The sequence below is a fragment of the Cibotium barometz genome, chromosome 19 (genome assembly GCF_041138505.1).
Source record: "Cibotium barometz isolate CiBa-2024 chromosome 19, ASM4113850v1, whole genome shotgun sequence".
NCBI classification, from domain to species: domain Eukaryota; kingdom Viridiplantae; phylum Streptophyta; class Polypodiopsida; order Cyatheales; family Cibotiaceae; genus Cibotium; species Cibotium barometz.
Genome location: NC_141064.1, coordinates 40159168 through 40274167, shown reverse-complemented (window position 1 = coordinate 40274167; position 115000 = coordinate 40159168). Strand labels below are relative to the sequence as shown.

At 43.0% G+C, this 115000-nt stretch overlaps 1 protein-coding gene across 1 annotated transcript; it reads left to right on the top strand.

The window, feature by feature from the left end:
- Window positions 1–35713: 35713 nt before the first annotated feature.
- On the top strand, window positions 35714–105780 carry CYCH;1 (cyclin H;1). Its single transcript, XM_086813786.1, has 14 exons — window positions 35714–35897; window positions 36449–36550; window positions 76402–76452; window positions 77386–77476; window positions 77633–77736; window positions 77869–77942; window positions 101950–102070; window positions 102244–102312; window positions 102495–102539; window positions 104451–104528; window positions 104699–104757; window positions 104894–104978; window positions 105087–105175; window positions 105276–105780. Exons 2-14 carry the CDS (start codon window positions 36491–36493, stop codon window positions 105346–105348), a joined length of 999 nt encoding a protein of 332 aa, XP_086669912.1. The 5' UTR covers window positions 35714–35897; window positions 36449–36490; the 3' UTR covers window positions 105349–105780.
- Window positions 105781–115000: the final 9220 nt, after the last annotated feature.

Sequence of the window (115000 nt, the reverse complement as noted above, 5' to 3'; positions counted from 1 at the left end):
TAAGAAGAAAGTTTAATGTGTAAAGTCCTTGAACTTCCAAAGCAAAAGTCTGATTTCTTGCTCATTTTTTTAATAAGGCTTCCCAAGATGTTGATTTGCTAAGACTTACAACTCTTGATGAATAAGAATATACTAAACTAACACCTCCTTCAAACTCTTGATTAGATTACATTACTAGAATTCCTATAGTTGAGTGGTTCACTAAAGAACCCCCAAAATTTCGTACTATTGTAATTTCTTTGTGACTAAAATGTCCTCATAATTATGTAATGAGAGTGATGTTCCTCATTATATAACAACCTTAAAATCTTTGCATTTAACAATCTAAGTGATTCTTTCATAAAACACTTTTGCAAAGAATACTTTTTCTAAAAAGCCATCTAACATATATGGTGCAATCAAGTGGAGAATGATAACATCAAATTCTAAGATCATCCTTGGGATTTGAACAATAAGGGACAATCATATAAAGACACCACCCTAAAGGGTTAGGCATTCATTCAATGTGTTAGATAAATTTTATATACTAAACTTCAAAATATCACAAAAAAATGTCCGGTGGATAAGTATGACAAAAAAAATGTGAATCAAGTAGTCAATTCATTGGAAAGTTTCACTAAATTAAGTGTTCTTTCCATTGGGCAAAAAAAGTAAGTATTTTTTAAGGTGCTTTTTCATTTAAGAAAAAAAGAGAGTAAAAGCTCTCTCTTTTCAAGAAATAAAAGAGTTTTATTGGGTTGAAATAGATTAATGGTGTTTGCATGAATGAGGCCAATTTTAGACATCCATCAAATCAAATTCTGGACCACTTGGTCTAGAAAAAAACATCAAATTTGAATAGCCCTAGGCAAGTATTGTATTTATCATAACACTTCATTGAACTTGTCATTGAACTTGGTTTTTTTTTTCAAATGTACTTTCATAAAGCACCATGATGTCCATGCTTTAAAGTATAAAATAATTGTGCGTTTTATCAAAGAAATGCGCTATGTCACATCCATGATGAGTAGGCTTGGCAAAAGGCTATATGGGAAGGTCATCCATGTGAGTACATCCATAGTATATGTGTTAGAACAATCGTATGATTGTTCCACTACTTTGAACATGACAAGTTTTATGGGTGCCTAGTTTTTGAAATGAGTATCATAAACTAATGAGCTATTGTTGTGTGAAACCATATACAATGAATAGTGCATGACTATAAATGTGATAACCCTTTATGACTATACACAAACAATTCTATATTCAACAAGGAAAAATAAAATTTTAAGCATTTATGGGCATTCATAACATACATATGTATCAACTTGAACTACGTTACAATTGTTAATTTAAGTTTATCTAGTGGAACATATCAATGGACATGTACAAGTTTTTTGAAGAAATAAAGTTAGAGAAAAATGAATCATTACAATGCATATTGTTTCACTAAAAAATAATGAATGCATGGTAATGTCACAAGAAGTAAAGTAACTATGCAATCAAGGAGATTCCTTGGTTAAAGGAAATCAGTGGGTGTTGGTACACTTCAAGATTTTCTTCATGGGAGGTCATAAGTGCTTTGGCTTGAATGATGAAAGAGTTGTGCACCACCAAGGATAATGATTCAAATAAAAATTTCCCAATTACAAAATTGTATAAAAGCTACTATTGAAATTATACAATAAGTAAATTAAACCTTGGAATCTTTCTTGATCTAACAATAAGTAAATTAAACCTTAGAATCTTTTTAGATCTAACAAGCTACTTGTGGTCATCAATTTCTATCGTTTTATATTCACACAGATTGTAAAAAGAAAATTCACACAGATTGTAAAAAGAAAATTCAAGAAATCTATCGAGATTAAAATATTTAGATAAATGATTAATTTATTCCTCATTGAAATTTGTAACTATTTTAGAAATCAGTTAAGTGAATATTCAAAGAAAGAAATTCAGTAAAGTATATTTTGACTACTTGAACATGCAACTACATCATATACATAATACATTATTTAAACGAGGTAATGTTTTTATTAAATTTCTTTTAGTTTCAATATAACTTATAGCAAAAATATATGTGTATGTTGGGTACCAAGTCTCTCTCTCTCTCTCTCTGGGTGTGTGTACGCACATGTGCGCGTGCTTGTGTGCATGTATAGATCCATGCATGCATGTGTGTGTGTGTGTGTGTGTGTGCATGCGTGTGTGTGTGTGTGTGCATGCATCCACGTGTGGTGTTGGGAGAATGATTAAATATTTTGAAATGTTACATATCACATAACCCATGGTGTTGCCTAACACTTATGGTGGCAAGAAAATTTTTAAGATTTTCAAATCTCTAAGAGAAAGTATAAACAATGTTATGCTATCATGGCTCTTCTAATTGAGATTTTAATTGTCAAAAATAATAAAAATACTCACACTTATGGTAATACACTATAAGAAGACTTCTATCAAGATTTACTTAGAGGTTTAGGAAGCCCCCAAGTCACAAAAACCTCAATCTAAAAGTTATGACATAAAGTCCCACAATGCACTCCATTCTTTAGAAATCATATTTTTTCTTATGCATCATAACTCGAACTACCTTTTGAAAATAGAGATTGTACAATGTAAGATACCTGCCCATTCTGTCACCAGTGTGATAATAGGGAGGCACCTCAGTTGGTAAGATCAATCCCAACCCATTATGAGAGCTATATCATTGGTGCCTCTCCTGGACGATCTGATATATAAGTGATCTCCACAAGGTTGGGGGTCCTACCTAAGATGTCAAAAGATCTCATTTCGGTTTCTAGTCTTTTATAATAAGGAAACACCCAATTCATGAGGTCCACCCGACCACCCGCTTCCTTGTTGTGACTAGAACCCCTTCGAAGATCTATGAGGTTTTTCCCAAGTTACTAAGCACATTATTTTCATTAATAAAAGTTTCAACACAATTCATTCATTTATTCTTGTGCACGTGTTCCTTTATTCATTTATTCTTGTGCACGTGTTCCTTTATTCCTTAGTTTTTCCAAGTTACTAGAACCCCTTCATCTATGAGATTTTCCCAAGTTATTGAGCACACATTGTTTTCAATGATGAAATTGCTCGCATAGTAAAACAAGAAGTGTCCCCTTCACCCTCTTCTTGCTATGGAATACCTTTCCAGGTCAAGCTTGTAACTACTAGAAAGAACCCTTGCCCTCCCCTGTGATGGGTTACCCAACAAAGGTGGTTTCCCCGATTTCTAAGTATTTCTAAAGTCGGTTTCCCCACGTGGGGAGTACCCAGTTGCCCCAGACCAATCACTAAATAGATCACATCAGAATCGTTGCCCCATACCGATCTCGTCAGAATGGTTACCCTTGGGAAAGTTCCCTAGTTCACAAATTCATCATCATTATCATTCACATTTTGAGACCCTGTTTGTCAACATCTTTATAAAACAAAAATAAAGAATCCCATATAAGACAATCACCTTTCTATAAGAAGAATGGCCAATTCTCTATAATACACGCAATAAACACTCCTAATTTTAATCAATGGCTAACAATAAAGATCTTATCCCAGTACTCAAGAGAGCATTAGTATTCCTAATTTTAATCAATGGCTAACAATAAAGATCTTGTCATAGTACTCAAGAGAGCAATGGCATTCCCAAGCCAAATCTTAGTCGTAGTAAAATCACAGAGGCTTAGGTACAAATTACCCCTTAGAAGGAATCAAGTTCTATCCTGGGATGGGGCAGGCTAACTAAGGGCAACTTGGTCACAACCCAAGACACTTAGCTAGGGCGAAAATCTCATTTTGTGTCATTTCATCAATCAACTCAAGTCCTCACCAAAAAAATTCACGTAACTTACTTTTCGAAAACAACACCAATTTAAACATTAGTCCCAAGTAGGGAACTAAAGACATTTTGAGTTAAGATTGACTTACTTTTATTTTTGAATAGAAATGCAGATGGCTAACCTGAATGCTAGTGGTAGCCAATAATCTACATTCACATTGTACATTGCCTTGGCATAGTCTTCCTTTTCCCTCATCTTTTGACCTCACCCCATACTGTACCTTGTCCTTTACAAACCCATCTACAAGGAGAGACGCCCTCCACCCATACTTCCTTGTTGTTATCCTCGAGTCTCACCTTGCATCATCAAACCGGTTGGTCTCGACATTGTGCATGGTAGACTATAAGATGGAAGAGATAATGGGAAGGGTGGATAGGGTAATGTTGTCGTGAGGTTGTGAAGGAGAGATTGAGTTGAAATGATTCTTCCATGAGGCATGGATGGAAACGACGATAGGGAGGAGATAGCTGGGATGGAGAGAATCCGTGAGCTGCATGTGATAGTAGAGAGGACAGTGAGGAGGTAGCCGAGATGGAGCTATGATCGAGAGGAGGTTGGCCGGTGTCTATGCAATTGACATGGATGGAAGTTGGAGCCATTAGAGGACATCATTATCGCGAGTGAGAGTTGACACGAGAGGTGGAGACCAAAAGTCATGAGCCATGACTAGATGGACTAGCAGAGATGGCGAGTTGGAGGTAATGTTATCGTGAAAATTCTCTGGAGTTACGCTAGAGTCAATAGTCAAGACGTGACAGAGAGGCATGAGACAGAGATGGAGTGTAAAAAGGAGATGTGATGAGGTAGGAGCCGACAACTAGAGACATGAAAAGGGAGGTGGAGGATGTCATGAAGTCACAAGTGGGGGGGGGGAAGTGGTAGAGAGGGGGGTGGGTGTGTGCAGGAGAGGGAGGGAGAGAGCTCGTGAGAGGGAGAGGTTGGTGAGGGGTTTATGGGAGGTTGAGAGAGAGGTTGAGAGAGAGAGAGAGAGAGTGGAAGAGTCAAAGAGGGTTTGCCAGAGAGGGTTGGCGCGAGAAGCTAAGGGAAGTCATAGAGAGGGGGTTGACAAGAGGGTGCGTGAGGGAGAGGGAAGGAAAGGTTGCAAGGGGGTGAGAGAGAGCAAGTGAGGCTACGAGGGAGTCGCCACCAGAGGAGAGAGCAAGAGGCTATGAGAGCTAGAGAAAGGGAGAGAGCATGTGAGGGGGTTGGTGGAAGAGACTGAAGAGGGGTTTAAATAAGAGAGGGGGCATTGTACGGGGTGCAATTGTGTGTGTGAGAAAGAGACACGAACTCAAGGGGAGGTAGGGGGTCCAACTTTGTGACTAGCATGCTGACGAAGAAGGGCCCAGTTAGTCAGCGCATGGAGAGGAATGGGGGGGTGGTTGGCAGGGTGCTGACCACCGCCTCCTCCATTTTTTTATAAAAGATATATATATATATAAGGGAGAGTTTATAAAGAGAAATGTGGAATTTTACATTCTTCCCCCTTAAAGAAATCGAGATGTCCTCATCTCGACAATTAGTAGAGGAAAATCTTGACACAACTTAGACTCATCTTCCGAGGTAGCATCTTTTGTTGGGAAGTCTTTCCATTGAACTAGATGTTCCCTAATGACTCTTTTTCTAATATTCCTTTCTCTAGAACTAAGGATTCTATCTGGTTAAATTTCCAAAGTGCTTTTGGATGGCATAGCAATTTGCTCATCCATCAGCTTGCTTTTGGCATCTTTACTCCTTCAGCCTTGTTCTTCTGAAAGCTAAGCATTGTGTGACATACCTGAGTACATCCTTTTTCAATCCTGGTTAAAAGAACTCCTTTGTAGAATATTTAGCATCATCATATATCTTGGGTTTCTAGCTGATAGTACATTATGAGCTTCATGTATGATTCGATCTTTTAACTCTTTAATGTTTGGTATAAACATCCTTAGTTGATAGAATAAACATCCATCACTAAGAGTATAATTTTTTATTATCCTCATATCTTTCTCAGAGTGAGTTGTTTAGGCCATAAGTTGTAAAATATTCCCAATAACTCATCTAAGGTTGTCCTTCACTCCCATAAGCAAAGGGCTACCTGGCATAGAGATTGCAACCACAAAAGATTTCCTACTCAATGCATCTGCAACTACATTATTTTTTTCCCTGACTGTATTTGGTTTCAAAATCAAATTCTCAGAAGACCTCTATCCAACGCCTTTACCTCATATGCTGAGATCTGCCTAGGTAAAAATCCACTTAAGCTTTTATGGTCTATAGAGTAAGCATGAACTAGTAGGTAGTGTCACCGCTTAAGGGCATGAATTATAGCCAAAAGTTCTAGGTGAAGAGTAGCATAGTTTCTCTCTCATAATCCTTGAGTTTCCTTGAAGTGTAAGTCCCTTCTGATGAGAGGACTTCACCGATAGTCAATTCACTAGCATCAATGACTACTTTAAAATCTATATTGTGAGAGACACCTTGATTTTGTTGATGCTCTTTAGTCCAAACTACTTTTAAGTATGTTGGTTAAAGACGTAGAAATCTTTGCATGATCCGCGATAAAGATGTAATGCCACCCTATGACACCGAGAAATCCTTGGATTTCCTTGACATTGGACAGTTGAGGCCATTGCATTATATCTTGTATGTTTGTTTGGTCTACTGAGATTCCATCTTTAGTGAAAACAATGAATCCCAAATATTAAATTTTGTTTATAAAGAAGGTACGCTTATTCTTTTTGGTGCTCTCTTAGGATTTCTAGAACTTCTCTAACTTGGGTTTTGAACTCTTTCCCATCCTTAGGGTAGATCAAAATACCATCAAAGAATACCAAGACATGATTGTCTAGTTGCTTCTTAAATATGTCTTGCATGAGCCTGTTGAAAATTGCTAGGGCATCAGTCCATATCTAAAGTTGAATGCTATCTTAGGGATGTCTTCCTCCCTGACTCTACTCTGAGAGTTACCAAACTTCAAATCGATCTTGTGAAAACTTTGTCTCTGTGAAGTTTCATCAATCCTAGAAATAGGATACTTGTTCTTATTTTTTTCACAGTGAGTTGATTTAGACCTCTATAGGTAATGCATAACTGGAAGTTCTCATCATTTTTCTTTTGAAATAGGGTTGGAATTCCCTAAGGTGATACACTTGGCCTAATGAATCCTTGTTTCAACATTTGTTAGATTTGTTTCTACGCACTCGGGCACTGACATTTTATATGCCCATTAGCCACCACTAGTTATACTCCTTGAATAAACCCCATCTTATGGTCAAATTCTCTAAGTGGATGGCATCTGAGTCTCTTCTAAGAAGAGATTCTTCTCAAACTCTTGTTGTCAATGTGGGTCCCTCTTTTAATATCATCATTGACTTCGATGAGTTTAACTATGAACTTCCTTTGATTTTTCATAAGGCCCTTGTACCATTTTCCTGTTTTTTATTAACTATATTGACTTCGATGAGTTTAACTATGAACGTCCTTTGATTTTTCATAAGGCCCTTGTACCATTTTCCTGTTTTTTATTAACTATATGACTTAGGCCCTGCCAATTCTCCCTGAGTTTACTTCTTGAGGCTTTCCCAGTCCCACAATTGAGGTTGGCATTATTTACTTCTAACCAACTTATGCTAAGATTACCATTATAGATCTCTAATTACGTGAAAAGTAGTCTTAGGTTGGTTTTCTAATTATCTCTAAGGTCTCATCCACACTACATGGACTCCAAAAATATAAAGCATTTCAAAGCCCTTGATGATGGTTGGCAATGGTCCAAGAAGTATTTTTTCCAAGCCTTTTGTCGACAACTGGTCTGAATACCAAATGGTTGAAGGTCCCTTTCTTATCCCTTTAAACTATACCAATGTGATCATTGACATTACCACAAGGCCATACTCTCAATTCAAACTATAAATTTAATAGTCCTTACTCCCACAAACCAAAGCTCTGATACCACCTGTAAGATACTTGCCCATCCTATCACCAATGATAGGGAGGCACCTCACTCAGTAAGATCAATCCCAACCCATTGTGAGAGCTATCTCATTGGTGCCTCTCCTGGACGATCTGAATTATAAGCGATCTCCACAAGGTTGGGGGTCCTACCTAATGTCAAAAGATCTCATTTTGCTTTCTAGTCTCTTATAAGGAAACACTCGACTCATCAGGTCTACCCAACCACTGCTTCTTTACAACTAGGGCCATTCATCCATGAGGTTTTTCCTAAGTTACTAAGCACATTGTTTTCACTAATGCAAGTTATTTATTCTTGTGCACAGGCTCCTTTACCCCTTAATGAATACATTCAAACCCTCGGCGTCCCGAGTTACATCCATCTCCAATCCTTCGACTCATCAAGTCACAAAACAATTTAGAGTTTACAACCGTCGTGGTGAAAAATCACTCGTATAGTAAAACAATAAGTGTCCCCTTCACCCTCTTCTTTTGCTATGAAAGACCTTTCTAGGCCAGGTTTATAAAGTACTATAAAGAACCCTCGCCCCGTGGTGGATTACCCAATGAAGGTGGTTGCCCCAATCTCTAAGTATTTCTAGAGTCGGTTGCCCTAGGTGGGGAGTACCTGGTTGCCCCAAACCGATCACTAAATAGATCATATCCGAATCGTTGCCCCATACCAATCTTATCGGAATGGTTACCCTAGGGAAAGTTCCCTACTTCACAAATTCATCATCATCATCATTCACATTTTGAGACCATGTTAAGAATCCCATATAAGACAATCGCCTTTCTGTAGTAAGAACGACCACTTCTCTATAGTATGCAGTAAACAATCGCCTTTCTGTAGTAAGAACGACCACTTCTCTATAGTATGCAGTAAACAATCCTAATTTTAATCAATAGCTAACAATTAAGATCTTGTCCTAGTACTCAAGAGAACAGTGGCATTCCCAAGCCAAATCCTAAGCCTTGGAAATCACATAGGCTTAGGTACAAATTAACCCTTAGAAGGAATCAACTTCTATCCTGAGATAGGGGTAGGCCAACTATGGGCAACTTGGTCATAGCCCAAGACGATTAACCAAGGTCAAAACCTCATTTTGTGTCATTTCATCAATCAAGTCCTCACCAAAAAAAAATCACTTAGCTTACTTTTCAAAAACAAAACCTATTTAAACATTAATCCCAAGTAGGGAACTAAAGAGATTTTAAGTTAAGATTAACTTACTTGCAGTTTTGAATAGAAATGCAGAGTGCTAACCTGAATGCAAGTGGTAGCCCACAATCTACATTCACATTGTACATTGCTTTCGTGTAGTCTACCTTTTCCCTCGTCTTTTCACCTCACCCCATATCGTACCTTGTCCTTTACACAAACCCATCTACAAGGAGAGACACCCTCCACCCATACTTCCTTGTTATCCTCAAGTCTCACCTTGCATCATCAAGAACCGGATGGTCTCAACACTGTGCATGGTAGATGGTAAGATGAAAGAGATGATGGGAGGGGATGGGAGAGGGTAAGGTTGTCTAGTGAGGTTGTGAAGTGAGAGATAGAGTTGAAATGATGCTTGCATGAGGCATGAGTGGAAACAACGACAGGGAGGAGATAGTTGGGTTGGAGAGAATCCATCAACAGCATGTGATAGTAGAGAGGACATGGAGAAGATAGCCGAGATGGAGCCGTGATCAAAAGGAGGTTGTTGGAGCCATGAGAGGACAGCATTATCATGAGTGGAGAGGTGGAGATGAAAGTCATGAGCCATGAACAGATGGACTAGCAGAGGTGGCTGCCAGCTGGCCGGCATGTGAAGAAAAATGGGGGGTGGTCGCCAGAGTGCTAGTTGCCGCCAACCCTACATTTTTTTAATAAAAGATATATATATATATATATATATATATATATATATATATATATATATATATATATATATGAGATTTTCTCAAGAGATATGCACTTTACATACAATAACACAACTTTGTAATATCTAGCCATATCTCACCACTTAGAGAATAGTTATGTGCATGCCATCTTAGACTCTTGTGTATGTAAATTTATCAAGCAAAAAATGCATGTTAACTCTCTCCATGCTTACTCATTGCTAGATTTTGCACCCCACCTTTTCCTAAAGAAATAATAAAATATAGCTACTTCTAAGGACAAAGTCTATAGGAGAGCACTCTTACTCAAATATATTTGAAGGAAAAATGTCATTTTCCTTCAAATATATTTGAAGGAAAAATGTCATTTTCTTTATGCAAAATTTAAAATAAATCATCACTAATTTCTCTACTTAACTATGCAAAATGAATAATCCACGAATTTTTATAGAAAACTGTGAATTATTTCAAAGAATTCATATTTGAGAAAGAAAATCACTATCATCTTCTCACCTAATCATGAGAAATCAACAACGTAACTTTCATCATCACCATGTATTGATGAATAATAAAACCCACCTCTCTCTCTCTCTCTCGCTCTCTCTCTCTCTCTCTCTCTCTCTCTCTCTCTCTCTCTCTCTCTCATTTTGTAAGTCCTTAAATTATTAAAAACCATATTTTGACTCCATAAATAAATAGATCATAAAAGATAAATCATTGTTTTCTTTTTACGGCTCCTCAATCCGAGCTATGCTTTTGAAAGTTATGACCATTTTATTGTGCATCATAATGTCTCTACTCTTTCTTCTAGAAAAAGGGTACCCAAGCTCATGAATAATATATATTTTTTCAAATGCATGGTTGAATAGAGCATTAAAAATAGATCATTTTTTCTCGCTCTAATGGTTAGAGAGTTAAGATCGTTCTTTTAAGCATCACATGGAACTTTTTGTTAGCAAAGGGCCCCCAATCTCATTGATATACTCACAATTTTAATTTCATGGTTGGATATAGCAAAAAAAAGGTTCATTTTTTCTTCTTACAACTTGTTAATCTAAACCTCCACAGGAATAATACCAAAAGCCTCCATTCCTCCCAAGAGGATTTGCTTACAAGGATGTCTCTGGTGCACAACGCCCCGCTTTGAATTTCATTTGTTTTTATTACCAGACACCGGGTCATCGGAAATCAGACTGTGAGATATGGAAGAAACATAGAGCCGAGGTAGAAAGCGCTCAAGCGTCAACCTCCGGACAGCCGTCTCGCCGACAGTGAATGCTATAGAAATTATAGCTACATAGAGGATCAGGAAGTGGACAGGTCGGCCATGGAGAAGGCCGAATCGTCAGCCATGGCAATGACATGATCAATGCAACTTGAAACTCTAGAGGCGGGGAAAGAACCGACCTTGGATATAAGAAAGGGAAGCAAAAAGTGATCCCATGATAGAAGAAGCACAAGGTATGGACACAGGTGTCCAATTGGGTAGAGAAGCAACAAGCTCAAGAAGCACATCAGAAGACGGAGAAAGAAAGAAGAAGCCTGATAACTCAACAAGAAGCTAAGGTCACACTACAAAGTGATGTGCCGACCCAGCAAATAATGGGTTAGGGAGGGGAAGTGTCAAAGGCACGGGAATCAGTAAACCCTCAGGCACCAAAGATAGAGGAAGGGCTAAAAAGGGTACCGGAGAAAGAAACTTTGCAATATGATCTATGGGAGGATCTCAAGAAACAGTAGATCCATATGTCGGTGGAGCAACTCCTAACCCTAGTGCCGAACTTCAGAGAGTAGCTTGGTACGCTGACTGATGCCCTAGGAGGAAAGGACACATCCATCCCAGACTTTGGAAGCCATGCACATTGAAAAGACGGAGACTCCGCCCGCCGAAGGAAGATCCGTCTCTGTAAAGAAGCCATCTCAATGATACAAGTCAAGCTATTTGGAATGGACATAGCAAAGGTACTACTAGATGGTGGATCGGGAGTCAACATTGTTTTGGATACAACATGCCAAAACTGGGATTGAGCAGCAAACCACTCGAATTAATCCGTGGGCTGACAATGGGATTGAGCAGCAAACTGGGATTGAGCAGCAAACCACTCAAATTAATCCGTGGGCTGACAATGGAAGTCTTGGGATTCACCTTCCAAATAGCAGTGATGGTCCTCCACATGGAGGCTATCAAAGGTGTTTACTCGCGCTACTATTGGGTAGACCATGGCTTCGACAGGCACAGATAAAGCAAGATTGGGATGCAGATAGAATCACCATCTGGAGAGGTAAGAAAAAGGTCAAACTTTCAGTGGCTAGCCTACAAGAGAGTGGAGAACCCATCTCGGCCGAAAGTAGCCAAAGGTGTCAACATGCTGGAAGGACTAGATATGGAAGAAGAAGAGGAATACCTCTAGAGCAGAAAGCTAATCTAATCAACCTGTTTAAGGTTGATATGGTCAATCCACCAAGAGAGTGGAGAACCCATCTCGGGCGGCTAAAGTAGCCAAAGGTGTCAACATGCTGGAAGGACTAGATATGGAGGATGAAGAAGAGGAATACCTCCAGTAGAATGCCAATTTTATCAGCCTGTTTAAGGTTTATGTGGTCAACATCATGGAGAAGTGCCACCCAGCTACTAGAAATCACCAGAATGAGGCAAAAGACTCAACGCATCTTGCTGAGTCTCTTTTGCCTCATTCTGGTGATTTCTAGCTGGGTGGCACTTCTCCATGATGTTGACCACATAAACCTTAAACAAGCTGATCAAATTGGCATTTTGCTGGAGGTATTCCTCTTCTTCGTCCTCCATATCTAGTCCTTCCAGCATGTTGACACCTTTGGCTACTTTAGGCCGAGACGGGTTCTCCACTCTCTTGGTGGATTGACCACATCAACCTTAAACAGGTTGATTAGATTGGCTTTCCGCTAGAAGTAAAAATTTCATAGTGATTGATTGGACAACTGTACAAAATGGGCATAGACTAGATTTTGTGGAGGTGTGTTCCACCATATGAATAACATGCTGTTGGGAGCCCAAGGAATTACAAGAGGGAATTTTTCAGGAGATGGAATTATGGTGGTCAACGATGCTATTGGGACCAGACATGTCAGAACACAACAGTCGTGGCTCGTTGGCATTTGTAAACAAACTCATTGTCTTAGCCATGACTGATGTAAATCAACCATTGCTCATAGCCTGGGAATTTCTTTTTCTAATTGCGCCTTAGCAGTATAAATTTGTAATGGAAATCCGAACAATGGCTGCTAATTGTGAGCTAGTTTTCAATCAATCAAGTGTGTATATCTATCTCTACTCTTTCTTTTCATGTGATAATACCTAAGCGCCGATTTAATCTCTTTGTAAATGGTCTTTTTGTCTTGTATGATTTAGGTTATACTTTGTCTTCTACATTCGTCTGTGTGTTTGGTCACGACGATACACTGGTGTATGTGTGCATAATTAGAGAACCCTCAGTAGATTATCGGATAGCGGTCACCAAATAACACTTTGGCGACCATGATGGTTCTTGTTGTTTCTGCATGTTTTGCTGTTTGTGTAAATTTCCTTGCTTTTGGGTCCATCATCCCTTACATGTCCAAGAGAGCACATGTGAGCATGTGAGCAACGCTATTTAGTGTGTCTACTACAAGCTTGGGCACTTTTATTTTTTGTTGAATCCATCTTGGAATCCTCACACAAGGAGGAGGACAAAGAGTCTATAACTCATATGTCCTCTCCAAAAATTGGGAACAACACACCACCACAACACCCACCACCACCCCCACCTTAATTTCGTCAATTCAACATGCTTCCCCGCCACACTATCACGCTAAAGTATCCAAAATTCTCTGGCAAATTCTCAAAAGATGTGGATGCCCACGTTCTTCTCCTTGACAGCGCCTAGCATGTGAATGTCCCCGGGCCGGTTGACCCAAAACCTGAAGAAAGCAACTTTTGTACCAACCTTACAAAAGAGTGCATCACTCTGGGTTGCTCAATATATGTATGCTCACTTCCTGACATATGATGCAATCTAAGATGCATTTCTCCAGAGGTTTCGGGAGGACAAGACATCTGTGCATGTGCTGGATAAGCTATCCTGGATGAGCCAGAAGAAATTGACTAGGAGTATGCCACAAAGTTTCGAAAGCTCCTCCAAAGATTGGATGCGGACAATCGGCCAAGCAGAAGAGATTCTCAATTCCTACTTCATAAAGAGATTGAGTAAGCAACTCAAAAGAGCAGCTAGCGAAGATCTCACGACTTTGACTCTAGAGCAGAGCTGGTGGAATCAACACTTAAGAAGGAGAGGGTGTTGGTGCCATCAGTTAAAGGCAAAAGCAGCAAGAGCAAGAGCAGCAAGTCCAAAAAGTGAGGATAATGAAGAAGAGGATGATTTTGATGTCTCAGATTCTAGTGAGGAATTAAAACTGCAAGACTTGGGCAAAGAGCAAGAAGGTAGGGAAAGCGGTCAAGGATCTGGCTGTAACCATGGCTTAGTTATCTAGTGAACGGAGCGAAGACCCCTCGACTTCAACCCCAATAGCTTCACCTAAAGTTCGACAAGAATGGCAACCCAGGCAGCACCAAGCAAGTCACTCAACCACTCTTGTGCATTCAGCACCTATACAAGAGCTTGTGTGTTCAAGCAACCCCAATGGTAACCAACCAGCAGTCTTACCTACCGCCTCGACAATATTTGAGCCAAAAATTCAAGAATCAATTCCCACATCTGCAAACGGAGACTTATGAGTGCATCAAAGACAAACTCACAATGCTCTTTTTACCCCTCTGGATGTGAAGCATAAATGCAAAAGCTATACGACATACATAAGAACCTTTCTTAGAAAACGGAGAGTAGCCACAAGAACCTATTGCTCGCAAGGTGGTAGTAAAAAAAAAAACACCAACACAAGAACCTATTGCTCGCAAGGTGGTAGTAAAAAAAAAACACCAACACAAGAACCTATTGCTCGCAAGGTGGTTTTAAAAAAAAAAACACCAACACAAGGGAGTCACACATATGGCCTACCTAGAAGTGGTAGAATATCACAAGTAACTCCCAAGAATCTTCAATAGCCATTATATTTTGTTAAGCTTATAGTAGTATCTCCACGAGTACATATCCATACTCATGCATTGGAGGACATTTGTGCCAAATCCTCACCACCATCATCGACAACTTCTAGGTACCTCTAGATGGGGGGACCATGGTGGGATAAAGCCTCGTTAAATGGTACACCCCATCGCCTGGTTAAATGCCTGGTTAAATGGTACACCCCATCGCCTGGAATTTTTTTTGAAATTATAAACCTCTCCAAATGACGCTACCATCTTCACAAATCAATGATCTCCAATCCCTCAGTGAAGATATCTTAGCCTTGCAAGTCGACATAATTCTTTCAATCCTTGCCAACAAGTGCCTACTTCAACAAAAAACAACAGCTTAATAAGAGTCTATTTGACTCAATTCTTGTACTTCATGTATATCTGCTTCATAAGAGCACTTAAATATACATAAAAACATAAAAAGCACATGGAAAGAAGCATGCAGGAACATGACCTACTCAACAACATTTGACAAGAATCCTGCCACACAAAGGGACATCATCAAAGGCCAATTTCTTCAAATGATAAATGTCGCTTCAATGAATCAAATGAGGAACTCAGAATCACCATCTCGTTCTGATGATTATGTTGACATTCCTCCGAATCCTTCCCTCTCTTCTCTCCTATTATTAACATCTCTTAGCGTCCCCACTAACACAAATCACATGTAACCTTGCTTATGATTGCCAAAAACAAAGTGAGCAAAAAGCCAAAAAAAAAAAGCTCACACAAATATAAAAATGCAATCATTTGTAAAAAACCCCAACCCCTAATAAACCACCAACCTTTTCATTCACTAACTAGCTCTTCTTATTCCTTCCGGAGGAACAAAGACCATTGAACATCACTCAACAAAGCCATCAACAAATCTTGTCCATTCTCCCCACACAACACAAAGGTCTTCGATGCGATACAAAGACGCGATCGCCATCAGGAAGGGGAAAATGTTAACCCATTCCTAGGGGTTAGCAAGAGCTACCATAATTATCTTACATCAAGGAGTCAAGGTAGATACACCAAAGGGTCATATATTCAAGATATGAAGCAATGGTGTCCAAATATATAACTTGGACGGGCACTCGTAATTGTCCGATGGAATACTTAGGGCGATTTCCCCTTCAAGAGCATGTGGTAACATGTAGGATGAAGTCCCAAGTGATGTACTTCATGGATATATTATGAGAGTAGTCATTGGAATAAAATTAGGCCTCTTATGAGCCTAAAGTGCCCAACCGACCATAGCTTAAGTGAGTGTGAACACTTATGGCCATGTATATAAGTGAATATCTCTCATAATACAGGATACTCTCCCATTGTGCAATTGAGTCTTTCTCTTGCTAATCCTCTTGCTAATCTCTCTCCCTAATGCATGCTAGTGAGTGTATATGAGTGCCCACCTCCTTTACATCTTGTCACCTTCTAATAGCCAACATCCTCGAGTAACCTATAGACCTTATTTCACCTCTTTGTACTTCTATTTACCTCACAAAACTTTATTTCACTCATTTATCACACCATATCATAACCCTTGGGCACCCACTCTACCAACTCATAGGGGTTGAAGAGGAACACAATTTCAACAGAGGTCTCCCTTGCTGCAATGTACTAATTTCACATTCCTCTTTAGCAAGTAGAGGTCTCTTGAAGAGGAACATGATTTTAGTAGAGGTCTCCCTTGTTGCAATGTTCTAATTTTACATTCCTCTTTAGCAAGTCTTTTCTTTTCTTGCACTTCTAATTGAGCCTATCTCACTACCATCTCTCCTCATTACCTTGACCTCTTGCTTCTAATCACATTTCTCTCACAAAACTCCATTTGACTCATTTATCATGGGGGTTGAAGAGAAACGCGATTTCAGTTAAAGTCTCCCTTATGCTATAGTGTTCTAATTTTGCATTCCTCTTCAACAAGGCCTTCCTTTTCTTTTCTTGCACCTCCTATTGTGCCTGTCACATCACTCCTCATTACCTTGATCACCCCTTCTTCATTACTTATCTCACAATGCCAAGGTTGAAGCACACAACAAGGAAGCAAAGTAGATCCAAGGTAGACAGCTAAAAAGGTTTTCTAAGGCCATGCACAAGCAAAGAAGGCCAATCCAACCTTGACAAAGAGGAGATTTGTTAAATTTGCAGCAATGTGATGAGCTATGGTGGATCAAATGCTAGAATCAACATCATTTGAAAAGAGATTAGATGATAATTAAGACTGATAGCTTAATGTAGGCAATAATTAGACGATAGCTTAATGTAGGCGATAATTAGTGAGCAATTACTGATAGCTTAATGTAGGCATGGATAATCAAAAACTAGCAAGTTCTCATTAGGCCAATGCCTCAATTTATAGGGTTTACATCTAAGCATTTGATCCCACTGATCTCTCCTTAATTCACTCCACCTCTTTTGCTTGATTCTCTCCACCTCTTCCGAGAATATCTCCACACCTCCTAAATCTTCTCATGCTACTCTTTATTCTCTCACAGTAGATACTTCTCACCTTTTCACAGCTTCTTACTCATTTACAGATTCTCTTTTATAGCCTCTTGCTAAGGACTTGTTCCTGCACACACACTCCACCTCTTTTGCTTGATTCTTTCCACCTCTTCCCAGAACATCTCCACACCTCCTAACTCTACTCATGCTACTCTTTATTCTCTCCCAGTAGATACTTCTCACTTTTTCACAGCTTCTTACTCATTTACAGATTCTCTTTTACAGCCTCTTGCTAAGGCTTGTTCCCACACACACCCTATTCACTTGTATATTTCAACAAGATTTAGCCAAGGTATGAATTGTTTTAGATAAGGAGAGCCCAAAAGGCTTTAAACCTTGCCATCCCAAGGCTCCCATTCCAAAGGCTTTGCAGGGAAATAGTAGAGAAGCACAAAATTGATATGAGATGGCAGAGAATAGCACTTGATTGTATGCAAGAAGCTGCAGAGGACTTCCGCATTAAGTTCTTCTAGGACTCCTACATTCATGCATCCCATGCTCAAAGAGTCACCCTTATGGACAAGGATATGATGGTGCTTAGAAGACTTAGATATAGATTCAACAAGATCTTGGAGCCTGGCCCCTATAATGATATCAAGACCTTCAATATCCTTAACGTCTCTCCATGGAGAAAGGTCCAAAAGGAGGAGATAAAAATGACCCCTATACTGATATCAAGACCTTCAATATCCTTAACGTCCCTCCATGGAGATAAAAATGGAGGATGTTACCCATGATAGAGAAACAAGGTTACATGTAGAGCAAGAAAAACATCAAATAAAAGGAAGTTGACAAGGAGAGAGAAGAGTCAAAGAGAGCAATGGAGGAGCAACAAAAGGGTAGCCTTCAAGCTGTAGAAGAAGAATTGAGAATATTGCTAAAAGAAGTGAATCCAAGGGGCTTTCTTGTTGTGAGTTGTTTCCTTGAGTTAAAAACAAATTTCTTCTTACTTGCTTGTCTTTAAAGGGTTATGATGCATGCCTTTATGGATGGTATACAACAAAATGTGGAGATTATACATCTATCCATTTCTATATATAGAGAAGAAATTAATGTACATTCCTTATTGAGGTGGACTGTAAGAATAGATTTTGAGACCTATGACGTATTTTTGATCCCATACAATGAGGGGTAAATCTTTCACATTTTACATGAAAAAAAATAGAATTTACTTATATATTTGCCTAATATAGAATTTTATGTAATTCTCATTAGGGTCTTATTGTTGTGGATGTCATATCCAAGCAATATTATTTTCTCAAATCTCTTAGAGGACCACATGGGTCTGCAAAGTTGTAAGTATTTTCAATTGTTTATGAAGATTTTGTGTAGTGGAGATCTGCCAAAAGATTTATTGAAGTTGTTGAGCATTGACCCCCCAATGGGGGTGAAACTTCTAACAAGTATGAACTACACCCAAGTAGCTATAAGTAAGCACTTTAAAGGGTAGTACTAGCTAGCTATTGGATGTGGTTTAAGGTATTGTATAACTTATAATTTTTTAATTTAGACCCCAATACAGGAGGATAGTCACTCTTGTGGATGGAGAGTCTTGCAAATGCTCAGAGGCTTATGGAGTATATTTTCACCAATGAGAAGAAAGAGAACAATGTAGGATTGATATTTTCAAGCTTTGATTATACAAAACCCTTTAGTCTCCTTTTAAAACATTTAACCAACTAATAATAAGCTCATCTTTTCATGGATAGTTTTCCAAGGACTGCTATACTGAAGACCATGTATGGCTTATAAGAGCAAGGATTCTCTTGTACATGCTCAAGAGGAATTTTCCATTGCAAGAAGAAGAGGAGGAAGAGGAAGGGACATCCAAGAGAAAAAGACAAACACAATTTGAGAAGAAAGAGGGGGTCAAGAAGGAGAAGAAGCCTCCAACCAAGAAGCCCAAACCTCCAACCAAGAAGGTTACTCAAGAAAGTAAGAACCCTCAACTCCAAAGAAGGGGGCTACCATACCAAAGAAGCAGCCTAGTTCTCCTAGAAGGAGTCCAAGGAAGCAAGCAGGAACACCCAAAATGCCAAAGAAGGGGGCTGCCATACCAAAGAAGCAGCCTAGTTCTCCTAGAAGGAGTCCAAGGAAGCAAGTGGGAACACCCAAAACACCAAAGAAGGGGGCTTCTACGCCAAAGAAGTAGCCTTCTACTCTAAGAAAGAGTCCAAGGAAGCAAGCAAGAACACCCAAAACATTCGGAAAACCTAAATGAAATGTAAGTTCTTGAGCCATTAAAGTAGCAAAGTACATCAAGGGTAGATAAAGCTTGACACTTTTTTTTTATGTTGTTAGGAACACAACCCAAAGGTCCCAAAGAGAGGCATCAGCTCCCTTCTAATGTATGTTTTGTATATCTAGGTTTACATACTTTCCCATGTAAGGCCTTTTTAACTCCTTGAAGTTCCTACAAGATTCCAAAAAATATTTTGTAAATATATAGATGCAAATGTTTGAAGTCAATACAAGCAACAATTTTGTTCTTCATGTGCAATTCTATCTTGTATTTGTTTTAAAAGTTAAATAAGTTAAGTACCTCATGTTGGAATTATACAAACAACACCATCATGTATTGCTTTACATGTAATGCTCTTTCTTTTTGTTTTAGGGACCATTAAAACAATATGAAGGAAATTGATAAGAAGGTCATATTTTCGTGCAAGAAATAATTGTTGAATAATCTTGTTACCTTTGTGCCATGCACTTGGAAGATAAATGAATTTGGCATCTCAATGTCTTCATTCTATAGATCCATTCTCACGTGTTGTTACAATGTACACATATACCTTATCTTCAAAATGGTTAGAACTTCATTGTTTAGCCCACAAATCAATATTTATTATTGGATTCTCACAAAAATCTTCCATGTTTTGGACTAGAGGGATTAGTTTTCCATATACATGATGCCATCTGCTGTAATAAAATGTCATAATAAAGTTTTATGTGGCCACCATGTATTTGCAAGTAATAGAGTCTTGGTGCCTCTTGCATCTGATCCCATTTTCTACTTTATTATCGCAACCTTCATCCACAAATTAAAGAAGATTTTTTGCTTCTAAGCACCTCAACTGAGAACATGGTTCTTGATCTTCTCACGCACGTCGGAGAAGAAGTCAACTTGATTTTCAAATCAGGGTAGGTGTGCTGGTGGACCATATTGTGCATGCAAGCACCTTTATTTTGTATATTTGCATATCTTTGGATTAGTGCGAGCCATAATATGTTTATACATCAACCCACTTTAAAAAAGGAAGACCTAATGAGAATGTTCAGTGCCAGGAGAATAATCTGGAAAGGACCTTGTATTATTGATGACATTGTATTATAGTTTTGAAAAGGTCCTTCATGTTGCAATAAGAAAATGTCCTTTGTCTCTACTCTTTAGCAAGAACTATTTACTTTTGTGTTTTTTAAAGATTTTAGTAGGAAAATCAATGTGGTTGAATGTTAATGGCTGGAATATGTTCATTTATTATTTGAAGGTCTTCTGAATGTTGATGTCTACGTAGATTCCCTTGAATATATTACTTATTTGTGTAATTTCTCTTGCTACACACAACACTTATCCATGCATCTACTTTTCTAAATTTAGGGAATAGCCATGCATGTACTTATCTAATTTTAGGGAATAGCCATGTATGTACTTATCTAATTTTAGGGAAAATCCATGCATCTACTTTTCTAGCCATACAAAGTACCTTTTTGCTTTTAGCTTTGTGCATCTATAAATATGACCCTTGGCTCTTACTCTAATCCAAAATCTGATTGCCTCCCTCTCTCTCTCTTATTATATTTCTCTCCCTCACCACATTATTCTCTTCCTTACAACCCTCACCATCATCAACTAACCTTTGTTAATCTCTAATGGCCCCAACTATAATTTGAAGGAAAGCCTTGATAGGGTTTGTAAATATTTGTGCCAGAAAATGGACAGAGATCTAACAAAACATCTCAGAATCACAACAGAGGCCCGTAATCTTTGAAGCAAGATGCTAGCGGATGGGCCTATTGATTATGGAGTTTTTATGTGTGGAATATGAAGATTGGAAACACTGTTGGCACTTGGCAGAGTTATAGATACATTTCTGAAGAGACAGAGGAGACCCTTTGAGAGGAGTTGAAGAATAGAGCAGCCCATAAAAGCTCATAGGTGTAGGAAACCTAGGTAGTTATGGTATATTATCAATTGCAAACAATGTTTGATTGTTGTAGCCCTTATAAGTAATAAGTTGTAGCCCTTATAAGTAATAAGTTATCTTTAGCCTGAGAGGATGATATAATAACCTATTTGGAATAAAGTGGTCTCAACTATAATTCGCCTTGTATTTTTTGTTAACTGCCTTGTCAAATTTTTAGTTTGTTGTTGTTTGAGTAAAATTTCATTTCGAGAGCAAAAAATTCTTTTGGCCTCAATTGGCAGCTATATTGGCATATTCAATTTTGTATTATTCATTGTTCTTCCATGACATACTCGCTCTTCCCCAAAACAGAAAGAAAGTATACCTTGATAATTGGGGTGTAGGATTTTGAGGGAAGATGTCTTTATTAAAAAAAACAAAGAAAAGATACCTTCATTAGTGGGGTGTAGGATTTTGAGAGAAGATGCCTTTATTACTGACATTAAAAAAGAAGAGAGGTATCTTTTTTTGTTTGGTGCAAAATTAGAGCACACTTCTCCCACTACTATAAATATACAGATAACCTCCATACAACTTTGTTAACCACCATTTAGCATAGCATTCTTAGTAGAGCACACCACCCATAACCCTTCTTCGTATTGTTTATGATGGCTTCATAAAAAAGTAGCACTGAAGTTGTTGCTAGACATATCGCTATAGTAGTGAGGTCACCAATGCGGAGGTCAAGCAAAAGACCATAGATGGTGCACAAGCATGGAAAGCTCTCACATCCTTACCACTTCCTAGTAGTGATGATGATATTTCTCCAATAATGCAGACCAAAGTGGTGGGATTAATTGGTACATAGCGAGCCCATGGTTTTACTGATGATGCATTCGAGCATCTCTTACTAGAGGAAGTGCGGAAGGGAACGAACGTTGTTCGCTTACTTTGTGTCTACACCCCAGAGAATAAGTGATGCCCATAGAACTCTCGATGGAGCTGAATAACAATTATGATAGAAGAGTTGTATTTGGAAGTTGTATGTGAATGAACTTGGTTTTGTTTGTAATTGAAAGTGGTATTTTCAATCCTCAAGATGTAATGTTGTCATGTTGTTCTCTCTCTCTCTCACACTCCCTCTTCCTCTCAAATAATTATGCCATGACCTCAATAATAATTGTAAAATTATTAAACGTAATAAATTTAATTTGTTTACTATTTTTATGAAACATTACGCATAATCAACATGCAAGCAACATGCCCCGTTAGGATTGGCAAACGCTCTTCTTCTTCCCAACATTAATTAGCACCAAATGGTTAACCAAGGAGGAAACAACAAGTACCCCACCCACAAGGGGAAGAAGGCTAAAGACCCCAACACACACGAGGATGCGTGGAAGATGAATCACACTTGCACCAATGTTCCAAATGAAAGAAAGCGAGAGTAGTTCCAAGCCACATTTGAAGATATACCAATTGAATGGGTATCCCAGTATGACCTAGACCACTTCCACACCTTCCATGTGCTAAAAGAGGCATTCCTCAGAAGATTTAGGACTGTCAAAACGAACTCTGAACTGTAAGACAAGCTAACAAGTTTGAAATAGAAGACGCTGCCAGTGGAAGATTATGCAACCAAGTTTTGCACTCTATGTGCAAGGCTCTCTTTAGCCGACAGAAAATTAGTCCGTAGTTCTTGCGGATTGGTTCCTGCATGATCTCCATAAGAAACTAGAGCCGACGGTGGTAGCCACCAATATCAATCCCATGAAGAGTTTGACAGGCTCATGGAAGCAGCTAAATGAGCGGAATGGAACATGGGCTTGGAAAAGAAGTCTAAGAAAAAGAAAAGCAAGAAGTATGACTCTTCAGATAGTGACTTTGGAAGCGAGCCGGAATCAAAAGACTCGAAATTTAAGTCAGACATGCTGAGGAGGAAACTAGGCGTAGCAAGAAGGGAAAACTCAAGGGCAAGAAGGACAAGGTGGACGTCCTAGCTAAGAAGGTTGTGCAGAAGCTCGTTGTGGGATCTAGAAAGACCTCCAGCTCATTGACTACCGAGCAAGTGTCTTCTACTACCCGATTTACAAGAATGAGGGACATCTGAAAGAGGAATCCAAGATATAGCCGACCAGTGCCGTCTACCAAACCTTCACACACTTGACATTCAATTGCAAATATAATGTTAGGAATTAGGTAGGCACAACTATCAATGCGGTAACATTAGTGGCACCCATGGCTGTTACACCAGCACCCCTTCAGACCCCTTACTATGGCCGAGGGGAAGGCAAAGGAGGAGGTGGCGCTAGGCAGTCAGATAGGTTCTAATGTTACTACTATCGGAACCTTGGCCACTGGCAGAATGACTATTAGCTATTTCTAAAGCACCAGCAAGAGCTATAGAAAAAATCAAGAGGGACAAATGCTGCAGCACCATCCATCAATGTGATCGAAATCAAAGAGCTGGAAGATGTACAACCAACTGTGGCTGTAATCACCAGATCCCAAAAGGGGAAAGAGAAGCTGGCTATGTTAGATGAACCAAACAGTCTCATAAGGAAACCGGTATGGAATGGAAAATAAAAAACAAGTTAGAGACTTTGTGACAAAGGAGGTGCAAGAAGCATAGAAGGGAAGTTGGAAGAAAATCCTTCAGATTGGATAGGGTCTAAGGGGAACAGAGGAAATCCCAGAGTAGGCAAAAGAACCAAATCTGTGAGAAGATAAGCCTTGCAAGGATTCAGACAAAGAAGTGTCACGGGAGGATAATCATCGCATGATGACCATGGTGGCGGAACAAGGGAAGCTATGGGAAGGTAAGCCTTGTAGGGTACAAGGATTAGTTGTTGACAAACTAACGGGATAAGAGACCACAGAAAAGAGACAGATCAAATGACAAAAGAAGTGCCTCAATGGAACAACATGCCATAGGAAAATGCGGGGCATTATGATTTATGGGAGGATATGAAAGGTTTAAAACTGGACATATCTCTTGATCCACTCTTGTCCTTAGTGCCCAACTGGACATATGAAAGGTTTAAAACTGGACATATCTCTTGATCAACTCTTGTCCTTAGTGCCCAGCTATAAGAGGAAATTGGTGAGCGATCTGCTAGGCTCCAAGGAAGAGGACAACCGCTTGTCTGAATTCTCCAGTAGTAGTGAGTCAGAAGAAGCCTCAACTACAAGTCAATCGAAACAACAGAAATACTAGTGACGGATAATGATGTACCTCAAATAACAGTAATGTTAAAAGGGAAGTAGATAACAGTAATGTTAAAAGGGAAGTAGATCCAAGGAGCTATACTAGATGGAGGCTTGGGAGTCAATATACTATCAGAATCCAAAGCAATAGAACTTGGCCTCATTTGCTGTGAAGATGGCAGATCCGCACCGCAGAGTCCAACCCCTAGGATTAGGTCGAGGGAAACACAGATTACTGGCTATGAATTCCCAATCATATTTCTAGTTCTTTGAATGGAGAATGAGTGATCATATCCAATGCTTAGGAAAACCTTGGCTAAGGCAAGGTAAGATTAAGCATGATTGACAAAGGGATTAGATCACAATCAAAAAAGGAAAAAAGAAAGTAAAAATATCCACAAACCCCAAGAGCAAACTAAATCCCTCTGTCAGACCATTGTATGCAGAAGGAATAGACATGCTTGAAGGGATTGAAGAGGATGAGGAGGAAAGTATCCTCAGAGAAAATCCAGATCTCATATCCTTGTTCTAGGTTGACATAGAAAAGATTGTGTCCTAGTACTCAGCAGAGGTACTAAATGTGCAACTTGTGGAGGAAACTCTAATGGAAGCTATAGCAGACATAGAAGGAGTATCGGAGGAGCAGAAAGAAGAAGCTAAATCCTTAGAGAATGCATAAGAGGACCTGTTAGCCAAAGGGCTAAAAGAATGGATGGAGGCAATGTGCTGCAAAGACTAGGAGGAGCAGCAATCCATCAGAGTACAAGAGGAGGAGCTCAATTTGGGAATAGAGGAGCAACCACTTACTGTAAAAATTAGTGCAAAGTTAGAGGAAGCAATGAAAAATGAACTTCAAGAACTGGTGACCTAGTATAAAGATGTCTTTGCTTGGAGCTATACAGACATGCCTGGCATTGACCCAAGCTTCTACTAGCACAAGATAAACTTGAAGGAAGATGTAGTTCTGACTAGGCAACAAAGGTATAGAATGAATCCCAACTATGCCAAGCAAGGCAAGGAGGAGATTGACAAATTGTTGGTAGTGGGATTCATCCACCCAATTGAGAAATCAAATTGGCTTAGCCCCATAGTGATCGTGCCAAAAAAGAATGGACAGCTAAAAGTCTATGTAGAAGTTGAATGCAGCTATAATACCGGATCCATTTCCATTGCCTTTCACAGACTCAATGTTGGATGTTGTAGCCGGCCATGAGATGTATTCCTTCTTGGATGGATTTAGTGGTACAATCAAATCAATACCGGATCCATTTCCATTGCCTTTCACAGACTCAATGTTGGATGTTGTAGCCGGCCAAGCTTCATCTTGAACCAAATTCCTCATGTCTTCCTTTGCACATGCCTAATTATAAGTAGTTTATTCTTTTGGTTGTTTTAAGGACACATCAATTTTCAGCTTCCTTCATCTAGTTTGCCAAAACTTGTAGCACAAGTGTTTTTTATAAGAAACATAATGTTTTTGCATATCTGTATCCTTCAAACTTAGCTGAATAGCAACACAACCAATGGAATGTATCATTGATATTCTTAGTGTGTTCCATGCCTCAATTGGTGAAGAGCTCTACAAAGGAAGGACAAGAGGGTCACTTGCAAAGAATGGTGTATTCTTTTATGAATGATCACTTCTATGTTTCTCCTACCTCACATGGACCATGGGGTTCTATAACCAAGCTTCCCCTTCCAGATTTTAGAAGTGGGGAGTGGCCTTTACCAAATTCAAGCACACGTGAGAGCTATAGATACAAGCTAATCATTGAAATTCAAAGATATTTGAAGCCAAACATTGCTAGCACAGAGTAGAATTACTATATTTGTGCCTCTACTTGTTTTTTGATGGATTCTTTCCTATAGTCACCAGGTATTTTTCATTGCACAGTAGGGATTCCTCGGTCTCAATTACAAATACTTCCATTTGTCCGACCTTAAGGACCAAATACTCAAAGACCGTAGTTGTGTTTGAAATTGCCGAATCTATTCTCTTGGCTGCCATATCTGATATGCCACTTCTGTACTTTGTTGATCGATTGGCTGCATCATTATCTTGTTGGACAAATCCACCATCCTCCAATGCTTGAACCTCATCCATAGTAAGGTTTGTACCTCGTCCAACTGGCCATACAACTGGGGGTCTAGCAAATGATTGACAGATAGTATTACATACTCTCCAAGTATGATCCATGATGCTATTACAAAACCACATGAACTGACATCTCTGCCCTCCTGACCACTCTCTCTGGAACACCTTGCCCATAGTTCTTAATGCTCTTCTTACACTTGCTATCTTGGCCACCTAACCATCCTTGGCAAGTCACCTTGCCCATAGTTCTTAATGCTCTTCTTACACTTGCTATCTTGGCCACCTAACAAGCCTTGGCAAGTCACCTTGTTGTGTAGAGGTATTTGACGTATAGCCCACATTGAGCCGTGTATGTCATGCTCCAAAATTTGTGACATACTCCAAACAATCTGATGAGTTATCTTCCTCAAGATTTATAGCTGTGGGTTTTCGACGCCGGTTAACTGTAATGTTATCACCAATATAGTTTGGTTGTGCATGCATTGGACTGCCACTCGCTACTTCCCCCACCAATATGTTGGTTCTTGACAGACTTGGAGCATTTGAAATTATGGCCTTCTCCATTAACTTTATTGTAGGGCCTGCTCGGTGATATTTACCTTGTATGAATGCAGGCTTCTTTGTGGATTGCAAGAGTGCATTAGCGAGATCTAAAACAACGGATCATATAAAGAGATGGTTTCCTTTAAACCCTCTCCTGCTAACCAACTTACATGTTTTGTTTATGCTAGATTGGTGGTCGGCGCATGTGCGACGACAAAGTAGCGTCATCCACCTCCTATAATAAAAGATTAATTGATAAGAATCGAAGTTGTATGCTCCAATCACATTCCATAATAAAGGACTAGATTTACAATTCAAATTCCAAATGTATGCTTGCAAAAGAAAGCAAATGAACCACTTAAGACATGGAGTAGATAACATGGGTGTAGTCACCAACTTCATCTCTAAGGGAGAAGAACACCATAAAAGCTTGGGCATAAGAGCTCCAAGAAAGATAATAGTCAAAATGATCAAAAGGTTGTACAATGCCCATGAGCCCTATGTATCATATAGCCCAAGGCCCCCAAAGGTACACATGTAAATGACCCTAAGCCCAAGTGCCTAGGCCCCATCCCCCATGTGCATGTGACACCAAATCTGCTTCATTACAAAGCTATTGGTTTTCAAATCCAAGAAAGTTGTCTATCTCTCTCTCTCTCTCTCTCTCATTTTTTCTCTCTTACTCTCTCTCTCTCTCTCTCTCTCTCTTTCAAATTTTTTTCTCTCTTATCTCTTTTCTCTCACTTTATCTTTTTTAAAAATTCTCTCTCTTTCTTTTCTCTCTCCCTCTCATCTCCTTTTTTTTAAAATAAGAGATAAAAGAGATTGTTTTTTAATAAGAGATAAAAGAGATTGTTTTTCGGTGAGAGAGAGAGAGAGAGAGAGAGAGAGTGCCTGAGAGAGAGGGGGCGATGGCCGGTGGCCCTTAGTGTGAGAGGAGGGCCCCCTCACTAAGGGCGACATCACCCTTAGTGGGGTGTCCACCGCACAAAGGGCCACCACCTTTATCTCTTCTCTCTCTCTCTCTCTCTCTCTTTCAAATTTTTTTTCTCTCTTATCTCTTTTCTCTCTCTTTATCTTTCCAACACCTCTTAAACCCTAAAATTTTTTCAAACCCCAAAATTTATTTTCTCAATGCTTTTACTCTCTGTTTTTAGATCTCTCTATTTTTAGCTTTATCTCTATTTGTAGTTCTCTCTCTATTTTTAGCTCTTTCTCTATCTAAGCTTTCTCTTTATTAATAACTTTTTTTCTAGTTAGATCTCTTCTTAGTTTCTTTCTTTTTTGTTTATTCTAATTGTTTGGTCTCTTTCTCTCCTCTTCTAATCTCCTTTTGAGCTCCTCCTTTTTACATGGTGCCTTCTCAACTTGAACGAGGGACATAAGTGTTCTTAATGTTTAATGGCACCAAAGTAGCTATTGGAACCATTTTGCACGTAAACCCTACTGTGAATACCGTCCACAGAATTATTGGTCATGCTGGCATGTCAATTGAGAATGTCAAAGTTGGAGAAGTACCTATTCCTTTTCCTCTCAAAGATGGTGATATCAGCACGTTAAATCAAACCATAGGCTATATCATTATATGGCCAACAAGTAATTGCGTAAGTGTTGCTATATCTCTCTCGCTTTTATAATTATGATTTTTTTTGCGGGTAATTGTAAAAACTGCTTATAGCAAACGATTATGTTAGTGGTTTTATTGAGAGGTAACAAGCGATTGAATAATTTGTGTTGCATATGTCGATGTGTTTATATTGATTTATACACATCAAAGGAAACCCCACATCCAAAATGTGTACAACACTTAAAGAGCACACCTGCCAAACAAGCAATCCAGGAAGGGTCAAGCACGAAGAAGAGGAGGAAAATAGTGAAAGAAGATGATGAAGATTATTCTCCTCTACGAAGAAATCCACCACGCTCTTTAAAAAAAGGTGCTTATTCAAAATCCTTGAAAGCAACAAAGGAAGTACGAGAGGTGGAGGAGGGAACTGAAAAAGAAGGTGATAATGAAGAACACTTCATGGTGACACATGCAACACATTTGCGACTAGAACTCCTACAAGACAGCCTAAATAGAGTAAAGGTATTTGTGATCCACTTTGCATAAGGCATTTGTATGGCTCCCAAGCACCCTCGTGCAGACTTGTGCCTAAGAAGAGTGCAGTTTAGGTACAAGAAGCTAGAAAGGGAATTCTATACAAATGGCTATGTTGCAGATCGATGTAGGTTCATTTGTTCTATCTTCTCATCCCATAATCATGTTAGAGAAGTGACGCAACATGATGTTAGTGCATGGGATGACATATGGGGAATGAGAAACGAGGAGTTCGAGAATGTGTCAAAGAGGCACAGAGTGAGAATTTATGAGCAACAAGATGTTTTATGTGTGGGACAGTAATCATCGCGTTGTGGCATGGATGGAAGAGATTAGTAAATGTGAGTTATTTTAAATTGCTTACTTTTTCTACGCAATGTAAAGTTTTTAAAAATAAATTTGGGACTAATTAGATTCACATTGATTGTAGAATTCAAGCCATTGAGACATCCATGTGTTGACGCTATCCTTATTGACTTTAATGGGGATAGCGAGGGGAAGGTCCTCATGGTCATAGCATGCTTAAATAGGTAACAGAATGTACACATTACCTGAACATATGTCTTAAGTCTCTTTGACATGGGATGGTTCAAGTATAGTACGTTTTATCTTTCATCATAACTCATCTTTCTTTTGCCACCATAGGATGAATGAAGTGGGCTATATTTCTTTGTCTCTTGTGGACAAAGTGTGCCTCATTAGGGCTCTTGGCTTAGCAAATAAAGAAACAATAATGAGGCACACTTGAACAAGGCATGGATGGAGAAGCATCCCTTGACATAGAAAAAAAAGGGTCACCCATCCTGGTACAACTGCGAGCTTTTAAAACTTTCTCAAATAGAATTCCAGGAAAACCTTAAATCTTTTGACACTTGTAATATATGATTAACATTTGCATATTATCAACTAATGTTGTAACATGTGAATAATAAGATGAGTACCTCGCAGCCATGCAAGATATTGACCCCCTAGTAGATAGCTTGCCTACACATGAGTTCGAAGAGAAATGGAGAAATGCATTTTATAAAGATGAAAGAAAGTGGAGGCATGCTACAAGGCGACTGGTAGTGATTGCGAACCCTACACAAGGGGAAGGTTTCTTTGAGTAAGAAATTCAACACTCTTTCCTTTGTCTATTTTGTAGGTAACAACATTTTATGGTTTTAATGTTGCAATTTAATTTTGGTGTTATGTTACAGACGACTAGTGCAAGTTAATTAGGACGAGAAACCGTATTAATTGACAGAGGATAGGCTATACAGCTTGGCATCTAGCTCGTTGCCAAATGACCACAAAGTATAGATTTTGAATATTTTTATTGATGGCAATTCGCAGAGGCTGAAGGATTCACAAATCCCTAAAATTGCTTTCCCTATCTTCTTGATATATATGAAGCATTCTATTTTGTTTGAATAACAATTTCAATGGCAACGTAATAAATGCAAGTTTATTTAAGAGGATTGACTTTGAAGAGAAGTCATATGGCATGATATTGGAGCACAGGGTGTACTCGTCCTTGCAGAAATATCAAAAAAGTACAAGATAATTTTCCTAGATACATTTTTGGAGGATCTCGCCGATCTTAAGAAACTATATTTTGGGAAGCTGTTCAAGGAAATAGTGGGATCCCTAAAGAAACAAGGTGTGGTAGCTTCAAACACTACTGACGTCAAGGCTACCAAGCGTGCTATGTTTAGGTGCGTAACATTCTACAAAGCTTACTTACTACTTAGTTGTACTCTTATATTCATAAACTAAACGAAAATAATAATGATAGATGGATTTGTAAGTGCTATGTGGAGAGAGATATTACATATATGCCTACAATCTTAAAAGATTGGTGCAATTCAAAACATGAGAGCACTATGTATACACATCAGCAACTTTGCGACCTTTGGGATGTAAGGATATACAAGAGACACCCATTGTTCCTTGACTTCCCAAGTGGTAAATTTCCTAAGAGCGAGAAGGAGATGTATACTCGAGCCTATAAAAAGCGAAGCAATCAACCATGGTATGAACTATATAATTAGATATTTCAATTTATTCTAAATATTATTTCTTATATCTTTTCAAATTATGAATTCTATTCTGAAGCCTAGAAGTCTACATGACCAATCACATGTTCAAGGCAAAGGCAAAGGTCTTATAAAGATGAAGGGGAAAAAGTGCCGAAGAAGGATGCAACGAAGGGAAAGAAAAAAGGAAACGCACTATAGAAAGAGGACGACTCTGATACCTTTTTATCAGAATATAACGAAAGCGATTTTGATGATAGCACTCGCCAGATCAAGACAACCCCAAAAGTTGAAGAAGTGGGTCATGTAGCAACACAGGCATGGCACTCTTTTACTAGTGGTTCATTGGTATTATTGTTATACATTATTTGGATATACTAACATAGATTAAGTTATGGATCCAGATAAGCTTGGCAAGAGGTGAAGCGCCAAATGCACCATTGTGAAATATTAATCCACCTAGCCTGGGTGACCTGGCCCCAATCCAAATGAATTTGCCAAGTATGATTTTACTTATTGGTAATGATAATGTATTGTATATGTGTGGTGCATACACTTACAAAATGTACACTTTGTAGGAGTGTCTCATTGTACCATGACAGTAGTCCTCGGTGTTCTGAGCAAACATCAAAGTGCTAGTTCATCTACCATTATAGAAGCCTCGGCATTAACAGGTGTAATAATAAATTGTGACCACATGTGAAAGGATTGTAAAGGTGTGTCTTTTATATCATGTAATGACATTTGATGTGTAACGCTACTCAACATGGTGTGTGGCAAGACATCATTCTACAAAGATGAGGGAATTTGTTGGGGGTCATTTGAAGATAGGCCATGCAATTCTGAACCACGAGTGTTCACAGGAGCTAGTACATGTCTTTGATATGTTGCAGAAGGTCAAAGAGGGAGACAGGACCTTTAGTGTTAAAGGTGTCGATACAAGCATAGCGTGTGATTGTATCATAGTGAGGTTGCCCATAGGAGGCTCTATTTATGGCTACCTCGATGACATTGTCCCACCATGGAATCTCTGCACATGTGAGTGATGAGATGATTTTCTCTTCATTTAAGACCTTATGTGTTATTGTGTATATGTTGCGTGTATGTCATTCTTATGTTTTTTGTGTATGTCATTCCGATGCCACGTAGATGGAGAGGAGCCTATATTACTTAGATTTGTGAGACCAGCGTAGATGACAATGGCTCTATTATTGTCATGGGTACTGTGTATCAAGTGGTAACCATTATAGCGCAGAGGCCGAGCGCTCTAGCTTCTCCTTAGACACCCTGGTGAATGTGCGATGTACAACGCAGATTAGAAAGGCGTTTGGACAAGAGGTAAACAACACTATCCATAGAGGTTGCCATTGAGCATCACTTTTCGCTACAAAAAACCATCTCATACTCTTGTGTAGATATATACCCTCGTCGTTGGCACCTTCACGAGCATAGTTGGACCAAACTATACACAACCTTTCTCACTTGATTATATCATTGATCCTTGCCACACGATGCACTAGGGCAGATGCCTAGATGGGATAGTATGGCGAGGTATGAAGTTAAAATTTTTATGCTCCAAAATAAGAGCATTACATTTTCTTGATGGAATTAAGAGAGATGTTTTCTTTGCAGAGGTGGATCTAAGATAATCTGTTGAAGTGTCGTGTAAAAAAAGGGCAAGTGATAGTAGAGCTTTATGCTGGTTGTGGAGATTGTGCTATGGTAGCACAAAAATTAGGCATGAACATTGTTTGTATTGATCCCGAAGAGGACGTAGTGGAGGGTGTCTTGATGAAGATTTCATTGTAGTGTAGTAAAAATATTTATTTGTAAATATTCAAGTGACTAGGTTTAGCAATTATTTATGATGGTGTCATGACCTTATTTTTCATACTAAAAGAGGGTGAGAGCAACGCATGTTGGGGTTTTAATAAGACATCATTCACAGTTGCAACGATGTTTATGTACAAAATTCCATACAAACCAATACAGAATCGACATTTTCTATATTGTGTGGATGTGAATAAGATAGTGAAGAGTTTGTAGACTTGAGGATCTGCATGCAAAACATGAGTTAAGCGTGCTGTGTTGAGAAATGAGAAGGAAATATAAAGAGAGAGAGAGAGAGAGAGAGAGAGAGAGAGAGAGAGAGAGAGAGAGAGAGAGAGAAGGGTAGAGTGAGAGAGAGGGAGGATAGAGAGAGTGAGCAAAGATAAGGACATAAAGATAGAAAGGGTGAGAAAAAGAGAGAGCAAAGAGAAGGGTAGAGAGAGAGACAGGGAGAGGACAGAGAGTAAGTAAAGAGAATGATAGAGAGAGTGAGACAGGGAGAGGATAGAGAGAGCTACAAAAGAGAGAGAAGGATAGAGAGAGTGAGCAAAGAGAGAGAGAGAGAGAGAGAGAGAGAGAGAGAGAGAGGGGAGGATAGAGAGAGTGAGTAAAGAGAATAATAGAGGGAGTGAGTAAAGACAAGGATAGAGAGAGTGAGATAGGGAGGATACAAAGAGTGAGAAAAGAGAAGGATAGAGAGAGTAAGAGGGGGAGAATAGAGAGAGTTAGCAAAGAGAGAGAAGGATAGAGGAGTTAGCGAGGAAGGATAGAGAGAGTGAGCAAAGAGAGAGAGAGAGAGAGAGAGAGAGAGAGAGAGAGAGAGGGGGGAGGGGGGATGATAGAGAGATTGAGTAAAGAGAAGGATAGAGAGAGTGAGTAAAGAGAAGGATAGAGAGAGTGAGCAAGGGAGGCTACAGAGAGTGAGAAAAAAGAAGCAGAATAGAGAGAGTTAGCAAAGAGAGAGAAGGATAGAGAGAGTTAGCGAGGGAGGATAGAGAGTGTGAGTAAAGAGAGAGAGAGAGAGAGAGAGAGAGAGAGAGAGAGAGAGAGAGAGAGAGAGAGAGAAGGAAATAGAGAGCGAGAGAGATAAGAGGTGAGAGGTAAGAGAAGGATAGAGAGAGTTAGAGAGAGTGAGTAAAGAGAAGGATAGAGAGAGTGAGCAAAGAGATGGATGGATAGAGAGAGGAGGAAATAGAGAGTGAGAGAGGGAAGGAGGATAAGAGGTTAGAGAAGGAGAGAGAGGAGGAAATAGAGAGCGAGAGAGGGAAGGAGGATAAGAGGTAAGAGAAGGGGAGAGAGAGAGAGAGAGGAGAGAGAAGAGCAACAAAAAGACTTAGATGTTGGTTGGAGAGAGGAGAGGAGAGGAGAGGAAGGGATGATGGTAATAGATAGAGAGAGAAAGGAAGGAGCAAGGTTGGTGGTGGAGGGGGCTGGGCTGCGCTGGTGGGTGATGATGGTGGCAATAATTAGAGAGAGATTGTTCTAGTAGAGAGAGAGAGAGAGCTGGCACAAAAAGCTCCCTCTCACCAAGCTCCCTCGGTGACCATCCCATCGCTCTCTGGCGATCGGGCTCCATGTTTAATCGAGCCCTACACAACCTGGAGGGCGGCACCAAATATGTTCAAATAAAGAGCTTTCCTATGCCAAAACAAGTGTCACCTGGGAGCTTTATCTTAGAGCCATAAGAGGCAACTTCTTACTAGTTTGGTGGGTGTGCACCGAAGAGCTTCCGTAGTTGTGGGTGTGGCAAGAGATATTTCTCCATCTAGATGGTAGTAAGAAGAAGGTTCATATATAAATGGTTCAATCTCAGAAGAGGCAGATGGAAGGGAAGCTTAAGAGAGAGGGAAGCCTACAATCAAACATATACATGTAAGCATCAATCTATGTAAGGATCCAATAAAACACAAGCAAGCAAGAGAGTAGGGAGAAGAGGGAGCAAAGAGATCAAAAGTTTGCAAGAAGAATGATCGCATATTGCTTAAGGAAAAAATTACCTTATATACAAATAGCTAGTGTTACACTTGTTAGCCATTACTTAAAAATGGTCCTTGGCCCCTATTTCTAGAATTAACTATATATGAAGTCTATGACTCTCCCATTTAGTGTTAAAGCACAAGGCAAGGTAGCTTCATATATTCTAGCACCATCTCACAAAAAAAGATAGGCTTTCAGCGTGTTCCAAATTGTGTACATAATCCATCTCCTAACCATGAGGGATGGAGCTCTAAGCTGATGAGAGAGAGAGAGAGAGAGAGAGAGGCCATTTTTTTTCCTACCACTTGTTGCTTGAATTAGACACACCCACCCCACTACCACTTCAAAAAAAGGCATCCCATTAAAGAGAGATTACAAATTTTTAAATAAAAAAAACCATTACTAAAATCTCATAATATTAAAAAATCTAATCATTAGAAAAATCTATAAGACAACTAAGAATTTATACTTTAGTAAAAATTTAAATCTCACTTCCCTATACTAAGGTAGCCCAAAGTCTTCCCACACACATAATAAGGAATATATTGGGTGTCTATGGCTGTAATTACTACTAATAATATTCTTCCTAAACCAGTGTCCTTTCTGTTCAGTCTTACTGCACTCTCTTCTTCTCGGGGTATGGTGTATGCAGGCGACAAGGAGTCGATTGCCACGGAATCACAGTGGTCCTTGGAGAAAGCTAGTTTAGTTCTCTGATGATGTTTAGCAAACGCGGCAGAAGCTGTCAAGAAGAAAAGCAGGTATGTATGTATGTGTGCGTGAGCGCGCGTGCAGCTTTTTTTGGTGTGCCGGGTGTGTATTTTTCCTTGGATTATCAAAGACAGCATTATTGCTCGATGAGGCATCAAGGTGAATTTTAAATTGCCAGTCAGTATTGGGTGTGTTTGTGGGTTCACCACTTGCTTCATTAGTATGCTTTTTGTACATTAATGCATTAGGGTTAAGTTACCATCAACCTCTTCTTTCTCTTGAATGGAAATGCCCCTCATATTGCACGTGTGCCTGTAGGAGCGTGCTGCTTTCAAAGGGGGGAGGCAGGCCGTAGAAAATCTGTGTGTTTTCTGGAGCATGTTTTTGTGCGTGTATCTGTGTTCGGTCATCACTTGCTTGATTGTTAATTCTGTTGTTTAGTAGGTACCCATTAGGGCTAATTCATTACGTTTATTCAGGCATATGGTTGTTTTTAAATCATACATTGGGCCATTAATGTTGTTTACGCATGCCGTATGGTGATGGTTGATCATACATGAAGGCTAAATGCGACTCCTAATGCCATTCGGTGTTGCTGCAGAAAATGTCTCCTTTGAAAGGGTCTCATTGAAGCCCATCAGCCATGGCGGATTTCCAGACCTCTTCTCATCATGACCGTTGGATCTTGTCACCAGATGACCTTGTAAGTCATGGCTTACTCATACTAATTTTTTTGTTTCATCTAGAACACAAACTGTTGCATTCTGGAATGCTTGGTACATGTGATGGTCAATTTTTTCTTCTTTTATCAAGGCTTCTGCTTTTATTGCTAGCCTAGGCTTGCACACTAGCTGCAGCTGGCCTACTGGCAGTCAGCCAGCCTAGCTGCCCTTTCAAGTGGTTTAAAGCTGAATCAGTTTGAATTGCACTCTTTCTGCTCATCAGGTTGCCATGTAGGTCTCCTGTTTTGCTTCAACAGTGCTCGTTTGAATCAGCATGACTGCTCATTGTCATGTGCACCATTGTCCCAGGTTGCCGTGTGGACATTCTGCAGCTTCTAGAACAGTCAGTCATCTTTTTAGATGGGCAAATAACATGTTGTGAGCCCTAGTCCAAGGGACAAGTTGTCGGACACCATCTAGGTTTAGGGTGAGTGTCCGTCGTGCGTGTGGCACAAGTCTATGTAACCCTCTTTGCAAGGTGTATAATGTTGTACTGGTCAATCGGGCACTTATTAAACTATTTGGTTGGGTGCTGGGGAAGTGCAAGTGTGTGTCAAGTCCTTGTCCAATTCCTGGGCAAATGTGTCATGTCAAAAGTAGCCATTTATATGGTCAAAAGCCTTAGTCTTTGTGGGGCCATGGGCCAGCCCATGGGCACCCTTTAGTGTGGACCAAAAATGGGCAAAGGTGGACCAATTTGAGGCTGATGGAGGGCGTCTGTAAAGATACTTTTAAGGGCACATCTTTTGAGAGCAACCCTAGCTCTTGATGCGTATATAAGAGCAGCCAGCCAAGGGCATAAATCATGTGAGCTGAAGGGTCAGTCCAAGCATGAAGAGGCAATTGACCCTTGAATAGTCAGCATAAGGGGAGCATAGAGATCAACCATATCTTCATCATGTGAAGGAGAGCATAGAACATTCATCCCAAAACAGTCCCCAAGGTGTCTCTGTTCACTGTATAGTGGACAGCCAGTAAGTCAATCTTGTACTTAATTTACATCTTGCAATACATTAGCAAAAATTTACATCTTGCAATACATTAGCAAAGACATGTGGCAAGGGGGGGGGGTGACTTAAGCGGGTGGTTGGGACCCATTCGGCTGCTGTGTGCTACCTCTATCTCTCTATTTCTCCTTTATCATTGCAAATTTCAAGCACTTTGAGCAATCTCTTCTCTATTCCATTGAAAGAATATGGGGGGCCCTTAAGTGGGTGGTTGGGACCCAAACGTGTGTGCTGTGTGCTACCTCTTATCTCTCTAGCTCTCCTTTATCATTTCTACACTTAAGCAATCTCTTCTCTATTCCTTGAAAGCATACTTCCGCATATCACACACTAGTATTAGAACTTTGGCTTTGGTAAAAGAGAGTGCTAAATTTTTTCTTGCTTGTGTGGTTGGTTTTCGGGGGCACACCCAAGTATCGAGGTGTGGCTCCCATCTCTCATAGGTGGTTGGTTTACTAGTCTACTGGGAAAGCCCCTGAAAGAGCCTCCCACACATGTGGTGGATGGTTTACTTGCGCTTGGGCTTCAGCACGAGCACTCTCATCATCATGAGTAATGTGGAAGGCTCAGCCTCACCACAAGAGCAGCTCGCTACTCCCCTTGATTCATCTCCTCCCATAGAGTGTCCTTTGATTGTCTCTTCACCTGGACCCGAGCTTTCCATGACTTCCATTTTTTCCTTCATCCAGCAGCAACAACTGCAGGTGTAATAGCAGATACAACAGCAACATTGTTGAAATAATACACCAAAACATCATATGACATTGGGAATATGGGTATATGGTTCTATGGTGTAAAGGCCTAATTTGGCACAAGGTTTTTGGGCATGACCACACAACCATAGCATGTGTGGAAAGAGTCTTACATTCTAGGCAATGGGTGCTCTTTTTGATGCATTTTTGGATTAGGTAATGGGATTATCTCTTAATTACTTTTGTACCAAGCCTATAAATAGGTTGGCATCCAATTAATATTTACAACACAAACACAAGTTTTTCTACATTCTCATTCTCTCTCACATTGTTTGTATGCTGTCATTATGTTGTCATCAATTCTAATCTCATGTGATTAGTCTTAACATCTCTTACTTAGCCTAGTGCTATCTTTACCATGAGTTTAATCATCATGTTTGATCCACCATAAATTCTAACATGGTATGAGAGCTTAGATCCAATCTAGATTCAACCCTCTTATAGCCTCATTAGCCTCTTAATCAGATTGCTTACTTATTAATTAAGCCTTAATCCATTTTTAGGTCTTTTTCTCTTCTTCTTCTTCACCAAGTGCCACAAAATCTTTGATTGCTCTCCCTACACCCAACCAAATCAAGGGATTCAACTTGGAGCACCTTTACAGCTCCTAGGTGCAGCATGCAGCACCCTCAACCGATGGGAATTGTGTGCATCATCGCCAGTAGTAGCAGCATGCGATTTGCAAAAGTTGCATTTTTTTGGGAGTTTCTGTAAAATTGGACCAAGCGTTTCAAATTGGCACCATTTCTCTTGGCCCTAGGGATTTTTGGACCTTCCCGACACATTGGTGGTGTTGGATTTTACAGAGATCAACTCCTTGAAGCAAATCTCAACCTGTGTACTTCTCAGAGATATACTTTGGTAAAGCTGAAATTAATCCATGCTTAAAAAAGTTAATGACTTGATTAATGGAGTTATATTGAGAGTAATCCACGTCTATTGAAGACGACAAAGAGAATTTTGCTCTTTTATTGTCCTATTTTCTCAAAATCATCACTCTAAGTTGATTGATTCTTTGTATAAAAAAATTGTCTTTACTAATCAGTGATTAATTAACACTAATCCTATTTTTTTGGGCCATCAAAGGTTCAATCCTATCATTGGGAACTTGCTATAGCTTTCCAAAGCTTCATATTGAAAAATCCCCTTGATCTACCCCTTCGATGGCGCTCTACAAATCAATGCATCTTTTGAACAGTTAACAGAAAATTGCTTTCACTAATACCTTGATTAGTGCTAATCCTCTAAGGTTTTTGTTATGGTTCATGGATCAAGCTTCCTAATAACAATCAACTATCTAATAGATCCTAATCCTAATATAGTTAACATGTGATTAGTGCTAATCTAAGCTAAGATGGGTGATACTTAATAACAAACATAATGAATGAACTAAGCTAATTTAGCTTTGGATTCAATCACAATTAGGTTACAAGATTGAGACTTGTACTCATAGAGAGGCTTGAGAGCTTGCTACATTTTGCATTGCTTGAAATAGTCCTCTTTTATACGAGGAGAGTACAAAGCTCATGATAGCTATGATAGCTCATTTTGCATTGTTGGGGTAAAGGCATTATGCCCACCCTTATAGTGTGTACAAGCCCATAAGTTATAGTACATAGTACACTTAGTACTTTTAATGTACTAAGTGCACTATGTGTACTAGTGCAATATACATGTCTGATAGGGGAGTCACACACTCATCATATCATGAGTTGACTTATCCCCACAGTATGGTACAGGATGGAGCTAGCTAGGTTGCATATCATGATTGTATACTCCATGCATATAGCTTTGCATTCTCCTAGTAATAGAGCTCCATCCCCTGCACACCCAGATTCAGCTTTTTTATTCAGTACTTTTTCATTTTGTTGGGATGACAGAGGATACCCCATACAGGTACTCCGATTTGTCTCATAGGCCGAGTTCGGTCTTTTGGAAGACGTTAATAAAATCTTTCTTTCTTTCTTTCTTCTCTCTCTCTCTCTCTCTCTCTCTCTCTCTCTCTCTCCCCCTTGTTTCTCTGTGTATGTCTCCCACATGAAAATGTAACCCTAATTCTATCTCCCTTTCAATTGGTATCAGAGCCACGGTTGTGTCCGTGTGTGTGCGGGTGTGCGGAGTCATCTTCATCGCGAAGAAGAAGCTCGGCTATGGAGCCTTGAGCTTGGCACGAGCAGAGGAACTTTCTGGTGCTCAGCGAGGAGCACGTGCGCTGCAAGTTTCCTGTGCGAGTGAGCATTTGGAAACTGCGCTGGAATTTGGCCAGCGTGAGCAAGGCACAGGTGCTGCAAAGCGCTGCACAGCAAACATTGAGTGAGCGCACAGCAGGTAGCGAACCATCTACAGCATCGCAGCAGTCGCAGGGAGGTGGGCGGAAAGAGAAGGTGGCGGCAACATTGAGTCGGCACTTTGTGTTCGTTTTTTTTCTCTCTTCGCACATAGGCGACAAGCGGTGCGAGCGAAGGAGGCTGTCCGTCAACACCTAGTCGACCTGCTGGTTATGGGCCGGTCGAAGGCGTGGTGGTGGTCCGCGTGAGTAGGCGAGGTGGAGCCCGTCGCACTGTACTTTGCTGCCCAGCAGAGCTGGGCGTAGGCAGCCAGCAGACGTGGGCTGCCTAGCCAGCAGCGTGGGCTGCTCAGCTGCTGCCCAGCAGCAGCCACGCTGCCCAACCAGGCAGCGCAGAGGGCTGCCCAGCCATCCGTGTCTGCACAGCAGCAGGCGCATCAGCATCAACACACGTGAAGCACCCTTTTCAGCAGCAGGCATCCGATTCAGCAACATCAGCAAGAAGCGCCCCCCCCCCCCCCCCCTTCTGCAACAGCATCGACACAAAGAAATTCAGTCTGCAAATCTCAGAGAAATTCAAAAAAATTAAGAGGTATTTGCTTCAATTCTTTGGGAATTTCTTATCAATTCAATCAATTGAGCTGGTACAGGTGCCAAATTGCTCAAATTTTGAGCGAAATTGGCAAAATTGGGTGACATTGGTCACAATCAGGATGAATTTGCAGGAAATTGGATGCTCAATTTCAGTCCGGGACTGTTGTATGCAGTGGTGGGGACTGTAAAAGTCTGATTTTCACTCATTTGGACAGCCAGGAGAGCATTTATTGCTATTGTACCTGTTGGTACAGATTTGGTACAGCTTTGTACAAGTTTTGGCATGGCTGCACATTGATTTGAGTGAGCAAAAATCTCAATTTCAGCTGTTGTACTTGCCGGTACAGGTTTGGTACATCATTGGTGAGCACTTAGTACTGCTGTACAGTACTTTGGAAGGGGAACAGAGCACATTTAAGGTGCTGTCCTAAATCTGCAGCAACCAGATTTTGGTGATTTCATCACATACAGTGGGAGAAAAGTTGCATTTGTGCTTCCGCAGTGGGAGATAAACTTTGGGAGAACAACTGTGAGCACTTTGTGTGCTTTTGGTGCAGTGTTTGCACATTTTGCAGGGAGTCAGGCATTGACAGGTTGCATATTGCTATGGCAACCACAGGTGAGAGCTCTTCATTGCTTCACATCAAGAAGCTTGAAGGCTCACATAATTATGATATTTGGCAAACCCAGTGCTATGATGTGTTGCTCCAGAAGAAGCAGCACAAGCCTATCAAAGAAAGGGGTGTAATGCCCGCTTCTCTTACTGCTGAAGAGTGGGAAGATATGGATGAGCTAGCAAGATCCACCATCATGTTGTTTGTGTCAGACACTTTACTTTTCAGCATTCGTGAAGAGAAGACAGCTTGGGGAATGTGGCAGAGATTGCAGGACTTGTATGCCCAGCAAAGTGCCTCAAGCAAAGTGTATTGGTTGAAGAAACTCATAGCTCTTCAGATGAAGGAAGGGGCGTCTATGACAGCCCATCTAAATGAGTTTAATGGTGTTGTCAGCCAGGTAATCAATCAAAAGTTGGCAATGGACGATGAGTTCAAAGCCACCTTTCTTTTATGCACTTTGCCAGAGAGTTGGGACACATTCAGGACAGCCACTAGCAATTCGAATGCTATGCTGTCATATGCAGATGTTGAGGGTGCTCTTCTTCAAGAGGAGATGAACAGGAAAAATAACTCTGTTGGAAAGTCCAATGCAATGAATGCACGTGGGAGATCCCAGCAAAGGGGTAAAAGCCAAGAACGGGGAAGGAGCAAGTCCCGCTCCAAAAAGGACTTGGAATGCCATTATTGTGGCAAGAAGGGACACTTCAAAAAGCAATGCTACAAATGGAAAAATGATCAAAAGGAAAAGGGAAAAGGCAAAGACAAAGACAAAGATGTAAAGCCAAAGGGCAAAAGTGGAGTCAAGATTGAAGAAGTCAATGTGTCACATGCAGGTGACAGTGAGGATGAGGTCCTATTCACGTCTTCACTTGATGCCCATTCACTACTTGTAGGAGATGGACACTCGTACTCCCCGGGGTCCCATTGTAGCCGGGCCAAGGGACGCGCTGCGTATGCCCATATGCGCCAATCCGGGAGCACCTCAGCAGGGTCGGGGTCAATATGCCACTTCCGAGAAGCGGCGGCCACTACCCGAATCCTCTGAAAGCTGCACTCTGCAACCAAAGGCGACTCCACCTCCACTCTCTGGAGTCTGCCCTCATCCTGAATCTCATAGTAGAGGCAATTGCCATCCTCAGTGCAAGCTCTGACAGCAATCACGATCTCCAACTGTGTAGAGGCTCCCATCCACCGTGGGGCCACTGGCTCGAGAGGCGTGAACCATGTCGGCCAGCCCAAGAGGGCTTGGCCAGGCAGCCGACTAGCCTATAAGCCAGCCCAGCCAGCCGGCTAGCCCATAGGGCAGCCAGGACTGTAGGCGGCCCCAGAATAGGGGTTGCCCAAACAGCCTGGATAGAAGCGATGGAAAAGCTAGCAGCCCATGTGTGAAAGCGAATGCTTAATTAGCATTAAATGCTACTTTAACAGGTCGTGGGTCTCTTTTCAGCAAACTGACCGTGATAAACCAGCTGACCAGCATCTTGAGGGGGTATAAATACCCAAAGCATAATTCAATCCAAACATCTCATAATTCACAAGGTGCTGAAGCTACTCAAGCGCCAGGACAGCCAAGGGAGAAGCTAACGCAAGGGTGAAGGATTGAAGGTCAAGGACAGAGATCCATCTCAGCCAAGAAGGTTCAGGTTCAGTCTTTTATTTTAGATTTTGCATCATTCTAATAAAAGCAAATACACCATCCGTGGTGGGGGCCCTACGGAGGGTATTCGGGACCCAATACTGTGTCCTCTTCTCCCTCTCTCTCTCTCTCTCTCATCGCTGTTTTTCGCCCCTGCCCGCCTGTTTCGCCTCTCTGTCTCTCATCGCTGTTCCCCTCTGCCTCCCCTTTTCAACGTTTCGCCCCTGCCCGCCTGTTTCGCCCCCCTCTCTCTCTCTCTCTCTCTCATCGCTGTTTTTCGCCCCTGCCCGCCTGTTTCGCCTCTCTGTCTCTCATCGCTGTTCCTCTCCGCCTCCCCTTTTCAACGTTTCGCCCCTGCCCGCCTGTTTTGCCCCCCTCTCTCTCTCTCTCTCATCGCTGTTTTTTGCCTCCCCTTTCCCCACCCACCCTTGCTCAGGCCCCCAAGGCAGCAACATAACTCTCGGCTTGAACCCCTCTCTCTCCCTGCTGCTGCTGCTGTTTCGCGCTTGTGTCATGGATTAATTTCGAATCCATTGGTTGTGAGAAGTTTTGCAAAAAGTCATGGCCAAGACCGGGTTTAAAGAGGAGCTCGTGAAAGTGGAGGACAAGCTCGGCACAATTATCAAAGAAAACAAGAAGATGGTCGACTCTTCCATTACCGCAATAAACCGCCTCTCCAAACTCAAGAAGGGATTTGACAAAATCCAAGAACTCGAGTTGAGAACGTCCAAGCAAGAGGCTGAGATTTCAGCCTTAAAGGAGGAACTAGTGGAGGCCAAACTGCATGCTAAAAGTCAAGCGGCTGAAATCTCAGCCCTCAAAAAGGAGTTGGAAGCCACTTCAAAAAGCAAGCTTGAGGATGGAGAATTTCAGCCCTCCTTTATTGAAGAGCTGAATACCATCAAGGAACAAATGAGGATCATTCGAGAGGAGGAGCAACATAAAGAGAAGACATCTTCATGGGTGGAGGTGATCACAAAGACACAAAAGAAGATGGACAAGGCCGAGAAATGGATCGAGGTCGCCAAGAAAGGGAAAGGTAAAGAATCGCCACCCATCCCCACTCCCACCATCATCAACATGACCCTTGAAGAGGAGCAAAGGAGGAAGACCCGGGCCTTACATGTACGAGTGTCTGGTCTGAAAGACCGTGATGATGCGGAAGGGGAAACCAAGGAGCTCTTCTCTATGATGGGCATTGAAGCCACGCACACAAAGGCATGGAGAGTGGGAAAGAAGAGAGAAGGTAGTGGCGAATCTTCTTCTAAGGAGAGAGCACTTATCATTCGTTTCCCCTCCATGGAAGCGAAGAAGGACTTCTTGAAGAGACGTTCTACACTCAAGCAAACGGGAATATTTCTTGGAGATGACCTCACACTCTCGCAACTTGCCCACATGAAAGAAGTTATGCCCGAGATAAGGGCAGCCCGAGAGAAAGGGAAAGTGGCCTTCTATAGAGATGGTAGAGTGGTGATTATGGAGAGGCGCTCTTCATGACGGCGCGAGACCTATGGGACTACACTCAAAGTTGCTACTTGGAATTGTAATGGATCTCTATGCCTTGATGTAGGGGCTTTTGAGGATAGTTTCACTGGGAGGGACATCATCTTCTACTGTGAGACGCATCAGGCTCTTGGACAGTCCATGCCACATGTTAGTGGATACCGATGGGAGACAGCTTGTAGACAGGAGACTCGTTCAGAGCATAGAGGACGGGGCTCAGGAGGAGTGGCAGTATTGTTTAGAGAGGAGCTACAGCCACTGATACATATAGTCTGCAGAGATGAGCAGGCTAGGTACATGTGGGTTAGACTGAGGGCAGAGACCGGCAGATATCTCTACATTGCTATATGCTATTTTGCTCCTAGTACATCAGTGTATGCATCACCTAGCGGGCAGTCTCCCTTTTCTATTTTGGATGATGACATTTGGGAGTTCTCCAGGGATGGTGACATCATTCTCTTGGGGGACTTCAATGCTAGGACCGCCCATAACCAGACAGTATTTTATGATACCTCAGAGGAGATGTTGAGGGAGCTTGATGTTAGGGATATGGGCCTATCTAGACTCTCACAGGATGAGGAACATACAGTGTATGGGCGGTATTTGATAGACATGGGGACTGCACATGGATTGGCCATCCTGAATGGCCTACAGAGATTCCCAACATCGGGCGGTTTCACTAGCTTTCCACATCGGCATGGTGCTAGTACAGTGGACTATGTTATGGCTCAGCCCAGTCTCATTCCCTCTTTTCAGGATTTTATGGTAGGCACTAGGCCGGTTGGAATAGCAGTGGATCATGCTATCTTGTCCTTCACTCTCACATTTTAGTTCAGCACCGCTCCATTGGGACAGGTCTCCACACACACTCGTTATACCTTTACGAGGGAGACTGACACCGTATACACGGATGAGATATACAGACGTCTATGTGCCGAGGAGCCGGGACGGCCATTAGATGAGCTCACTCAGATATTGATAGAGACGCTTCATGCTGCAGCATCAAAGGCATATCCCCATAGTCAGCCTACACGGAGACGATCTGGGAACATGCCCCAGAACAGTTGGTATGATGAGTGCAGAGAGATGAGGATCAGATTATAGAGAGAGGTGCTCATGGGTGTTACCACTCACAGACAGTCACGGGTTACCTTCCGGCACCTAGTGCGACGGAAGAAGAGGGCTTATCTTGCTCAGTTAGAGAGGGATTTGTACCAGTTATTTATGAGTCAGGACTCAGGCAAGGCATGGAGACTATTCCATGAGCATTCACCATCACCAGCCATTACCTCCACAGAGATTTGGGGTGAGTATGCAGCATCCCTGTACACAGCACCAGGACAGCCGCCCTTGCCAGACCCATCGGAGCCATGCCCAGAGACATGTGCTTTCTTTACTGCTGAGATGGTAAGGAAAGCTATTGACAGGATGAGGACTGGGAGAGCATATGATCATGATGGTTTGGTAGCAGAGCACTTTATTCATGCCAGAGATATGCTTGCAGAGCTTATTGCTATGATGTTTAACCGAGCCATGTGTGAGGGTTTTCCTGAGACTTGGAATATGTCCACGATTGTGCCTATCTTCAAGTCAGGGGATCCCATGCTTCCTGGGAATTATCGTACCGTCATGATTGGTCACACATTGGCTAGATTATATGCATCTATTCTTGAGCAGGAGTTGAGTAGATGGGCAGAGAGAGAGGGCATACGTGCATCAAGGCAGGTAGGGTTCAGGAGAGGTTTCTCCACTCTTGACCATATCTCGACACTCAGAGCTATTATTGAGGAGGGTAGATTATATGGCAGGAGGATTTATTGTTGCTTTGTGGATTTCCGCAAAGCTTTTGACACAGTACCGAGAGCCAGACTGATGCGCAGACTACAGGAGATGGGAGTGCCCACAGAGCTGATTTGGGGAATCATGGCTTTATACAGGACAGTTGTGGGGCAGGTACGTACTACCCAGGGTATATCTGAGATGGTTCACTCCACTATTGGGGTGAAACAGGGCTGCCCCCTTTCCCCCACCTTATTTGGGATGTATGTGGATGAGGTTTCGCACTATGTAGAGCGGGAGGGTGACAGAGGAGCACAGCTAGCAGGGACATGGATTCCGCTGTTATTGTATGCTGATGATATTGTGCTGATCTCAGATTCTCCAGAGGGGATGTAGCGTCATTTGGATGCATTGCACATGTTTGCAGAGGACAGTGGATTGTCTGTTAACCTTGGTAAAACCAAGGTCATGGTGTTTAACACCACAGCACAGTGGGTTAGGAGGTCAATGCCCACCTTTACATATGGTCAGGAGACAGTGGAGTATACAGATGCATATACTTACCTTGGTGTGGTTTTTAGTGGCCCACTATTTTCCTTGAGGAGAGCAGCGGAGACCAGATTGACCAGAGCTTATGCAGCATTGGGGAGACTAGAGAGGATGTGTTCGCAGGTTCAGTTTCAGGAACCTCGAACAAAGCTCTGGCTTTTTGACACTTTGGTCACTTCAGCCATGCTGTATGGAGTGGAGATATGGGGACCCTCAGTGGATCACCACAGCCGAGCTGGTAGCACTGATGGATGGAGACGTATGGAGAGGTCCGTGGTTTCTATGATTTCCCGGATGATTAGGGCCAAGGCCTCTGTACCACATGATATTATCCGTGCAGAGATGGCTGCCCCCCAATTGGTAGTAGAGGCACTCACTCGATCAGTCTCCTTTATACATAGCACTTGGGCTCTCCCTAGAGACAGATATGCTCGCTTAGCCTTGGAGTCTTCACGACAGTTGGCATCACAGGGAGACGGATCATGTTGGTATGCACAGATGACAGCTTGGTTCCAACTGCATGGCTTTAGTACGGACAGGCTACCTCCATTTCAGTACTCCCTGGATGCACCCTCCCTCTCTCTCACACGGGCAGAGATTACCAGACTTATTAGACAGGACTTGACTCAGCTGGACACTAGGAGGACATGGATACAGCCGACACACGAGCTTGGTACGAAGATGGCTTTCTATAGAGATCATCTTCTCCTGCTCACGGAGGATGGGTTTGTGATTAGACCCAGCTACATGGATACTCATCTTTCTCATGGGGTACGGTGTGCTATTGGTCAGATGCGCACATCCTCACACCAGCTAGAGATTGAGACTGGCAGATTCAGAGGAGTACCAGCTGAGGCCAGGATTTGTCAGCTATGCCAGATGGAGCCAGAGACAGAGTTACATTACATATGTCACTGTCCAGTATATTATGAGATACGAGGCCATTTTCACTGCGTGTTCAGAGAGGGCTTTGGACCACTTTCTAGAGTCATGAGATACCAGGATCAGAGATGCCTCGGATTGTACTTGCTGGAGCTGCGTAGACATAGAGAGGGTCTCCTGAGAGGGAGGGGATCAGAGAGGGAGAGACACCTATATTGGCAGATTACAGACTTCTTTCAACCAGAGATTGAGCAGTCAGGTCAGTAGGCATTGCAGCTAGCCCCAGAGTACAGCCGCACCAGAGGTACACTGATTGATCGGGCTATAGAGCATGGGCGGTCCAGGCGCCCCAAGATGAGAGGCCCATCTCGACATCGGCGGAGACTACAACAGAGGATCAGGACCATACTAGCACGGCATGGGAGACGTCCAGTCAGAGTACTCACCATGGAGGACATTGAGGATATCCGCCATCGACCGATGAGAGACATCTTTGGATAGTGATATGTATGATGCTTACCTTTGTTGCTGGAGTTTTCTTCCCAGATGTTATCCATTAGGAGCTCCTAGTACCGTACTTTTCCTCATAATTGTTTCAGTTTCAGTTAGTTGCTTAGTTGTTTTTAGCTTTCCTTACACAGACATTGTATCAGATCCACCAATTGTTGTAACCTTTTTGGTCTCATAGGTCATTTTGGCCTTTTGAAGACGTTAATATATCATTTCATTTCATTTCATTTCTCTCTCTCTCTCTCTCTCTCTCTCTCTCTCTCTCTCTCTCTCTCTCTATTTTTTTGCATATCCATTTTAGTTTTGTGCGTTATTCTCGTCGTGAAATGTGTGCTGATTTTTGAGCATTGAAGTTACCGATCTCCCCCGAAGCTTCTGCATGTTACAGTGGTATCAGAGCCTACTTCAAGTGTAAAGATTCAGCAAGAAATCCAAAAAAATTTCTCGCTCGTGTGGTTGGTTTTCAGACTCCGGTGGACCACCCCTTTTGGAGCGACTCCTATCCCTCGAAGGACGGTTGGTTTTCAACCTCTGGAAGTCTCCCACACACATAGTGGATGGTCAGATTGCGCTCCGGAAGGGAGGTGCATTTTCCTGCTATGGTGAGCTACGACGACGAGAGAGACCAAGAACCTTGGGACCAAAGTGCACCAGGCAGCCGAGCTAGGGCATCAGGCATGAGCATAAAAGAGATGTTCCAACAGATGATGCGAGCAATCGCAGACCAGAGTACCAAGTTGGAAGAGCAGAAGGCGCAGATCCTGGCTCTGGAAGAGCGCACCCGTTCTCCAGCTCCGCGTTTTCCGTCTCCTCCTCCCTCTCCCTCCGTTTCCCATATTCCAGATCCTTTATACAGGGACCCTTTTGAAGGGTCACGACCGCAGCCGAGTTTGATGCTTGAGTTGCAAATGCGTGCATTAGAGATCCGACAATGTGAGGACGACGCCATGCGACGTGTGGAACATGAGCGATACCTTGCGGCTTTGGAAGCAAGACTGACACCAGGGGCTTCCTCAAATCATTTTCCCGAGAAAATGAATTTCAGTAAGTATAATGGTAAACTCGACCCCACAACTCTTTATTCATGGCTGCATCAATTTGAAGCTTACTTTGCCGCAGTTAGAAAAAATGATACTGACAGGGTGAAATCCAGTGGGAGGTGCATATGCTTAGGCCAACCACCTTCGAGGACGCACTCTCACTTGCGCAGAGTGCTGAAATGAAGCACAATGGTGGAAAGCCCAAGACTTCCCAGCCAGCTACTCCCAAGGCTACCACCTCGGAGGAAAAAGGCCAAAACCAGACGAGGTCTTCCCCAGGACAGAGCACGAGAGCCTTTGGCTCCAAGAACTCAACCAATGCATCCAAGCTTACTCCAATCCAGAAAGCGGAGGTCGGCAAGACCGGTGGCAAGTTGAGTGCTGAGGAGATTGCTTAGTACACGGAGGGTAGGTGTTTCTTTTGTCATACAAAAGGACACACTTCTCGGGAGTGTCCTAAGAAGACTACCGCTCCAAAGACCGCTGCCTCAGCCTCCACGGCTTCAATGGTGAGCCTAGCTCCCACAGTGACCCCAATGGTTGTCCCTAGTTCTACGAATCCCAATGCTTCGGTTGGAGCAATCATTAGCCGGAAGCTTGAAGATAAGCAAAAGGGCGCCCATGACCAGGAGTATGAGCGCAACGAATTGCTCAAGACCTTTGGCTACATAGGTGGCCAGAGAGTCGTCGTCTTGTTTGACAGCGGCAACACGGAGAACGTGGTCACGGAACAGGCCGCTCGGCGTGCCCGTTTCGTCCCGTCTTCGATGGACAAGTAAGTTGAGGGTTTTAGCACAGGCATGACGACGAGCATCAAGTATGAAGCTCTAGGTGCTAAGTTAGTTATTCAAGGTATAGAGTTTGTGCGTGATTTTATGGTTGCCCCTCTTGTAGGAGCAGACATAATATTGGACATTCAGTGGTTTCACAAGTTCCTTCGTGATGTCAAGTGGGACAAGCACACTTTCTAGATTAGTCGGAATGTGTCCAACACCCCAGTGACCATTAAGTGTGAGCCAGGAATCCCGAACTTTCCGCTCATAAGCCACTTGCAGGCTATCAAGAAAGGCGCACATTGTGAGATGATTTACCTCTAGATTGCCCAGATGGTGGCCAGTGCTTTCGAGAAGTATTTGGCTCTCCATGAAAAGTTTCAGAAGATTTTACTTCGGAACAATCTCCCTCCCCAGCTACCCTCGTCCAGACCGGAGGACCACAAGATCGACCTCCTCCCAGGCTCGGAACCCCGGAGCAAGTTTCCATATAACCTTTCCAGGTAATGGAGTCGGAGTTAGACTGTCAACTCCAAGAATTGCTGCAATCTGCTTCATCCATCCCAGCGTGTCGCCATTTGCAGCACTAATCCTGTTTGTCAAGAAGAAAGATGGGTCTTCTCGTTTGTGTGTCGATTATCGTGCAGTCGATAAGGTGACTATCAAGAGTAGATTCCCGATGCCTCGAATAGATTATATTCTCGAGAGGCTGAATGGGGCTAAGGTGTTCTTGAAACTCGATTTGAAGAGTGGGTACCACCAGGTGAGGATTGTTGAGGGGGACATCCCCAAGACAGCCTTCCATACGGGATGGGCCCACTATGAATTTGTGGTCATGCCTTTTGGCTTGACGAACGTCCCAGCCACATTCAACCGCATGATGATGCGGGTGTTCCGGGAATTGATTGGAAAGTGTGTGTTCATATTTCTGGACGACATACTGGTATTTTCAGCTACGGTTGAGCAGCATGACATTGATGTGGAGAAAGTCTTGAAGTTGCTGGAAAGCAACGAGCTCTACGTCAATGAGAAGAAGTGAGAATTTTATTTGTTCGAGGTTCATTACCTTGGATATATAATTAGTGCAGAAGACATTCGACTTGATCCGGCCAAGTGGCCGAGATTGTCAATTGGGAAGTACCACAGACTAATTTGGTATGTAGTGGGAACATGCATTGGATGCCACAAGACCATGCCACTTTTTGATACGCGATGGTTAGCTTTTCTACAAAGGCCAACTGTGTGTCATGAAGTCGTTCAGGGCAGCTCTTCTCCATGACGCCCATGACACCATTACTGGTGGTCATATGGGCATGAATTTGACTTTGGAGAAGTTAGAACGGTAATACTATTGGCCAAAGATGAGGCGAGATGTGTTTTCATATGTCAATGCTGTGTCCTCTCCATCTCTCCCTCTCTCTCTCTCTCTATTTTCTGAACATCTTCATTCAGTTTGTGCGTTAATTCCGTCGCAAAAAGAGTGCTGATTTTTGAGCATTGAAGTTACCGATCTTCTTCGAAGCTTTTGCATGTTACAGTGGTATCAAGCCTGGTGCCCTAGCTGGGTTGCCTGGTGCACTCTGGTCCCATGGTTCTTGGTCTCTCTCGTTGTCGAAGCTCGCCATAGTAGGAAAATGCACTTCCTTTCCAGAGCGCAATCTAACCATCCACTATCTGTGTGGGAGACATCCGGAGGCTTCCGGAGACTGAAAACCAACCGTCCTTCGAGGGACAAGAGTCACTCCAAAAAGGGTAGTCCACCGGCGTCTGAAAACCAACCACACAAGCGAGAAAAAATTCTGGTTTCTTTGCTGAATCTTTGCACTTGAAGTAGGCTCTGAGTGTTATAGATATGTTCCAGCAGATGATGCGAGCAATCGCAGACCAGACAACCAAGTTGGACGAGCAGAAGGCGCAGATCTTGGCTCTGGAAGAGTGTACCCGTTCTCTAGCGTCGCATTTTCCATCTCCTCCTCCCTCTCCTTCCGTATCCCAGATTCCAGATCCTCGACACAGGGACCCTCTCGCGGGGTCACGACCGTAGCCGAGCTCTTTGCTTGAGTTGCAGATGCGTGCATTGGAGATCCGATAACGTGAAGATGAAGCCATGCGACGCGTGGAGCACGAGCGTTACCTAGCGGCTTTGGACGTCAGATTGACAACGGCGGTGCCCTCGAATCATTTTCTCGAGAAAATGAATTTCAGTAAGTATAATGGTAAACTCGATCCCACAACTCTTTATTCATGGTTATATCAGTTTGAAGCTTACTTTGCCGCAGTTAGAAAGATAGATACTGACAGAGTGATCTTAGCCAGTTGGTACTTGGAAGGTGAGGCCATTCCTTGGTGGACTCACTGGGCTCATGCCCGCACCAAATTAGGTATGGCAGCTTATGTGTGGGACGAGTTTGTCCGCGACCTTAAGCAGCGGTTTCTACCGCCCCACTACCTTGAGCGACTCGAAGACGAGTTCAAGGGAGCGCGTCAGAACGTGCAACCAGTCCTTCAGTTTGCCAATAGAATTTCGACTTTATGTTTGCAATTAGGCTTATTTGATTCGGACAAGAAAGGGCAGTTTTTATATGGCCTTGACACGCAAATCCAATGGGAGGTGCGTATGTTTAGGCCAGCCACCTTTGAAGATGCACTCTCGCTTGCCCAGAGTGCAGAAATGAAGCATAATGGTGGCAAGCCCAAGACTTCCCAGCCGGCTTCTCCCAGGGCTATCGCCTCGGGGGGCAAAGGCCAGAACCAGACGGGGTCTTCCCTAGGACAGAGCTTGGGAGCCTCTGGCTCCAAGAACTCGGATAGAGGAGCCCACAATGCCATTGTTTCATCTCAGATTTCACCAACAGCTTAAGCATACAAGGGCTAGACAAGCCAAGAAGTTGCTAAGCAAAGGGGTGGAGGACTGCAGGTCAAGGGCAAGGATTTTCTCAGCCAAGAAAGATCAAGGATTTCTGTATTTTCTTTTCAGATTCACATCATTCTAATAAAGTAAATACACCATCCGTGGTGGGGGCCCTACAGAGGGTATTTGGGACCCAATACTGTGTCCTCTCTCTCTCTCTCTCTCTCTCTCTCTATTTTTTGCACATCTTCATTCAGTTTGTGCGTTAATTCTGTCGCGAAAAGAGTGTTGATTTCTGAGCATTGAAGTTACCGATCTTCTCTGAAGCTTCCGCATGTTACATTCTCGTCGTGAAACGTGTGCTGATTTCTGAGCATTGAAGTTACCGATCTCCCCCGAAGCTTCCGCATGTTACACCCTCGCTTAGAATCACGAGCTGATGCTGAACGGAGGTAAGCCTAGGTAGGTACAGTCTACCCCAAAGCCCCAATAGCAGTCATCTACCCAGGGTAAGGGGGCTCAGAACAACAAGGACCAAAAGGACCAAAAGAAAAATTCTTCAAGTCAGGAAATAGAAAAGATTCTATGCCCAAGAAGACTCGCGAGGAAAAAGCAAAAGAGGGCCTCATTGGAGGTTATCTCCAGCCAGATGAACAGTCACGGTATAGGACAGAGAACCGTTGTTTCTTCTGCCAGACTGTGGGACACACGAAGAAAGATTGCACTAAGTTCCAGGCTCAAAAGTCTGTTAAGGCATCCACTTCCACAGTAGCAACCGTAGCATCATGATCCACACCTCTGCCATCTACCTCAAATGCCGTTCAGCTTTTACCCTCTTTGAATTCAATACCACCAGTGGTATTTGATGATAAGCAGGAGGGTGAGGCCAAGGGAAAGACAGAGGCTCTCATCCGTGCCTATGGAACTGCAAAGGGACAACACTGAACAGTTCATTGTCCTCTTTGACATGGGTAGTTCTGAGGATGCCATCTCTCCGCAGTTGGCTACCAAGATGAGCTGTACCTTGGTTCCTTATCGTTTAGATGTGGATGGGTTTACCCCTAGTCTACGTACACACATCACTCATAAAGCTCAACAATTTGAGTTTCAGGTTCAACAGGCCACATTCCAGTAGGATTTCATTGTCTCCCCTCTTTTAGGGTGTGACATGATCCTCAGGATCCAGTGGTTTAGACAGTATGTACCCATTCCTGATTGAAGGCAGGACACTCATGATTCCTAAGCCTCTCATGATTTGCGGGGATCGGAGCATTCTTGGCATCCCACTCATTTCCCACATTCAGGCCCAAGGAACCATCCGAAAAGGAGCACAGTATGCGTTACTATATGTCCGCTCTCAGTCTAATGCAGTTCAAGTAGCACCCACAAGGAGCAGCGGATGGCTAGTCTTTTGTCTCAATACAGCAACATCATGCTGCGAGATGACCTCCCACCCGATCTCCCACCCAATAGACCCGAGGACCATTGCATAGAGTTGGTTCCTGGTTCAAAACCTGCAAGCAAGTTCCCCTATTGCCTTTCTAAGGCATTGGAGAGCGAGCTGGAGCAGTTGTTAGACCAACTACTCCGGTCTGCATTTCTCCGACCATCTTCCTCACATTTTGTCTCTCCCACTGTTTGTCCAAAAGAAAGATAAGTCTGCAAGCTTATGTGTGGATTATAGGATGCTCAATAAGCTAACAGTGAAGAATAGATTTCCCATGCCCAGAATAGAGTACATCCTAGAACAACTCAATGGTGATTTCTTCTAAGATAGATCTTAAGTACCATCAAGTTCGGATCTTCGAGGCCGACATTCCAAAAACGGCCTTTAGGAACGAGCATGGCCACTACGAAATTGTGGTGATGCCCTTTGGCCTCACCAACACACCAACGACGTTCAACAAAATGATGTCTTGAGTTTTTCGGAATCTCATTGCTAAATGTGTCTTCATCACATTCTTATCTTCTATAGCCGCAAATTGAATAACGCCAAAAATAATTATTCGGTGTATGACAAAGAGCTCTTGGGAGTGATGACCACTCTTAAGCATTGGAAGCACTTTCTTTACGGGTGGGACTTCACAGTTAAGACAGATCACGAGGTACTTAAATGGTTGCAAACCGTGCCCAGTGCCCAATGGAGTGACAGACAATCTAGGTGGAGTCAATTATTCCAACAATTTGGGGCAATGATTGAATACGTCTTAGGCAAAAATAACCCCGTTGCCGATGTTCTTAGTTGAAAGGGCACCATTCAAACATTGCATGAGTCAACTGTGCTAGAAATTTAAGGCAAAGATTTAGACAGTATGAAGGCAGAGTATCCGGATTTGGAAGAGTTCGGGACTCAATATCAGTTGGAATTTGAAGCACATTTGCTTTTAGCTAAAATCACAGATCCTAAAACCGGTCTATGGACACATAAAGCGGTAATTCATTCACAAATAACGTGGACTTACTCAGACACACAATCACGGAATCCTCGCTCCCTCGCTCAACAACACATTGGCCCCGAAGTCCGGCGCCCCTTGCGGTATTTCTTTATTGTTAAAAGGTTGAAAATTACAAAGTACAAGTGCAACAAAGCACTCTACTTGCATCAGCTGAGTTTTACAAATTCTGGGAGAAATTTGCCAGCATAACTGCACTAAAACTGTTCCATAACATCTCAGAATGAGTCCCAACTGACAGGCTCACTTCCATAGGCATCAGGCTACCCAATGGAGTCCAAAACATCACAATTCAGCTTGCTGTAATTTTCTGCACAGACCTGTTTTCAGCTCTGTTTTCAGCCCAAAATAACCCTTGTACTGTCCTGAAGGACTAAAGCAAAGTCCTACTGCATTTTGGCATCAACCGGGCAACATAACAGCCCAAAAACAGCACCTAAACAGTGCTGAAACAGCATTGTATTGAAGAGGTTATTACCCTCTTCCGTCCCTGCTTTGGTGTAGGAACCAACTACACCTGTTCCTGTTCAAAGAGGCAACTAACCTTTGCATATAAGCATGAAATTCACACAACTGTACCTGATTTTATCTGATGAGAGCATTTCCATAGTCTGCAAGAGAGAGAAAGAGAGAGAGAGGCTGTGGGGAGCAAGCTCAACCCTCAATTCATGAGTTGTAGGGCAAGGGAGTGCACCACCATAGCTGTTTTTCCTGCAACAAAACTACACGATGGCTGCAAATGAGCCTCCTTTTCCCAAATTCCCACGCTTCCCTCTTCTCAATGAGGAAAATGCACCAAAATTTGACACTTGGCACATTTTAAAGCCTTTTCCACATGCAATCTTCCAGGCTAAAAATCTCCTGACTGGTTCACATTCTCACAACAGTCCTTTGTCAGCTTTTGGTCCCCTTGATATTCCGCACAAATTGACGCGAACACTTTTCAATTCCGACACTGCCGAAAATAGTAGTTCCCTAGATTTTAGGGATGATGTCATCTGCATTCCTTCTGGTCTCCTGACCATCTTTGAGCACTATGGTCATTTCAGAATTTGCTTAGAATTCAAGATACATTCACATTTCGGTGGCGGCCACTTACTAGTGTAAACTAGCCTATACCCTCATTCAGTGGCCATGTCCTGGACATTGTCATTCATCTTTCAGTGCCCATGTCCTGGACACTGTCATTCATCTTTCAGTGCAGTTCTCGGCTTAGCCAACCACTGGTCCAAAGTCCCACTGGCTGACCCATTCTGACATTGCAATGGCCCAAGCCCTTCCAAGAGATCCCGGGGGAAAGCAACAGCAACCAAAGAGAAAGAAAAGAAAAATATGTATTTATAAAGAAATGTAAATAAGGAAAACAACTGCAAAAAGTTTCACCTCCTGGTGACATACCCCCCTCTTGAAAGAAGCAAGCGACCTCGATTGCAAGTCCACATGCAAACGGATGACACAGGACGATCACCAGATTCCCCAGGTGATTAGTGTCATCGCATGTATCTCCTGCCAACGGATGACACGGGGCGATGATAGGAATTCCCCACTACCATTTGTGCCATCGTAGGTTCAAGCCTTTCAAATACATGTTTCCGGATGCAACACAGGGCGATAGCATATATGTTGTACTATTAGTGTCACAACATGTAAATCATTCATTTGAAGCGTAACAGATACAACTTCAAAGCACTGAAAGTATATTCATTGATTAAGTCATTGACAACAAATGTCAAAAATGTACATTGCCAAACATATAATACAAATGTACAGGTCATTTAGAATTCAGCTTCAAAAAGCATATTAAATCATTGCAGGTTCTAACAGGAAGGCTTCCTTGTAAAGTTGCATCAAGTGAGGTGAATCAGCCAGTTCAAGCTCATCCATCCATTTAGCATCCATTGGTGAATAATTTCTGAATTTCACCAAGTATCTTCTTGCAACTTGTCCTTGCACTTTTCTGTCTTTATGGGCCAGAATCTGCTCAGGAACCAGAATTTCATCCAATTCCTCCACTTCAGGCTGTTCCTCTGGCACTATATCTTCTGGCACATTGCCAATAAAAGGCCTCAAAAGGCTCACATGAAATGCATTATGTATCTTCCAGGTTTCTGGCAATTTCAGCCTGAATGCTACATCACTTATCTTCTCTGAGACTTGGAAAGGACCATAATATCGCATACTCAGCTTAGGAAACAGACGTTCCTTGCCCTTTCTTTTTCTCAGTCGTGCCTTTTCAAAGCGCAATAAGACCCAGTCATTCTCTTTAAACAAGAGCTCTTGACGATGCATGTCAGCAGCTCTTTTCTGCTTAGCTTGTGATTTTTCCAAGGCATATTTGACCTTCTTATACGCTTCTTGCCATCCCTCAACATACCGATCTGCTTCAAATATCTTATCCTTTGTCTGCAGAATGGGAGGTACTTTCTTGCCACCTTCAACAATTTCAAAAGGCGCCTTGCCAGTAGAGGAATGCACTGTATTGTTGTAAGCATACTCTACTAATGGCAAATAATGCTCCCAAGCTTCCTTATGTTCTGACACATAACATTTCAGCAGATCCAAGACAGTAGAGTTAGCCTCTTCAGACTGCCCATCAGTTTGAGGATGAAAAGAAGATGAAAATTTCAAGGTCGTGCCCATATTCTCAAACAATGCTTTCCAAAACAAGCTAGTCATCCTTGGGTCTCTGTCACTGACAATAGACTGTGCATACCATGGTATTTAAAGATATTCTGCATGAAAATCTTAACCATGTGCTCGGGCTTTATCTTCTTTCTAGCAGGAATGAAGTGTGCCTGCTTACTGAATCTACATATTATAGTCCAGATTCCATCATTCCCTGTCGTTGTCCTTGGAAGATCAAAAATGAAGTCCATGGCAATAGTTTCCCATGGTCTCTCTGGAATAGGTAGTGGTTGCAATAACCCAGGTGCCTTCTGTCTATCAAACTTGACCTTCTGGCATACTAGGCAAGATCTGACATAAGCATCAAGATCACGTCTCAAAGCTGGCCAATAAAAGAAAGTCTCAACCACTTTGACTGTAGCATCAATGCCTCGATGTCCAGCATACGGTGGAGCATGACTTTCTAGCATTACTTTCGGCCTTAACTGCTTAGTCACACATAGCTTTCCATGCATCATGAGAAAGCCGTCTTTCAGAACATAGTGATCATGATGTTGATTATTCATTAGCTGCTCATAGATTCTGGAAAAATCTTCATCACTGGCATACTGCTCTTTCATATCATCCAATTCCTGGTGATAAGAAATAGAAACAGTTGACACTTGTGGTTTGCGAGACAATGCATCTGCAACCACATTCTTCTTGCCTTCCACATGCACTATCTGAAAATGGAACATTGACAGAAAATTTGCCCAGCGCATGTGTTTCTCTGACAACTTTGCCTGTGTGAGAAAGTATCTGAGCGTTTGATGATCCGTTTGCACAACAAAATCAGCACCAAGCAAATAGTGTTTCCAACTGGTAAGTGCATGGATCACAGCTAGCAGCTCCTTCTCATAAATCTGATAGTTCTTCTCAGTGTCAGAGAGTATTCTACTCTCATATGCCACGACTCGGCCTATGAGACCAAAAAGGTTACAACAATTGGTGGATCTGATACAATGTCTGTGTAAGAAAAACTAAAAACAACTAACTGAAACTGAAATAACTATGAGGAAAAGTACGGTACTAGGAGCTCCTAATGGATAACATCTGGGAGGAAAACTCCAGCAACAAAGGTAAGCATCATACACATCACTATCCAAAGAAGTCTCTCATCGGTCGATGGCGGATAAAATACCCTCTGTAGGGCCCCCACCACGGATGGTGTATTTGCTTTATTAGAATGACGTAAATCTGAAAGAAAATACAGAAATCCTTCACCTTTCTTGGTTGGGAATTCCCTGCCCTTGACCTGCAGTCCTTCACCCCTTTGCTTAGCACCTTCTTGGCTTGTCTAGCCCCTTTATGCTTGAGCTCTTGGTGAGAAATGAGATGAACTAATGGGATTGTGGGCTCACCTTTTTATACTACTCCAACAATAGCAGTCGGCTTGTTCTAAACCAGGCGGCCAGCATACAATGTCCCACGACTGAATAATTCAGCATTTAATGCTGAAAAAAACACACAAAATGTTGCGCATTTTTCCCTAATTGGCTGGGCATCATGCGCCTGATTTTGGATGGCTGGACAATGCTTTTGCAAACATCTTGAGGGCTGGGCAGCCTGTATGGGCTGCCCCATACCTGCCCTACAGCCATACAAAGGCTGCATCTCCTGAATGTCTGCCTTTAGCTTGCCCCTAGGGCTGTCCCACAGCCCCTCCATGGCTGGTGGGTTCAGCCAGGGCCTTCCCGGCCCTCATGGGGGTGGTTCCACACTATACACATGCCCACACAAAGACCCGGGGTAGCCCTATGGGCTGGCCCCTTGTTCTACATGCAAACCCTAACTAACTACTCAGTGATCTGGCATCCGGTACCATACCAGATACACAGAATCACTGACATCATTCCAGAGAGAGACTCACAGCACGGATTGGGACTGTTTCATGTGCAGGACAGTGCACACCTGACCTTAGACTCCTGTGCAGGACAATGCACACTTGACCTTGGACAACTGAGATGGATCCCTGGCTGACTCGTCCCGGACTGGGCTCACATGGGACCAGTTCACCATCCCAGGTCGTATCTTTTGTACAGATATGTCTACGTGGCATCCAAGTGCGGGATGCGCGTGACATCCCCTTCTGCTTAACTTGACGGAAGATGCATAGCCTCCAAATAATCCGTCAATAACGCCGGATAGTCTTCAAAAAACTCGTTGTCGAGCCATACCGCTTCATGGGTCCCTCGGTCCTGAAACTTCGTGAGGAACCGTTGTAGTCTTCGGCCTGAGCCATGCTTGAAACGGTGCAGAAGGATCTGTTCTGGAACCATAACTTCTGCTTCATCAACAATACCTGGTTCCGCTTCGTCTTTGACTTCTGAAGTGATAGGACTTGCATATGGCTTTAACCAACTGACGTGAAATACATGGTGCATTGTCCAACTCGGAGGTAGCTTTAACTGCATAGACACCTCATTAATCTTTTTCTTGATGGGAAAAGGTCCGAAGCTCCTGAAAGACAACTTTGGGCATCACTTGTCCACCTGTTTCAACCTTTGCTTCATAATCCGAAGATAAACCCAATCCCCGTCCGAAAACTTCATATCCCTTCGGTCTTTATTGGCCTATCGAGTGTAGGCCTCTTGCGCTTTAGCCAATTTGTCTTTTACTGACTCTAAAACCTCATGGTAAGACTCCGTCACTCTGTTCGCCTCAGGTACTGAAGACGAAGTCTTGGTCAACAACGACTGGAAAGGTCTTTCAAACGCTGCCTTATATGGAGTCCTGCCAATAGTTGAAGAAAAAGAATCATTCAAAACAGCTTAAACTAAAGGCAAATATGATTCCCACTTATCTTGCTGATCGTGGACATAACATCAAAAGAATCATTTAAAACAGCTTAAACTAAAGGCAAATATGATTCCCACTTATCTTACTGATCGTGGACATAACACTTTAACACATCAAAGGCCAACTGGTTGTATATCTCTGTCTGGCCGTCCGTTTGTGGGTGGAATGCACTGGAAAAATTCAATTTAGTACCAAAGTTATCAAACAATGCCCTCCAAAAATGACTGGTAAACTTGGCATCTTGGTCTGACACTATGGTCCTAGGAATCCCGCCAATTGGATACCAATGCCGAATGAACAACTGGGCAACATCCTCAGTAGTCACATTGGCCCTGCAAGGAATAAGCATAACGAATTTGCTAAATCTATCAACAATAGTTAAGCACTGCGTATTACGCTTACTCAGACTGGGAGGCAGATTCGTGACAAAGTCCATGGAAATGTCTTAGAAAGGACCCTCAGGAATTGGCAAGGGCTGTAACAACCCTGTCTTCTTTCCACGAGGAGCTTTCACCTTTTAACAAATATCACAGCGTTGTACATATGTAAACACATCTCGTAATAATATTGCCGTTCCAATTTCTCCAGAGTCGAATTCATGCCCCTATGACCACCTGTAATGGCGTCATGGGCATCATGGAGAAGAGCCGCCCTGAATGACCTCATGACACACAGTCGGCCTTTGTAGAAAAGCCAACCATCGCGTATCAGAAAGTGGCATGGTCCTGTGGCATCCAATGCATGTTCCCACTGTGTACCGAATTCCTCGGAATCCGCGTGCGTGTGCTTCATGTCATCTAGTCTTGTACCAACAAGATCGAGTCTAGTGGTTTAAATCGTAGTCACTTGTCCCTTCTTGCTTAAAGTATCGGCCACTGGATTGGCCTTTCCTGGAAAGTACTCAATCATACCACCGAATTGCTGGAATATTTGACTCTAGCGGTGTTGTCGATCACTCCACTGTGCACTTGGCATTATCTGAATCCAGCGTAATGCCTGATGGTCAGTGCGAACCTCAAAGTCACGGCCAAACAAAATGTTTCCAATGTTTCAAGGCCTGTATAACTGCTAGGAGTTCACGATCATAGGCTGAGTAGTTTTTCTCTGCGGGCAGTAACTTACGAGACATGTAAGCTACTGGATGACCATTTTGTTGCAATACACCTCCAATTGCGATGTTTCTCGCATCGATGATCACTTGAAATGGCTCGTCCCACGAGGCAAGTGCTAAACAAGGTGCTTCTGATAACGCCACCTCGAGGTTCTTGAATGCCTCCAACGCTCGTGGAGTCATTCGAATCTTTTGCCTTCTTGTCTTCACTCCCTTTAGCAGATCGGTGAGATCCGTCAAGAGGTCAGAGAACTTGTCGATGTGGGTGGAATATGCCTGGCATATACCCACAAATGATCTGATGTCTTAGGCTGTCTGAGGTACTTCCCCGTTGACAATCTCGGCCACTTTAGCCGGATCAAGTCGAATGCCTTCAGCACTAATTATGTATCCCAAGTAATGCACCTGGAACAGATAAAATTCCGACTTCTTTTCATTGATGTAGAGCTCGTTGCTTTCCAGTAACTTAAGGACTTTCTCCACATCAATGTCATGCTGCTCAACCGCAGCTGAAAATACCAGTATGTCGTCCAGAAATATGAACACACACAAATCCAGTCAAATCCCGGAAAACACGCATCATCATGCGGTTAAATGTAGCTGCTGGGGCGTTCGTCAAGCCAAATGGCATGACCACAAATTCATAGTGGGCCCGTTCCGTCCCCTCCACAATCCGCACCTGGTGGTACCCACTCTTTAAATCAAGTTTCGAGAACACCTTTGCTCCATTTAGCCTCTCGAGAATATAATCTATTCGAGGCATCGGGAATCTGCTCTTGATAGTCAGCTTGTTGAGTGCACGATAGTCGACACAAACGGGAAGACCCATCTTTCTTCTTGACAAATAAGATCGGTGCTGCAAACGGCGACATGGTGGGGCGGATGAAGCCAGATTGCAACAATTCTTGGTGTTGGCGGTCCAACTCCGATTCCATTGCCTTGGAAAGGCGATACGGAAACTCGCTCAGGGGTTCCGAGCCTGGGAGGAGGTCAATCTTGTGGTCCTCTAGTCTGGACGGGGGGAGCTGGGGAGGGAGGCTGTCCCGAAGAAAAATCTTCTGGAACATTTCATGGACAGCCGAGTACTTCTCAGAAGCACTGGCCACCGTCTGGGCTGTCTGGATAACACAGCTCTAAGTGTGGTCATTTTGACCACTGGAGAGAAGATCTCATCAAAGTCCACATCATATTCCTGCTTGAAGCCCTTAGCCACTAACCTGGCTTTGTATCTTGGCTTTGCATCTGATGCAACTTTGAGCCTGTATACCCACTTGCATGGCAAAACCTTCTTGCCTGCAGGCAAATGCACCAACTTCCATGTTTCATTTTTATGCAGAGAATCCATCTCTGACTTCATGGCACGCTCCCATAGAGCTTTGTCTGCCCTCTGTAAAGCCTCTTTATAACATGAGGGCTCCCCACAGTCAGTGAGCATCAAGTAGTCAACCCCTGGAACAAACCTGTCAGGGGCTCTGGAGGGTCTAGTGGACCTCCGTACCCAATGACCATCATTTGCAGGTTGCTGTCCAGCCTGCATATCACCCATTGGTGGCTCCTGTTCCATGCCATAAGGCTGAAAAATCATGCCCGGTATCTCCTCTAACTGTGGTATATCCATAGGGATATCTTCTGCCATCTCTGGCTGTCCATTTGGACCATTTTCAGCACCATTTAAGGGCTGGTTTTCTTGCTGTAATGGCTGATTTACAGCCCTTTGTTGTTGTCCATGATGTCCATCATCATCAAAGATGACTCTGCCAGGCTCCTGTTGCCTTGCAGGCTCCTTATACATGCATGTTTCATAAAAAATGACATCATTGCTGCGTATGATCTTTCTATTCATGGGATCCCAAAGTCTATACCCCATTTCACCTCTGTCACCATATCCTAGGAATATGCATTTGTGAGACTTAGGATCAAGTTTGGTGCGTATTTCCCTGCGTATGTGCACGTACGCAACGCAACCAAACACTCTCAAGTGCTTGTATGACGGAGGCTTCCCTGTCCATACTTCTTCTGGCACTTTTCCACCAAGCCTCGTGTTAGGTGACCTGTTTATAAGGTGAACGGCTGTCATAACAGCTTCAGCCCAAAAACCATGAGGTAGTGCAGCATGTGACAACATAGAACGGACCTTCTCCTGAATGGTCCTGTTCATCCTCTCTGCTGTCCCGTTTTGTGGAGGATCATAAGGAGTAGAGAGCTCCCTCTTGATGCCTTTAGCATCACAAAAGTCCTGAAACTGTTTGGACGTATACTCTCCACCATTGTCGGAACGCAAAGCCTTCAGTGTTTTGCCAGTTTGATTCTCAACATGAGCAACAAACTTCTGAAACACTGAGAATGTATCACTCTTCAAACGAAGAGGATAAACCCACACTTTGCGTGTGGCATCATCAATAAATGACACAAAATATTTTGCCCCTCCCAAAGAAAGCTGAGGCATCTCACATACATCTGTATGCACAAGCTCTAACTGAGCATCTTTCTGTCCAAGAGCTTTCTTGTGGGGGCACTATAGTTGCCTACCATATATACAATGCTCACAAAACTGAAAACTTGAAAACTTTAGAGAAGGCAAGTAACCCAAACGAGACAATTGCTCCATTCCTTTGACACTCATGTGTCCCAACCGGCTATGCCACATAGAAATTTCCGGCAGCTCGGTTGCATTTACATTAGCATGGTGACAAACACCTGCATGCATAAAGTAAAGAGTGTCCACCTTAGAGCCTCTGGCAACAACCAGTGAGCCCTTACTAATTTTCCACTTTCCACTACCAAATGTGGTAACATAATCAGCATCATCAAGCTGTCCAGTAGAAAGCAGATTCTTCTTGATCTCAGGCACATGCCTGACATCATGGAGCATAAGCTGTGAGCCATCTGAAAATACAAGCCTCACATCACCTCTGCCAAGAATTTTGCATGCATGGTTATCACCCAAATAAACCACTCCTTCATTGCCAGCAGTGTACCTGACAAACAAGTCTCTGCAACCTGTGACATGAAAGGAGGCACCTGAATCAATGATCCATGAGTGCATACCATGACCACCTGTAAGAAGTGAATGGGCATCAAGTGAAGAAGTAAAGAGGACCTCATCCTCACTGCCACCTGCATGTGACACATTGATTTCTTCGATCTTGACTCCACTTTTGCCCTTTGGCTTTACATCTTTGGCTTCATCCTTCTCTTTGTCTTTGCCTTTTCCCTTTTCTTTTTGATCATTTTTCCATTTGTAGCATTGCTTTTTGATGTGTCCCTTCTTGCCACAATAATGGCATTCCAAATCCTTTTTGGAGCGAGACTTGCTCCTTCCCCTTTCTTGGCTTTTACCCCTTTGCTGGGATCTCCCACGTGCATTCATTGCATTGGACTTTCCAACAGAGTTGTTTTTCCTGTTCATCTCTTCTTGAAGAAGAGCACCCTCAACATCTGCATATGACAGCATAGCATTCGAATTGCTAGTGGCTGTCCTGAATGTGTCCCAACTCTCTGGCAAAGTGCATAACAGAAAAGTGGCTTTGAACTCATCGTCCATTGCCAACTTTTGATTAATGACCTGGCTGACAATACCATTAAACTCATTTAGATGGGCTGTCATAGATGCCCCTTCCTTCATCTGAAGACCTATGAGTTTCTTCAACCAATACACTTTGCTTGAGGCACTTTGTTGGGCATACAAGTCCTGCAATCTCTGCCACATTCCCCAAGCTGTCTTCTCTTCACGAATGCTGAAAAGTAATGAGTCTGACACAGACAACATGATAGTAGATCTTGCCAGCTCATCCATATCTTCCCACTCTTCAGCTGTAAGAGAAGCGGGCATCACACCCCTTTCTTTGATAGGCTTGTGCTGCTTTTTCTGGAGCAACACATTGTAGCACTGGGTTTGCCAAATATCATAATTATGCGAGCCTTCAAGCTTCTTGATGTGAAGCAATGAAGAGCTCTCACCTGTGGTTGCCATAGCAAAATGCAACCTTTAATGCCTGACTCTCTGCAAATGTGCAAACACTGCACCCAAGATGTGCAAACACTGCACCCAAAGCACACAAAGTGCTCACAGTTTTTCTCCCAAAGTTTATCTCCCACTGCGGAAGCAAGAATGCAACTTTTCTCCCACTTTATGTGATGAAAACACCAAAATCTGGTTGCTGCAGATTTTGGACAGCACCTTGAATGTGCTCTTTTGCCCTTCCAAAGTACTGTACAGCAGTACTAAGCGCTCACCAATGATGTACCAAACCTGTACCGGCAATTTCAGCAGCTGAATTTGAACCTTTTGATCACTCAAAACAGTGTACAGCCATGTCAAAACATGCACAAAGCTGTGCCAAATCTGTACCAGCAGGTACAATAGCAATAAATGCTCTCCTGGCTGTCCAAATGAGTGAAAATCAGACTTTAACAGTCCTGAACACTGCATACAACAGTTCCGAACAGAAATTGGGCAAAAGCCCCTTGACTGCAAGCTGATTTCTGAGGATTCAAGGCATAAATGTCTTGCCTGCTGCTTTGCCAAGCTCAACAAGCATACAAACTTGAAAAGCCCCTTGATTTGAGATCAATTTCTGATCATGCATGGTACATTGGCGCACATGAAGGCATCCAGAGTGTTCACGATGCTTCCCCCTGGCCACATATACATCAAATACATGAAAGCCCCTTGATTTACAGGCACATTGAGTGCTTGTAAGGCATCAACACATTATCCACAGCATCAAATGCGATCGCCTGCATGCAAATCAACCAAATCGGCACAAAAGCCCCTTGATTTGCACTGCAATTTGCTGCAATTTTGCCCAAATGTGCGATTTTTCACATCATACAGCATGTATGAGTGCTTAATTGCACAATTACATCAAAAAACCCCAAATTTCGACATCCAATTTCCTGCAAATTGATCCTGATTGTGACCAATTTCCTGCAAATTTATCCTGATTGTGACCAATGTCACCCAATTTTGCCAATTTTGCTCAAAAATTGAGCAATTGGGCACCTGTACCTGCTCAATTGATAATTGTACCTGCTCAATTGCAAGTCCCAAAAAAAAATTGAAGCAAAATACCTTTCAAATTTCTGATTTTTCTCTGATTTGCAGGCGGGTTGATGAATTTGGTGCTGATGCTCCTGTTGTTCTGTGTAGGCATTGACAGGTTGCAGGTTAAGACTTCTCCCACACAGTTGTGTGGGATGATGATGCTGCTGCTGATTAGTAGTTGGGGGCTTGGGCTGGCCGACTACATGCTCCACGAAAGCCCTGCTCAGCAGCCTCCTCTCCAAGCTCCAGCACCTGCAAGCTTTTACGCTGGAAGCTATTCGTGAGGAAGCCTGCTCCGCCTGAGTATGGACGTGTGCTGCCTCAGCCACGCTACAGGTCGCCTAGGGCTGCTGCCTTCGCCCGCCTAGTGCCTTCGCTCGCTATGTGGACTAGCTTCGCTTAGTAGCGCTACGGTGACCAGCGGTTGTTGGCTACGCGAGTTGACGGGCGCCGGGGCCTACTAGCCTTAGCTGCCAGTGCTCCACGCTCGACGTTCGCCTATCTTCTTCGCTCACGTCGGATCCAGCGCTACAGATACTCGCTCACGCCCAGCAGATGCCTTCCCCTATCGTTTCACTACGATGCGCTGACCTCCTCGCTCGACGCCTGGCTGCTGCCTTCGCCGTCTCCGCCTAGCAGCGCTACACGATTAGCACTGCTATTGATGCCCGTCTGCCTTGGCTGCTGTTCGCTCAGATGTTGTTGCTTCTTCGCTTGATTGGCTGCGCCTGAGTGGATGGGCAGCCCACGCTACTGGCTGGATGGCCTTGACTTGGGTGATGGGGCAGCACTATCTGGCCACAGTGCAGCCTATGCAGCAGAGAGATTCAAAAGGGCAAAGGTTGTGTGAAACGAGAGCTATGCAGCAGAGAGATTCAAAGGGCACCGGCTCTGATACCAGTTGATGGGGAGAAAACAGCAATTAGGGTTTAGAGTTCATTCATGGGAGACATACACAGAGAAGCAAGGGAGAGAGAGAGAGAGAGAGTTGTGGGGATAAGTCAACTCATGAAAAGCATGAGTGTGTGACTCCCCTATCACACATGTATATTGCACTAGTACACATAGTGCACTTAGTACATTAAAAGTACTAAGTGTACTATGTATTATAACTTATGGGCTTGTACACACTATAAGGGTGGGCATAACGCCTTTACCCCAACAAGAACAAGTCTGTAACACTCAAGTCTTGTGCCCTAGCTGGGCTGCCTGGTGCACTCTGGTTCCATGGTTCTTGGTCTCTCTCGTCGTCGAAGATCGCCATAGCAGGAAAATGCGCTTCCTTTTCGGAACGCAATCTGACCATCCACTATCTGTGTGTGGGAGACGTCCGGAGGCTGAAAACCAACCGTCCTTCGAGGGACAGGAGTCACTCTGAAAGGGGTAGTCCACCTGCGTCTGAAAACCAACCACACGAGCGAGAAAAAATTCTGGTTTCTTTGCTGAATCTTTGCACTTGAAGTAGGCTATGATACCACTGTAACATGCGGAAGCTTTGGAGAAGAATCGGTAACTTCAATGCTCAGAAATCAGCACTCTTTTCGTGACGGGATTAACGCACAAATTGAATGGAGATGTGCAGAAAATATATATATATATATATATATATATATATATATAGAGAGAGAGAGAGAGAGAGAGAGAGAGAGAGAGAGGACACAGTATTGGGTCCCAAATACCCTCTGTAGGGCCCCCACCACGGATGGTGTAAATTTGAAAGAAAATACAGAAATCCTTGATCTTTCTTGGTTGGGAATTCCCTGCCCTTGACCTATAGTCCTTCACCCCTTTGCTTAGCACCTTCTTGGCTTATCTAGCCCCTTTATGCTTGAGCTCTTGGTGAGAAATGAGATGAACTAATGGGATTGTGGGCTTTTCCTTTTATACTACTCCAACAATAGCAGTCGGCCGGTTCTAAACCAGGTGGCCAGCATAAAATGTCCCACAACTGAATAATTCAGCATTTAATGCTGAAAAAAACACATAAAATGTTGCGCATTTTTCCCTAATTGGCTGGGCATCATGCGCTTGATTTTGGATGGCTGGACAGCCTGTATGGGCTGCCCCATACCTGCCCTACAGCCATACAAAGGCTGCATCTCCTGAATGTCTGCCTTTAGCCTGCCCCTAGGGCTGTCCCACAGCCCCTCCATGGCTGGTGGGTTCAGCCAGGGCCTTCCCGGCCCTCATGGGGGTGGTTCCACACTATCCACATGCCCACACAAAGACCCGGGGTAGCCCTATGGGCTGGCCCCTTGTTCTACATGCAAACCCTAACTAACTACTCAGTGATCTGGCATTCGGTACCATAACAGATACACAGAATCACTGACATCATTCCAAAGGGAGACTCACAGTGCGGACTGGCACTGTTTCATGTGCAGGACAGTGCACACCTGACCTTAGACTCCTATGCAGGACAATGCACACCTGACCTCTGACAACTGAGATGGATCCCTGGCTGACTCGTCCCGGACTGGGCTCACATGGGACCAGTTTACCATCCGAGGTCCTGCATCTTCTGTATAGATATGTCTTCGTGGCATCCAAGTGCGGGATGCACTTGATATCCCTAAGCACACTACACATGCTAGATTAGAGTTGCAAGAGAGGCAGAGAGAGAACACTCCACTTCTATTGCACAAATGAGAGAGTTTCAAGCCTTTTTCCACTAGGCTGCCCGGGAGTAAGTGACCCAGGGCGCCCAAAACATAGTTACAAGGCTTTTCTCTATGGATTGGCCAACTAACCAAGATCCTCTTGTGTGTCCTTCAAAGCTCAATACTTGGGAGCGTCTTTAGGGCGTTTCCCTCATCAAATGACGGGATTTACAATATATAGTGTTGGCGCCCATTACATAAGTGTGCAGACATAGTTGTTGTAGGAATGTGTTAGGTGTATGTGAGGCGTGGGATTTCTATCCGGCCTCACATGGTGCTCTCGAGGTATGTGTGGACGCCCCGAATTCTTTGCATCTATATGGGAGTACCTTGAGGTGGAGTAATGTGGCTTAGCCCGACCTCTCCTACCTTCGTTTAGATACAAGACGGCTTGTGGGCAAGGGATCCCGTGCCTCGGATACCCGCAAGTCATTTTCTCTCATCACTCTTGTGATCCCATTGTAATCTCGTCGCGTGTCGGCATTTTATCAATACAAGTTTTGGGTTGGAAGCCCGCGTTTGGGTGACACTGTTTTCCATTGCCGTTTGTACGTTTTTGGTCATAACTCCTTCATACGGAGTCCGATTTTGAAGTTCTAGTACTCGAAACGACCGGCTCGTCGTCCTCTTTGAGACGAGCTATAGGTCTTGGTGTGCAACATTCAGCAAGTACTCTTTGTTTTCACTTTTGTACTGGATTTTCTAGTCCCGAGCGGGAACTCGCGCCCAGAACGCAACCCGAGATCACCGCTCCGTGACACAACCAGTATGTGGTTAACATACTCCCCTTCCTAAAGTCGATGATCGGTGAGAGGTTGTTGAGGCACGCGGGGAAGTGTCGCACTTGGTTGGTTCTCATGTCTCTTCGGAAATGAGAGGACGTGGGGAAGTTAGTAAGATGGAAAGAAGTTAGTGGAGTACTGGCGATTAAGTATCCAGCTAGTCTGATGGGTTAGGAGTTCGCTGTTTTGTATGTGCCCAATAGTACTCTTTATTTTGTTTTTGTGTTTTTGTTTTTTGTCGTCTTTGCGGCGGGACATCCTCAGTAGAGGAGTCAAAGTACTTGAATGAGTAAACTAGCACGGAATACTTAATGATCAGTATCCTGGTGGTAGGTGGTATGATGAAAGAGGAGTTAGTAAAACAATGGTATTAGTAAGCAAGTCGTGCGAGGGGGGATTTCCGGAGAGACAAGGAGGCAACACGCATGGAGACTGCTTGCGCTGCGAGATGCTGGAGGTCGATGGCGATGTACATGAAGCTCTAGCATCTTTGTCAAGACACCATAATGGGTATCTTGGCTCTCGTGGAGGTATCGGTTTGCGGTGTTCTCTCTTTCTTTTTGGGGTTGTCTTCTTCTGTCATTGGAGCTATGGGATCCTGAGGTGAAAGGAGTGGTAGTCGATTGGCGAGGATCTAGACATGTGGAGCCGAAGAAGAAGGTAAGGGTAGAATGGATTAGACATGAAGCACAATTATTGGGGTGAAGCAAGGGTGATTAAGAAGATCGAGGCGATGGGTCGTACCATTGACTAGGCTTGCGGGTATACCCAAGCAAAAAGTAATCATCTAAGAATATTACAAAGTACATGTGCTTTCTAAGTGACGGTGTCCTCATAGGACCACATACATCATTGTGCATGAGGTGTAATTTTCGATCAGCTCTCATCAAACCATCCTTTGGGAAAGCATTACGATGCATTTTGCCAAGAACATGTCATGTGTATGCACATGGACATGCTAATCCCACGGCTAAATCCCCCATTTTCAGCAGGACAAACATCAAGATTGGAGCAGTATATGCTGTTACAGGCTTGTGGAGGGCTAGAGGTGGACCAGAACCCTATCAGCTAGGTGTTAGTCGGCGGCATCAATATTTTTGAGGGTTCATGGAGCTGGCCAACAACAGGTTGGCTTGTTGATTAGTGCCTCCAAGAGCCTATAAAAGGCTTCCTATTGCTCATTGTTAGTTATCTAGTTGCCCTTTGGGATAGGTCATAGCACAGGGTGTTTGCTACCTTTTGGGCTCGCCTAGGGTTGCCAAGATGTGTACCTTTTTATACTATATGAATATATTGAAAATACAGCTATTTCTCTCTCTTCTCTCCATCTCTTCTTTGTGTTTTGCATCAAGATGTTTATATGAAAGGATTTTAGGGCTAAAAGAAGACACAGAGCTTCTATGCATGTGACATTGGTGTCAAAGCTTCAAGTTTAGCAATGCTAAGCATTGATGGTGTGCTAGATGAAGGTGCATAGTCCAAGGAGAGTAACACAAGACATGGAAGAAGTTCCGAGGAGGTTGGTTGGTGGTGTTCCACAAGACCCAAGGGGAATGGTAGCCCTATGAGTTGGATGCCACTTGGGGCATACCAAGAAAGGCTTTCAGGAATGATGATCATCCAAGGGGTGGAGTGAGGATGCTAGACTCAATACTCAGGAAAAGAAGACCAAAGAGTGTTTAGGGACAGGGCATGAAGGGCTAGGAGATGAGTGAAATGGATGCACAAATCTAAATTGGATTTGGAGTCGATTCAAAGACCTAAGGCAAGGTTTTTAGTGAAAAGGTTGCTAGGAAGGGAAGGATGACATGTATGGGAGACCATGTGTGAAGATAGGGAATAATGACAATCATCTCTGGGTAGAAGTTGGAATCTTGTCATCAAGATTAGCAGAAGGGGATGTCATGTGCATGCACATGGACATGCTAATCCCAAGGCTAAATCCGTGATTTGCTGTAGGATAAACATCAGGATTGGAGCAGTATATGCCGTGACAGGCTTGTGGAGGGCTAGAGGTGGACCAAAACCCTGTCGGTCTGGTGTTCGAGGTCGTGTACTTCTAGTTAGCAACATCAATATTTTTGGGGGTCCATGGAGCTGGTTGATAGCAGGACGACCAGTTGATTAGTTCCTGCAAGAGCCTATAAAAGGCATACTATTTCTCATTGTTAGTTATCTAGTTACCCTTTGGGATAGGTCATAGGATAGGGTGTTTGCTACCTTTTGGCATGCCTAGGGCTGCCAAGACATGTACCTTTTTGTACTATATAAATACACTAAAAATACAGCTCTCTCTCTCTCTCTCTCTCTTCTTCTTTGTGTTTTGCATTGATATGTTCCTATGAAAGGTAGGGCTTAAAGAAGACAGAGAGCTTCCGCGCATGTGACAGAATGCATCCCTCACATATGTGTCTGGGAGGTAGTTCAACATGTGGCATGTCATGCACCATTTATTGCTTCTGCAAGAGCATCAGATTGCCATAATTCACATGCCCAAATTTAGCATGCCACAACTCTGTCTCTTGCATGGCAGGAGTAGATATAGTAACCACACAAGCATCATATGCTTGCACTATCAAGATGATAGAGTCTATGGTATAATGTCCCAGAAGTGACTATCACATAGTCCTTTTCTTGGTCTCTCACTACGATCTGTCATCCCTGAAATTGACGACAAACCCTATTTGAGCAAACGAGGACACTAACAACAAATTCTTCTTAATCCTAGGGACACAAAGCAAATCTCGCAAGCATAAATCTGGACCATCAGCTACTGTGAGTACAATCTTACCGATGCCTTTCATAGGATAAGAATGCTTATTTGCACACGAGACCTTCTTACCTTCTAGGGCAGCCCCTAGCTTTGTGAACAAATCCCTCTTGGAGGTGATGTGTTTAGAGGCCCCGCTATCAAAATACCATACAACTTGTTTCTCATCCACACTGAGAGACATGCTCTTGAGAAGCATCATAACTGCATACAAGAAAAGTCCAATTATCTTGCACATAATTTGTTGATGCATCATCTTTACCTACAAGAGTAGTAGAAGAGTCACCGACAACCATACCTGATTCTCTTTGGCTATCCTCTTTCTTTCTTCTTCTCTTTGACTATCCTCTTTCTGCATTCATCAATATATTGCCCTGGCTTCTTGCAGTAATGATACTTGAGCTTTTTCTTGGGTCTGCACGCATCATCCTTCTCCTTGTTTGATGGTTGTCTGGAATCATCCCTTGGCTGAGAGCCACCTGTTTTGTCTTTGCCTTTGTTATGTGCCACAAATGCTTGAACATGGCATACCTATCGATATGGTCTTCCTTGTCCGCTTTTCCTGCGGCAAAAGCCCCATCAATTTCGAGAATGTGAGTGGGTTAGGTTTTTCCCTTGTAGACAAGGTGAGCAATGTGTGGAAGCTCAAGTATGACTCAGGGAAAGAGTTGAGTGTCATAGACACTAGCTGGCTGTTCGGAATCACTTCATCAATTTTCAGAAACTTCTCATGATGAAGATCTCGGATCTTTGTCAAGTGATCTAACATGCTGCCCCCCTCATTCATATGTATACCATCAAGCTATCTTTTCAAATACATAACCTTGGCCTCATTCTTGGCCTGGTACATGGCCTCCAATTTTCCAAAGTATCCCAAGCATGCTTTGACGTCCTGCAAGGCCGGATATGAGGTATAAGTGACCTCTTGAGATCGACAAAGCAACTAAGGACATGGCATGTGCATCTCTCGCATCCCATCTTCTTTGCTCTTGTGAGGGCGAGGCGCTGTAGGTTGGGCTTAGGTTTGCTAACCACCTCACCTATCACCTCTTTGAGGCGTGCTAGGCACAATGTTTTCAAGACGGGTATGATTCCTGCTCACAAAACCTCATAGGTCCTTGGCCACAAGCAAGTTTTTGATCATAAAGGTCCACATGGAGTAATTACTCCAATCAAGCTTGTCCTCCTTTGCCAATACACAAGTGACCAAATACATCTCCAGCGTTTTAAGTCATTTCTAATTGCATATGCATGGGCAGCAATGCACACAATTTCTGAAATGATTTTTGTCAACTTTCCCTTGGGAAATGCAACACACTGCAAACAGCCTTATAGTAGTCACTGTACAGAAATTGGCAGCTGAAAGCAGAATTGACAAGAAACTTTGTTACCTTGAAGATTGAAAGCCCCAATTTGTGCTAAAAGCCCCAAATTTTGAAATTTGTAGGTGTGGTAGGTACAAATGCGAGCAGATACTGGCGGTACCAACAGTACAGACTGCAAGTACGGCGACTGTACGGGCATCATTTGCGTATATACGAACATGTTCATGACGACACGAGGATGTATGGTCGGGTACGGGCTTGCTCAGGTGTACGGATAGGTATGAGGCGGTGTGAGGATGTGCGGTTGGGTACGAGCTTGCGTAGGCATATGGACAGGTATAAGGTAGCATGAGAATGTACGGTCGGGTACTAGCTACATGGGTGAAAAAAATTTGGGGTGTTGTGCGGGCTGCAAACGCTCGAGGCAGAATCAACCTGGAGCTCTGATACCACTGTTGGGTTCTGACAAACCCTAATGTTTAGCAAGAATACATCGAAAACAGCAAGAACAGAGAGAAGGGAGCAATAGAGAGCTCGAGAGTGTGGATATACCAGAATGAAGTGATAAGATGTGTACAACCACAAGTACCCTAATTACAAACCCGAAATATAAAAGTATAGGTGTCTGGACACACATAATGTCCAGGGGAAAAAACCTCTATAATGTGTAGGGGGAAAAAGTGCCCCTGTTAAGCCCCTGTTCACATGGTCACTACCACATATGTATAATCCTACAGAAAGTGCCCCGGCCCATTATTAGCCTACGTCTATACGTCACTACCATATAAATGGCTACATGATATTAGGGTATTCAACAAAGGGGAGGAGGAGGTGAGCAAAACGATGAAGAAGTCCCTCTTTTTATAGGCAATGAGAAGTAAGCTTCTTAGGAGGCTAGCAGAGGGGCACCTATAGAGGCTACATAGGCTGCCCATGCTCTTTCCCATGCATAAGGGCACACGCCTACACCAGGCTACTCCATTTCCCTCTTCGCAAGGATGACGGGCTGTAGTTTGTATGCATAGAGGTGGTGATTTCCTTCTTTGAAGTTGACGACATGTGAAGGGTTCTCCATCGAAAGCATTAATTCATCATTTTCATGAAGTCATTTCTAACACAAAAGCCCCAAAATTTGGCCCTTTCACACATCTAACATGCTATATATGTACATCATGTGAATGCTGGGGGGACCAGGAGATAGGTTTTGAGGTTCAAACTTATTCCCCCCTTTGGCCATCTGGTAAAATAGCCACTCGGCTGCAGACCTGTAAGGATTATGTGGAGCAAAGAACAGATATTGATAGTCCCGCCCCCCGCCCCCCCCCCCCCCCCCCCCCCCCCTCTCTTCCCCTTTTATCTCTTTTGTTGTAGACAAGGATATGATTGAAATTATATTTCACACATGACTGTGTTATTGTAAAGTTTGATCATCTGTTTACAGGTTGAAAAGCGCCGCGAGGCGAACGACAGAGCTATTGCTGCCCTTAAGAAGGTAAGCAGATCTCCCAAAAATCTGCAAACCACTCCTTGATTTTTTTATAAACTTTGAAAGGGTGGTTAAGCATAGTGAGGGCATGTTGAGGAATTTCAGATTGACTTCGTGAGGTGGTGATCTAATGGTAGCAAGCTTGAGGGTTTCCACTTGGGTTGTGGGCAAATCAAGGGTCATTGTGTGGGCATGCTGTTTAATAGACTAAGGCTTTCACTAATTCTAGTTTTAGTGTCAGAAGAACAAGAATTGATTGTGTTTATTAGCTTTGAGGAGAGCACAGCAGATTAGATTGAAGAACAGGTGATTTTATGGCAGACTGAGAAAAGTTGTTTAGACATGGGGGGGTGTACAGATTAGGCTGTTAAAAAAAAAGGGGATATGGATACCTCCTATGACTCAAACATGCAGAAAAATAATCAGTGGCATCACACCGCTCTCAGATACAGTTTTATACTTTTGGAGTTGTCTTTATCTCACTCGATCATAAAATTTATGCACTATTTGGGAGTTAAGATCATGTATATCTACGTTGCCCCAAATCTATACGTACATATGCACACCTACATACATGCATACATACAGACATACATACATACATGCTTACTTGCATACCTTCCTACACACTCTCATACATACGCATGCTATACAAAGATACGCATGCCCATACAAATGCATGTGATACACACATAATACATGCATCCAAAATAACAGATTACGCATGTTGTGGTGGGTACATGTATTTTTGGTAACAAAGATACGCATGCCCATACATATGCATGTGATACACACATAATACATGCATCTAAAATAACAGATTACGCATGTTGTGGCGGATACATGTATTCCTGGTAATTCAAACTAATGAATGCTGGTTGCCAAACTTATGGATCATAAAAGTTACTAAAAGAAATATGTTTTCCTTCTTTGAATCAGTACGGTGCCACTCGTGTGGAGGTGCAAGCAGATGGGTCATTGGCATATCCTGGGGCTCCAATCACAGGGATGGTTCAGGTAGGGATCCTACATTTTACATTTTGTTGCAGAGGTGCACTGGCAGATTGTTCTAGGTTGAAGTAAAGGAAGACGAACGGGTGTAGTCATGCAGGATTGCCATGTTGCTTTTATTATGAAATCTGTTTTATATTGGTGTTTGCCTGCAGCTGGTGACAAGCATCGTCACTTCCAGAGCCGCTTGCAGTGGATGAAGAGATCTTAATACAAAGGTTTTATGAGCAAAAGATTCAACAAGTTTGTGCTGCTTTTAGCTTCCCTCATAAGATCCAGGTCCGATGAAAATAACCTGTGCATTGCGTGGTGGTGTGAGTGCGCATGCACATGTGCGTGTGTGTTTTTCTCTGAAATTACCAGTGGAAATTCAATTATTCACGAACTTTCTTGTTTTTGTCATTGGTATAGGCAACGGCAATATCGTACTTCAAGCGATTCTTTCTAAACTGGTCTGTCATGGAGCATGACCCCAAGCAGATCATGTATGTAAGCTGATTATTTTGTCGTTGGGTCCGTGAGACATCCGTTTACTTTGTGCAAAACTAAGCATATACCATTAATTCGTGAAGTAAGACTTTTTTTTTCCAGGAAAGAATAGTTAAAATCAAACAGCCAAAGGCTACATGTACCTGCTTAGAACCCTCAAAAGGGGTGAAGAAAAAGCTTTTTTTTTTTTGTGGGGGGGGGGGGGGGGGGGGGGGGGGGGGGGGGGGGAGAACAGGAGGCCTGTAATGCCAAGTGATCTCGCTGTCCTGCTGATGAGAAAAGGACCTTGGCGGTTTTGGGAGTTCCCTGAATGGCCTGGTTGCATTGGGTCCGTCGCATATGCCAAGCAACAATGCTGCTGATGATCTCCCGTCTTTGACTAGTGCTTGGAGATGAGGTCTCTACCGATAGGTCGGGAGTAGGAACTGTATCTATCTTGCAATGAGATAATCGGAGAGCTTGTCCTCTTGCTGCCCTCTCATAGAAGAGGGCAGGGCTGGTCTTTCCACTACCCCCCACCCCCCCCCCCCCCCCGCCCCGGCGCCCCCCAAAAAAAGGAGGAAAAGAAAAAAAGAAAAAGAAAATGGTAATAATGCGCAGTGTGGATCACACCCATTGTGTGGGAGAGTGAACACCACCTGGAAACACTCTTGGAAGCTTGGTACACTAGTAAGCTTGGATATGGAGTTGGGAAGGAGAATGTGCAGAAAATATAGCCAAAAAGCCTCACGAAGGAGGGCGCCTTCTAGAGAGAGAGGAAAGAGAGATATGATGAGATGTCCACCCTAGGTGTCAGGTAGAGAGGACAAGTGACTTCTGGTGCAAGCTGGGATGGACACATGGTTCGTTGCTCCCTTTGTACAAAGGGGATAAGGTTTGGGCGGTGAGCATTGAGTTTTTGTCCTCCTCCGGACATCAGTGTGTACGAACATAGGGCTGGTCATAATTTATAAGTGAGTTCTGGTCACCCAAAACTTAATGAAGTGTGTACACACTCACTTATAAATTAATGCTAATTCCTAAGGCTAGGTTTATGACCAATACTTACCACGTGTCACATGCCACATAACCATGTCAGCAGACAGTTTCATACATGGTTCACGGGTGGGCATCCCCTTACCCGGCATATAAAGATGCTATATAATGCAGCATTGGTATGGAAAATCCCCGTTCATGAGACTATACCAAAATAGACGTGCTCCAAGCAAGTACACGAGGTACTAGACACAATGGGACACCAATCCTCTAGGCATTTCCGGGCATGTACACACAGGCACAAGTCCTAGCGGAAAGCCAAGTCTAAAGTATCACATGCGTGGCATCAATTCCCGGCATATGTAACATCCGTGGACGCTAGTCCAATGTACATACATAATGAGAAAGCACACGTGGACCAATTGGGTCACCAAATGGTGACATCCCTCCGGCTTCTAAACAGTTGTCTGCAAGTGAAAAGCATCCAAATATGTTTGAAGCAAGTGAGGGCATTTCCCAAAGAACTCTTCATCTACCCATTTAGCATCAATGGGATGATAGTTCTTGAACTTCACAAGGTAACACATGACAACTTTGCTTGCGGAAAGCTTGCATTCCTTGTGATACACAATCTTCTGTGGCTGCAAAATCTCCTCAAGCTTATTCACTTCTTGTGGATCCTCAATGACCGGTTTACTGGGCTTCGGTCCTATATAGTTGCGAAGGAGACTCACATGAAAAGCATTGTGTATGTGCCAATGACTAGGCAATGTCAACTTGAAAGCTACTTCATTGATCTTCTCGATCACTCGAAAAGGCCCGTAGTATTTGGCTGCAAGCTTAGGATATGCACCCTCTTTTGCCAAGCAGCATTGCTGCTGATCATCTCCCGTCTTTGACTAGTGCTTGGAGATGAAGTCTTTGCCGATAAGTCGGGAGTAGGAACTGTATCTATCTTGCAATGAGATAATTGGATAGCTTGTCCTCTTACTGCCCTCATAGAAGAGGGCAGGGCTGGCCTTTCCACTGTGCCCCATTACCCCCTCCCCCCGGCCCAAAAAAGAGAGGAGGAAAAGCAAAAACAGAAAAAGAAAATGGTAATAATGCGTAGTGTGGATCACACCATTGTGTGGGAGAGTGAACACCACCTGGAAACACTCTTGGAAGCCTGGTACACTAGCAAGCTTGGATATGGAGTTGGGAAGGAGAAAGTGCAGAAAATACAGCCAAAAAGTCTCACGAAGGAGGGCGCCTTCTAGAGAGAGGGAAGAGAGATATGATGAGATGTCCACCCTAGGTGTCAGGTAGAGAGGACAAGTGACTTGTGGTGCAAGGTGGGATGGACACATGGTCGGTTGCTCCCTTTGTACAAAGGGGATAAGGTTTGGGCGGTGGGCATTGAGTTTTGTCCCTCGGGACATCAGTGTGTGCGAACATAAGGCTGGTTATAATTTATAAGTGAGTTTTGGTCACCCAAAACTTAATGAAGTGTGTACACACTCACTTATAAATTCATGCTAATTTCTAAGGCTAGGTTTATGACCAATACTTACCACCTCTCACATGCCACATAACCATGTCAGCAGACAGTTTCACACGCATGGTTCACGGGTGGGCGTCCCCTTACCCGGCATATAAAGATGCTATATAATGCAACATTGGTATGGAAGATCCCCGTTCATGAGACTATACCAAAATAGACGTGCTCCAAGCAAGTACACGAGGTACTAGACACATGGGATACCAATCCTCTAGGCATTTCCGGGCATGTATACACAGGTACAAGTCCCAACGGAAAGCCAAGTCTAAAGTATCACATGCGTGGCATCTATTCCCGGCATATGCAACATCCGTGGGTGCTAGTCCAATGTACATAGATAATGAGAAAGCACACGTGGACCAATTGGGTCACCAAATGGTAATATCCCTCTGGCTTCTAAACAGTTGTCTGCAACTGAAAAGCATCCAAATATGTTTGAAGCAAGTGAGGGCAATCACCAAAGAACTCTTCATCTACCCATTTAGCATCAATGGGATAATAGTTCTTGAACTTCACAAGGTAACACATGACAACTTTGCTTGCGGAAATCTTGCATTCCTTGTGATACACAATCTTCTGTGGCTGCAAAATCTCTTCAAGCTCATCCACTTCTGGTGGATCCTCAATGACCGGTTCACTGGGCTTCGGTCCTATGTACTTGCGAAGGAGACTCACATGAAAAGCATTGTGTATGTGCCAATGGCTAGGCAATGCCAACCTGAAAGCTACTTCATTGATCTTCTCGATCACTCGAAAAGGCCCATAGTATTTGGCTGCAAGCTTAGGATATGCACCCTCTTTGCCAGTCTCTTTGCAAGTCTTGCTTTCTCAAATTTTAGCAATACCCAATCATTCTCTTTAACATCAAATTGCTCTCTATGCTTGTTGGCAGCATTTTTATGCTTGTCTTGTGACCTTGCAATGGCTGTCCGCACCTGAGCAAAAGCAATATCCAAGTCTCTTACATACTCATCAGCTGAAAATTTCATCCTTTGTACGAAGGATGGGTGGCAAAACCACCTTACCATAAACATTCTCAAACGGGGCCTTTCTCATAGATGTATGCACCGTGTTGTTGTATGCAAATTCCACAAGTGGCAAGTACTTCTCCCAAGAAGACTTTTGATCCGCCACATAACAGTTCAAGATATTCAACACGACTGAATTTGCAGCCTCACTTTTGTCATCTGTTTGAGGGTGATAAGCTAATGAGAAGTCCAATTTAGTGTCCATATTATCAAATAAGTCAAAGATTGGGATGATGACAGTCATCCAAGGAAAAGGTTGGAATCCCATCATTAAGTTTAGCAGAGGGGGATGTCATGTGCATGCTTGTCCATGTACATTCTCAGGGCTAATCGAGAAGGGGCAGCCAAGAAAAACAGATTAAAGACTAGGACATGGAGCACAGTGTGTAGTGGGGACTTGGAGATGACCTGAAGATGCTGTCGGCTATGTACAGGAGCTCTCGGCTGAACCAAAGAAGGACACAGGAGCTGTCGGCTGAGGCGGCTGCAGGCGCATCTTCATGTTAGGATTTAGTATCCAGTCGGCTGGCCGATTGCTGGTCGGCCAGTTCCCCAAGGAATCCAAAGGCCTATAAATAGGCAAAGAGGCTCCTCATTGTAATGATTCATTCCTTTATGGAGTGGATCCTTAGGGTCCAAGTAGGGACTAGATTTTGGTGTTTATCACCCTTTTTACAAGATAGCCTAGGGCTGTGGACTGAGTACCTTTTTGTACCATATTAATATATTGAATTTCCAGCATCTCTCTCTCTCTCTACTCTCTCTTCATGTCTGCGTTTTGCATCAGCATGTTGCCAGTGGTGTTTAGGGCTGAAAGAAGACCCCCAGAGCTTCCGCGTGTTACACCGCCAAAAGAGATGTGTAGTCTTGGGATCTCTATCTCCCACAATTGGCTTCGGCATTCCATGATGCTTGAACACTTGTGCAAGATATATTTTAACCATATGCTTCTTGATCGGCAAGAAGTGAACTTGCTTGCTAAACTTGTCCACAATTGTCTAAATAGCATCATTATCCCGTTGGGTCCGTGGCAAGTCCATAATGAAATCCATTGTAATATTTTCCCATGGCTGCGTGGGAATAGGCAATGGTTGAAGCAAACTTGGTGCCTTTTGCCTATCAAATTTCACCTTTTGACAGATGATACATGCACGTACATGTGCCTCTGTGTCCTTCCATATACCTGGCCAAAAGAAATACCGCTCAATCATGTCTGTAGTAGGCATCATGCGTCTATGACCAGCATATGGAGGAGCATGGCACTCATCCAAAAACTTTTGCCTCATATCAGACACCACACATAGGCAAATATCTTTCATGAGATAACTCTCTTTGATCACATATGAGGCATGTGCATGACCAGCCATCAAATCAGTCCAAATAGTGGCAAAATCAACATTCGTATGATAGAAATCATGCATGGTAGACAAGTCTCCTTGACAGGCAACTGAGATAGCTGCTACATACGGCTTTTGTGACAATGCATCTGCCACTACATTCTTCTTTCTTAGGATGTGTAAGATCTGAAAATGAAACATAGAGAGAAAATTGGCTATCATTATATGCTTCTCCGACAATTTAGTTTGGGTAAGAAAATACCTCAAACTCTGGTGATCTGTCTTCACAGTGAGATCAGCCCCAAGAAGGTAATGTTTCCATATGGTAAGTGCATGAATTACAGCCAAGAGCTCTTTCTCATAAATCCAAGAGAGAGCTCTGCATCATGCATTCTAGGCCTCTCATAAGCCACGGCATGTCCCTCTTGATTTAGGACAGCTCCTATGCAATTTCTAGATGCATCACATTCCACACTAAAAGACTTTTGCAAATCTGGAATGATCAACACTGGACCATGTGTAGTTGCATCTTTCAATTTGAGGAATGTATATATATATATATATATATATATATATATATATATATATCTATCACTATATAATATATATAGTGAAAGTTGAGAGAGAGAGAGAGAGAGAGAGAGAGAGAGAGAGAGAGAGAGAGACTAGCGTTGTATGTATGAGCCTTGAGGGAGGGAGAGAGAGTGTGTGTGTGAAAGAAAGAAAGCTGTATTAAACGTCTGCAAAAGGCCAAAATGACCTATGAGACCAAAATAGTCCATCCTCATCATTTGGATACGTCATCAAGATTCAAGGGTACAAAGTAAAACGAAATGAACTGAAATGAACCGTTAGAGTATAGAGAGAGCTCCAAAAGTGGGTATAAAAAACATCATCATCCTAGTGTGTTTGAAGTTTGAACTTTGAACTTTGGGTCTTGAGAAAGGCTTAAGGGAGGGAGGGAGAGAATGAGGGAGAGAGAGTGTGTGTGAGAGGGGCTGCCTTGGGCCCTTAAAGCCCCCGTCTAAAGACTCAAACCAGTTCTCTTTTTTTTTTTTTGGACGCCTTGATTAGGCAGTCGTACGCCTCGAACTGTTAGAGGCGCGTCTCGTAACAACTATGGATACAAGGAATGATATCACTCTCTTCACTAGCATCAATCACATGCTCTCGGCCTATTGGTCTTGTAAGTCTTGCACGGAGCAATGCGTGTGTGTCAAGGCTTTTTAAGCAATACATCACGGCCATTCAATGGCGCTACAAGAAAGTCGTCACGATTAGCATAGCCTTGAATGTGTATGCGCAACTTGCCAATAATAGGCATAACCTGCACTTCTCTAGCAACAAAGGCATCCCCTGCTTCAATTTGAGGACCCATGTTCTCCATTTCATACCCAAAGCAGCTGCCATCTGTGTAGATATGAAGTTCTTAGTTGCACAATCATCAAACATGAACAAAGCAGACTGATCCTTAAGCTGTCTCGAAGCTTTACATAAAACCCTGTCTTTGCTATAATGTGAAGTGTTGCCCTGCACATCTGGAACCATATGCACATTGGGCTTTGATGCATTCGCATTATCATGCTTCTTCTTGTTTGAGCATGCATTTGCAATATGCTCAGTGTTACCACAAGTAAAGCATTCCCCTCTCTCATATACTGCTTTTTCTGCTCTGGAGTGAGGCCATAGTCTCATTGGAAGGGATGCTTCTTGGTAGACTTATTTTCAGCCTTTGGATCATTTTTATCTTGGTTTTTGTCCTTTTTAGGTGGCTGTCCATTTCTTTGTAGGTTTTGGATAGCCCTCTCTTTGCCTTGAAATGGGAGTTTAGCCTTATTGGATCGACTCAACTTGAGTTTCAATTGCTCGGTGTGGCAGTGGCGGCTACGATTAGTTGGTGGACCAGGATACATTTGTAGTCCCGCTTTGTATACGGGTTGCAATCCCTACTGAAACCTTCTCTTCCTTTTCGCCTCGGTGACGTGCATAAATGGAGACACCTTCAAAAGCACTTTCCAACACCTTTGCACATATGCATTCACCGTTTTGCTCTCATTTTACTTCACCCAATCCCACTTCATTGTTATCTCATTCAATCCATTGGGAGGCAAGAATTGGGCATAGAAGCTCTCCTTGAACTCTTCCCATGATCTAATAGGATTTGGTGAGAGCTTCTTTGTGAGCCACCAATGGGCAGCAGTGCCTTTCATGAACATGCTTACATGCCGCATCATGGATTTCTGAGTAAGATCCTCATCACTAAAAGCAATATCAAACTAGGTAATAAAAGCAAGTGCCTTTGATGCATCATATTCCCCATGATATGCATCAAACTTCACAAATTTGTCTCCGGCTTTAAAGTCACGAGACTTTGATGCATTAGCTTGCATCTCAACATGTTTTCCCGCATGTTTGTCGATTGGGACAGCCCCGCTGACTGGCATCATTTTAGGAACAAAAGGTGATGCATTAGGCATAGATACATGTGTCCTGTGAGCATGAGGCATAGCTGGCCCCTCAACACACATTGGTGCATTTTCACCCATAGCTTCTCTCCCACAAGCACACTGGAGGGCATGAGTGGCATGAGAGATACGCGGAATACTTACACCAACAGAAAGGTATAGCCCATGTTGCACGTGTTGTGCATGTACATTTGCAGTCGGCAATGGCATTTGAAATACCAATGTTGATGTAAGTATTCCGCGTATTTGGCATTTTACATGCACAACACCTGCAACATGGGCTACAACTATTCGTGGTGACATAGCTACTGTTCGTGGTGATCGTCTTTCACGATAGAAGTGAAAGAGAACCGTATGCTCTGATACCAATGTAACTTGGTTGAACACAATGCTAATCAATGCACTTAAATACATCAAGATTTAATGGACAACATGCTCATTACAATAAGTAAATTGCTGAATTGATAAGAGAAGCTTAATGAGCCGAAACGACAGGTCCCTCCCTCAAATAAAGTATATTAATCTTAGGAGAATCAAGTACATAGTGTCATGGGCATTTTTGACCAGATTTCCATACCAATGCATATGAATATAGTATTGCAAACAATGTGGTTGTCAATGAGACTTGCAACTCACACTACCCTCTCAAGTACCCATGTTCCCTAGCATCTGCTCTCTATTGTTCCACCAACACATGGTAGCAACAATCTGCAAGAGCACGTAGGACAAAAGAACACTACACAAGGTATGTGAACATGGAATCCTACTTCTCCCTCCTATTGCTTGCTTCCATATTTAAGCATCAAAGCTTACCAATTGCAAGTAGAGTCGATGACAGCGGGAGTCTTTGCGATGGAAGCGTTTGGAATGTTGAAAACTTCAATCTGTCGCGATCCTTCACGACACAAGTCTTCAAGAGGATGAAGGGAATCTTGGGAAAGCTTCCCCTATGGTTCAACTTTAGAAAGGAAGGCTGAAATTAGGGTTTTCAGCAAAAAGAGCAGAAATTACAGCAAATGTAAGAGCTATTTTATTGAATTTCAATCATTGGGAGTGTGTGGGAGAGTGAACACTACCTAGAAACACTCTTGGAAGCTTGGAAAATACACTAGCAAGCTTGGATATGAAGTTGGGAAGGAGAAAGTGCAGAAAATACAGCCAAGAAGCCTCATGAAGGAGGGCACCTTCTATAGAGAGAGAGGGAAGAGAGATATGATCAGATGTCCACCCTAGGTGTCAGGTAGAGAGGATAAGTGACTTGTGGTGCAAGCTAGGATGGACACATGGCTGGTTGCTCCCTTTGTACAAAGGGGATAAGGTCTGGGTGGTGAGCATTGAGTTTTGTTCACCTCGGGACATCAGTGTGTGTGAACACAGGGCTGGTCATAATTTATAAGTGAGTTTTGGTCGCCCAAAACTTAATGAAGTTTGTACACACTCACTTATAAATTAATGCTAATTCCTAAGGCTAGAATACTTACCACTTGTCACATGCCACATAACCATGTCAGCAGATAATTTTACACGCACGGTTCACGGGTGGGCGTCCCCTTATTCGGAACTACACATTGGTTAGGAAAGCATGAAACCAGCATTCAAATTCAATTGCAAGAAAGCACATAAAGATGCTATGCAATGCAGCATTGGTATGCACAATTCCCGTTCATGAGACTATACTAGAATAGACGTGCTCCAGGCAAGTACACGAGGTACGAGACCCAATGGAACAATCCTCTAGGCATTTCCGGGCATGTACATAGGTACAAGTCCCAACGGAAAGCCAAGTCCAAAGTATCACATGAGTGGCATCAATCCTTGACATATGCAACTGCCATGGACACTAGTCCAATGTACACATACATAATGAGAAAGAACATGTGGACCAATTGGGTCGCCAAATGGTGACAGTAATTGCATCTATCTTGCAATGAGATAATTGGAGAGACTATCCTCTTGTTACCTTCTCATAGAAGAGGGTAGGATTGGCCTCTCTTGCCCGGGCCATTGCCCCCCAGGTGATAATGCATGGTGTGGATGACACCATTGTGTAGACGCGAAGAATCCTCTACCAAAACTTGTTGCGATTTGGGGTAGTCCCGAAGGCAGTGCCGTTGCAACCCTAGGCTGTGGTGGCTTCAACCCAAGGCTGTGGTGGCTGCAACGCACACATTGGCCCCCAGGTGATAATGCAGAGTGTGGATCACACCATCGTGTAGGGGTGAAGAATTCTCTGCCAAACTTGTGGCTCTTTGGGGAAGTCCGAAAGGTAGTGCCATTTGCGACTCCAAGGAGTGGCTGCAACGTGCACACTGTGTCGGTCGTTCTCCAATAGCCAACCAAGTGCCAATTGTGAGGCTGTGGTGGTGGGTAACTACTGCAAGAGGAAGATTCCTCGGTGAAAGCTGTCCCACAGACGGCTCAAGAAATCTTTGAGGAAGCGGGAGAAAACGCCATGGGAGGCTGAGAGGTATGTTGCTGTTGTAGTGCCATCTATTACATGTATCTGGATTTTGCAAACCATCCTCACCATGTAGTGAAAGAAGAGGGTTGGGCTATCCAGGCTGAAGGGATTCGGGGCTCAGTAGGTGTGAACAACCTCTTAGGTGTGAACACTTTCCCCATGTGTGAATAGGATAAATGTTTCATGGTAGTCATCATTGGAGAAGGGAGAGCACAAAAACATCAAGAACTTTGGTAAGACCACCTCTTGCGTAGCCAATGAGGTGATAGCTCAAGTGGTGAAGGTGTTTGCCTGGGACCAAGAGATCTTGGGTTCAAAACCCCCCCTTGGTGCTTCCTTGGCGGCATTGCCTATGGGCGGATAATTAAGCGCCTATGAGCGGGCGCCTATGGGTGGTGAAGAATCGGTAACTAGGGGAGGATCTTGGGCCTAAGGCTAGTTGGAAAAAATGAAAGAAGAAGAAGAAGAAAAGACCGCCTCCTGAGTATGTTGACAAACTCTCTCTCTCTCTCTCAATCTCTCTCTCTCTCTCTCTCCCTTGCCTTCTCCCTCACATGCCGATACACCATCCAACCACCCGCTTTGCCCCATCACCGTCCAAGATACCACTTCACCAGAGAGACCTCTTCCATCTATTTTCATCATGTCTACCGCATCCTCTCCGACCTTGACGTCCACATCCCACTTGATGAGCTTACCACACACCTCTCAGCCACCCTCCATACGTCCGCTGCATCCGCCTTCCCGCACTCCAGAGCCACCCCTACATCACCAAGAGGGACTGTCCCACAGAATAGCTGGTACGACGAGGAATGTCGTGATACCTGAGCCCGTCTACATCGGGAGATGGTGCTAGGATCCATCACTCACTAGCAGGCGTGAGTGATCTTTCGACGTCTCACTCGGAGAAAGAAGAGAGCCTACCTAGCCAGGCTTGAGCAGGAGCTATACCAGCTATTTCTTGGAAGGAACTGTAAGGAGGCCTAGAGAATCTTCCAGGATCATCGCCTTCCGACTCCGATTACTTCACCCAGCACCTGGCACACCTATGCCACCGCTCTCTACCATGCCCCCAAGCAGCCACCTCTCCCCCATCCACCCGAATCTCGTCTCCCACACTCTTCCTTCTTTCACCTCAGCATGGTGAGAGATGCTATTGATAGGATGCAGACTGGGAGAGCACAGGATCATGATGGACTCCTCACCGAGCATTTATCCCATGCTAGGGACACGCTAGCCCCTTTACTAGTTCACATGTTTAACAGGGCTTTATGTGAGGGATTCCCCGTCAACTGGTCATCGAATACTATTGTACCTATCTTGAAAGCAGGTGACCCCATGGACCCCAACAACTACGGGACTATCATGATTGGTCACACCTTGGCCAAGATTTATGGTTCGATTTTGGAGCATGAACTTAGTAGATGGTCCGAGGAGCAGAGACTTAGAGCACTGGGACAGGCAGGCTTCAGGAGAGGGCACTCCACACTAGATCATATCTTTACACTACGGGGGATCATTGAGGAGGGGAGAGCTCACGGGCATCGGATATATACTGCTGCTTTGTGGATTTCCGCAAAGCTTTTGATCCTATCCCACGGGCTAGACTGATGAGGATGTTGAAAAAGCGGTAGAGGGAGAGGAGTCACACACACAGGAGCAAACCCTAATGTATATTGCAAACCCTAACCATAGAGGGAAGCCATCTCCCTGCTCACACAATGCATAAAGCCATAATCCATAATACACACAACACTCTATGAGTTGTGTCCACACACTACTAACCCTAGCCAATGTCCACACACTATGACCAGGTGAGCACGCGGTCATTTATGTCTCACACATGCTGCTACCTAACATGCCAGCACATAGCATAGCTGGCTCACACTGACATCGAGCTTGAATCTCAACAGCCCCTCTCAAGCTCATGATGTACTGTCATAGATGAAGATGTAGATGAGCTTGGGATATCAAAGCTCTCAACACTCCCCCTCAAGCTCATCCCATGTACTCCCAACATAGTACGGAAGTACTCAATTTTCTTCCTGCTAAGTGGCTTGGTAAAGATGTCAGCCACCTGCTCGTCAGTCTTCACATACTGTAGATCAATTGTACCATCCAGCACCTTCTCTTTGACAAAGTGATAATGGACCTCTATGTGTTTGGTCCTCGCATGAAACACTGGATTCTTTGCCAACTGTATACTGCTCATGTTGTCACAATGAATGACAACTTTGCCATCAATAGGCTCACCCAAATCTGCCAAGAGATTCTGTAACCATACTGCTTCACAAGTAGGAATGGCTGCACTCCTGTATTCAGCCTCTGGACTGGATAAAGCAACTGTAGGTTGCTTCTTGCTACTCCAACTCACCACGGCACTTCCAAGTGTAAAAGCATAACCACTAGTAGACCTCCTGTCATATGAGCTACTGCCCAATCAGCATCTGTGTAGCCATGTATATCCAAGCTTTTACCACTCTCATAAAGTAGACCATAATGTACAGTGATCTTTACATATCTCATAATGCGTCTTATTGCATCCAAATGAGGTTTTTTGGGGCTCTGCATAAACTGGCTTACTAGCCCCACAGCATAACTCAAATCCGGGCGTGTGATAGTCATGTAAATGAGACTACCAACCATCTTCCTGTACATAGATGGATCATCCAGCTCCTCACCAAAATCAGCACGCAACTTTACATTCTGCTCCAAAGGTGTACTCATAGGCTTACACCCTGTCATGCCATATTTTGCCAACATATCCAATGCATATTGGCGTTGCACTAACCATGTACCTACATGGTCTTTGATCACTTCAATTCCAAGAAAGTATCTCAACTCACCCAAATCTTTCATGTCAAACTGCCCACTCAATGCTTTCTTGACATACATCACATCTGTACCATGATCACCTGTGATAATCAAGTCATCCACATAGATGACAAGTAAAACAATCCCATGATCTGTCTTCTTCACATAAAGTGAAGAATCTGCTGTAGAGACCTGAAATCCAAGAGAGATAAGATATTTGCTCATCTTATCACTCCAAGCACGAGGTGCTTGCTTCAAACCATATAATGCCTTTTTCAATCTGCATACATGAGTGGGATACTTTGGGTGTACATAACCTTCTGGCTGTGCCATATAAACCTCTTCTTGTAGATCACCATTTAGAAATGCATTTTTGACATCCATTTGATGCATTTCCAAGCCATTAGCTGCAGCCATAGCAATGACTACTCTCACTGTTCCCATCTTTGCCACTGGACTAAATGTTTCATCATAGTCCAAACCTTGGGTTTGTGCATAACCCTTAGCTACCAATCTTGCTTTATGTCGCTCAATGGAACCATCAGACTTGCATTTCACTTTGTAAACCCATTTACAACCAATGACATTTTTGTCCTGTGGTAATGCAACCAAGTCCCATGTGACGAACCTGTAATCCTTGTTCCACCATTTGACCAACTGAGGCCAAGCTCTTTGTGATAGAAGGCACATACAATACATCTGACATAGATTTTGTTTGACCATTGTGCATAACCAATGGTACACTTCCAACATGTGTAATGGCATGCTGAGTATCATCTCCTGTCTCCACATAGCCTTTCACATCCATAGGCTTCATATGCTCAAACCATTCACCATGACACGTCATATGGTTTGATGCTCCAGAATCCATATACCAAGTATCATCATTTTCAGCATTTGTCATCATAGATCCCACAACATGTTTCATGGCAAACAAGTGATTTGCAGTGCCATCATTACTGCTTGATGCATAATTTCTTCCACCATGTTGTGCATAATTTCCACGATGTTGTGCTCTACCCCCTCTCAAATCATTGTGTTTGTGGAAACAATCTCTTGCCATATGACCAAATTTCCCACAGTAATGGCATTCCACATCTTGCATAGATGATTGTTGGCCTTGCCAACGTCCTCTACCACGAGGATTACCTCTGCCTCTCTGAGGTGTATATCCACGACCACCTCTAGCACCATATGAAGGCTGAAAATTCTGTTGTGGCATGTCCTGCCATCCACGACCATTACCATCACGGCCACGTGATGTGAATCTCCCCCTGCCTCTAAAACCTCTCTGCGAATAGAAAGCTTGATTTCTGCCATTATCATCATGGCTAGTAGATGCATCCAGAAATGAATCACTGAGTTTGATTTCCTCAACAAGTAAGAGTGAAACCAACTCATCAAAGTTTGGTAAACCTGTACTCCGAACCGAGATGGATGTATCAAAAGATTTATACTCCTTGCCAAGACCACGCAAGGTAATGTCTACCAAATCATCATCAGGCATGGGGGCATTTATTGTTGCCAATGCATCTCCAAACTTCTTTATTTCTTGCACATAATCATGTATGCTCCTTCTATTCCTTTTCACATTATGTATCTGTTGTCGCAATTGAGACTTGCGAGCACTCGTGTCTGTATCAAACAACTTCACCAATGTATCCCATGCATCCTTGGGATTCTCAGCATCATGTATGTGTATGAGCATAGCATCCGAAATACATATAGACAGATAATGCAACACTTTGAATGCTCTTTCTGACCATTGCTTATGAGCTATAACCTGCTGCTGTGTAGGTTGTCGGGGTAGTTCCGGCTCTGGCTCAGCACCTGTAATGAGATTCCAAAAACCTTTTCCCTTAAAGAAACTTTTGATCCTGTACTTCCATGCCTGGAAGTTCTTCCTATCCAGCTTTTCACCAACAATCTGTACTGGATTATCCGACATATTTGCTCAATGCATACACCTTCTGTACACTTCAAATCTGTAAACGAGCCTTCCTCAGCTCAACCACACTCCAATGAGTGTTCCAGATACTCCAAAGTAGCCAACAAACTTCAATTTTGATGTAGAAAATCAACCTATATGCATCCAAAATGAATTGGCTCACGCAGTCCAAGATACCCTGATTTGATGCGCTTTCCAAGGCTCCAAATTGTAATGTAGTGGTTCAATCAAGTATGGGTAACTTGCATTGACACCTAAACAACCTCAATGTTGAATATCAACACCATCCGACATGTGTATGTATCAATTTTATCAAACCCCCTTCTATGCTCTGAGAAAAACCAGAAAAACCAGTAGTAATTTTGCTCTAATTTCTTCAGTCCTTGTCCAAATTGAGCAACCAAGCATTCATTAGCTTAGCAATGATGTCCACTAACTCCATGTAAGAGGAATTAGTCCAATTGTTTAAGACCAATGAGTAATTGTTCGATTAAACTCACTCTGTTTCTCTGCAACCAGTAGACATGCTTTTTAATCAGCTCATTTCCAGCTCAATTGATGATAATTGATCAAACCAACCATGTAGCATTCTTGTCTAGTGTGTGTAGCAACCGATTGCTAAGTCAATTTTGAAATATATCAAGCACAGGAAGTGAATTTGATCCTCCACTCAGTAAAATGGTGAAAAAAATACTCTGTTTCTGCAGTCCAGAATGTGCCGCTTGCTGTAGAGGGCTTTGGGAGTGTTTGAGTTGCTAATTGATGAGGTAAACAAGTACCCAACACACCTAGGTATGTGTGCAACCAGTCAATATTTTGATTTTTGCCAAAAACATGCTCCAAATGCATCAAAATTTGACCTGTGTTTTGTGAGAGCTCAAAAACCAGAATTTTTCACTCATTCAAATGCATGTAAATTGCTCCAAAATCAGTTTAAGGCTTGCATAGGAGTTGCCAATACATTCCTCCTTGTCAGATACATGTGTCTTTTGCCAGATTTACATGTATTTCCACCATACATCAGTGCTTCCAAGCTTTAATGGAAAGCTTCCAAAAAACCAGAATTTTTCTTTGCTTTGAGTTGCTCTAATTTGCTTTGTTTTTGCCTGAATCACTTGCAATCCGCTCAAGGATGTTTAGAATACCTTACCCGGTAGGCCAAGCTCTCGGATTTGATAGAAATCGGTGTGCTCGAAGCTTCACAGCATCAATGGCAAGCTTCACAGCTTTTCTTCACAGCTTCTTTTCCCTCTTCTCTCACTCACTCATAAACCCTAATAGACAGCACAAGGCTCTGATACCATGTTGAAAAAGCGGTAGAGGGAGAGGAGTCACACACACAAGAGCAAACCCTAATGTATATTGCAAACCCTAACCATAGAGGGAAGCCATCTCCCTGCTCACACAATGCATAAAGCCATAATCCATAATACACACAACACTCTATGAGTTGTGTCCACACACTACTAACCCTAGCTAATGTCCACACACTATGACCAGCTGGGCACGCGGTCATTTATGTCTCACACATGCTGCTACCTAACATGCCAGCACATAGCATAGCTGGCTCGCACTAACATCGAGCTTGAATCTCAACAGAGGAGACTGCAAGATATGGGAGTGCCAGCAGAGATGCTTTGGGGGATCATTACACTCTATGAGTCAGTCATCACTGGCAGAGTACGGGCTCTAGGAGGTGACTCAGAGATCATACACAGTACTATCGGGGTGAAGCAGGGTTGCCCCTTGTCTCCTACTCTATTTGGTCTATACATTGACGAGATCTCGGATTACATAGACAGATAGGGAGGACTAGGAGCACATTTGGCAGGAGTCGTGATACCGATCCTCTTGTATGCAGATGATATTGTTCTTATTTCTGATTCACCAGAGGAGCTGCAGAGGCATTTGGATGCAGTACGGGCCTTTTGTGAGGACCGGGACCTCACTGTGAACCTTGGAAAGACCAAGGTCATGATCTTTAACACCTCGTCACAATGGATAAGTAGATCTGTAGTACAGTTTACGTACAGTGGAGAGCCTGTGGTACCTTGGGATCACTTTTGCTGGACCTCAGTTCTCGATGTGGAAGGCGGCCGAAGCTAGATTGATGAGGGGATATGCAGCCCTTGGCTTGCTAGAGAGGCAATGTTCACAGATACAGTTTCAGGAGCCGAGGACGAAGCTTTGGCTATTTGATACTCTAGTTACACCTGCACTATTGTATGGTGCCTCCATCTGGGGTCCTCCATGTACAAGATGAATACAGTACCAAACAAATAGCTCGAAGTAGATATTCGAAGCAGAATGACCACTAGCGTGGTCCAATCTCTACGATCCTGTGCTTTCACTGGACTCCGTGGAGAGTGCCCAACTGGTGTTCCAAGACCACGCACAAACATGCACTCTCGTACTAACGCCTGGCACTCCCGATCTCAGCACCTTTGGACCGTGGTTCTCCAAGAGCTTTGACAACCCGGCACCGAACGGGTGTTGCCGTGGAGAGAGTCCCTTTATCAAATTTATCACAAAATACTTTACTTAAATCTGAAATTCACTTACTTGTGGATTGTAGTTGGTAGACCAAAATTCATGGTGTCAATACGCAGTTACTTGAGAAAAACACCATGATGCAGTAGCATGTCGAGAGAAGTAGCTGCCTGAAGAAAAGTATGGCCTCCTGGCTCCAGAAGCACATCTACCCACAGGAGGTAAGCAGCTATGGATGGAAAATTCAGTCGCCTGAGGGAGAAGAAACAGGAGCTGTTTGTAAACAAGGTACAGCCATCGCCTGGGGGAGTAGTAGATTACTGTGGACAGGCACCTGCAGGAGAGGAGGTGGTGTAAGCGCAGCTGTCTACTGTAGATGAGCACACGCACACCTGCTGGTGATGAATCTACAGCCGGCTGCTGTGATAGACTGTACAGCATACTGTAGTATAGGCGCCTGAGGGCAGGGCAGAGCACTGGCTGTCTGGAAAACAGGCGCACAACCACAGCTGTCTGGCGGCTGAACGTAGAGAGGATGGCGTGGAAAAACAGCCGACCATATAAGAGCAGAAGCAGCCGCCTTGGAGGTAAGAATCGCCTGGTTGCAAAGAGCCGACTGGCTGTAGGAGTAGAAGCGTAGCCTTCAAGTGGTGGCAGCCGTTGTGCAGGGTAGGCAGCCGCTTGTTGGAGAAGATGCGCACAAGATAATCGCCGGCCGTCTTCTTTCTTACGAAGGGTGGTCGCTTCTCTTTTTATGAGTATTGGAGGGGGAGTAAAACTATAGTGATTTGGTTGGCCCCCCACGTTTGCATGTGGGCGGCCAGTTCTATGGGGGTGTGGGTAGGTGACCATGCACCCACCCCCACACACACACACACTTAAGTGGGGCTCCCCACCTTGGCCCCTAAGTGGGTGCCCACTTTTAAGTGAGTGTGAACAAATGACCTCATAAAACAAAGGGTTAAAATATGAAATATTAAACCAACATGTGCAATATACTTACCACCTGTTCACATGCACCAAAACTCGTCAGAAGACAGAGCAGACTTCACGACTCACTGGCAGGCGTCCCCGCTCAGTAAGTGACACGTCAAGCAGGCAAACACAAAAATACAAGTCATGCGAAAACAGTTTCAAACATGCAGAACATGAGTGCATGTGCAAATAGTATCATGGACATATCTCCCGTTCATGGAACAAGTACAAAATATCTGTCGGCACAAAAATGGCACGACGTAAAACATAAAAACCTGGTCTTCCTATGGAGTGACAGTCCCATAGATAAAACACAGTTCTAGGCACGAGTCTCCCTATGGAGTGACAGTCCCATAGGCAAGACACGGCATGAATACTGGCTCTTCCATGGCGTGACAATCCCATGGATAGAACACAGTCCATGTCATACACGGGTGGCACCAGTGTGGCTCCCGTCCATATGACACCATCCTGCTAACACACGGGTGGCACCAGTCAGGCTCCCGTCCATGTCAGCAAAATACTGGCCTCTTCACATGAGACACCGGCCTGGCCTCAAGTGAACGAGAGAGAAAATCTGGAGATGGACCAAATGGTCGGTCAATTGGTGACATCCCCCTGGGCTTCTAAAGAGTTGTCCTCAACTGAAAAGCCTCAAGATATGCTCGCAATAACTGTGGGTAATCAACAAAATAGTCCTCATTTATCCATTTTGCATCAATAGGCAAATAATTTTTAAACTTCACAAGGTATCTCCTGGAAAGCTTTCTTGCAGGTAGCTTTCGCTCCTTGTGAAAAACAATTTGTTCTGGCTGGAGGATCTCCTCAAGCTCATCAATCTCTGGTGGATCTTTTGTGACAGGCTCGTCAGGATCTGGCCCCACATATTTTCGAAATAGACTCACATGAAATGCATTGTGAATCTTCTAGTGACTAGGCAAAGAAAGCCTGTATGACACTTCATTGATCTTTTGAATCATCTTGAAGGGTCCATAATAGGGAGGAGAAAGCTTAGGATATGATCCTTCTCGTCCTGGCCTCTTTCGAAGCCTAGCCTTCTCAAATACCAGCAAAACCCAATCAGCTTCTTTGACTTGCAGGTCCCTTCTATGCTTGTCAGCAGCCATTTTATGCTTATCTTGAGATCTTGCAATGGCTGTCCGCACCTGATCAAAGGCTACATCCAAATCACGAACATATTCATCAGCTGCAAAAATCTCATCCTTTGTACGACGGATGGGTGGCAATACCACTCTGCAATAAATAATCTCAAATGGAGCCTTTTCCCCGTGGAGGCATGGATTGTATTGTTGTAGGCAAACTCAACAAGTGGAAGATACTTCTCCCATGCAGTCTTTTGATTTGCCACATAACACTTCAATAAATCCAACAAAGCTGAATTTGCAGCTTCACTTTGGCCATCCGTTTGGGGATGATAAGCTGATGAAAACTCAAGTTTAGTTCCCATATTATCAAATAAAGCCCTCCAAAAGAGGCTTGTAGTCCTGGGATCTCGATCCCCAACAATGGATTTAGGCATACCATGATGCTTGAAAATATAAGCAAGAAAAAGCTTTAGTTTTAATGGTTTTCTTGACGGGCAAGAAATGAGCTTGCTTGCTAAACCTGTCCACAATGGTCCAAATAGCATCATTCCCATGCTGGGATCTAGGCAAGTCCATAATAAAATCCATAGTAATACTTTTCCAAGGTTGCGAGGGAATAGACAATGGCTGAAGCAAACCTGGAGGTTTTTGCCTATCAAATTTCACCTTTTGGCAAGTAATACATGCACACACATAAGCCTCAATGTCTTTACGCATGGTTGGCCGAAAGAAATATCTCTGAATCATGCGTGTAGTGGGCATAATACCTCTATGACCAGCATAAGGTGGAGCGTGACATTCGTCCATAACCTTTGGACGCAAATCCTTCACCACACATAGGCAATTATCCTTCATAAGATAACCCTCGTTGATAACATAAGAGGTATGTGAACGACCAGCCATCAAATCAGTCCATATATGGCAAAAATCAGCATCCAAATGATACAAATCTCGCATAGCAGATAAGTCCCCATGCGAGGCCACTGAGACTGCAACTACATAGGGCCTCCTGGATAGTGCATCGGCCACCACATTTTTCTTTCTTGGAGTATGCACAATCTGAAAATGAAATATGGAAAGAAAATTTGCCATTCTCATCTGCTTCTCTGAAAGCTTTGTTTGAGATAAAAAGTATCTCAAGCTTTGATGATCTGTCTGGACTACAAATTCAGCCCCAAGAAGATAATGTTTCAGAGTAGAAGCAGGCGCCCTGGAGGTAAGAATCGCCTGGCTGCAAAGAGCCGACTCGCTGTAGGAGTAGAAGCGTAGCCTTCAAGTGGTGGCAGCCGTTGTGCAGGGTAGGCAGCCGCCTGTTGGAGAAGATGCGTACAAGATAATCGTCGGCTGTCTTCTTTCTTACGAAGGGTGGTCGCTTCTCTTTTTATGAGTATTGGAGGGGGAGTAAAACTATAGTGATTTGGCTGGCTCCCCACGTTTGCATGTGGGCGGCCAGTTCTATGGGAGTGTGGGTAGGTGACCATGCACCCACCCCCACACACACACACACTTAAGTGGGGCTCCCCAGCTTGGCCCCTAAGTGGGTGCCCACTTTTAAATGAGTGTGAACAAATGACCTTATAAAACAAAGGGTTAAAATATGAAATATTAAACCCACATGTGCAATATACTTACCACCTGTTCACATGCACCAAAACTCGTCAGAAGACAGAGTAGACTTCACGACTCACTGGCAGGCGTCCCCGCTCAGTAAGTGACACGTCAAGCAGGCAAACACAAAAATACTAGTCATGCGAAAAGAGTTTCAAACATGCAGAACATGAGTGCATGTGCAAATAGTATCATGGACATATCTCCCGTTCATGGAACAAGTACAAAATATCTGTCGGCACAAAAATGGCACGACGTAAAACATAAAAACCTGGTCTTCCTATGGAGTGACAGTCCCATAGGTAAAACACAATTCCAGGCACGAGCCTCCCTATGGAGTGACAGTCCCATAGGCAAGACACGGCATGAATACTGGCTCTTCCATGGCGTGACAATCCCATGGATAGAACACAGTCCAGGTCATACACGGGTGGCACCAGTTTGGCTCCCGTCCATACGACACCATCCTGCTAACACACGGGTGGCACCAGTTAGGCTCCTGTCCATGTCAGCAAAATACTGGCCTCTTCACATGAGACACCGACCTAGCCTCAATGAACGAGACACAAAATTTGGAGATGGACCAAATGGTCGGCCAATTGGTGACACCATTGTATATCCTCAGTCCAGGATAAGTTAGGCACGAGCTACGTAGGTCATTCCTCAGCCTTAGTGGGTCGGTCAGTCAGTCATTCAATCAAGTCCCTTAACCCACTTGGAGAGAATCATTCATGCATGTAGAGTCAGTAGAAGCCTTAGGGTTTGCATCAGAAAGCACTCTGCATTTTGCATAACATGCATTCATATGCCTGTGCATCACTTAGAACATCACAAAAGCCTTAGGAAATTATCTAGGATTTATCTGGTATTTTTCCAATATTTTATAGTATTTTTAATAGCATTTAATGCCATTTTATAACATAAAGTTTATTAAATTTATGACCAGTCAGCCAACTTGACCAACTCCCAACTAGTATAAATAGGCAAGCATTGTGCTTAGAAGCCCATTCAGCAATCAGAATCCAGGTGCCTCATTCCTCAGCCCTAGGAGCATACCCGCCTGCAGCCAGTAGTCCCTTCAGCCCCCTGAGCATCTGCGTTTGTCTCTTCAGCCCCCTGAGCATCTGCGTTTTGCCTTCAGCCATCCAGTCTTCAGCGCAGCAGTACAGCAGCCCACAGTTCTCTTCAACGCAGCCATACAGTCATACACAGGCCATAACCAGCAAGTACACCTGCGTTTTCTGCATATCCAGCAAATACACCTGCGTTTTCTGCATATCCAGCAGCTGGCCTGTGCACAGTACCCCTACAGATCTGCGTTTCAGTCTACAGCAGTTCTCAGCCTTCTAATCCGCATCCACATCTGCCCCAGCCATCTGGTGAAGGTAACACAGCATTCATAAGCATTTTCAGCATACTTTCATAGCTTAGAACAGTCCACTACAGTCCCTTCTTAGCCTCAAGTGGCAGCCCTTCCTCATACCCTTGGGAAGAGTGCATAGGCTGGAGATCAGTTCACTACAGTTGTGTATAGTTCAGCTAGGCTTCCGATCCTCCGAGATCTTGCATTTGGCTTATCCACAGTCCAGACTCCACAGTCATTCTCTCTAAAGTAATAAAGCAAATACTATCTCGGTAACGGGATAGGGGGCCCTTCAGTGGGTAATTTGGGACTCTATGGTGTACATGTCTCATATCTCTCTAAAGTTTGAAGTATTAAAGTGGATTGCTGAACTCACGAAACTCAGGATATAGAAGACGGTGTGAGCATTTGTGTGACATGATCCTCCAATAAGAAGACTTCCTTACACCGAGTTGGTGGGCTAGGCAATGGTGACCTTGCTGCATGCATAGCAACATCTTTCTTTGTATCACCATATTCACGAGAGTACTCTTTGGCGTAAGTATTATGAACTGAATTGTCATCCCGTGTATAACTTGCACAGTGGGAAAATTGCAGGCCATGTGTAGTTTCCCCACGGGACAATTCTATAGGCAATGTACCATGCTTTGTATGGGATGCATGCCGTGCATATGCATGACCACATGGCTGTCCACTATCTTTGGCATAGACATGTTTCTCATCCTTCATGTCATGTGGTGAAGAAGCATGTCTCTCATCCTTCATGTCATGTGGTGAAGAAGCATGTCGGGAAGTCACCGAAGGCTCCTCTCTTTGAAGAAAAGATTTTATCCTATGAGAAATAGCACTACCAGGCTCTATGCGAGGAGGCTTCTTGAATTGTAAGACACTAGAGTCACCTTCCAATACATCTCCATTCCGTACAAAAGATAGGTGAGAGCCAACACCCTTGGCTTCACACCCAACTCCCTCGCCCTGGAATCAACGTACAGTCCACCACATGGATTCAGCTTTAGTGGCCTCAATAAGCTTGTAAACCTGCGTATTCTCTTGCAAAAGTTTTAGCTCCCCTTCCTTTGCTTGCAATTGCCTGACTGTCTTTTCCGGGCATAAACCTGGCACATTGGAAAGCACAGAACTGGGATCCCGGGCACGCGGATCCACACACTGCCCATAAACAAGCATGCGAGAGAAACTGGGATCCTGGACACTCGGATCCACAAACTGGCCATAACAGGCGCTAGAAACTGGGATCCTGGACACTTGGATCAACAAAATGGCCATAAACAGGTGTGAGAAACTAGAGAGAACCATTTGGGTGGCCAAATGGTGACACAGGAGGCAGGAAGGAGGGAGAAGTAGAAGGATGCAGCTGATGGCTAAGGCGAGTGGCGGCTCAGGCGGGGGGTTGGGGGGTGGCAGGCCTTTTTATAGCCCAGTTTCACCATGTTTCATTATGGAAACTGCTCGTGGTTTCTCTTGCTGATCCTCAACACTCTCTTGAAGAAATTGATGCCTCTAATGCCTGCTAGTTTGCTTATGGGATCTTTTTTCCCGTACTTGTAGTAGTTTTTTAAGTTGCTACTGCTTTGACGCACAATGTTGATCATTGATGCCAGAGTATTAATAGGACCAACTGCTGTTGGTTTCTCTAGCTGATCCTCCACTCTTGAATCAATTGGTGCCCCTAATGACTGCTGGTTTACTTATGGATCCTTTTCCCCCGCAGTTTTACTCATAATAGATTTCTTAGTTGTTGCTGCTTTGATGATTAATGTTGATCATTGATGCTGGAGGATTACGGACCAATTCAGTATTTACTCCATGAATCTTCTTTTGGGCAGAAGTGCAATCTGCTGTCTCATGTGGGGTTTCTTTTTTATGAATCACCAGGCTTACCTGCATATACATTTCATGCAAAGTCGAGGAGTTTCACGTGTCTGCCGAGGAATTTGGAAAGGGTATACAACAAGATTCTCAAGCTGTACTGAAAAACGAGCTTTGTTTGTTACAGGTTGGTATGATGCAGGCTTGATAAAGTTGATTTCTTTGAATAGCTTGTGAAACATACAGATGATCTAAGTTGCAGAATTTAAATGAGAACAAAATGGCTCAAACATTGACAAATTGGCTCAGGTTCACATGTTCTCGCTCTTGGTTTCAAGTCAATTTTGTTTATGTTTGCAGGGTTTGAACTTTGATTTGATTGTTTATGCTCCCTATCGTTCCTTGGAAGGTTTCATCATTGACATGGAGGTACACGAGTCACGTTAGTGTCTGGGTTCGGCTGACATTTTGTGCAGGTTTTGTGTAACAGCAATGCTGATTGTCGCCATAGTATATGTTTTGTGGGTTGCTTGGGGTACTTAGCAATTGTTAGGTTTTTTGAAGTTTTGAATGTGTAATGTTCTGATGTATATACATTTTGGTCCTCACAGAGTTTCTTTCAAGCAAGAGATGAGGCCTTCCTGCAGAAGTTGAAGGTTGGTTGTGTTCTGCATTTTTTTAATAAAAAGCCACTTGAACATCTTATCTTTATTCAAATTATGTGCTCCATGCATAACTCAATCGAATTCTTTGTTATTTGGTAGCATAAATGAAGCAATCCATACCTTCGTACCGTTTAGTTTTCTTGATTGCTTAAGTATATCTAACTATTTGTTGACTCTAGTATCAAAGGTGTCTACTGCATGGTTGCCAATTATTTCTTCCTTTATTATTGCTGATCCATTTGTATTGCTGGAGTTGCAAGATTCAAACTCTCCCATGTATCAAACCCATAATTCCACCATTCTTTTGGTAATCCTCCAACTCGGATTTTGAGTTCTATTGAGTCCCTTCTTTGATTTTGTTTGAAAAACCACTGCTTGTATGCTGCCAATAGTCTCTTGCAGGTCTCCCCTTACTTTATCTTTCACCTCAGTTCTTCCTTTACCTAGGCAATGATGTCTTCTTTTTGTGTGGTTCCAATTGCCAGTAGGGTTGGATTGTTTTCCAAGATCGCTAGTTGATCTTTTACTTCACATGAGGCCAAACCTAATGTGGCATTCTCTTCTCTCAATTTGTTGATTTGCTCAAGAAAGTAAATTGACCACTTGCTTTGTCGAGTGGCCAGAACTTTTCTCGGTCACATGAAAGCGCCCGCCACAAAGGAAAGCTTTGGCATGCTTGGATTGTGTGTAAACCCACTATAAGGTACCTGATTTGTGTGGATTAGCAGTTGGGCTGCTTCTGCAGAGTTGGTTGAAAGGTGGGTCACCTGGAGGGAGGTGACATGGCTGGTCATTGTGAAGGAGACATGTGACATGGAAGCAATACCAAAGGTTGTAAGCCGCTTTAACCCTTAGTGCATAGGCATTGATTTTTGTGTGTGTTTCCACATTGACTGGTGATTTGGAGCGCATGCAGCAGTGGCGTGAGGCTTTATTCTGTGCTTGGACCCTCGGACCCTTCTATCCAGGGAATACGATGGAGTTTCTTGGCACTACAGGCCCCCAGTGTGGCTTTTTCGTCCGCCTCTAGATATAGCCTCCCTATAGAGTGGCCAGTCGAGGAGGGAACCCCCCCTTTCTTATCTCATATGTATATTTGGACTGCTTTTAAGGAGTGTTGTATTCAACCAAAGGGCTGGTTTTTTCTTTAACTAATAGAAGGATAGACAATAGAACTGGGCGGCCAGCTGTATGAACCACTGCAGCTGCCTCTTTCTGTGTGTGCTGTGCCACCAGCACACTGCTCAATGCTCCGTACTTTTGTGCACCACATGCTGTGCGCTGAGCACATCTCCCTGTTAATACAGATAAGCAATGGTTCGTTCAAAGTCGCCAGCCATTTCTAACTCTTTATTATCAGCAAGCACTTAACATGATACAGTGATGCGCCAAAGAATCATTTAGGGCATCCAATGTTCATCTCGTTTTGGTGGTGGGGCATTTTCAACCGTTTGGTCAAGAAGCTGAGGCTGCCAACAGTGGTGGACACCAGTGGAGTTGTTTTGGCTACTGCAGTCTGCCATCCGTGGCAAGATGAAGAAATTCAATCAGTTTTGGCATTGTGTGTGGAGTCTACCTGTGTGCAATTCAATGTAACTCAAGCTCTCGTCTATCTATGATCTATCAAATATGGCTCACAAGTGATCGACTCTCAATCATGCATGCATCCATGCTGGGAACGATGCATGTGGCAAAAAAGGGGAGTTGTAGGAAGAAATTTATGTATTTAAAATTCTTAGATTTTACAATCAAAGGATGTCCACAATACATTAAGAGAGCATGTAGAGTTCTTAAGGCCTAGGTAACATGTTTTTTTTTGTTCGGCCTCACCCACATATGAACTAGGGCACAAAAACGAAGGAAATGGGTTCTAGATGTATCTCTAACATAGTGTGTTTACAGGATCTAAAAGAGGCTGCAGTGTTTGTTGTAGACAATCTCATGTTGACTGATGCAGTTTTTCAGTTTCCTCCAGGCCAGGTCAGACTCTCTTTCCTTAACTGCTTGGTAAAAAGTTGACTTGTGTGAAAATTTACTGCTGATACCATTACAACTCTTGGTTTTTCTGTTGAGTTTTGTCTCGTGCGTGAAAAGTTACTACTGTTACCATCACCACTTGTGGTTTTTCTGTTGTGTTTTGTCTTGCGCAGCTAGCTATTGCGGCCCTGCAGAAAGTGAATCTAGAGGACAAAGTGATAGATTTCGATAGGTATCTTCCATCCTGAGTCCATACGACATTACACAATCATAAAGCATGTTAAGAAGATGTGTTTACTGCTTGCAGCCTTGGACTTTGTCGAGGTCCCACATTGCAGTTTTTCTTATGTTTTGAGGGTGGTGGTCAGATATCTGAAGTTCATATCAGACCGGAAGCGTAAAAAGATCTTATATTCAGAATTGGTTAATCGCGTGAACATCATACTTGAAAAGGTGGGACGTGTTGCTTTTTCCTCTGTTCGTAAAAATCTGTTCTACGAAATGTTTGGTTCAAGGTTAGTCTTTGTTTGTGTCTTTCTAAAGGAACACATTCCATTACAGCTAAAGGGGCTGAGGCTTGTGAATGAGGATGATGTGAAGGGTATCGATCGCAAGCTAAAATACTGTCGGAATCCATCCCTTCAAGATGAGTAAGATTGCGTGATTTGTATACACGGTGTGACTGCCTTGGGCTACTTTCTGAGCAGTTTTTTGACCTTATATTGATCACACACACTTGTGACTTTGCAGAAGCAAAAAGAGGGAGAGAAAGACAAAGCATAAGCCTAAGCGGACTTCACAGGATGCAGTTTGCAAAGCATAAGCCAAATCAGCTTCAGCTTTACAGGATGCGGCATACATGGCTTCTTACTGTCAATTCTTGTCTCATATATGATGGGATTCATTATTCTCCCACAAGAATATTTGGAACATGTTTTGTTATTGTGGCTTCTAGGGATCACAAACTAAAAGAATGGAAGGAGATGCTCTCTTTGAGCACAGTGCAGAGTAATTTGTGCGCTTTTCTCTATACCCTATGGTCAATATATTGAGGACAAGGTTGGTCATTTTAGTGATTATGTTGGCTCCAAAAACAGAGGAACTTAGGCCTATTAGTCAGCTTTGCCGCCCAAGCCTTGGGCAGGACTCCAGCTTCCAAATTCTTGTCTCTCACTACTTGAATCATTGGAATCTTTTACATTCTTTTATATGGTCTCCCAGTTGCTCCATGTCATGGTAATCTATTATATTCACCTCCTTGCTGTTGGATTTTAATTTGTTCACTAGCAAAGACATCTGTTTCTCTTATTGGATTATCATGTCTTTGATAGGGTGCATCTTCCCCCATTGTGGCTGCCCTTTTAGTGAACATTGAGAATCACGGAGACTGTGTGTGTGTTCTGCTGGGTGGATACAGAGGAGATTAATGAGCATCTTTCATGTACCTTTGGACAAGGTACAACCCATCCTTTACTTGCAAGCGTGGTGTGATTATCATCCATCCGATTGTTTCAGCCATTGCTGGGCACATAGATCGCTCCTCAGTCTTAGTTGGTAATGATGAAACACTTGCTAGCTTGGTGGGAGTTACAAGTCTCTAGCAACCAGGTTACACAGTAGAGCTCCTCTGCAAACCTATAGATCCACAATGCGTGATCCACTCTAGTAAGTTGGGAGAATAGGAAAACCCAAGGTACCTTGAAACTCTTTCAAGCGCCCATCCTTGCCATTTCATATCAGATGGCGAGTAACTCTAATTAGTGGGCATGCCTGTATCAACCTTTCTTTCTTACTTCAAATGGAGGTTGTAGAGGTCTCTCATGGCGGCAGGTGTCGTTTTCTCCTTGTTGTCTGACTCCAATAAGGGATTCCTATCCTTTTTTTTTTTGTGAGAGATTATGTTTGTACACAGTGTGCGGGTTGGGGGGTTTCAAACCGAGGTTCCTATCTCTTGGAAGTTAAAACCCCTCACCACATAAGGCTAACACGAATAGATTCTTCTTCTAGTTTGGTGTTGACAAGCTAAAAGGTAACTAAGCAAGACATAGACACGCCATAGCAAGAGTGCTTACAGAAGCAATTCAAACTGAACTACAAGCAGATCATCCATATCTTGTATAAAACAAATTACGAAAATTGGGCTAGTTCTGAAACTTATCTTCCATTCCCCTAGTTCACCTCAAGTTTATTCCTCTAGGGATCACGATTGTGGTGGTAAGTTTGGACCATTGATTTGCTATCGAAAGTGACCTAGGAGTGAACTAGGGGAAGCGATCTTGCGGGTGAACTAGGGGAAGGGGGATGGGTTTTGGGACTTAATTATTTCTTGAGGAAGTTCAAAGAAGGATTTGAACTCAAAACTTGCATTTTGGAAGTGAAATGTCTAACCACTGTGCTATACTTTCTAGAGCAAGAACTTAGATCGCCAAAAAAGCTTCATTCTGTTAAGAAACTAATCTTCCAATCCCCTAGTTCACCTCAAGTTTATTCCTCTAGTTTGCTCTGAGTTCACTCCTACTTCATTTTTTTGTTGGATAATTTTCATCTTAGTTTACCCTTAGTTCACACTTAAAACCCTAGTTCACTTTAGAATCTAATGGTGCCGATTCAATATTGATTGCGACGCCTCTTTCCAACCATAGATCCCTCCTAAAACATAGTGTGTCACATAGTCACGAGGCTGGCCCACCCTCCTACCCTCCCACTCATGCAAACAAACATTGCATCTTCAAAACATTTAATTCTATCGATGATTGGTTACCTTGGATAGACTAAAATGCTTGTATAAAAAAAGCAAGCATCCGGAGCTGGCGACGTCAACAGCAATAAAAAATAAAACACTCAATTAAAAAAACGCTCTGTAAGATGCTTGTATAAAAGCAAGCATTCAAAGCTGGCCACATTGACAGCAAAAAAAAAATAAAACAGTAATAAAAAAACAATAAAAAATAAAACACTGGATTTAAAAAAACGCTAATAAAGGGCGCTAGCGTGGTGGCGGAATAACGAGCGTGAATGCGAAAAAAAACCAAGGAGCTTGGTTTCGGGCAGGTGCAGCTGATCAGCAAGACGATGGTGGAGGGGCGTTCAAGGAGCAGTCCGATGCCCTAGCGGCCAGGCTCTCTCCTCTCACCGTCGCGCGAGCTGCTGAGTTTGCAGCTATGGTGTCCAAGGGCATCGTCTCGCCCTTAAATGCTGCCAAACTGTGCAGAGAGGGCTCTCGCCCAGGCCTTCATGGCCGCCTTCTCCTCCAGCTCCTCTGCTCCTTGCACCTTCGCAAAGGCTCCAACATGACTCACAACATACCACATAGATGATCAGCAGGAGTGCGTCACCACCGCGTAGTCTATAGTAAGAGTGCTTGGCGGTTCTAAGTCCCTGCCATGACATCCTCTTTTGCGTCATGGGCCTCTGCAATGATACCTCTGCCACATTTAGGTTATCCCCACCCTAAATGTGGCAGAGGAAGATCTTGTAGTTCCACTGTAGCGGATCTGGTATACTTGACATCAAGTTTGTGGTTGACAGATTGATCCTTCTCCTTTTGAGGTAGGAAAAGGAGGCTTCTTGGCACCCATGCTTTTTTTCCCTTCTTCAGAGAAAAGACTTCTATTTAGTAAATAAAAACATACAAGAGGGAGATTTCAAATCAAACAGGGTGGAAATCTCAACCAGTCCTGTACCTTGTGCTGCCAATAAGGTTGCACTGAGAGCGATTATACCTCTACATTAATCATCAATCGTGAAACAATATCACACAAGACTCTTCACATTATCGACTTCAGTATCGCAGACTGATAAAGGTATTCTTATCATTCTCTTTTTTTAGATTCGAATAAACTAATGGCCACTTTCAACAGTGAGGTGTATCTTTGGTCCACTTTCGATACCGAGAGTGTTATTTGGGAAACGGGGAAGGGCATGTTTCCTTATGTATATAAAATTTTGGGGAGGATTGTGCCAACTCCTCGCCATATTTCATGTATGGTTTTTTTTTCCACTCGCACAAACAAGCACAAAATTTGTATGACTTGAACAACGCCGTTTAACTCAAATTCAGATATGCTAACCAATTTGTAATTATCCTTTTTGTGAGGTGCTTCAAGATCTCCATCGATCAAAAACGTAGGCTTGCGGTTCATTGATAGTGGATGTGGCTCTAGCACCCTTTCCAAGTATGTTTATAGATTCATGTAGGAACGTTAATAACCTACTGTATAATGAATGCTATTTTATATCTCTTCTCAATCAACACTTATTCTCTATAAACAACAATTGATTTGTGTTTGAGAAACCATGTGATTGATAAGTACTTGTTAGAGACACCAATTAGTGCTTGTGGAGGGTGATGATAAGTGCCTCTAAAGAGCCATCAATTAGCACTTTGGAGAGTTGTTAGTGCTTGCAAATAGTGCTGTTGGAGATGTTTAATTGAAACCTCATAATCATGTTTAAAAGTCCATTTAAACTTTCTTAAAAGCTGATAATGAATTCCTCTTACGAGTAAAATTCTCTCTCTCTCTCTACACACACACACACACATATACATCATAGCAATGTCTTTTAAAGGATAAGTAAATGTCTTATACATCATGGCAATACCTTTTAAAGGATAAATAAATTTATCTAGGCTAACCTTGAATCCGAGTCTAAATGGCACAACTATGTGATATAGTTTATGGTTAAGGACCAATGTGAGACCTGACTTATATATAGATTGTAAAATATTATCATTATCAAATGACAACTCAGTTATATATATTAAACAATAAAGATAATTCTCCAAACCAACTGAAGCTAATGCCTACTATGTAAGTATCATGTCAATAATTATATTGTAACAACTCAATATCCTTCACTTTCATTAGTGAAAGTGCCATAGTAATTTCACGTTCTCCTAAGATAATAATTTTAAGGGGAGACGTGCTACCTCTCTGTTATACAACATGTATGTTTTTTTCCTTTCTTTGTACCTCACACATGCACACATGTACTTAAGCACACATGTACTTAATAAACATAGCAAAAATCACAACAATTAACTTTATTGACAATTGAGGTTAGTCAATCTGTTCCTATGTAAGGAGTATGTATGTTAACCACTTCTTTGTAGGTTAACATGGTTTCATCTGCCTGACCTATTGTAAGGCACTTTGGCATCGTACGCGTTCAAATGAGCACCTATCTTTTGAAAGATGATGCTTGAATTTATAAAGTGCCCTTACCATGAACTTAATTCCAAATAGGAAATTCACTTACTTTGTGTGTATACTTGCTTTTGACTGGAACTAGTGGTCCATGATGTTTTTAAGTTTTTTCTGGCCTAGTGTGAAAGCTGGCCACTTGTATGTAAGTCATTTTGACATTAAGCAATGGACATCCATTTTGTTACAATATTCGTGAGCTCTCCTTCTCTCCCTACCCTCTTGTTTGTGCTTATGCAAGAGCGGGTTGCACTCAATAGGGATGGAGTACAATATCTTAGCACTCATCACATGGAGGAATGCACATAAGGGTAGATAAACCACCATGGATCCTTGAACAATAAGCTTCAAGAGAAGATTGTATATTACAAAAGTCACTAAATGAAATATGTCCATGGGATTATATACTTACTTGGGCCCCTTTTCACACTACACTTATTAGTGGCCTTTTATACTTGACCATGGCCTTTGGCCCATACAATTATGTATAAGACATGTGTAACCATGTTACAAACCATCCCTTCCCATTGGTTTCATCCTTAAAAACCATAAAAATTCAGCTCATGAAATGGAATGTAACTCCAATAACCATGTATACCATATTTAGTTTATAATGGCCTTGATGTATGGCTCCAAATTTGTCCATGAGAACACAATGCCTTCTATACATAAAACAATTTACATAATATGCTCTCAAATCATCACCAAAAATGATCCCCAATGTCAATGTGTAACTCCTATGAAAGATTTCTTGCAAGAGAACTCAAATCTTTCACTTGTAGGGCCTCCAAAACTATCATAGCAGTAAATTTCAGCAAGCAAATAGCTTCCGTTTGGTACCAATATCACTCATGATATGTATCCAAAAGACCTTCAAGCATCTCCAACATAGAATCGGGCTGTCATGAATCTTCCTTAAGAGGTAATCCATGCCATTTGACCAAGTACTCAACCATAGTATGATTACGAAAAACTCATTCTTGTTTGCCCATTATGCTCTTCGACTCATATTCAATCTTTCCTTCTTCATCCATAGGTGGTAGCTCATCTAAAACTTGCACCTCTGGTCTAACATAAGCCTTCAAATGGGACACATGAAACACATAAGCAATAGTTGGCATGCAAACTCACCAACTCTCCTCAAAACTTTGTAGGGACCATAATAGCGATGGTGAGCTAATTTGGTGTTGGTGTTTCCCTTGACAGAACCATATCTTAATTTAGGGATTCTTAGGAACACATAATCCCCTTCTTTGAACTCCAATGGTCTTCTACGAGCATCCTCATAGTGCTTCATCCTTTTCTATGAACTCTTGATGTTGGCCTTGCATTGTTGAAGTATTGCTTGCATCCTTTCCATCTCATCTTCCTTTGCATTTGGATTAATACTCTCTTGCTTGATTACCACATCTTCCTTTGCATTTGGATTAATAATCTCTTACTTGATTACCACTATTAGTACTATTATCTTATACCTCTATAATGCCTCAAATGGTGACATGCTAATGCTTATATGATGAGTTCTATTATAAGCAAATTCAACAACAAGAGGCAACCAATCATCCCATCCATGTTGTGTCTCATGGGAATAGTGTCTCAAATAAGTCTCCACCCACTTATTCACACTTTTTGTTTGAACTATCGGTCTCGAGATGATAAGCAGTACTAGGATTCAACTTGGTTTCCATGGTCTCAAATAGAGTTCTCCAAAATGAACTCATGAACTGGACATCATGGCCACTAATAATTTTCTCTGGTATACCATGCAATTTGAATGCATACTCCACAAATTTCTTTGCCACCATAGATACCGTGTACTTACATTTTTAGGGATGAAATGTGCCACTTTTGTCATTATATCCACAACCACATACAAGCTATCTCATCCCTTTTGTGTCAGGAAGTCCCATGATAAATTCCATGGCAATGTGTGTCCACTTCTCCTCAAGAATAGGTAAGGGTTGAAGCAAACCCTCGAGCTTATGTGTTGAATCTTTGTTGAGTTGACACAAGGCATGCACTTTGACACATATGCATGTATGCCCTTCCACATCCCTTTCCAATAAAATCTCTTTCTTATCTTGTCATAGGTCTTGAAAAGACCCAAATGCCCAACAATAGGAGATGAATGCATTTCTTCCATCACTTTTTGCTTATATTTTGACATGGGCATAAGATAGACTCTTGCCTTGAAGTGAAAGATACCATTTTGAAGCTTAAAATGAACCAAATCCTCATGAGAACCATGCTATAACTTGTGTATCATTTGTGACACTTCCTCATCTAAGAGATATTCTTCTTGAATGTCCATTGATCCAATCTCTATACACTTTGGAGATGGCTAGAAAAGAGCATAATGCCATTCTAGATAGAGCATTGGCAACCACATTTTCTTTTCCCTTCGTGTATGTAATCTCAAAATCATAGTTTTGCAAAAAGTGGCCAACCACTATCTTTGCTTAGGACAAAAAATTGGTTAAGGAAATACCTTAACACTTGATGATCTCACTTCTCACATAAAAGTCACTCCCATAAAAGTGATCTCACTTCTCACATAAAAGTGACTCCCACAAAGATAGTGGTGCCACTTCTTTATAGCATGTAAAATAGCAACAATATCTTGATTATATACATGTATTTTCATTTCCTTCTCACTCAACTTGTAGCTTACATAAGCAATCACACCATGATCTTGGTACAAAACATGCCCCAATTCTTTTTCCACATTTATTGGTCCTCACCACGAAATGGCTTCCTGAAATTTAGGCAAACCAAAAAAGGGGTTGATATGAGTATATTTTTGAGCTCCTCAAAGCTCTTATTTTCTATTGCATCCCAAAAGAAGACTTCTCTCCTAAGCTTGTCAATGTGAGGGCGGCTGTAATTTCTGCATACCTCTTTGTGAATCTTCTATAAAAAGAAGATAGACCCAAGAATCCCCTTAGTTGAGTCGTATTTGTAGGTGTAGGCCACTTTTTCACACACTCAACCTTCTTAGGACCCACTTTGACGGCTTCTTTACTCATAATGTGACCAAGATACTCCACTTCTTGAGCCATAAAAGTACATTTGCTCTCCTTTTCATATACAAGTGGTTTCTCTAACATGCATCAATGCTCATCCTCTCCCTTGCTATAGATGAGGATATCATCAAAGAACACCAACACAAACTTGAAGAGGAAGGGTTATAGTATTTTGTTCATAAATGCTTGGAAAGTAGTAGGCACATTGCACAATCCAAATGGCATAACTATAAAATGAAATAGTCCTCTTTCTGTTCTAATTTTATGGTACCTCGACCTCAAATCAATCTTAGAGAAGTACTTCGAATCCTTGACTTCATCAAGAAGATCATCCACACGGGGTATGGGAAATTTATTCTTGATGGTGTCCTTGTTAAGATCACAATAGTCAATGCACGTATGTAATGTCCCATCTTTCTTCTTTACCAAAAGTATAGGTGAAGAAAATGGTGATTGACTTGGTTTCACCCATCCTGTATCCAAAAGTTTCTTCTTACCTTGCCACTTTATCTTTCCCACCTTAGAGAGCCTATATGGAGGCTTCTTGTCTGCCTTTTTGTTTGGTTCAAGCTCAATACCATGATCAACATATATTTGGTGGTAAAGCTTTTAGGCATTTGAAACACCTCTTTGTACTCTTCCAGAAGCTTAGCCATGCCCTCATGCATTACCTTCTTGTCACCCCATCAATAGCTTCATCTTTGCAAACGTGTAATGCATAAACACACTCCTCTATTTTCATGAGCTCCTTCTTGAGTTTTGTGCCATTGATCAATGTCAATTTGGAGAAGCAAGATCCCTTCAATGTGACACACCTTTCTTTATGCATAAAGCTCATGAAACCTTGCTGCAAATTCATGTTAAAAGTGCCAAGTGTGGACAATCAATTAACCCATCACAATGTCTATTGGCCTCATGTCCAACACTATCAGATAAAATTTTTATGTATATTCATTTGAGAGCACGACATCCACCTCATTGCAAACCATTCTACAATCCTACTTTACTACATTTGCCACTTGAACCATATGCAAAGAAGACAACTCACCATTCTCCATAACCCCATGGGAGAGAATGGCACTAGTGCCTAGTGCCATTCTTCCTGATGACCCCCTATCCTATTCCAAATGACCCCCTATTCCTTTGTTGGAGTGATGGGGAATGACCCCCCGTCCTATTCTAAATGACCCCCTATGCCTTTGTTGGAGTGATGGAGAATGACACTAGTGTCACTCTTCCCCCACCACTATGCCTTTCTTGGAGGTATGGAGAATGGTACTAGCATCATACTCTCTTGTTATATTCTAAATTATCCCATATACCTTTCTTGGAGTCATCGAGAATGGGAATAGTGCCTTTCTTGGAGTAATGAAGAATGGCATTACTGCCATTCTCCATAACCCTATGGAAAGAATGGCACTATTGCCATTCTCCCATAACCCCATGGTAGAGAATGTAATTAGTGTCAATCTCCATAACCCTATGGAAGTAATGGCACTATTGCCATTCTTCCATAACCCCATGGTAGAGAATGTAATTAGTTTCAATCTCCATAACCCTATGGGGGAGAATGGCACTAGTGCCGTTCTTCCTAATGACCCTCTATGCCTTTCTTGGAGTCATGGAAAATGGTACTAGTACAATTCTTCCCAATGACCCCCTATGCCTTTAATTACTAACATTCTCCATAACCCCATGGGAGACAATGTACTAATACCATTCTCCATAACGCCAAGGGAGAGAATGGCACTAGTGCCATTCTTCCTAATGACCCCATTGTCCTATTCCAAATGACCTCCCTATGCCTTTCTTAGAGGAGAATGGCACTAGTGCCACTCTTCCCCCACCACTATGCCTTTCTTGGAGGAGATAATGGAACTTATAGGAGAGAATGGCACTAATGCCATTCTCCACTTATAGGAGAGAATGGCACTACTACCATTCTCCATTACTTATAGGAGAGAATGACACTACTTATAGGAGAGAATGGCACTACTACCATTCTCCATTACTTATAGGAGAGAATGGCACTACTACCATTCTCCATTACTTATAGGAGAGAATGACACTACTTATAGGAGAGAATGGCACATTACTTAGAGAAGAGAATGGCACTACTATCATTCGCCCATAACCCCATGGTGGAGAATGATATTAGGGTCTATCTCCATAACCCCATGGGGGAGACTGGCACTACTACCATTCTCTATAACCCATGTTAGGAAATGGCACTAGTGCCATTCTCCCC